The sequence below is a fragment of the Salmo salar genome, chromosome ssa23 (genome assembly GCF_905237065.1).
Source record: "Salmo salar chromosome ssa23, Ssal_v3.1, whole genome shotgun sequence".
NCBI lineage: Eukaryota > Metazoa > Chordata > Actinopteri > Salmoniformes > Salmonidae > Salmo > Salmo salar.
The window spans coordinates 7,911,754-8,055,932 of record NC_059464.1 but is presented as its reverse complement, the minus strand read 5'-3'; the positions used below and the strand labels follow the sequence as shown (position 1 = coordinate 8,055,932).

Genomic DNA, 144,179 nt, shown 5'->3' with positions numbered 1-144,179 from the left:
AGCTGTTTGCATTTCACACTTAAAATGTCATTAAGAGATTAGATTAGACCTGCACTTTAGATTCAATACCAGAGCTGACCTTCCACTGCCTGTGCATCAACATGCATCACTATCAATACATCACACTGTTCTTAGATACCTCATCTTTAGCTTTTGGGAACTACATTGTCCCTTATCCCTGGGCTGAGGGCTGAGCAAGCACCCAGAAGACAGGCTTTCCTGTCTCCGCCCCTGCTCCAGGCTGCCCATGCCTGGTTCTGTCTGACTGGGCTGCACACTGGGTGATTCCTGCCCTGCGCTCCAGCCACTTCCTGAACACATATCAGCACCTGCAGCACAACGTCCTGTGCTCAAGAGCCTTCCACTGGCTAGAGCGCGAACTGACTAGCAGAGCTCATGGGTTTGTCTCTCTCACTGTCATTCTTCAGCTCTTTGTCACTCTCACATGCTCGCTAATTTCTTCTCACTCTTTTTTTCCTTAGTCAAACTTTTCTCTCTCATTTTTTATCTTCTCCTTCCCTTTGTTTTGTGTCCTCGGGAACACATTCTGTTTCTTTTTCTCTTGTTTTATATTTCTACTGCTATATTTACTACTCCCCTCTATTTATTTTGCTTTCTCTCTCTTTTTCTCTCCCCCTCCCTTTTGTCTTTCAGCCAACGACTCTCCAAAGGGTTATTCAACTTCCTAATCTACTGTAATATTCCAGAGACATTCTGTCTGGATAAAGTATCACAACCCCTCCCCTTCCTTGTTAATCATAATATTCCGATGGGAAAGCTATTCTATTCCTGTAGTCCTAATTACAATTTCAGCCTATCAGGCTGAGAAAGCTCGAATATAAGTAGAAGTAAAAAAAGGGCTGATTTGATCTTCATGCTCTTATTCTCTAACTCAAACCATATAGTTTATTGTAGTCTCTTAAATTGGCTACTCATACAACACACATAGTAATACATGTTGTTATGATTAGCACTTCCTTCGTTTTATCTGCTGATTTTCTATAATCACATCAGTGGAGTTTTGGGTGGTGTGTGTGTTCGGGAAAGTACATGCTTATGAGCGTGTATATGCAGACATTAGGTATGGCCATTGTAGACTCAGGTTTGTGCAGTAAGAACAATCTCCGTGCCCTGCCCCTGTTCGGTGCTCTGTTGCCCCGGAGCTATGGGTTAACCCTGTTCCAGAATGGGACCCATGTCACCCAATCCTCCTCCTTCCCCACCCCCACTCCCACTCTCACCCTCTCCCTAACCCCATCCTCCCCCTGCCCCACCCTCACCCCAGGGCAGCAGCTGGGAGGCTCGCTGGGCCTAATGAGTACCATGTTGTCTTTCCAGGACAGGACAAACTAAGGGAGGGAGGGTACAGCTGGAAACATGGCGCCCGGTTCCAAGTACATGGAGCAATAAAGTGGTGCCAATTTCCACTCAACTGTCACAATACAGAGGACGCACAGAAAGTGTCTAGAATGGTTTGTAACGAGAGAAGCCAGTATAAAACCATTGCACTGTCTCAGTCCTTTTAGATATCACTGAACTTTAGAGATGCACTGTCTTATTGATTGATTGATAACTGATACGTTGATGGCAATGGGTTGTGGAATTACATTAATGCCAATTACTTAATTGGAAAAATGTGTAATTATAAGTTCACAAAAACAAGCTGTCTAGTAAATCAAGCTGAAGAAAAACATAAATATGTATTGTGCTTCTACACATTAAAAACAACAGTTTTACTGCAGCAGGAAAAACCTGGGATTGGGCATCGGATAGGTCATAGGATAGCTGTGTGTTGTGTTGAGCATGCTGTAAGATATACTCTATCTGCATGACTCAACACATTTGTTTGGCGATAAGAAGACTGTTGAGGAACAGAGGAAATGGGAAGGATGGAGCAAAACCGAGCAGACATTCTTTCCATGGGCACTTCACTTGATTCATGAGGAGTGTGCAGTGTTTCAACTGAACGTAAACTGTTTTATCACTGCACATTGTTTTAGAGTCTTAGAGTGATACTGACATGATATGATCATGGTGTGTGTGTGTGTGTGTGTGTGTGTGTGTGTGTGTGTGTGTGTGTGTGTGTGTGTGTGTGTGTGTGTGTGTGTGTGTGTGTGTGTGTGTGCAGCTTGCAAAACCCTAGACTATCACATAGCCTTACCCCCAATCTATCTCCCTAATGCTGAGTGCCAAGCAGAGATGCACCTTACCATGTTTACAGTCTTCGGTATGACTCGGACGGGGATTGAACTCGCAAACCTTCCAATCTTCCAATATACTACATACTAGCTAGCTAAGCATTTAGGATAGTGGTTCACTCTACGTTATGCTTACCTTATATCATCTTTCCACAAGACAGTGACACACGCCAACCTCACATCCCTCTGCTGACTGTCACTTCACTCAGTGTCACCCCATCTGACTAACCACAACACTGTCTTCATCTCCTCTGATGATGGAGGCGGCTGGGTGGATGCTGTTTATTATTACACAGAGCTGTGGCCAGATAACTTCTCCAGAGCAGGCGTGGGATTTGCTGAGTGGTTTATTCCACTGGCTGCCCGGAGGAGCGGGAAACATGACAAGGCAGGCGAGATGACAAGTGTCATCACCATGGTACACACACACACACACACACACACACACACACACACACACACACACACACACACACACACACACACACACACACACACACACACACACACACACACACACACACACACACACACACACACACAGAGAGAGAGAGAGAGAGCACTAGAAGTCTCCTTGACTTGTTGTTCAGCCATACTGATGACAGATAGACAGCGCTCTGACTATGAAAGTGTACAAAACACAGGAGCCCCACGGCTTGAGTTTCCGAGCCCGGCCAAAGATTTCACTTCTTTATCTCTGGGTAACTCCCTACACGTTATATACACACTGAGAGAGGTTTAATGTAATCACTGGTTGCCCTGAAGCCCCCAGGGGTCTGGGTTAGGGTCCCAGGAGTCGATTTCCTTCCCAGACTGAGGAGAGGGGGCAAGGGAGGAAGGTGGTCTCAAGGGGCCAGAGAGGTGTACACTGCACCTCTACCCCAGCTCACAGGGGCGTGCGCGAGTGAGTCAGTGCATGTGGAATTCTGCCAGCTCTTCACACAATGGGTGGAAATGGGAATTTAATACAAACGTTCTCACAGTCTCAAGGACCTTACCCCCCCCTCCTCCTCCTCACTTTCACCCCCACTCCCGACACCACTAAAACCACAACTAAATGTCCAAAAAGTACTAAAACATGGAGGGGAGTGTGCAGCTGTAAATTCAACTCTACGGTTTGAAATGTATTCACAGACCAGCTTTGTCCACTAGATTTTGAGGTTTGGTGTTTTCAATTCAGATTACCTTCAAGCAATAAGACTGTTACAGTTACAGTGCAATATGCAAGATAATGGATGCTGCTGGCCAGCATATCCTACACTCTTGGGAAAAAAACTGCGATCTAAGAACATAAAAGGGTTTTTCGGCTGTCCCAGTAGGAGAACACTTTGAAGAACCCTTTTGAGTTCAAAAGAGTTCTACCTGGAACCAAAAAGGTTTCTCCTATGGGGACAGCACAAGAACCCTTTTTCTAAGAGTGTACTGCTCTTTACAATAACAGTAACAGAATACAATCATCATGTGATATGAGCCAATGTAAACTCCATAAACTTGATTGTTTGCTCTCCCACTGATGACCTTGTGCGAGGCAAGCGGAGACTGGGCGCTTTGCCTTTGTCTGGCTGTGCCATCTAAAGCAAACCGAAATAATCAGCAGCCATCGCTCTGACAACAAACACTACTGATAATTACCTCAGGACAACAAAGAGCTCGCTGGACAATGGACCATGTCTGAGGAGTGGAGGGCCTGGTTTCCACCCTTTATATCCCCCTAAAACACGCACGCAGGCAAGCACACATGTACATGCGCACCACACATACATGTAAATGTATGGGTGCACACACACACACGCAAGCACACACACACAAACACCCTGTCTCATGCTTCTTGAAGCCTCACTGCAGCCAGCAGTCAAAGTAACTATGTTGACACAGCATCCAGTCTTTTCCCCTGTGGGCTTCCTCTCAGAGTCCACTCTCCCTGCAACTACCAAGATGTCTGCTTGTCTCCCTGCATGTCTGTCTGCCCACGTGTTCTACTCTCGCTCCAGCTATCTCTGAGAGCACACAATACCAACTTATGCACAAAGATTGCACAAATTTCCTCCAAAAAACATGTATGAAAATGACTTATTTATTTGCATTTAAATTTTCTTCTGAGAACTAGTGGTGCAACATTTTTCATTCTTTCTGGGAACAAGCAGTGTAAACTCAGTACTGATGCAAACAAAATAAGTGTGGAATTCACGTGACTCTGAGAGAGTCTAGTAGTGTGACTGATTAGATGAGTCTCTGTCCTCATTGTCTTCATAGATAAGTCAGTCTTGTGAGCATAATTTTTGTGACCCTGTGTAGAGGAAATAGGAAGGACCTCTTAAGGTCTATTTACATTATCAGGGACATGGAGGTCTCTGTCATAGAACCGAAGAGCCAGCAAACCTGAACCAACACAGTATAGTCCTCTGTTTGGACTGTATCAAAATGAAAACATTCTGACCTGGAGACATAACAATAGTCTCCTGCTCTGGGCACCTCATCATAGTCTTTGCATAGCAAAGTCTTTGTATTATCCTTTGTGTGATCACATACAATGGTACAGTAAAATGTTGTTTCCTCACCTATTTCAAGCAGCTTAATACAATGACATAAGACAAGCATAACAAGTGAATTGTAGGTTATATCAGAAGAGTATTTATCTGAGCCCTCCAAACCCTCAGAAATAATTATGCTCCATTTAAAACCAGTTAAATGTAACTAAATGCAATCGAAAATGTAATCTACATAAATCCCCAAAAGTAACTATTTATCATGAGGGCCATAAACAATAACTAGTAATGCTGCATACTCCAAGAAAGGTTAAGATCTCACCTTTCTGGAAAAAATAGTTGTAATTGCTGAAGTGTAGTCACTTTTGAGGATGCAAGCTCAAGTGCACAGTACAAATATTATAAAATATTTTGTGATGTATTTCCTATTTCAACAAAACTGTATGAATAAGGCTTGACGTTACTTATATTTAAAAAGCATATAAGATAAACTAATTATAAATTGACTAACTACAAGATTTCACCTTCCTTATAACTGTAAAATACATATTTGTATGTTTAGTGTTAGAGAAAATGTGCATATTTTCTAAAGGTCTCTCTTAATCAAAACGTCTGCCTCCATCGCTGTGAACGTCTCACAGAGCTCTAGCTTGGCCTCCTGAAATCATTAGGAACTCGCCTTTGATCTCATATTACTTTTGTCCAACAGAAAGTGTTTTTTTGTTTAAAATCTATGAATTGTTTTAGATTACTGGTTCTAAATCAATCTGAATGTGCTACAGTGACGAAGCTACTCTCTCCTGATGTGGTATGATGTAAGGATTCCAGGCATATGTGTTGTTAGTGGATGTGATGTAGGGTTCAGCCAGGAGTTGATGGACAGTTGGAAGAGCGAATGAAATGGTAGGAGGGATATCCCAGCTTCAAGTGGTGTCAGATTTCACATCCTGCTTCACACAGGCAAAATAGACATAATCCTGTATCCATGAGAATTAGGGCTACCGCTCAATGCAAGCCATTTCGATCTGTGGTGTCCACAGATTGCTCTATAAGCGAAAATGTCGGTTGGAATCGGTACCAGAACATCACAGGTCCCCAAAACGGGATTTTACATCTAAGAGGTTGTTAAAGAAAATCTTGAACTCTCTCATCGAACACAGGACATTTGAAACAATTAGAAGTTGGGTCAACTTCAATTGTCTGGGGCCATCAGGAAACATTAAAGAAAACATTACATTTCAAAGCCTGCCCCTCCAGAAATGAGAAAAGTGTGTGGTACTTTAAGTTTCTCATAATGAGCGTTAAAAAGTGAGAGACTGGACCTGATCCATCTGATTGCAGCTGTAAGCATAGATACAACAAGCAGAATGTACATCATCTTTTGGACCCTAACCGAAAGGTTGCTGGATCGAATCCCAAGCTGACAAGGTAAATATCTGTCATTCTGCAAGGCAGTTAACCCACTGTTCCCCGTGCGGCGATGACGTGGATGTCAATTAAGGCAGCCCCCCCCACCCCCCACCCACCACCCCCCCCCCACCCCCGCACCTCTCTGATTTAGAGGGGTTGGGTTAAATGCGGAAGACACATTTCAGTTGAATGCATTCAGTTGTACAACAGACTAGGTATCCCCCTTTTCCTTTCCCTTCCCTTTCATCAGACTGGTTGGAGCAGTGAAGGATAGGCCAAATGACCACAATCTGCAGGGATTACAACTAACTTACTTCAGGGAAAGAACACAGCTATTACATTACCCAGCTGTTGTTATTTCATAGATCTGGCTTTGAAGTTTCAGAACATATCTGCAGAAAAAAAAATTGTGCATACTATTAGCATGGCAAAATTATGTGTCAGCATTGTGCATGTAGAGTGATAGAATATGTCTGTTTTTGTTGGGCATCTTCAAAACAGTGTGCAAATACATAAAACAATGAAGACATTTGTTGCTAGATCATTTTTCAATTATTGACTTGGCTAACAATGCATTTGGTGGACAAATGGAAATTGATTGTGAAAAGAACTTAAAATTCTACGACGAGTATAAAGTCTAATCTATAAAATTGTGCAACATTCTTCTCCAGATCCTGAAATCAAAACCAATCTTGGCTGGAGAGTAAAAGCGACCTCTTTCCCCTCGTGACGCTCTTCCTTCCTCTCCCACCCAGAGTAACCCCATTTTACGAACAACAGATTCAGAAGACTCAGATCGGAGAGGAGAATGTGAAACGGTCTGGAACAGAAACAGGGACAGAGTTATCGTTAAAAACAGTTACTGGAATTTATGGAAATGGGCAAAGACGCGCGGTTCTTTGGCGCGCTGGGGACCACCGATGGAATGTAGAAGTGTCTACTTTTAATGAAATCATTGGATTAGACACAACTGATTTCGGAATCGTCGCTGTGAGGATTACAATTATGATCTACATCTTATTTTTGTTGTGCCTCATCCATGTGTCAGGTAAAAGTCAAACTATCTTATTTGTATCCTAGAAATAATAGGTAAATCAATTATTATCTTCTAAAATTACAGTACATGGCTCAAGGTGCTTGTCCTTATTATATTAACAATGTCTACAGAGAGTGTAACCTACAGTAACCCCAGAAAGTCTAACTTTTGCAAGGCAAACCTAACTACGATTTCTGAACATCAAAATGAATTTGACACAACAAATGACGGGCTACAATAAAAGTCAAAGTGGAAAGCAGAAGGCAGCAGCCCCTTGAGAGAGCAGGAGCTCATACCAGTTTCCTGCCATTGTTCTGTAGATCAGGTCTAGAATGCCACAGAACAGGAATGTCATTGGATTTAATGTAGCAAAATGACCCACCATATGGTTTTGTTATTTAGCTCACAATGATTTAAGTTGGGGGAACTGATCCTAGGTCAGAATGTAACTGGAATGTGTCAAAAGGTTGTTGTGTTATGCCTGGCCTAAAGCCTTCAAATAAAAATCTGGACCTCAAGCCAGTTCCACTGCTTATTTTCATTATTTCCTTGAAATCAGGGACAGATTTAGACCTGGGACACCATGTGGGTGCAATTAATTATTAGGTAGAACAGAAAACCAGCAGTATTCTGGACCTGGTAGTCGTAGGGTACGATTTAACTAACCTTGCCCTAAGGTCTAGTAATGTTTGTTTAGATTAGAGTAGATAAACTGATCTTACATCAGATTGTAATAAGCAATAGGTCATTACAGTAGCTGCCCTTTGTTGTTTTACCTCATAACAGTTCAGATGACTGTATCAAATGAGTGGTGCCATCTCGTCCCTACAGGTGCGGTGACAGACCTGACCGTCATCTCCAACGCTGAGGCCTCCACCCCTCAGCTCTTCTCCATCTCCTGCCTCACTGGGGAGCGGGATGCAGCAGAGCTAGACCTGGACATCAAGAAGGACAACAGCATCCTCATCCTCTCCTCACGGCCACGTTACAGAGTCAAAAGGCCCAAGACCAAGGAGGTGGTGGCGAACGAGTTCGTAGGTGTGATGGACCAAACAGGCATCTTCTACTGCCATGCGTCCCAGGGAACTGATCCTCTTATAAACCTGGGTAAAGTGACACTCATCAACAACTTTGCCAAAGGTAAGGAAGAGGCTCTAACTGAAAGAGAGAGTGTGTGTGTGTGTGTGTGTGTGTGAGAGAGAGAGAGAGAGAGAGAGAGAGAGAGAGAGAGAGAGAGAGAGAGAGAGAGAGAGAGGACAGAGAGAGAGCGTTAACTTGTATTCTTCTGTATTGTTCCTATCAGCCCTGTTTGTCCCGGCCTACCTCACGGTGACAGCAAACAGAGGAGACACAGTTCACCTGGCCATGCAGGTCCTGAGCTCCCAGAGAAGAGACGTCACCTGGAAATACAACGGTGAGTCACACAGGGATAGAGGGAGGCATGGATGGGTGGATGGATGAAGGGCAGGCATTTATGTGTGAGCAGGGAATAGATTCATCTAAATGAAACGATGGCAATATAGGCATTGTTTAATCATTCCCTTTTGTATTTTATAACAAGTATAAAGTAGCCCCACCGTGTGGATTATAACGTATTCACATTATTAAGAGCTTGTCCTACGTGCTGACTCGCTGTGTCGTAAAACCAGGTAACTATTTCTACACGACCCACTGGGGTGATGTGTCCAACAGTACGGCTGTACTAACCCTGGAGGACGTGGCTAAAGCCAACGAGGGTATTTACAGCGCCGGCTTCGTGGGAGACAGTCCCATCAATGGAGCCTGGATGAGGCTGATTGTCAGAGGTACAGTAGGGCTGTTCTCATAACATATTTATTAATACTGACCATTACAAGAGTATGTATGATGATTCACATATGGATGAGGTGCTTGTATTTGGGTGGGTTGGCCACTGACGCTCCTCTACTGTCTTGCACAGACTGTGGCAGTAAGAAGTGGGGTGCCGACTGTGACAAGGACTGTCCAGAGTGTCTCAATGGAGGGGTGTGTCACCACCGGGACGGGGACTGCATCTGCCCACCGGGGTTCATGGGGATGCGCTGCGAGACAGGTGGGTGTGTGTGTTTGTGTGGGAGGGGGGGGGTGGCAATATGTTAAAGCATAAGATTATAGTTGTTGAAGCTGACACATACTACAAATTAGCAATAGTGTGTGTGCTTGCGTGCGTGCGTATAAGTGCATGTTTGTAAAGGCAAGTATATTATATTGCCAAACTGTCTGAAGTAACTGTACCAGTCCTGTACTGTATCTATGTGTACTGCATTCCCTCCCAGCCTGTAGAGAGGGAATGTTTGGGCTTAATTGCCAGGAGTCATGCAGGCCAGAGATGGACTGTAGAGGGCTGAGGTTCTGCCTGGCTGACCCTTACGGATGCTCCTGTGCCAGTGGCTGGTCTGGGAACCACTGCAACAGATGTGAGTTCATTTGCTATGCAGTGCATTCAGAAATGATTCAGAGCCATTGACTTTTTCCACATTTTGTTACGTTACAGCCTTATTCTAAAATGTATTGTTTTTTCCCCTCATCAATCTACTCACAATAGTCCATAATGACAAAGCAAAACAGGTTTTTAGACATTTTGCAAATGAAGCTCCTTTAGCTGTGATTACAGCCTCCAGTCTTCTTGGGTATGACGCTGCAAGCTTGGCACACCTGTATTTGGGGAGTTTCCCCCATTATTCTCTGCAGATCCTCTCAAGCTCTATCAGGTTAGATGGGTCGCTGCACAGCTATTTTCAGGTCTCTCCAGAGATGTTAGATCGGGTTCAAGTCCGGGCTCTGGCTGGGCCACTCAAAGACATTCAGAGACTTGTCCCAAAACCTCTTCTGCGTTGTCTTCGCTGTGTGCTTAAGGTCGTTGTCCTGTTGGAAGGTGAACCTTTGCCCTGAGCGCTCTGGAGCAGGTTTTCATCAAGGATCTTTCTGTACTTTGCTCCGTTCATCTTTCCCTCTATCCTGACTAGTCTCCCAGTCCCTGCCACTGAAAAACATCCCCACAGCATGATGCTGCCACCACCATGCTTCACCGTAGGGATGGTGCCAGGTTTCCTCCAGACGTGCGCTTGGCATTCAGGCCAAAGAGTTCAATCTTTGTTTCATCGGACCAATTAGTCTTGTTTCTCATGGTCTGAGAGTCCTTTAGGTGCCTTTTGGCAAACTCCAAGCGGGCTGTCATGTGCCTTTTACTAAGGAGTGGCTTTCGTCTGGCCACTCCACCCTAAAGGCCTGATTGGTGAAGTGCTGCAGAGATGGTTGTCCTTCTGGAAGGTTCTCCCATCTCCACAGAGGAACTCTGGAACTCATTCAGAGTGACCATCGGGTTCTTGGTCACCTTCCTAACCAAGGCCCTTCTCGCTAGATTGCTCAGTTTGGCCGGGCGGCCAGCTCTAGGAAGAGTCTTGGTGGTTCCAAAATGGTTCCATTTAAGAATGATGGAGGCCACTGTGTTATTGGGAACCTTCAATGCTGCAGATATTTTTGGTACCCTTCCCCAGATCTGTGCCTCGACACACTCCTGTCTCGGAGCTCTACGGACAATTCCTTCAACCTCATGGCTTGAATTTTGCTCTGACATGCACTGTCATCTGTGGGACCTTATATAGACAGGTGTGTGCCTTTCCAAATCATGTCCAATCAATTGAATTTACCACAGATTAACTCTATCAATCAAGTTGTAGAAACATCTCAAGGATGATCAATAGAAACAGGATGCACCTGAGCTCAATTTCGAGTCTCATAGCAAAGGGTCTGAATACTTACAGTGGGGCAAAAAAGTATTTAGTCAGCCACCAATTGTGCAAGTTCTCCCACTTAAAAAGATGAGAGAGGCCTGTAATTTTCATCATAGGTACACTTCAACTATGACAGACAAAATGAGAAAAAATCCAGAAAATCACATCGTAGGATTTTTAATGAATTTATTTGCAAATTATGGTGGAAAATAAGTATTTGGTCAATAATAAAGTTTATCTCAATACTTTGTTATATACCCTTTGTTGGCAATGACACAGGTCAAACGTTTTCTGTAAGTCTTCACAAGGTTTTCACACACTGTTGCTGGTATTTTGGCCCATTCCTCCATGCAGATCTCCTCTAGAGCAGTGATGTTTTGGGGGTGTCGCTGGGCAACACGGACTTTCAACTCCCTCCAAAGATTTTCTATGGGGTTGAGATCTGGAGACTGGCTAGGCCACTCCAGGACCTTGAAATGCTTCTTACGAAGCCACTCCTTCGTTGCCCGGGCGGTGTGTTTGGGATCATTGTCATGCTGAAAGACCCAGCCACGTTTCATCTTCAATGCCCTTGCTGATGGAAGGAGGTTTTCACTCAAAATCTCACAATACATGGCCCCATTCATTCTTTCCTTTACACGGATCAGTCATCCTGGTTCCTTTGCAGAAAAACAGCCCCAAAGCATGATGTTTCCACCCCCATGCTTCACAGTAGGTATGGTGTTCTTTGGATGCAACTCAGCATTCTTTGTCCTCCAAACACGACGAGTTGAGTTTTTACCAAAAAGTTCTATTTTGGTTTCATCTGACCATATGACATTCTCCCAATCCTCTTCTGGATCATCCAAATGCTCTCTAGCAAACTTCAGACGGGCCTGGACATGTAATGGCTTAAGCAGGGGGACACGTCTGGCACTGCAGGATTTGAGTCCCTGGCGGCGTAGTGTGTTACTGATGGTAGGCTTTGTTACTTTGGTCCCAGCTCTCTGCAGGTCATTCACTAGGTCCCCCCGTGTGCTTCTGGGATTTTTGCTCACCGTTCTTGTGATCATTTTGACCCCACGGGGTGAGATCTTGCGTGGAGCCCCAGATCGAGGGAGATTATCAGTGGTCTTGTATGTCTTCCATTTCCTAATAATTGCTCCCACAGTTGATTTCTTCAAACCAAGCTGCTTACCTATTGCAGATTCAGTCTTCCCAGCCTGGTGCAGGTCTACAATTTTGTTTCTGGTGTCCTTTGACAGCTCTTTGGTCTTGGCCATAGTGGAGTTTGGAGTGTGACTGTTTGAGGTTGTGGACAGGTGTCTTTTATACTGATAACAAGTTCAAACAGGTGCCATTAATACAGGTTATGAGTGGAGGACAGAGGAGCCACTTAAACAAGAAGTTACAGGTCTGTGAGAGCCAGAAATCTTGCTTGTTTGTAGGTGACCAAATACTTATTTTCCACCATAATTTGCAAATAAATTCATTACAAATCCTACAATGTGATTTTCTGGATATTTTTTTCTCATTTTGTCTGTCATAGTTGACGTGTACCTATGATGAAAATTACAGGCCTCTCTCATCTTTTTAAGTGGGAGAACTTGCACAATTGGTGGCTGACTAAATACTTTTTTGCCCCACTGTATGTAAATAAGTATTCTGTTCTTTTTTTTAATACATTGCCAAAAAATAATATATATATATTTTTTTTAATACATTTTAGAAAAGGGCTGGAACGTAACAGAATGTGGAAAAAGTAAAGGGGTCTGAATACTTTCCGAATGAACTGTATGTAGGTTTATGGCATATCTTAGATTGCCCAATTAATATTGATTGTAATTGTACAACCAACCTATCAACATGATTGCATGTGTTGAAATAGATACATAGAGTACATAACATGCATAGACATATCAGGTAACAATTCCATCACGACAGACTTATCAGAATCCCAACAAGGATTTCCCATCCTAATGTCACCTCTCCCCCTCTTCCCCAGTCTGCCACAGGGACATGTACGGGGCAGACTGCAGGCTGCGCTGTAAGTGTAAGAACGGTGGAGTGTGTAACCACTTCAGTGGATGTCAGTGTCCCACTGGCTGGAGAGGACAGCACTGTGAGAAATCAGGTAGGTAGCATTACTTCCTCCTCCTTTTCCTTGCGCTCTTCCTCTTTTTCATCGCCATTGACACTACCAACATCAATATTAATCACATTATCACAAGTAGCAGTAGCATCTTCGCCATCAACATCATAATCATCACCTTATTTATCATCTTCCTCTTCCTCTTCATCATCTGTTTCTTTCCCATCAGACCGTGCCCCCCAGATCTTGAACATGGCCAGTAGTCTAGAGTGGAACCTTCACTCCAGCCCCAAGATCCTGTGTTCCGCCACAGGCAACCCCCTGCCCAGCCACACCAGCATTGAGCTGCGCAAACTGGACAGCACTGTGCTCAAGGTAGAGGCAATGGAAGGATGGGCGGTCATTTTACATTTGATTATTCAATTACTGGGAAACAAACTGTGATGGTGTAGTCAGTGAGATTTGGTGAAATTCAATGTTTTTGTAATAGTGAAAATATGTCAATATTTTTTATGATAATGTCAGTTGGCTCAACATTACTTCAGACTGTAAGCAGCCTTACCAAAATATTTTTGGAACTCTAATTCAGGCGTCTCGTACCACCATGGATTCCAATAAGAGCACAGCCCAGTTTGATATTCCCCGTCTGTCCACTGAGCATGCTGGGTTATGGGAGTGTAGGGTTTCCACCAATGGGGGACAAGACTCAAGGAAGTTCAACCTCATTGTCAAAGGTGAGAAGAGAAAAGTATTTTACTGGTCTATTTCAGTCAATGTGAGGTGCTTAACATTGAGGGCAGGTTTTCCAGACAAAGACGAAGCCTAGTCCTGGACTTGAACTTGCTTTTTAGTCCAGGACTAGGCTTGATTTGTGTCTGGGAAACCAGCCCTAAATATACACTGAGAAATGGTCTAGCGATATGGATTTAATGTTCTGGTTGAGACTCATCAGATCACTCATTATTCAAATTCTCACCCACTTTACTCCCCTCTCTCGCCAGAGCCACCGTTCCCCAGCACCCCTCCCAAGCTGCTGGAGAAGAGGAGTAAGCAGCTGGTGGTGTTGCCTGTGGAGTCCTACAGAGGAGACGGACCCATCGACTCCACCAAGCTCCTCTATAAGCCCATGGAGACAGGAGACTCCTGGTCCTCCATCATAGGTGCATACAGATGGCGTTTGATCTCATGTAAAGTCACAACTACTATCCTGGCAACATAATATATCATCCATTTCACAGGAAAAATGGCCTTGCCTCAAAACAATGCAAGACAATTTGCCAATTTGTCATTATCGATATTAGATCCCTACTCTATATGGCTAATCCTGTCTGATTCTCTATCTCTCTGTGTTCCTGTCTCTTAGTGTACAGTAGAGAGCCTATAACGCTGATGAATCTGAAGCCATCTACACGCTACCACGTCCGTGTCCAGCTGACCCGTCCTGGGGAGGGAGGGGAGGGGACTCTGGGGCCTGAGGCCATCATGGAGACTGACTGTCCAGGTGAGCAGCAACAGTACGCCGGGATTAGTTTTTGCGGTGTCGAAAAGCAATAGTCAGAGCAGAGGTTTGTGGTCCCGTGTGGCTCAGTTGGTAGAGCATGGTGTTTGCAATGCCAGGGTTGTGGGTTTGATTCCCACGGGGGACCAGTACAGGAATTTTTTTTAATGAAATGTATGCATTCACTACCGTAAGTCGCTCTGGATAAGAGCGTCTGCTAAAATGTAAATGTAGTAAATTGGTGATGGTGTCTGTGTGTGTGTGTGTGTGTGTGTGTGTGTGTGTGTGTGTGTGTGTGTGTGTGTGTGTGTGTGTGTGTGTGTGTGTGTGTGTGTGTCCAAGTGGACAGCTGAATGCAGGTTCTAAATCTGAAATAATGGTTCTTTAATTCTGTCTAGTGACCTAATCAGAATGTTCTTTGCCCATCTGTAAACGAGAGGCTGTGTCTCAGTAAATAGGAGAAGGAGAAAGCATCCCAGGCTGGAGGACCTTTCCATGACTGTGTGTTCTGTGTTGCTGCTGTAGAGCCCACTCTTCGACCAGAGATTGACTTCAGCTCGCTGGAGGGCCGCAACGCCACTGTGCGCTGGCTGTTGCATGGCAACGCGGACAGGGCCAGCGGGTTCTTAGTGCAGCTCTTCGGGCCCTCCCCCTCAGGAGAGATGCTGAGAGAGGAGACCACCCTGCTCAATGTGCTCTCCACCAAGTTCTACAACCTGCAGTACCACCAAGACTACACAGTGATCGTCAGGCTGCTCAACTGTGGCAGTCTGGGGCCCGCCTCTAAGCCGTACAACGTCCGCATAAACAGCCAGGGTAACTAACAAGAGCTCCTCCTATTGGCTTAGCAGTGAGTGTTGACAACTGTCATTGGTGGATGGTTGGTGGCTCCCCCTGCCCTCATATTGTGTCCGGGTTAAAGATGGGTGCATAAAAGAAAGTACATTTAGGAATGGATGACTTACTAAGGAAATCCAGAAAGAAATTCAAGCACTTTAATGGTACAGTTTGGCAATAGCCATGTAGCCTAAGCTAACACCTTCTGACCAATACTAACCCCGCTGATGTCTCCTCTCTGTCCCTCTCCTCCCCTCTTTCCCCCAGGTCCCTCATCTCCTCGGAACGTCCAGGCCCTGCCCCTGTCTGTGTCTGCAGTGCAGGTGAAGTGGCAGCCCCCTGAGGACCCTAACGGGGGCATAGTAAAGTACATCATAGAGTACCAGCCGGTGGGTCAGGGCAGCCTGCACCCCTGGGTCGACACAGACGATGGCAACAAGACAGCTAAAGATGTGACAGCGCTCAACGGGAGTACTCTCTACCAGTTCAGAGTGAGGGCCTTCTCTAAAGTACCCGGGGAGTGGAGCAAGTTTGTCCATGCCAGGACCCAGGGAGATGGTGAGAGATAGTTTTAAAAAAAACATGTATGGAGTAAAAGGTGTTAAACCGGTTAAAAAGGCATCAAAGTACATGGATTTAAAGATTTCTACTTGAAAATCTAAGTTTTTTAGACCTTTTCAGAACTCAAAAGTGGTCAAATGTCAAGGTTTGTTTGAATCCCACATGATCTGTTGTTTAGATCAAGCAATACTGTAATCCCCAATGAATAACAAAGAAGGGTACCTCCATCTCATTTAATCACTTTAGATGCCAATCTTTCCCACTCATTTGGGATTGAGGTGTAAAACTGGATCTAAACAACAGATAGTATGGGACATGGACTCATTTTGACATTTGAACACATTTGAGGTCTGAAAATGTCCCAAAAATGTTGAGTGAAATTTTTGAGTGAACATAGATTTTTTTTTTGTGAACTATCACATTAAAATGTGAGGATACTTACATAATAAATAGGATAGAGTCAATGTTCATCTGCATAAGAGTGTGCATCTCCTCATATCACCTCTCCCTCTAGGTCCCCAGGACTTCACTCCTACCACCCAGGGTGTGGGGGGGCGTCCAGGCAGTGAGGGCTACTATTTGTTGGTAGCTGTGGTGGGGTCTGTGACGGTCACCTGTGTCACTATCCTGCTGGCCCTGCTGGCTCTCTTCTGCATCCGCAAAACTCTGCTCAACCGCAGACGCACCTTCACTTACCAGTCTGGATCGGTGAGAGAGAGACAAAGAAAGAGAGAGAGAGAGAGAGAGGACTCACAAACACACAAATATGCCATAAAAACACACCTAAACTATAGTACCAGTCAAAAGTTTGGACACACCTACTCATTCCAGGTTTTTTCTATATTTTTACTATTTTCTACATTGTAGAACAATAGTGAAGACATCAAAACTATTAAATAACACATATGGAATCATGCAGTAACCAAAAAAGTATTAAACAAATCAAAATATATTTTATATTTGAGATTCTTCAAAGTAGCCACCCTTCGCCTTGATGACAGCTTTGCACACTCTTGGCATTCTCTCAACCAGCTTCATGAGGTAGTCATCTGGAATGATTTTCAATTAACAGGTGTGCCTTGTTAAAAGTACATTTGTGGAATTTCTTTCCTTCTTAATGCGTTTGAGCCAGTCAGTTGTGTAGTGACAAGGTAGGGGTGGTATACAGAAGATACCCCTATTTGGTAAAAGACCAATTCAATATTATGGAAAGAACAGCTCAAACAAGCAAAGAGAAACAACAGTCCATCATTACTTTATGACATGAAGGTTAGTTAATCCGGAAAATGTCAAGAACTTTCTTCAAGTGCAGTCGCAAAAACCATCAAGTGCTATGATGAAACTGGCTCTCATGAGGGCCGCCACAGGAAAGGAAGACTTACCTCTGCTGCAGAGGATAAATTAATTTGAGTTACCAGCCTCAGAAATTGCAGCCCAAATAAATGCCTCACAGAGTTCAAGTAACAGACACATCTTAATATGAACTGTTCAGAGGAAACTGCGTAAATCAGGCCTTCATGGTCAAATTGCCGCAAAGAAACCACTACTAAAGGACACCAATAAGAAGAAGAGACTTGTTTCTGCCAAGACATTAGACCGGTGGAAACCGGTCCTTTGGTCTGATGAGTCCAAATTTGAGATTTTTGGATCCAACCGCCGTGTCTTTGTGAGGTGCAGAGTAGGTGAACGGATGATCTCCGCATGTGTAGTTTCCACCTTGAAGCATGGAGGAGGAGGTGTGATGGTGAAGCATGGTGGAGGTGGTGTGATGGTGTGGGGGTGCTTTGCTGGTGACACTGTCTGTGATTTATTTAGAATTCAAGGCACACTTCACCAGCATGGCTACCACAGCATTCTGCAGGGATACGCCATCCCATCTGGTTTGCGCTTAGTGGGACTATCATTTGTTTTTAGACATGACAATTACTCAACACACCTTCAGGCTGTGTGAGGGCTATTTGACCAAGAAGGACAGTGATGGAGTGCTGCATCAGTTGTCTTGACCTCCACAATCACCCGACCTCAACCCAATTGAGATGGTTTGGGATGAATTGGACCGCAGACTGAAGAAAAGCAGCCAAACTGTCCAAACTTTTGATTGGTACTGTATATTTCTTCACTAACAAGTTGGATAACCTGATTAGATAAATAAACATTCCACACTATCTCAAACTACACATATAGACATGTTATGAGAAACACACCTCAAATCTGATCATTTCTATGCTTTGATAAAAGAAATCCAACAAAGCTATCATTGCAACCCGTAGGGAGAGGAGACCATCCTCCAGTTTAACTCTGGGACCCTGACCCTGACAAGGAGGCCGAAGCCTACCTCTGAGCCCCTCACCTACCCCATCCTGGAGTGGGATGACATCAAGTTTGAAGATGTGATCGGAGAGGGCAACTTCGGCCAGGTCATCAAGGCCATGATCAAGAAGGACGGGGCCAAGATGAGCGCTGCTATCAAGATGCTAAAAGGTAGTAGGTACCACACACACATGTACCAACGCACGCACACAGGCAAGCACTCACACACAGTGACGGTCGGTGATGTTTAAGATGGAGGATGATATATTTTTTATGAGCATGGCCTTATTTCTATTACAACATATTGGATGACTGTCATTCATATTCCATTCACCCAGCTCAATGTAACATCGATAGGTTTAGGCTATTACATGATACTCAAATTTTCCCTATACCCATCATGATGTTGCTACAACCTAGTCTATGATTGACAGTTTACAACGTAGGTGCACAGGTTGAGAGAGCATTTTGAGTAATCGAGGTGACAGACAGTGACACATTCAATACCGGCTTGCACACTATTGCTTGCATCTAGCTGATCTAGGGTGTAATCATTAGTCCAACAGTTGCAAACAAGTGTTTCTAATGGACAAATTCAGGTATGTTTATCCCAATTTTGTTCCGTTTGCTTCCGTTTAAGAAACATTTTTCAACAGAATCGGCGGAATGAATACACCCCTGATCACACGTAAACACAGTTCACTTTCATAGCAGCCACGTATGAACATTTTGCTCGTTGTACAATTCCTTCTCGCATCTACGCACTCTCCTCTCAACTTTTCCTTTCACTTGTGGACTTCAGTGCTAACCGCTAAACACAGCCTACATCGTTGTCACCATATTAGCTAATGACATTAGCAACGCCATAGTCAACATAGCTATTAGAACTACTAATGTGTTAGTAAACCTGCTACAATCATGCAGTATAGTATACAGTCAGCATCAGTTTAGCAGTTACACCGGAGGGCCCCGGTAGCAATAAATAAATTAAAACCGCTACAATCATGCAGTACAGTATACAGTCAGCATCAGTTTAGCAGTTACACCGGAGGGCCCCGGTAGCAATAAATAAATAAAACCAAAAGCTTACCATGACTTGGAAGAGTTCCAGTGTTGGATAGCCATAGCTAGCTAGCTAACATAGCATCCCTCTCTGTTTGAGCTGGGTGTTTGAGTAGGCTAAACTAGCTAGCTAAGTGAAAGTTAAAAAAAAATCTCTCTCTCTCTCTCTCGCTTCTCCTTCATTTTTAAAGAAATGAATTTGTTCAAACTGTTCAATTATTGTTTTTCTCTCTCTTTGCGTCAACTACTGACCACATTTTATGCACTGCGGTGCTAGCTGTAGCTTATGCTTTCAGTACTAGATCCATTTTCTGATCCTTTGATTGGATGGACAACATGTTAGTTCATGCTGCAAGAACCCAGATAGGTTAGAGGACATCCTCTGGAAGTTGTCATAATTACTGTGTAAGTCTATGGAAGGGGGGGAGTGGGGGAACCATGAGCCTCCTAGGTTTTGTATTGAAGTCAATGTACACAGAGGAGGACGGAAGCTAGTTGTCCTCCGGCTACCCTATGGCCCTACCCTACAGAGTGCTGTTGAGGCTACTGTAGACCTTCATTGCAAAATAATGTGTTTTAATTAATTATTTGGATTATTATGTGAATATACAGTACCGTTCAAAAGTTTGGGATCACTTAGAAATGTCCTTGTTTTTGAAAGAAAAGCAAATTTTTTGTCCATTAAAATAACATCAAATTGATCAGAAATACAGTGTAGACATTGTTAATGTTGTAAATGACTATTGTAGCTGGAAACGGCAGATTTTGTATGGAATATCTACATAGGCGTTCAGAAGCCCATTATCAGCAGCCATCACTCATGTGCTCCAATGACAAGTTGTGTTAGCTAATCTAAGTTTATCATTTGAAAAGGCTAATTGATCATTAGAAAACCGTTTGCAATTATGTTAGCACAGCTGAAAACGGTTGTTCTGATTAAAGAAGCAATATAACTGGCCTTTAGACTAGTTGAGTATCTGGAGCATCAGCATTTGTGGGTTCGATTACAGGCTCAAAATAGCCAGAAACAAAGACTTCTTCTGAAACTCATCAGTCTATTCTTGTTCTGAGAAATGAAGGCTATTCCATGAGGTAAATTGCCAAGAAACTGAAGATCTCTTACAACGCTGTGTACTACTCCCTTCACAGAACAGCGCAAACTGGCTCTAACCAGAATATAAAGAGGAGTGGGAGGCCCCGGTGCACAACTGAGCAAGGGGACAAGTACATTAGAGTGTCTAGTTTGAGAAACAAACGCCTCACAAGTCCTCAACTGGCAGCTTCATTAAATAGTACCCGCAAAACACCAGTCTCAACGTCAACAGTGAAGAGGCGACTCCGGGATGCTGGCCTTCTAGGCAGAGTTGCAAAGATAAAGCCATATCTCAGACTGGCCAATAAAAATAAAATATTAAGATTGGCAAAAGAACACAGACACTGGACAAAATAACTTCATTTCTCAGAACAAGAATAGACGAGTTTCAGAAGAAAATTCTTTGTTTCTGGCTATTTTGAGCCTGTAATCGAACCCACAAAAGCTGATGCTCCAGATACTCAACTAGTCTAAAGAAGGCCAGTTATATTGCTTCTTTAGACAAAAAATGTGCTTTTCTTTCAAAAACAAGGACATTTCTAAGTGACCTCAAACTTTTTAACGGTAGTGTATGTGAATATACTTAACACTTAAACAACACATCCTAGATCTGAATGAAAGAAATAATCTTATTAAATACTTTTTTCATTACATAGTTGAATGTGCTGACAACAGAATCACACAAAAATAATCAATGGAAATCCAATTTATCAACCCATGGAGGTCTAGATTTGGAGTCACACTCAAAATTAAAGTGGAAATCCTTAAAACAAGTCAAAATGAGGCTCAGTAGTGTGTGTGGCCTCCACGTGCCTCCACGTGCCTGACCTCCCTACAACGCCTGGGCATGCTCCTGATGAGGTGGCGGATGGTCTCCTGAGGGATCTCCTCCCAGACCTGGACTAAATCATCCGCCAACTCCTGGACAGTCTGTGGTGCAACGTGACGTTGGTGGATGGAGCGAGACATGATGTCCCAGATGTGCTCAATTGGATTCAGGTCTGGGGAACAGGCGGGCCAGTGAGGTCTAGCATTGTCTTGCATTAGGAGGAACCCAGGGCCAACCGTACCAGCATATGGTCTCACAAGGGGTCTGAGGATCTCATCTCGGTACCTAATGGCAGTCAGGCTACCTCTGGCGAGCACATGGAGGGCTGTGCGGCCCCCCAAAGAAATGCCACCCCACACCATGACTGACCCACCGCCAAACCGGTCATGCGGGAGGATGTTGCAGACAGCAGAACGTTCTCCACGGCGTCTCCAGACTCTGTCACGTCTGTCACATGTGCTCAGTGTGAACCTGCTTTCATCTGTGAAGAGCACAGGGCGCCAGTGGCAAATTTGCCAATCTTGGTGTTCTCTGGCAAATGCCAAACGTCCTGCACGGTGTTGGGCTGTAAGCACAACCCCCACCTGTGGACGTCGGGCCCTCATACCACCCTCATGGAGTCTGTTTCTGACCGTTTGAGCAGACACATGCACAATTGTGGCCTGCTGTAGGTCATTTTGCAGGGCTCTGGCAGTGCTCCTCCTGCTCCTCCTTGCACAAAGGTGGAGGTAGCGGTCCTGCTGCTGGGTCGTTGCCCTCCTACGGCCTCCTCCACGTCTCCTGATGTACTGACCTGTCTCCTGGTAGCGCCTCCATGCTCTGGACACTACGCTGACAGACACAGCAAACCTTTTTGCCACAGCTCGCATTGATGTGCCATCCTGGATGAGCTGCACTACCTGAGCCACTTGTTTGGGTTGTAGACGCCGTCTCATGCTACCACTAGAGTGAAAGCACCGCCAGCATTCAAAAGTGACCAAAACATCAGCCAGGAAGCATAGGAACTGAGAAGTGGTCTGTGGTCTCCACCTGCAGAACCACTCCTTTATTGGGGGTGTCTTGCTTATTGCCTATAATTTCCACCTGTTGTCTATTCCATTTGCACAACAGCATGTGAAATGTATTGTCAATCAATGTTGCTTCCTAAGTGGACAGTTTGATTTCACAGAAGTGTGATTGACTTGGAGTTACATTGTGTTGTTTAAGTGTTCCCTTTATTTTAATTTTTTTGAGCAGTATATTTAGTATAGTTTTATCTAAAAAGGATATTTTTTTTTATGTTTCACTATTTTTATGAAATTCACTGAGGAGGATGGTTCTCCCCTTCCTCCTCTGGGGAGCCTCCGCTGACACACACTTACACTACCACACAAGCATGTACACACACGCACACACACACACACACACACACACACACACACACACACACACACACACACACACACACACACACACACACACACACACACACACACACACACACACACACATCACTAAATCATACTCACACACATAACAGTCGAAGAAACAAAACACATTCTAACACATTCCTACACACACATGTCTAAAGTCAGTGATATAATGTTACAAAGCTTCTTTCTCTGTACATGTTTGTAACTTGCTGTGTGTGCTGTTTTGTTTTAAGCAGAGTTTGCCTCGGAGAATGACCACCGGGACTTTGCAGGAGAGCTGGAAGTGTTGTGTAAACTGGGCCAACATCCCAACATCATCAACCTCATAGGAGCCTGTGAAAACAGGGGTGAGCACCCCACCTACTGGCCATACTGGGCAATGCTCTTAATTGATACTATACTAAAGTATGGACATTGTAATCTCAAGGGAAGACTTTTAAAGAACTGTATCTCTTTAGGAAATATTTAAATACATATGTCTGTATTCTTATATGATAGCTATAGTATGTTGATAGTGATTTTAATATTTAAATTTGAAACTCGGTTACACTACATTGTGTTAACGTACAGGCTTACTTTATATACATTTCGACCAAACTCTGAGCATGAAATTTCTATTTCCTAACCACTTCTGACAGTTTTGGGAAATAATTGAATTGCCTGATTCTCTTTGTACAAAGATCTACGATTGATAACATATTGTGGGGAGGAAGTTTAGAGTGGAAAGTACATTACCGGAGATTAAAAAAAAAAAAATCATCCTATTAAACCACCGTGTTTCACAATCCTAATGGTTCTCAAGTAGCCTTGACTTAGCATTGGTGATTCTCTCTCTCTATACAATTATGATGATCACAGCACAGAACTCGAATTCTATTTCTATGGATTACAGTATGATACTCTGTTAATGCCTTCCTGCCTTGAGCATGATATTCTTATGGAGCCACAGATGGAACTGTTAGCGGGCAGAGGTGTGTCTGTGATGGCCAATACAGCACGGCTTGGAACACTGCTCGTCCAATCAGCATCCAGGATCCAAACAACCAGTTTTATAATGATGATTACAGCACAGGACAAAAATTATATTTCTATGGATTACAGGATGATACTCCATTAATGCCTTTCTACCGCTCCATGGCAAACTTTTCTGCAAACGGTATCTCGCTAAACAACCTTCTCCATACAGTGTACCAGTAAATCATAAATGTTCTTTACTTTCCCCTAACTGCCTCTCTCTACCTGTGTAGGGTACCTGTACATTGCTATTGAGTACGCCCCATATGGAAACCTGCTTGACTTCTTGCGTAAGAGCCGAGTCCTAGAGACAGACCCTGCCTTCGCCAAGGAGCACGGCACAGCCTCCACCCTCACCTCACAACAACTGCTGCAGTTCGCTGTCGACGTGGCTACTGGCATGCACTACCTTAGCGACAAACAGGTAGAGTATACACACAGGCATAGCTGTGGGAAGTAGTGGTGCTGAGGGTGCTGCAGCACCCCCTGAAAAATCGGAATTTAAAAAATGTATTAGGAAACAAAAGTAGTGCACTTGGCCTTTACTAGTCCTGTATTAGCAAACCAGTAAAAAAAAGTATATTACCAAACTTGGATATAAACAACATAGAATTGGAACCCCCCCCCCCCACCCAAACTACTTCCTGCGGCTATGCACACAGGTACAGTTGAAGTCGGAAGTTTACATACACTTAGGTTGGAGTCATTAAAGCTCGTTTTTCAACCACTCCACAAATTTATTGTTAACAAACTATAGTTTTGGCAAGTCGATTAGGACATCTACTTTGTGCATGACACAAGTAATTTTTCCAACAATTGCTTACAGACAGATTATTTCACTGTATCACAATTCCAGTGGGTCAGAAGTTTACATACACTAAGTTGACTGTGCCTTTACAACTTGTAAAATTCCAGATAATGATGTCATGGCTTTAGAAGCTTCTGATAGGCTAATTGACATCATTTGAGTCAATTGGAGGTATACCTGTGGATGTATTTCAAGATCCTACATTCAAACTCAGTGCCTCTTTGCTGGACATCATGGGAAAATCTAAAGAAATCAGTCAAGACCTCAGAAAAAAAATGGTAGACCTCCACAAGTCTGTTTCATCCTTGGGAGCAATTTTCCAAATGCCTGAAGGTACCTCATTCATCTGTACAAACAATAGTACGCAAGTATAAACACCATGGGACCACGCAGCCGTCATACTGCTCAGGAAGGAGACGCATTCTGTCTGCTAGAGATGAACGTACTTTGGTGCGAAAAGTGCAAATCAATCCCAGAACAACAGCAAAGGACTTTGTGAAGATGCTGGAGGAAACGGGTACAAAAGTATCTATATCCACAGTAAAACAAGTCAGCAAGGAAGAAGCCACTGCTCCAAAACCACCATAAAAAAGCCAGACTACTGCACATGGGGACAAAGACTGTACTTTTTGGAGAAATGTCCTCTGGGCTGATTAAACAAAAATAGAACTGTTTGGCCATAATGATCATTGTTATGTTTGGAGGAAAAAGGGGGAGGCTTGCAAGACAAAGAACACCATCCCAACCGTGAAGCACGGGGGTGGCAGCATCATGTTGTGGGGGTGCTTTGCTGCAGGAGGGACTGGTGCACTTCACAAAATAGATGGCATCATGAGGTAGGAAAATTATGTGGATATATTGAAGCAACATCTCAAGACATCAGTCAGGAAGTTAAAGCTTGGTCGCAAATGGGTCTTCCAAATGAACAATGACCCCAAGCATACTTCCTAAAGTTGTGGCAAAATGGCTTAAGGACAACAAAGTCAAGGTATTGGAGTGGCCATCTGTGGGCAGAACTGAAAAGGCGTGTGCGCGCAAGGAGGACTACAAACCTGACTCAGTTACACCAGCTCTGTCAGGAGGAATGGGGCAAAATTCACCAAACTTATTGTGGGAAGCTTGTGTAAGGCTACCTGAAACCTTTGACCCAAGTTAAACAATTTAAAGGCAATGCTACCAAATACTAATTGAGTGTATGTAAACTTCTGACCCACTGGGAATGTGATGAAAGAAATAAAAGCTGAAATAAATCATTCTTTCTACTATTATTCTGACATATAAAATAAAGTGGTTATCCTATCTGGCCTAAGACAGGGAATTTTTATTTGGATTAAATGTCAGGAATTGTGAAAAACTGAGTTTAAATGTATTTGGCTAAGGTGTATGTAAACTTCTGACTTCAACTGTATGCCTGTGAACTCTAAATTGCGTCCTTGAGTTGGGAGGGTGGTTGCCAATTCTATGCTGTTTATATCCAAGTTTGGTAGTATCCTTCTTTTTTTTACAGCAATGCTATTCAATACACAAATGATGATTGATAAATATGACAGGGAATCTACAGGAACCTACATCAATGTAGATTTCCTCTCAGCATAAATTCATATGATATTCCCAGATGTGAGCTTCATGTTTTCACCCCCCCCCCCCCCCTCTCTCTCTTCTCCTCTCTCCCTCTCTAGTTCATCCACAGAGACCTGGCAGCGAGGAACGTTTTAGTGGGAGACAACCTAGTGGCCAAGATAGCAGACTTCGGTCTGTCCCGAGGGGAGGAGGTCTACGTCAAAAAGACCATGGTGGGAGCTCAGTCACATACAGCACAGTGCATTAAGGAACAATAGCTAGGATTCTAGTTTGTATCATCATTGGTCAGCCAACATCAAATAGAACATTCTGAAGAGAATGTGAAAATGTTGCATGGTGTCTCACACAATAGCACTACATACACTCCCCTCTGTATGCATTTGGACAGAGAAGCTACATTTTTATATGGCACATTATTCACCATTTTGTTCCTATTTCATCAAATATAATCTGAAAGACTGCAAATGTATCCAATGAGTTTCTGGAGTCACAAGCTTGATGAAGTCATTGAGTGCAAAGAATATGGGACCAAATACTAAACCTTTTGAAAACATTTGCTGGAGTATAGAGCCAAATGTAAAAATGTTGCTTTACTGTCCAAATATTGTACATATGGAGGGGAGAGTATGTCAGAAATGGAAATAAGACTGACGTAAAAGTATCAACTGAAGAGGGCAGGAGTGTTTGACATGGCAACAAGTTACCTTACAAGACCAATGTTCCCTTACAACTAGTAATGAGAAGAGAGAAGCACAGGACTTGACCCTTATAATTCTGTACCAGACATACTCCATACTGTCGGTTAAAACCACATTTTACAACTCAATTATACCACGTTTTCTAATGGGATGTCTTGGCTTTTTCTCTTTGTGTTGCAGGGGAGGTTGCCAGTGCGTTGGATGGCGATAGAGTCCCTAAACTACAGTGTGTACACCACCAAGAGTGACGTGTGAGTATCTGACTGGGAAACGTATATTCAACTATACTGAACAAAAATATAAACGCAACATGTAAAGTGTTGGTCCCATGTTTCATGAGCTGAAATAAAAGATCCCAGAAATGTTCCATACGCACAAAAAACGTATTTCTCTCAAATGTTGTGCACAACATTTGATTACATCCCTGTTAGTCAGCATTTCTCCCTTGTCAAGATAATCCATCCACCTGACAAGTGTGGCATATAAAGAAGCTTATTCAACAGCATGATCAATACACAGGTGCATCTTGTGTTGGGAACAATAAAAGGCCAATCTAAAATGTGCAGTTTTGTCACACAACACAATGCCACAGATGTGTCAAGTTTTTAGGGAGCGTGCAATTGGTATGCTGACAGCAGGTATGTCCACCAGAGGTATTGCCAGAGAATGTAATGTTTGTTTCTCTACCATAAGCCACCTACAACGTTTTAGAAAATTTAGGAGTACATCCAACCAACCTCAAAACCACAAACCTTGTGTTTACCACACCAGCCCAGGACCTCCACATCCAGCTTCTTCACCTGCGGGATTATCTGAGATCAGCCACCCGGACAAACTGTCAGAAACCGTCTCAGGGAAGCTCATCTGCGTGCTCCTCATTCTCACCAGGGTCTTGACCTGACTGCAGTTCGGCTTCGTAACCAACTTCAGTGGGCAAAGGCTCACATAAGATAGCCACTGGCACGCTGGAGAAGTACGCTCTTCACGGATGAATCCAGGTTTCAGTTGTACCGTTTTAGATGGCAGACAGCGTGTGTGGCGTCATGTGTGTGAGCGGTTTGCTCATGTCAAGATTGTGAACAGAGTGCCCCATGTTGGCAGTGGGGTTAAGGTATGGGCAGGCATAAGCTACGGACAATGATCACAATTGCATACATTTCACCCATTGAGCATGTTTGGGTTGCTCTAGGTCGACGTGTACAACAGCGTGTTCCAATTCCAGCCAATATCCAGAAACTTTGCACAGCCATTGAAGAGGAGTGGGACAACATTCCACAGGCCATAATCAACTGATCAACTCTATGTGAGGTGGTCACACCAGATACTGACTGGTTTTCTGGTCCATGCCCCTACCTTTTTTTTTAAAGGTATCTGTGACCAACAGATGCATATCTGTATTCCCAGTCATGAGAAATCCATAGATGAATTTATTTCAATTGATTGATTTCCTTATATGAACAGTAACTCAGTAAAATCTTTGAAATTTTTGCATGTTGCGTTTATATTTTTTTTCAGTATAGAACAAATCTTTAATTTATCTTAGACACTTATGCCATGTCTTACACAGCTTCCAGTAAGGGCTAGAAGATAATACAATGCCAGCAGTCACATAATTTTGCTCTCTCTCTCTACCTGGCTGTCCAAAACAACAAATCATGTTCCCTCCTTCCTCCTCCCCCCCAGTTGATGGTGAACTGCTAACATAATGCAGAGGAACTGATAACAGAACCCAGGAAGCCTAGAGGCATGGCCAGCCCACTCATTAGACAGGATTAGGATTAGGCTTTTTAGGTGAGCGCTGATGCCACCCTGTGATAAGCAGTGCCCACTTTGTCAAAGGCAGGGGCGCAAAATCTTTTGCTTGTCCATTCCCTGCGCTCCTCCTCCAGGGTGCTGTTAGAGAGACACATTGCTGCTGCGCTCCACCAAACGTTCTGTCAAAGAACAAATCCTCTTATAGAAATCGTGTAGCAGATCTAGGATGTGATAGAAAGAGTATGTTGCCTTTTCTGTAGCCTACAGGCTGGAGATAAAATGTATGACAGTGTAATGAGACGGACACTTTTGACATCATGCAGGTTTCTCCGATCAAATAGCCTAACCTAAAATGGCGCCCAATCAAATAAAAAATGTGCTGTCATGTTAACAAACAACATATCCTAAAAACAGGACTGGTCAAAGTAAAATGAACAACATGGAATGGACAGATACAACTGTTGTCAATGAGTTTCACCCCATTGTCATGATTAGTGGTTTCAAGTTTGTATCTGTACATTTTGGACAAGCTGATAATAGCAAAAAATAAAATAGGCCTACTTCTGCATTTCCTTCTATGTAAACACATTGCAAATAGGCTCACGATAACTCCTGATGAAGTTGGGTAGCTGATATTCAGAGCTTAAATAACCCCATTGATTAGTCACAGGAATAAGGACTAATAAAGCCAATGCAACAGCTTGTTTTACAAATGGTGGGCCTACCACATGGATGGGCGTTCATAAAATTCCATAGTGGGCGACATGGTAGGCTACACCCCAGTAAGCACGAGTCGATGTCTTTTTTTGGTGTTTTACAAAGGTTTGGCCTACCACATAGATGGGCATTCATAAAATGTTATTTCAGGCAACACTGTAAGCACGGACCAACACTGACGCTTTTTGGATGTCTTTTTTTTTGGTGCAGTCCTGACCGGCCTTGATTTCGACATCCACGGTCGTTGGTTTTTGGTCTAGTCCGTACCAAATCTGACACAAATCATAGACGTTTATCTTTGGTTCAGATTCTGTCTGGTCTGGACCAGCCTTGATTTGGCCCAAACATAGATGTCTATAAATTACGTATTTTCAACTTTCATTCAGAATCAAAAAGGAACCTGATTTCAATTTCCGGAAAATACACATTTTCAACATCTGGAAAATACGTATTTTCTACTTTCATTCAGAACTTAAAATGAACCTAACTTCATTGTCTGGAAAAGACGTCTTTTAGACGTATTTGACTTAATTTTGCTGACTGGGACTATTTTAGTTTAGCAGGGGCACATTTTTTGGTCTTGCCTAGGGCGGCACAATGGCAAGGACCGGCCCTGCCAAGAAGAACATAGAGCCAGTGGACAGCCACACTACCACACAGAGCCTGTCAAACACTGACTATTTATACCCGGCTACAGGAAGTGGAACGAACGAGGCTGGTTAGGTTAGCAAAGAGGAGAGACGTTTCTGTAGTAAACAAGTTAACAAGCTAGCTACAGCACTAAGTGTGTGTGTTTGTGTGTGTTTAGCCTTGTGTTGATGAGAGCAAAGGCACTAATTTTGTGACACACCACAGAATATAAACAAAGATAACCAGACCGAGAGAGAGAGAGAGAGAGAGAGAGAGAGAGCGCGAGAGAGAAAGCGATAGAGAGAGAGCAGGAGAGATTGTTTACTTCAAGCTGAGTCAATGGGTTCCTCATTGTATTTGTACAGAATGACTGACAGTTAACTGATTAACTCGCAGTGAGTTGGCTACATTATCTTGTTAGTTGACAATCACATAGTCAGATGGTGGCTCTGTACAGATAGTGAAGAGTACTTGTTGTTTCTCTCTTTGCTTTTACAGTTGTGAGGCTGCTATAAAGTCATCTGATTTTACTGTAATAAGACACTAGGATGCATTTACATGTCGTGCTATTACAAGATTATTCGGTATCAGTCAGTTGCATTCACAAGCTAATGTAAAAATATGTAATTAACATACATAAATAATTGAATTACAAGGCCACTAACTGTTCAATATCACTTAGATCTTCCTCATTCTCTTCCTATATTTTCCCTCTTTCTCTTTCCTCTCCCTCTTTCTTTTTCTCAGGTGGTCTTTCGGTGTACTTCTATGGGAGATAGTGAGTTTAGGTAAGTTGATGTGTAGTGATGCTGTGTGAATGTTATACACATTATTAAATGAGGAATAGTAATAGCCCATAGTCCTAGCAATGTGGGTTGTCACAGTGAAAAAATATATATCCAGTTCCCCCACAGCTTTCACACCATACGCCAGAGAGAGAGGGGGAAGGTTCCCCAGCTGAGAGTTAACAGAGTAGGCATGCACAGAGAGTCAGCAGAACATCCCCCCTCATCTGGCTTGCCCGCCTGATAATGATGATGATGATGACAATCATGACAATGACAGAGAATGACTAAGACAAAGATGAGTCAATCAACTCCTTTCTCTGTGTCACTGTAGCAACGTAAAAGTGACCCGTTCCCCCTGTCCTCTCTTTGTGTATCAGGTGGTACTCCCTACTGTGGGATGACCTGTGCTGAGCTCTATGAGAAACTCCCTCAGAGCTACAGGATGGAGCAGCCGAGGAACTGTGACGACGAAGTGTAAGTGATGACCTGTGGTTGGAACTGTGTGTGTGTGTGTGTGTGTGTGTGTGTGTGTGTGTGTGTGTGTGTGTGTGTGTGTGTGTGTGTGTGTGTGTGTGTGTGTGTGTGTGTGTGTGTGTGTGTGTGTGTGTGTGTGTGTGTGTGTGTGTGTGTGTGTGTATGTATGTGTATACTGTATGCGTGCACCGTTATAGCTGGTTCATTAGTTTTTTTTTTTTCAGGTATGAGTTAATGAGGCAGTGCTGGAGAGACCGGCCGCATGAGAGACCTCCTTTCTCTCAGATCTCTGTACAGCTCAACAGGATGCAGGAGGCCAGGAAGGTAAGGAGACATTCACCTACAGTTTCACTTAGGACTCATCTTTTCAATAAGATAGCAATTCCCTGATCTATCCCATAGGGCAGAGAGGTAACCTGGTTCCAGACCTGTTTGCATTGTCTTTCAGGAGTTGGCTGAGAGGGTCCTAATTAGATAGAATTCCTCTTCAAATTGCATTCCTCACCCTAGTTCTCTAAATGATTCTACAGTCATGGCCAAAAGTTTTGAGAATGACACAAATATACATTTTCACAAAGTCTGCTGCCTCAGTTTGTATGATGGCAATTTGCATATACTCCAAAATGTTATGAAGAGTGATCAGATTAATTGCAATTAATTGCAAAATCCCTCTTTGCCATGCAAATGAACTGAATCCCCATAAAAACATTTCCACTGCATTTCAGCCCTGCCACAAAAGGACCATCTGACATCATGTCAGTGATTCTCTCGCTAACACAGGTGTGAGTGTTGACGAGGACCAGGCTGGAGATCACTCTGTTATGCTGATTGAGTTCGGATAACAGACTGCAAGCTTCAAAAGGAGGGTGATGCTTGGAATCATTGTTCTTCCTCTGTCAACCATGGTTACCTGCAAGGAAACACGTGCCGTCATTATTGCTTTGCACAAAAAGGGCTTCATGGGCAAGGATATTGCTGCCAGTAAGATTGCACCTAAATCAACCATTTATCGGATCATTAAGAACTTCAAGGAGAGCGGTTAAATTGTTGTGAAGAAGGCTTCAGGGCGCCCAAGAAAGTCCAGCAAGCGCCAGGACCGTCTCCTAAAGTTGATTCAGCTGCGGGATCGGGGCACCACCAATACAGAGCTTGCTCAGGAATGGCAGCAGGCAGGTGTGAGTGCATCTGCATGCACAGTGAGGCGAAGAGGAGGATGGCCTGGTGTCAAGAAGGGCAGCAAAGAAACCACTTCTCTCCAGGAAAAACATCAGGGACAGACTGATATTCTGCAAAAGGTACAGGGATTGGACTGCTGAGGACTGGGGTAAAGTCATTTTCTCTGATGAATCCCCTTTCCGATTGTTTGGGGCATCCGGAAAAAAGCTTGTCCGGAGAAGACAAGGTGAGCGCTACCATCAGTCCTGTGTCATGCCAACAGTAAAGCATCCTGAGACCATTCATGCGTGGGGTTGGTTCTCAGCCAAGTGAGTGGGCTCACTCACAATTTTGCCTAAGAACACAGCCATGAATAAAGAATGGTACCAACACATCCTCCGAGAGCAACTTCTCCCAACCATCCAGGAACAGTTTGGTGACGAGCAATACCTTTTCCAGCATGATGGAGCACCTTGCCATAAGGCAAAAGTGATAACTAATTGCCTCGGGGACACTAACTTCGATATTTTGGGTCCATGGCCAGGAAACTCCCCAGACCTTAATCCCATTGAGAACTTGTGGTCAATCCTCAAGAGGCGGGTGGACAAACAAAAACCCACAAATTCTGACAAACTCCAAGCATTGATTATGCAAGAATGGGCTGCCATCAGTCAGGATGTGGCCCAGAAGTTAATTGACAGCATGCCAGGGCGGATTGCAGAGGTCTTGAAAAAGAAGGGTCAACACTGCAAATATTGACTCTTTGCATCAACTTCATGTAATTGTCAATAAAAGCCTTTGACACTTATGAAATGCTTGTAATTATACTTCAGTATTCCATAGTAACATCTGACAAAAATATCTAAAGACACTGAAGCAGCAGACTTTGTGAAAATTAATATTTGTGTCATTCTCCAAAATGTGGCCACGACTGCACACAATTAGAAAAAAAGGTGCTATCTAAAACCTTAAAGGGTTATTTGTCTGTCCCCATAGGAGAACCCTTTGAAGAACTAGTTTTGGTTCAAGGTAAAAACCCTTTTGGTTCGATGTAGAACCCTTTTCGGTTCCATGTACTGTAGAGCCCTTTCCACAGAGGGTTCTACCTAGAACCAAAAAGGGTTCTCCTATGGGGACAATTGAAGAACCCTTTTGGAACACTTTCTTCTACGAGTGTACTATCTAACTACCATCATTTCTCTTAACCTCCCTCCCTAGGCCTACGTGAACATGGCGCTCTTCGAGAACTTCACCTACGCCGGGATTGATGCCACGGCCGAGGAGGCCTGACTACCAGCCCCCACAGCCCCCAGCAGGTCACGTAGCCCACGGGAGAGGCCCCGAGGCTCAGCCCTGCGTTACTGCCGCCCCCCTGCTGCTGCCCAATGTGGGGACCGATGGAGTAACAGACGATCCACCTGGACCACAAGGGTATAGAGGGAGGACTGTGAAAGGACACTGTGGAGGTCTTATGGGGGCTGGGAAGGGAGATGAGGAACTGGACACTGCAGTCCTTTCTGAAGGAAAGTATAGAAGAATAAAGGGCTGCATGATGTGCTTAACAACCCTGCCAGGTGGGTTGGCGGGTGGGGCTGAGGGTTGCCTTTGGGCGTGTTTGGGAGATGTGACACTAGACTTGGGACACGTTGCGGTCCTTGTTTGAAGGACAGGATGGACAAGGAAGATGCTCCATGACATGATACTACACTGCCGGAGTCACATGCTATTATACTGCCAGAGTCTGATGGGTGCTCAACGAACTTTCAGCCCTTCATCCAAACGGAGAGAGGACTTTTTTTGTGGACATATGCTCACACGTGTAGTTAGCTGTCCATTCTGAGATGGATTGAGATGGATCCGACTGGGGGGGAAAAAAACAATGTAGCACTTGTCTATTCACTTATTTCTTGTTTTGTTGTAGGGGAGAGTGGGGTAAGTTGAGCAATTTTTTACATTCATCATCACTCCATTAAGGGAAATATAGTATCTTTCCATCAACGATATCTACATATATTTCAGGATGTTGTGTATCCCTGGAAATAATAAATATGCATGTAAACATTAGTTTTGAAAACATAGCGTGACCAAATAAAGTGGTCTCTTGGTGCCACTTACCTGTGTACTGAATTAACTATTACCACTACATTTTTTAAATCATCGTAAGCATATTTTAACACAGGCTTAACACCTAACAAACACTTTATTCTCGTTTTTGACACTTTTAATATAGACCCTGTCGTTACCTCATGTCCCAGTGATAATGCCATGCATTATGCCTGGAAAGAAAACACTTGAATTTGCTCAACTTGCCATTGGCTCAACTTAACCCAAGGCAAACATTTTGACTATATTAGCCCACACAGCTACAAGGATGCACTTTCATGCTAGGTTTAGGCCCTCATATTGAAGCTCCCGTAGGGCGGTGCACAATTGGCCCAGTGTCGTCGGGGTTAGGGTTTGGCCGGGGTAGGCCGTCATTGTAAATAAGAATTTGTTCTTACATTTACATTTTTACATTTTAGTCACTTATCAGACGCTCTTATCCAGAGCGACTTACAGTAGTGAATGCATACATTTCATGTCATGCATTTTTTTGTACAGGCCCCCCGTGGGAATCGAACCCACAACCCTGGCATTGCACACACCATGCTGGCATTGCAAACACCATGCTCTACCAACTGAGCCACAGGGAACTGGCTTATCTAGAATCTAGAAACCCCAACTGATGCATAGAACAATCTTAAAATTATCTACTTTGGTTTAGATAAAATTATCATGAAATCTCTAACACAATAAATGTATTTGACTTGGTGAAAATGTGCTTATCATTTTTTTCCATGTGGTTTCTTCCTTCACAGACTCCATGAAATGATGACCTCTTCCTAAATATTTGGTCAAATTATTAATTTTGTGTATTGTTTCCTAGAAACAAGGGTGGCTCAGCTTACCCCTTTGGCTCAACTTACCCCACTCTCCCCTATGCCGTTTGCTTTACATAAGAATGTACCTACTGTACTGTATTTGTTCCTTAATGTGTCCTTATAGAATATATCATCCTCTTGTAAAAGTGTAGTATAAATCTTATATACAGACAATTTGTTTACCTTTGTGACATACTGTATGCTACCTGTATCCCTTTGGATGGTGTATCTACTGTAACTACTCTGTGAGAAAAGGTTTTGTTTTCAGTTTTCTTAAATAAAACCTCTCAGTGGTGACTGACTGGACTGAAGCACATAAATAACTTGAGCTTTGAATCTAAAGTAGTACATTTTACTCTTTCATTTTTTTTCTGTTGGATCTAACCTAGCATCGCCGGGAACCCGGTTTTGTGACAACGACATGATTTTGGAGGTATGGCAATGCGAGACTAGATCTAACCCGTCAACAATGCCCCTATTGCCACTGTTTCTCAGAGTCCTGGAGTAAGGTAGAATAAAGTGTTGTTTTTACTCATGGTGGAGAGTGGGGGCACACTATTGGCTTACTATTGTCCCTCTGAATGTCAGCGTGTTTGGTGTCAGGGCTAAACCGCAGCCCAGGCTCTGACCGGGGAGGCCTGAGGTTGACAGGGCCCTGGCCTCTTCCCTGGTGCACAGAGCTGATCTTTTAGGACAAACACCGACACACACCGACACCAACACACACACACACACACACAGGGCCTGGCCTCTTCCCTGCTGCAGGGAGCTGATCTGTCATTGGATTTCCTCCTGCTGACAGGCAAAGCACTGAGGACTGACACGCAGGGCCCCGCTGAGTTGAGCTTCCTGACAGCAGAACACATACACACATACCGTAGACAGTCACACACACACACAGGCTCACAGGCACACACAGACGAATATATACACACACATACATGCACACACACATGTTTGTCTTACCAAACAATTGATTCCCATTCAAACCTCACCTTAACCCTGAACCTAACTCCTAACCCTTAACCCTAACGGTGAATGTGCTTGAAGATGGCGACTCCCATGTACTTACCACAAATTCCTAGTTTGCTAAGTTCGCCATATTCTACATTGCTCTCTATTAGCACAATATACATTATCCAAATTATAGCTCAAAGATGGAGTCAGTAAACAAAAAATATGAAAAAGTAGATAGTGCTGATTTACTGGCAGATTGAACCAGAGCATTGTAGTTTAACAACTCTGTGGGTAGTGCTAAAACGATGACATCATATCTGAATTCCTCCATCTTTATGTACCTTTGCCATTCTAACCCTAACTGTAACCCTAAAATAGCCTTTTTCCTTGTTTTACTGTCCTTAGGACTTCTGTCCCCACAAGGATAGTCAAACCAAAAACACTATAACATAAACTGGACCTAAGAGACACAGTGCACACAGGAGAAACGCACAGCTGTATCCTGCTATCTACACAGATGCCCCCCTTAAGATTTCAGCCCTTCTACTAGGAAATAGGAACTGAATAAGGATGCAACTTCTATAGAAGCACCTCTGTTTATCATCCCTGTCTGTGGTCCTCTTTGAGGCAATGCTCCAACTGGTCCTATGGACCTAGCTGTCTCCGGTCAACTGACCAATAGATTAGTTGGAAGAGATAGTTGCTGAATTGTGGTCATAATGTGTTGACACAGTGCCTTCAGAACGTATTCACACCCCTTTACTTTTTCCACATTTTGTTGTCTTACAGCCTAAATTTGAAATGGATTACATAGAGATTTTGTGTCACTGGCCTACACACAATACCCCATAATGTCAAAGTGGAATTATGTTTTTAGAAATGTTTACAAATTAATAAAAAATGAAAAACTGAAATGTCTTGAGTCAGTAAGTATTCAACCCCTTTGTTATGGCAAGCCTAGATAAGTCCAGGAGTAAAAATGTGCTTAACAAATCACATAATATGTTGCATGGACTCACTTTGTGTGCAATAATAGTGTTTAACATGATTTTGGAATGACTTCCTCATCTTTGTACCCCACACATACAAGTATCTGTAAGGTTCCCCAGTTAAGCAGTGAATTTCAAACACAAGCTGTGTTCGAATACCCATACTAACATACTGTATACTACATACAGAATGAGAATATACTACATACTATATACTATTAGTTAATTTTAGTATAGTGTTAACGAACGGTATCCTTTCAGTTGAGCGTACTAGCGCTATGTCTGTCTACCAGAAGTTGATGCTGTTGCTATGCAACCTCTTGCTAGCATGACAAATTACTAGCTAGACATTTTACAACTTTGGGTATGTTTCGTAAATCCAGTCTGAAGTGCCAGAGTGCGCTCTGGGCGTTTGTAAATTCAGAGCGTTGTCAGTTTGTCCATTCGTAAATTCAGAGTGTTTCGCTCTCGGAGCATTCAGAGCGCACACTGGACGCTTTGGCCGAGGAGTAGGACCTCACAACGGCAGTCAAGCACCCAAGCTAACTGGCTAACGTTGGCTAGCAAGATAACACCTCAGACTGACCATTTTACTCACCCTAGCATAGCTGGTTAGGCTGTTTTCATGTTATCAAGAGCGTTGGTGACTGTTGTTGATGATTAGTTATTTGAGAAGGAGACCAAGTCAAGACGTTGGACCGGGTGGATTCAGTTTATAGTAAGGCAGTTTATTATGAGACAAAGATATTTGGCTGAGCGTGCACGGACTCCTTCGTTTAGCTCATAGGGAACTAGCAGAAGAGAGCCCCGAAACATAGTGTACATCCAATTTATACAATGAAATAACAGTGTGTTGACGTTGAGTCTAGTAGGTCCGCTCTCCTGACTGGTCGATGAGTGGAGGGACGGTCCACTCTCCAGGTGGTGTCGACTTCCCATTGGCCCTTGGCAGTGTCCTTTGTCCTCGGAGTCCAACACACCTAAGTGTGTGTGTGTGTGTGTGTGTGTGTGTGTGTGTGTATTTCTGGTAATTCGTGTCTGGGTGCTTGCGATATTCATGGAATGTTGTTCTTTACACCAGTGGTCAGTCCGTGTGGCTAGGGTGCTTTCATGTCTTGACATTTTTGTGTGAGTGCTTAGTCCGCCATCAGTCTCTGGGTGTGGTCGTGATTGGTATCAGTTGGTTGCTCAATATGTCTCTGGAGTTTTGTTGTGTGCTGTTGTGAAACATGTTGTGCAAATGCCCTCCTTATATATCATTAGGTAAAACGTTAGATTATCTTTATTACACTGTAAATGAGCTGTTGGCAACCATTTAATTATGCTTTTTTGCCGATGTTTACTGACACAGGCCATATTCAACAGGTGTTGAGAGTGCATAAATTCATCAGTTATTCTGCGCTCTGGCGCACTCAGACGAAAGTGCTCTGAAACCGGAGTAGATAGCCAGAGTGAATTTACAAACGCACCCGAATGTTAGCATATAGTTAATATACTGGCAAGTTCGATGTATTAGTAGCCAACAAATTGTCAGCCAGCATGACATGTAGCGTAACTTATTTGAAAAGTCATTACTTTATTACATTGCTCAACATTTTCTTAACATTTGTCATAATTAGTTAGCAATGAAATTGTATCCACTCTCGTCGAACTTCGGCTGTATATTTTCCACCATTTTCTTCAAATCTGAAAATGTTATGAAGCCACGCCCATTTTCGGAAGAATTGCATTATGGGCCTAACTGTCCACTATACTTTCTATTTAGGCGAATGTAGTACGACATCCGGGAACTTTTGGCATACTAACTATATACATACTAGGACCAACAAGCATACTACATACTCAATTTACTTCACAAATCGTAGGGCTAGTGCGGTTAGTATGAGTATTCGAACACAGGTACAGATTCAACCACAAAGACCAGGGAGGTTTTCCAAATCTTCGCAAAGAAGGGCAGCTATTGGTAGATAAACAAAAAAAGACATTGAAAATCCCTTTGAGAATTGTGAAATTGTTAATTACACATTGGATGGTGTATCAGTACACCCAGTCACTAAAAAGATACAGACCTCCTTCCTAACTCAGTTCCTGCTCAGGGATTTCACCATGAAGCCAATGGTGATATTAAAATAGTCACAGAGTTTAATGGCTGTGATAGGAGAAAACTGAGGATGGCTCAACGACACTGTAGATACTCCACAATACTAACCTAAATGACTGAGTTAAAAGAAGGAAGCCTGTACAGAATAAAAATAGTAAAAAAAAAAAAACATGCATCCTGTTTGCAACAAGGCACTAAAGTAATAATGAAAAAAATGTGGCAAACCAATTCACTTTTTGGCCTGAATACAACGTTTTATGTTTGGGGCAAATCCAATACAACACATTACTAAGTAACACTTTCCATGTTTTCAAGCGTATTGGTGGCTGCATCATGTTATCGGTATGCTTGTAATCATTAAGGACTGGGGAGTTTTTCAGGATAAAAAAGAAACGGAATGGAGCTAGGCACAGGCAAAATCCAAGAGGTAAATCTTTCTACCAGACAGCGGAGTTGCTTAACAAGTAGTCAGTGAATGTTCCTGAGTGGCCAAGTTAACATTTGATTTAAATCTACTTAAAAATCTTTCGCAAGACCTGAAATTGGTTGTCTAGCAATGATCAACAACTAATTTGACAGAGCTTGAAACATTTTGAAAATAGTAATGTGTGGAAAGCTCTTAGAGACATACAGGGAAAGATTTACAGCTGTAATCAGTGCCAAAGGTGCTTCTACAAAGTATTGACTCAGGGGTGTGAATACTTATGTGAATTAGATATTTCTGTATTTAATTTTCAATCTATTTGCACACACTTATAAAAACATATTTTCACTTCGTCATTATGGTGTATTGTGTGAGAAGAAAATAATTTTACCCATTTTGAATTCATGCTGTAACACAACAAAATGTGAATAAGTCAAGGGGTATGAATACTTTCTGAAGGCACTGTATGTGTCATATAACTGACTTTTTCTGCAGACTCTGAATAAAGGATGACATGTTCAAAGATTTCCATTTGATCTTAGATTTTTGGTGAGAGAGTTTAGAGTAGCCATAATGGCTTATAGTGTAAGAGAGGTATGTATTGAGTGTGTGAAAATATCAACTAAGTTTACAATGTGTGTCAGAGGCCAACCTCTCTTTTACCCCCATCTGTGTGCCTGACTGGCTCAATCCACACAACACACACTTCCTGTAGCATGAGGACCTGTCAGATAGGGCCTCCCCTCATTACTACCCCCCAGACCACAATGCTATGTTGACACACAACACACTGACACTCTCAGACATAGAGGTTAATGGATAGTGATGGGGTAGGTTAGACATACCTGTGGATGTATATGTCATGGATCTCAATCTCACCCGGAGGATACTCTGTGTCTGGCTCTGGACCATAGCATGCTGGGTGGATGTTCTGGGGCAGGGGACCAGGGCTGGGGCTGTCCCTCATCTGTCAAAGAAAGGTATGACATTGGAGCACCTGTTTTATCTTAAACAACAAATCAATAACAACAGTAAACTGTCCACCAGTATGTACAATATCTGAAATAGTGTCACTGTCAGAGCTACACAAATCAAGGCAATAATGTTGATCCTCTCACAGCTGAACTTCTCCCTTGTTCTCTGCTGAGGATTTATGCCAATTTCTATGTTAAGCACTGATATGACATGTTCACAAACAAGTGCATCCGTAGACTAAAGGAAAATACCACTCAAAAACAATATTTTGGTATTTGTTTCATTAGTCCACTGTTGATAAAGTACCAAAACGTTTTGCATGTCAGCAATCAAGTTTTCAAGATATAGAACTTTCAAAATACAGAACGTGCCACAGTATACCACAGAAAACTCATCATCCTGTGACACTTTCTGTATTTTGAAAGTTGTATATCTTGAAAACTTGATTGCTGACATGCAAAACGTTTTCAACAGTGGACTAATGAAACAAATGCCAAATGATCGTTTTTTTGAGTAGTATTTTCCTTTAACGACCTGGGATTCTATGTTAAAGTGTTATACTAAGTGTTATACATTATATGCATAATTTCCTTGACACAGTATATTTCATGAATCCCATCCTATCGGTATGTACTACACTCCATAACAGATGTCCTACTGTTGGCGGATGATGCAGATCCAAAGTGTTTTACCAGGACACAGTACGACTTCACCTGTTTCTGGGAGGTGCCAGACAACAAGTCTTATGACTTCTTCTATAGTAACGATGAGTATGTTCAGTATATTCTGGTCATTTACAAGACAACAATATTTTCAGCAAGAAATTAAATACACTAACGTGTATTACAGTTGAAGTGGACCTGACATACACTCCATTCTGCCAGTCACTGATGCCAGTCATATTCTCTCTGTCTGTTCAGTCGGGAGGAGAAGAGATGTAATCTGATCCTCCAGAGGACAGAGGAGGAGGGGCAAGTCCTCCATGTCTGCTCCTTCCCTCCCTCTGATGTCTTCCTGTTCACCTTCACACACATCAGAGTGATGGAGAGCAGCTCCAACTACACACTATACACACGCACTGTCAGCGTCGAGGACCAGGGTGAGAGAGAGAGAGAGAGAGAGAGAGAGAGAGAGAGAGAGAGAGAGATAGAATGCACATTTTTGTCATTTGAAATCTAAAGTTCTTACTTTCCAGTAATGGGATATCCTCTCTGCTTCATTCTTTCTTCTCTCTTCTTTCTCCTCCGCCTCTCCTCAGTTCTCCTGGACCCCCCTGTGAATGTATCCCTTCACCCGACAGGGCAGATTGGGCAGTTCCAGGTGGCGTGGCACACACCCAGAGAGTGGGAGAACAACATGCAGTATGGGATACGTTACTCCTCCCAGAGCCTGAGGGAGAGAACGGAACTGGTAGGCCTACTGAAACTCGAAAACATCACCAATTGAACCCGTGAAACACGAAATCAACACCAATTCAACCAGTCAGATTAGCTGCAAGGGGAAAAAGACAGATGAACGGTTGGTAAAAAAAAAAAAATCTATCATGACTGGGACATTCACTATTAGTTTGTCTACTCAACTTGATGGTTGGCTACAGGGCATCCATTTGTGTCAGAAAGTCATCATCACCCAAACCCCATGCTGGTGTAGAACTCCTATGATTTCTGTACCCTCCCTGTCCCCAGATAAAGCCAGTGAGGTCCCAAATCCACAGCCTGGTCTCTCTGGCGCCAGGGGAGGTGGTCAGCATCCAGCTGAGGGTCAAACCCAACGGCTACAGCGAGAAAGAGACCAGCGGTCATTGGAGCGACTGGTCGGTCCCCAAAACTGCCATGGTTCCCCAGAGTGCAGGTCTGTGGTAGTATTTCTGTAAATGTGGTATAGAGAAACTGAATATGGTCACTTTCCATTACTGAGTTAGGTGATGGAGTTTTACTATAATTTTTCCCCAGCTGATATCTCATTGTTGTGCCACACTTCTGACCTGCAAAACATCAGCTGCCAATGGAATGGGCAGGCCTACAGAGATGATAACTACACCTTATACTACAAGCTGGGACCCAGGTATTAACAAATTCATTTCTCCAATGATCTTCATGCAAAACCCTCCTCAAAGTAATCTAAATGTAGTTTTACAGCCAAAACATGATCATTGGCTATTTAACCTCTCTTGTTGTGTATTCTCTGCAGTGAAAGTGAGGGCTGGAGAGAGTGTATGCAGAATGAGAACATCTTCTACCATTGCCGTTTCCATGGAGCAGAGTCCAGTGAGATACGGGTCAAACTCAGCGCTGGTCCTGCTACTCCCAGGCGGACCTTCTACACTGAGCCTTTCAGACTCAACAACAGCAGTGAGTCACACTGATAAAATACCAACTGGCAGCTGAGAAATCCTCCCTTCATTAAAAAAAGGAGGCTACCGTCTACCGGTATACTACATTTCCATTGAGTAAAAAATGGAAAGTGGTCGAGTCTAGCATGCATCTTACTGTATTGCTGACAATGAAGTAAGATACTGAGAGTCATCTGTAACAGACAGTACACTCTGTATTGCTGGACATACACTAATCATCTCTGCAAAACTCCTGTTGTCTCTCTCTCCTCTCCCTATGTTGCGGTCAGTTCAAACAGCCCCTCCTGGGAGGCTGAGGGGACAATGGGAGAAGGGCAGGCTGTGTCTGAAATGGGACACGCCCCTATTGGCCCTGTCTGTCCACCTGATGTACCAGCACCGCTACCAGCCTCGAGAGGAGTCTGTCTGGAAGGTACAGTATTATCTAAATGATCTTCTGTTTACTTCATTCTGTTGTGTGGTATAACCCTGCCTCTGTCCTTATCGCATGTAAACAGAGAACTACATGTTTTGTCATGAGTTTGTATTTTGCAATTGTGTGTTGTCCTCTCTCTCCAGCTGGTGATCCTGCAGGGCCCAGAGACCAGTACCTGTCTGGACATTCAGACTGGACTTCAGTACTACATCCAGGTCAGAGCCAGACCCAACGGGTCAGTCTACGCTGGCTACTGGAGCGACTGGTCACCCCGACTCACTGTGGACACGCCCTCAGACATAGGTACAGTAAAACAATCACTTATTATGTTTAACTTCTGGAGATATCCTCCTTCTCAAACTCTTCTAGAATTCTTCAATGTAACTCAACAGGTGCCCTCATCTCCTGCATCCCTCTCATGATGATCGTTGTATCAGTCGTCTTTATCTCCATGCTCTCCAGGTACCTCAGGTAAAATGCATTTTTAATTTTGTTTCATAATAAAATCTGTTTTACCATGAATGTATTCTTACCACCCTATTCATGGACATGTGTACTGAAAATTTTTATCTTCTTCCACCAGTAAGCTCAAACAGTATCTGTGGCCACCAGTCCCAAACCTTGACAAAGCTCTCCACGGCTTCCTGACAGATATCAACGGACAGACTTGGGTAAAAAAACGTAATTCATTACAGTACACCGTGGATTAACGGACCTAGGTCAATTGAAAGGGTCAAGTTTTAACAATGGAAATGTGTTCAATATGCAACACGTTTAGTTTATCGTTGTGCGCACGCATTGGAAACCATTGGATCTGAGTATGTCTGTACGCTCCCGTGTAACCTCCATAGGACCCTCCCTTCAACATCAAGCAGTGTTCAGAGGAGACCCCAGCCTGTGTCGTGGAGATCATGTCTGAGAGCGAGGCTCCAGGCAGAGGGATGCTTCCCAGGGAGTGCCCCTTACTACTCTCCCCAGAACAAGGCACTTCAGGCAGGGAGGAGGAGTGCCTGCCTACCCTGGTCCTGGAGGTCAGTCCGGACTACGTGACCCTGACCACGGATGACGTCATCCCCCGTCTCCGAGGGAATGAGTACGTGTACGATGGGGAGGTGGGGGCGGAGTCTCTGAGCCTGGGGGTGGGGGGAGAGGAGGTGCTCCAGATGAGGTGTCACTGCTCCTTTACTAGGTCCTCCAGCTTCCCATCATCGTCCAGTACCACGGACATCCTCAACCACTCCTACCTACTGCTGGCCGAGCAGCCCATAGAGAGACTGGACTATCCAGGGCAGCAGGGCGCCCCTCAGGGCAGCAGGGTCTATGTCAACCTGGAGGGCACAAGCTCAGCAAACACAAATGCCTGATTGGCACTCTGGCACAGCACAACACAACAAGGGCACACAAATTCATGAAAAAGACATGGGAAAAATAGATGAAACCAAGTACAAAAGGGGGAGGCTTTAAATATCAAATGTGATATTCTCAAAACAAGGATGTATTTAGGATATTCAACTTTGCACAATGCTGGATGAAATAACTTAACGTGTCTAGGAAAATGTAAGACACAGCTCAAGTGTGCTTGTGGATATAAAAGGGACTTCGGAATGGACAGTTACAAAACATCAACACAATATCCATTACATCACTAATAAAACAGGTCATTGAATATGTTATTCATTTGTAGCATGTACAGTACATTGTAAAAAGGTGCGACTATTATAATAGATTTAGTTTGGGATTTGTGGGATAACATGCCAGGTGTACCCAAATCTGGATGAACCAAGAGGGACTTTGATATTTTCCTTGGACATACTATAATCATATCTATTTTGCTTGTCTTATGCCTGGCTATACAGTATATTGTCTATCATTATCTTTTCACCCTACAAACTATGCTTTCTTCATTCTAGCCATGTCTGGAAAGCCATACCTGTGCAAGTAATGTGTTCAAGTAATGTACTCATGAGAACATGAAGAATGGAAAAGTAAACCTACAAGTATTGTTAAATATCTTGATGACATTTGTATATTCAAACAAAAATACAGAAAATCATAAAAGCAACAAGAGCAACATTAACATGTTTGAATAGGGATAAATTAGGAAAGTTAAATGGCTAACTCTGATGAGGAACTCTAGTTCCCCCATCAACACAATGAGTTAAAGCCAGATCTAAATATCCTTCCAAAAGTTTGTAACAAGGGTAATTTTCAGCAAACACACACAAAACCAATTAAGTCATGATCCCGTGTGCTTGGATTAGAACAGAATTCCATAATAAAATACGATGCCGTTTCCCTTTCAAATGCTTCCAAAAACGAATGGTGCTGACAACAATGACAACATTGAAAAGCATTCGTAAAATAAATATTAAAAACAGAGGATCCTTGTCCTAAAAAAAAGAAACTCTGCCTCTCAGAAGACAGCATAAAACCAAACTGTGAGCCTCTAAAAGAGCCACCATATCACCTTGTATATGGTCAGATTCATGGACACAGCCGTGGGTGTCTGTGGGATTCATGATCCCAGTCCTGAGTGGTACAGTAGTATTGGCTGTGGTCAAGGGCAGGCATGGGACTATGTGGTGCAACGGTTGACATGGAGAGTTTCAGTGTGAGAGAGGGATCTTGGTTCTCACAAAACAGTACATCGATCAATTGACCGGACAGAGATAGTCATGATAGAGCCCGTTTCCTTTTCCTATCTGGCTCAGGAACTGAGATACTTACAGTTGAATGCTTGACTGCAACTGAAAGCTGGTGATACTGCAGCTGTCATGAACTGAGAAAAAAAATCGTTATGTTAGGACCAACCTTGTCAGAAAACACAGGGTGGACCCCTGCCTGGACCCCTGGTGGTCTCTCTGTCGGCCTTGAGTGCGTAGAGCATGTCGTCCTGGCTGATGTCGAGTCTGACCCGCTGTAATACGTCTAGATGGCTGGCCTCCAGCAGCAGCAGACAACGCCCTCAGGTGCTGACACACGGCTAGACCCTCGGACACACTGATGGGCTGCAGGCCCTCCACACGACACAACGCCTGGTGCTGCATTAACACCTAGGGGGAGGGTGGGGGACAGTGGACTGTAAATAAGGGAATTTCGGGAAAAATTCACAATGCAGGTAAAAGAGGGAACAGATGTGTGTTGAGCAAGAGCTGTAGTAAGTCGATGTTGACCTCAGTAGGGTCTATACCTGTTGGAAGGTGGCCGCCTCCAGTCCTAGCCGACTGAACTCAGTGATGACCGCCCTCAGGAAGAGCTGCTCCTACACCAATGCACACCTAACAAACAAAGATTTCACATAGATCGCCAGCTCTCTGGGCCAATGGGACAACCAATTGACAGCTCTGTGGGCCAATGGGGTTTATCTTACCTGATGGCTTTGATGTAAGAGGAAGAGAACTTCTCATCCAGGGCCTCCTTGACATGATGCCCACCAATCCTGTGGAGGACGGGAGAGGGACAGCAGTCAGAGACAGACACACCACTCAATTATAGGTACTGCCAAATAGAACACTTCAGAGTATCACTGGCAGACCTTTCCAATCCATGGTTCCAATCGATGACATTAACTGATCAATTAAGAGGCAAGAAGAACAAAAACCCAGAAGAACTGGAACGCAAGGACCTGAGTTGTGCACCCCTTGGGATGGATAATAAAACAACAAAAAGGCCTACCTTTCTGGAGATGAGCTGCAGAGCATCCTCCTCAAAGGCCTTGAACTTGTTCAGTCTGGACGTGATGATCTGCTGCAGCTGTACGGCTGGAAAGACATCCTGGACACACAAACACAGAGAGAGAGAGACACACACACACACACACACAAACACACACACACACACAGTTTTAAACACCGTAAGATGCAGTTAAACACACTCAAACACTTTCATCCACACTGCACACACCATTAGAGTTGCAAGAATGCAAAATTATATTTCATAAGCAATACAGAAACAGAATATATAAAGTTGAATACCTGTCAGAAGCTCATTAGTAAGCTCCTTAATAAGTACAAATGCAATGAAAGTAGAGGTGATTGAGAGCCTGGACACACCAGTAGAACAGCACCCTCATGTGGTGGTGGACCTCTTTGGCCAATCAAACAGGTTGTACATGACGTTCTACTTTCTGGTCCACAGCAAGTCCAGCTAAGGAGTGGAACACAGGGTCAGTCATAGAAATGGAATGACTTGAGCAAGCATCCCCATTCAAGTCAATGATGTGTAATTCTATTGCAATGGGTCCAAGAAATATGTAGAGGAAAAATAATGAGACAAGTATGGAATGGGCACAATCCTCTGTCTTGATATCTATCACTGGCATCTCCCACTTGGGGTCAACGATGGTTACAACCAAAATAAAAAGACATTCTCCTATCCTTACAGAGTCGAGACAGTCTCAGCCAATTGCAAGGTGGTCTCCTTCTTGGGGGCGGGGTTACTGAAACTCTTTTCCAATAGGGCTATTTGGCTATTTCAGCCACACCCGTTGCTGACAGGTGTATAAATTCCAGCACACAGCCATGCAATCTCCATAGAGAAACATTGGAAGTAGAATGGCATTACTAAAGAACAGTGACTTTTAACGTGGCACCGTCATAGGATGGCACCTTCCCATCAAGTCAGTTCGTCAAATTTCTGCCCTGCTAGAACTGCCACGGTCAACTGTAGGTGCTGTTATTGTGAAGTGGAAATGTCTAGGAGCAATGACGGCTCAGCCGCGAAGTGGTAGGCCACACAATCTCTCAGAACGGGACCACCGAGTGCTGAAGCGTGTAAAAATCGTCTGTCCTCAGTTGCAACACTCACTACCGAGTTCCAAACTGCCTCTGGAAGCAACGTCAGCACAAAAATAGTTCGTCAAGAGTTTCATGAAATGGGTTTCCATGGCCGAGGGATGAATCTCGGTTTGGCGGAAGCCAGAAGAACGCTACCTGCCTGAATGCATAGTGCCAACTGTGAAGTTTGGTGGAGGAGGAATAATAGTCTGGGGTTGTTTTTCGAGGTTCGGGCTAGGTCCCTTAGTTCCAGTGAAGGGAAATCTTAACGCTACAGCATTCAATGACATTCTAGACGATTCTGTGCTTCCACCTTTGTGGCAACAGTTTGGGGATGCCCTTTCCTGTTTTAGCATGATTATGCCCCATGCACAAATCGAGGTCCATACAGAAATGGTTCGTCGAGATCGGTGTGGAAGAACTTGACTGGCCTGCACAGAGCCCTGACCTCAACCCCATCGAACAACTTTGGGATGAATTGGAACGCCGACTGCGTACCAGGCCTAATCACCCAACCTCACTAATGCTCTTGTGGCTGAATGGAAGCAAGTCCCCGCAGCAATATTCCAACATATAGTGGAATGTCTTCCCAGAAGAGCGGAATCTGTTATAGCAGCAAAGGGGGGACCAACTCCATATTAATGCCCATGATTTTGGAATGAGATATTTGACGAGCAGGTGTCCACATATTTTTGATCATGTAGTGTAGTTCCTCACGGAATTACGTTTCAGTGGACACGCCGCTCTGCTGGGGAACGGATGCTCTGCTGGGGTACGGATGCTCTGCTGGGGTACGGATCTGCCATTGGCGCCCATTCAAATTTGCCCTAAGGTTGCCTTGTTAAATCTTGTTCATTCTCTTAAATTAAACACCATGACTGGTTTCTCATTAGCTGGGAATGTTGCTTGAAATGTTTGATACAACAGACTTTGGTGATGTTGTGATTTTGTAATAGACTGTCATAGACCCAATTAAAAAAGTAAACATTGGCCATTGATTATATAACTTTTTTTACATGGTGGGGTTGCAAAACATTGTTGAAATCAAAACGGGGCCGCAGACATGCAGATAGTTCATTAGCACAGGTACACCTCTATTGGTTTTCCGTGCTGTAACATGGAAATATGTGGGAACCCTCAAGGCGTCCGCAGACATAGGTTCGTTTTGCTCCTAGCAGAACTTGGCTAGGCGAAGTGAACGTCTGTGCTTGCATACTCCCTTAAAATACCTTTGTTTGAAAAACTAGAGAAAAGCGGCAATATTATGGTTTGTCCCTCTTGAGACACCGTAGCAACAAGTACACTTCCTCAAAATTGTCAGAATTAATCAAAGATAACTCAAGACTTCTGTTATTATTTTTTACGTTTTTGCAGAGGTCTTCGTCGAACTATTTTACACCTAACTAACTCAATTTAAAAAATGTACATGAAAACCAGTCTTCTGTCGTTGAATGACAACAAACACTTAATTGAATAATCCATACTGCTGACCAATCACCAATGAAGGGCATAGACTTCGGCTACTGAACTGTGACAAGCCTCAAGAGAAAATGTGTGCTGAACAACAACAACAAAAATATGTATCTTATTAAACTTTCAAATTGTACAAACATATACGGAAGTTGAATTATACATTCAAAATACATATTTATCAAATAACATAGGTTTAAGGCGAACAGGTTTAAGAAAAGGAAATAGAAGAAAAAAAAAAAAAAAAAAAATATATATATATATATATATATATATAGCTAGCATGCTAACCTTATTTAGCCAGCTAATTGCTACACCTTATTCAAAAGATTAGCCAGCTGGCTACAGTTGGTTCTGGAGCTGGATTTGTCATAAGCATTTAGGGAAATGTTCACCAGATGGATAAGGGAAACCAGTATCTTTGATTTTGCCATCTATTGTTATATCCAAAGTCCTGGCATATTTCATAAATTGCGGCTCCGAATCCGCCATAGAAATAGAAAACGTAATATGGATAGCCTAACTATTGAATGATTTGGACTAGTGTCGCGTTGTTCTATATTGTAATGGACACGGTGCAACCTTTGGTTGGCTGCTGGCAGGCTATTCAGCTGTGCTATAGCAGTGATAAGTCAGCCTGTGCTCAAGTCATGGTTCTCACAGCTAGGGGAAGTCAAATCATAGGCTACAATGACTTTGCTCATGATGCACTCCGCAAATGATATGTAAAACCACCCAGTTTATAATATAGGATAAACACTTGTGATTTCTAGCTGCACCAATCAAAAGCAGTGAAGCGTGGTCAAAACCATTAATCTTGGGGTGGTGGGGTGAGCGGGGTTCCAAAATGCAATCATGTTACATGCAAGTTTACCATTTATAAAATGGTCATATACACTCAGTGTACAAAACGTTAAGAACACCTTCCTAATATTGAGTTGCACACCTGGACAGTCTATGACATGGAAAGAAAAGGTGTTCTTAAAAAAATGTTTTCTACACTTAGTGTGTATAAACTCAGCAAAAAAAGAAACGTCCTCTCACTGTCAACTGCGTTTATTTTCAGCAAACTTAAATATTTGTATGACCATAACAAGATTCAACAACTGAAACATAAACTGAACAAGTTCCACAGACAAAACCGTGACTCGTCAGTGAAGAGCACTTTTTGCCAGTCTGTCTGGTCCAGTGACGGTGGGTTTGTGTCCATAGGCGACGTTGTTGCCGGTGATGTCTGGTGAGGACCTGCCTTACAACAGGCCTACAAGCCCCAGTCCAGCCTCTCTCCGCCTATTGCGGACAGCCTGAGCACTGATGGAGGGATTGTGCGTTTCCGGTGTAACTTGGGCCGTTGTTGTTGCCATCCTGTACCTGTCCTGCAGGTGTGATGTTCAGATGTACTGATCCTGTGCAGGTGTTGTTACACGTGGTCTACCACTGCAAGGACGATCAGCTGTCCGTCCTGTCTCCCTGTAGCGCTGTCTTAGGCATTTCACAGTACGGACATTGCAATTTATTGCCCTGGCCACATCTGCAGTCCTCATGCCTCCTTGCAGCATGCCTAAGTCACATTCACGCAGATGAGCTGGGTCCCTGGGCATCTTTCTTTTGGTGTTTTTCAGAGTCAGTAGAAAGGCCTCTTCAGGGACCTAAGTTTTCATAACTGTGACCTTAATTGCCTACCGCCTGTAAGCTGTTAGTGTCTTAACGACCGTTCCACAGGTGCATGTTCATTAATTGTTTATACTTCATTGAACAAGCATGGGAAACAGTGTTTAAACCCATTACAATGAAGATATGTGAAGATATTGGGATTTTTACGAATTATCTTTGAAAGACAGTGTCCTGAAAAAGGGCCGTTTCTTTTTTTTGTTGCTGAGTTTATATAATTTGTCGCTGATATGAAAGATAGCGTTAGGGCTTTTAACAAACTTCCCCGGCCAGAAAATACTATCGTCAGTATGTGCTAACTAGCTAGCTGCCATCCTCACAAAGAGACAGGAACTCATATCTGAGTAAACGGCTAAATTGATCAAATTCCAGGCAGTTTAAAATAAATAAAAGACAGGGCAAATAATAGAGCTAAATGAAGATGCACATATAATGTAGCCACAGGGCTCCCGAATGGCGCAGCGGTCTAAGGCACTGCATCTCAGTGCAAGAGGCATCACTACAGTCCCTGGTTTGATACCAGGCCGTATCACATCCGGCCGTGATTGGGAGTCCCATAGGGCGGCACACAATTGACCCAGCGTCGTCCGGGGTAGGTCGTCATTGTAAATAAGAATTTGTTCTTAACTGACTTGCCTAGTTAAATAAACTTTTTTTTAAATAGTTATCCTTAACACGCAGATAGTTATCCTTAAGCGAGGAAATTACGTGTTTGGCATGTGACTGAAAAGTTTCAGCCAATGAACGCCTTCACAATCTGCCCCGGAAGTGTAAATTGTTGCACCGGAAGACATACTGTAAAAATGCGAATTCGTTTCGCACAAAAAAAAAGAATCATTCAGTTTTGAGCTGTGAAGATGGCAAATAGGACGGTTAAAGATGCCAACAGTATACATGGAACAAATCCACAATACTTGGTGGAGAAAATTATTCGTACTCGAATCTATGAATCAAAATACTGGAAAGAAGAATGCTTTGGACTGACGGGTGAGTTGTGGCCATAGAGAATGATAGAGGCCCTGTGTGGCCAAAATGACTTTTTAGCAAGGGCCGCGTCGTTGAGGGCTTCCACCATTTTAAAGTAGTCAAAGTAGTCAACTGGGTGGGGATTCCCATGGGTTGTAGCCTCAATGGCACTGTCCATAGACGCAATAATAGCAGATATAAGATGAGTCCTCTATCTATCTCTATGGTCTGAACTAGCTAACGCTAGTTAGCTTGAAATACAAATACCACAAATGTAAACAGTACTAGGAAGTGCGCTAGCTAGCATCTAGTCAATTTTACCCTGTTACATTTAGTTAGTTACTCTCAATTGAGGTTTATGCACATCAAAAGTACTAGCTAGCGAGTTATGCCTGGTCCATATTGATTCTTTCTCCTCACTGGTTTCTCTCTGATCAACAGCTGAGCTTGTCGTTGACAAAGCCATGGCGCTGAAGTTTGTCGGTGGAGTTTATGGCGGAAATATCAAACCTACACCGTTCCTGTGTCTCACTCTGAAGATGCTGCAGATCCAGCCAGAGAAAGACATCATTGTAGAATTCATAAAAAACGAGGATTTCAAGTAAGATTTGGCTTTCAGGCAGGTTGTAGTATAAGAAGCCTTTCTGTATTTAGTTTTTAAAACTTTTCATTTATCACCATCTTCTAACTCCGAGCTTGACAAATGTGATAAACAAAAATAGGAACCTAAATACCTTACACACCCATTGTGGCAACCTCACTGTGATGATTTCCACACCATAGATATGTCCGCTTGCTTGGCGCCATGTACATGAGGTTGACTGGGACATCGGTGGATTGCTACAAATACCTGGAACCACTGTACAACGACTACAGAAAAATCAAGAGTCAGAACCGAAATGGGGGTGAGTCCTTACGTTTACATGTATCATGGAATGATTATACAATGCGAAATTGCCTACTTTTGATTTAAATGGCACTTTCTCCTCTCACCCTCTGTTTCAGAGTTTGAGTTACAACACGTCGATGAGTTTATTGATGAACTGCTACACTCTGAGAGAATGTGTGACATAATCCTTCCCAGGCTTCAGGTAAGTCTTCTACCCGTGTACGTGCTCGCGTGCGTTGTTTCACTGACCTAGATCATTGATTGTGTGTGTTGACTACAGAAAAGGCAGGTTCTTGAGGAGGCGGAGCTGTTAGACACACGCATCAGTGCCCTGGAAGAAGACCTGGATGAGGTGGAGACCAGCGAAGAGGAAGATGAGGAAGAGGAGAAGGTAGTACTACCAATAACCTGCATAAGCTAACTGTAAAGTTGCGTAAACTTACACTAGTGTAGTGGGTGGAGGAATTCTGTTTCACTGTCCATGTCTGTCCCTGTCTGTTCAAATGTCTACAGACAGAGAGAGTTCAGACCCCAGAGCCCCACAGACGGAGTTACCGAGACAACGATCGGCCTCGCCGCTCGCCCTCTCCACGCTACAGACGCAGCAGTCGTTCACCCAGACGGTAACTAACCAGCCATGTATCTCAGTTTATAGTAGGGATGTAATGAATGTTTAAGATACGAGTGCATCGATCAGCGAGACCCCAAACCGATCCAATTGTAGCATGCGTCAGTTTTTTTTTTCATTACTCATTACTTTCTTTCTACCTTCTGAAAATAACTAATCTTTTGTGACAACTGATGTCATTTTTAGATATATTGGGTAACGTTAATAACTTCATAACGAGGACCACAATCACTTTGTGAACTGCATTGCATGACCAAAAATGGAGAGAAGAGAAGCTCCGTAAAAACTTCCAAATGTTTAATACCTTTTTAGTTTTTTTTAGACTGGGGAGAAATCCGAAGTTGTGCTATACACTGAGTGTACAAAACATTTGGAACACCTTCCTAATATTGAGTTGCATCCCCTTTTGACCTCAGAACAGTTTCAATCAGTTGAGGCATGGACTCTACAACTTGTCAAACATTCCACAGGGATGCTGGCCCATATTGACTCCAATGTGTTTCAAAGTTGTGTGAAGTTGGCTGGATGTTCATTGGGTGGTGGACCATTCTTGAAACACACAGGAAACTGGTGACTGTGAAAAACCCAGCGCCGTTGTAGTTCTTGACACTCAAACCGGTACCATACCCTGTTCAAAGGCACTTAAATATTGTCTTGCCAATTCACCCATACACAATCCGTCTCAATTGTCTCCTGGCTTTAAAAAAAAACATTCTTTAACCTGTCTCCTCCCCTTCATCTACACTGATTGAAGTGGCTTCATTGGCTATGTCATAGCTAATTTCTTAAGATAAACATTGATACATTACTAGCTCAAACACTTATAATTTGCAAAAATGACAAGTTAAGTAGTAGGTGGTGATTTAAGATCAAAAGTGGGGGGGACAAACATTCATGACCCCCCCCCCCCCTCTTCTCTTATGGTTCAGTTTAGGTGACGACATACACTGATAGATGTCTTGAAAGATTCCTAGTTCATAGTCATTTCCTATAACATCCTCAAGACACTAAAGATTGTGCATCCTTTTTATTCCGTCTAGGAGGAGTAGATCACCTAAGAGACGAAGGTATGTAGCTATGTTCTCTGCTTGGATTCTTCTCTGCTGTATTTCTTATTTTCCTTTGTTTGAATTCCAAACTGATGCTATTGAATATAATAACACAGAACCTACTTGAAGTGTTTAATTTATACATGAACTGAGACTTACTTCACTAGGGTCCTGGTTACTTGCAAACAGTGCCCTGTATTAATGATGCCTGTATTGTTTGTCTCTCCTTTGCACACAGCCCATCTCCCAGACGAGAACGTCACCGCAGCAAAAGCCCACGTCGCCACCGCTCCCGAGAGAGGCGTCACCGCTCAAAGTCCCCAGGTATCATAGCAATGGCTACCATACCGTCCTGCAAAGCACAAGATTAGAAAGTCAAACCAGTGTTTATATTTGTGATGTGACATATATATATTTTCAGCTGTAATCATTAGACTTCAAAATGTTTGTAACAACAACATCCCCCTGCCCAGTCTGACCTTGAGCTGTCTCCATTTTGTCCCAGGGCATCACAGAAGCCACAGGCACCGCAGTCACTCCAAATCCCCAGAGAGGTGAGTGATGGAAGAAGAGAAAGACCCTCACCACTATACTAGGATCTACAAAAAAATGTTTTAAACTGCTCTGTGTTCATGGTGTTGTTGAACTGTCTGAATACCATCAAATGAGAGGGAGACATTTTAGTGAGTGTATATCACCAACTTTTGTTTTGCTTCATCTCTATTCAAGGAGTTCAAAAAAGAGCCACAAGAAGAGTCGAAGAGGAAACGTGTGATCCACGTTGTATTTTGTTCTCTTGGATAGTTCCCTTTTCTGACCTGGACATTAATGTGGACACATTTGTACATCTGTGTATGGAATCCCTTGTATTTTGTTTTAGAAAGTCATTGCATTTTAAGATATTTTCAGACCATGTTGCAGAAAGAATCAATCTCAATTTTTTTTCTAAAATCTGCAGCTCATATGAAACTGTCCACAACCCTATGCATCAGTGAATAAAGTTGCTTGGTGGTTTGAGCATAGAATGTCATGTCTGCACAGTCTCCTTGTATGAATTTTCTGGTCAAGCAGGTTAGGGACCATGGTAATAATGGTTGTTAATCCCAATTATATTAGTTTTTACCAAAACCATTATTGAGAGCTGTTGTAAAAACAATTGGTAATGTGATGCGTCTCACTACAGAAGTGGGGAAATGGTTGCATTTTATTATGGGTGTCTGTCATCAATGCATACAACGATGTCCTCGTTTGCATGTGTGACTGGTTTGTGGTATGAGTTGCACCCTGAAAGTGTTAGCCACATTTATACAAATAAATAACTTATTTTATGTGCTTTTGACAAAACCATTTGTCACAACTTGCTTAACAGTAACCCGGCAGAGACCAAAGACAAGCAAAACAAGACATACAGTATGTCACCTTCAATTTGGTTAACCTTTTGATTGGTTAATTTTACTCCTTGCTCTTGTTTTTATGTTAAGTGTTTTGGATATTATAAAATAAAGATCTCCTGGAGTCCACGTCGAACCAAGATTTTATTTCTGAGCTCAGAGAGAATAACAGTTAAAGTGCAGTGTACAGTCAAGTCCAAAGCTTTGAGTGATATCACATTTATTGTTCTTGGGCGGGACTCTGTTCCGTTTTTATCTATACAAGGACACAGGATTACACTCCCAAGAACAGGAGTTGATAATTGGACGTTTCACAAGATTAGTCACATGCTCCGTTATGTGGACACACAAAATTTTCCCATTAGTTTGCAAGAAATTCCTGGATTTCTGCACATCTTAAATTCTTCCTCTATCTCTGATCTTCCTCAAAATGTTTATACTTTTCCTACCATATTTGTTAGAATTTGGTATTTCTGCTGCCTTCTTGTGATAATCAATTGATCCATTGTAATCCTTAATGGAGGAATACAGGTATGTAGCGTATTGGTTGTAGAGAAACTGTAACTTGGATGGCTCCTGTACGCTGGCGAGTAATTCCTCATAGATCTGATTGGCTAATTCCCTCTTGTCAATTCTTGATTTTGCGTAGATGCTTGCAAGTTCCAGTTTGACCTTAATTGACGTCTCTGGGTATAGTAAGACCACTTCCATATAGACACTGATGGCTTTGTTGATCAAGCTCTGGCTCAAACTGTCACCCTTAGACCATCTACCTCCTGAATTGATTTTCTGTTTGTAGGACTTTGCAAGCCGCTTTTTCAGGTAACGCACATTTGGATGTCTTTCCAGAGCCTTGTGTGCAAGGTCAATAGCATCATCATGTGAAAAATATTGCCTGTAAAAGCAAAGTAAGGGTCTAATACCATTATAGCAGCTGACAGGTTTCTTTAAAATTTGCTTCGCTAGCCATTGTGCTTCCTCTCTTCTCACCTGGCCACTCCTGCCAAGTCTTAACAGGTAAACACTTGCTACATACAAGTTGTCTGGATCATGTTCCTTGGCAAGTCTCAACTTCTCTAGAAACTCAGACGCCTGCCTTTTAGAAAAGATAACTGAGTCTAGGGCCAAGACGTGGCTCGATTGCCACTCCTTTCTCCCAGGCTCCATCCTAATAGCCATTTCGAAGTACTCTATCGCTTTCTGTCTTTTGTCCTGGCCAAACTTCATGAGGGTCCAGGCTTTTTCAGCACATACCTCGTGCAGTTCTCCCTGGGACGGTGAGGGGTAATCCCGTATCAGTGCCTCGACCTTTGTCACATACCCCTGGCTCTCTGCCTGGTTATCCAGGTGATAGTGAACCCAGGCAAGGTTTCCATAGTGGACCAGCAGCCAAGGACCCGTGTCTAAAGGACTGTTTTGGTGAAAGGCCTCCTCTGCCTTATTACTGAGGCACTGCAGGGCCATGTCAGTGGAGCCCAGGGTGTGGTGTACATAAGCCCACAAGTTGTACTTCTGACCCAGCCATGGATAGCTCTCGTCACTGCCAATGTCCTCCAGGTGATCTCTGATACTGAGCAGCTTGTACCTGCTGACCTCCAGCCCCCAGGTGAAGTGACACTCCAGCTTCTCCAGTTTAGTCCTCAGGGCTGACTGAGTAGGGCTGGTTAAAACAAGGGTTTGAACAGGGCAATTCCATGGTAACGTAATTACATTGAGACTCGGATTTTTCACTTTAAAATGTATACCAAACAAAAACCATTGATTTCAAAGTTTAACAAATCATACAACTATGAACAAGGACTACTTTGAAAAAGTTAAACTTGTGCAGATAATGTTTGGCAACAGAATAAATCTGAGGGAGATTTTACTGTAACTTTACAGAAATGTGCATCTGCATAGTTTTTCCAGTAAATGTTTATTTTATTGTTCAAAGTAGACATTGTGCATAGAGTTGTATGGTTTGTTAAACTATGAAATCAATGGGTTTTTGTTTGGCATACATTTCAAAGTGAAAAATTGTAGTTGCAGCGTAATCCCGTTTCATGGAATTGCCCAACATTAAACTTTGTTAACATTTTGCAAGACTCTCTTATCCAGAGTGACTTACAGTAGTGACTGCATACATTTTTGTACTTTTTCATACTGCTCCCCTATGCGAATCAAACCCACAACGCTGGCGAACCTCTACCAGCTGAGCCACACTATTAAGCATCAATATTTAATGTGACAAGTCCATCACCCATCTACATTTAGTTATTTTACATTGTAAACGATTGGATCTGCTGTTTTGTTGTAGATTTTTATTTACAGAGTACTTACTTCATAGTTGGGCAGTCGAGTAATTATTGTGGATGTCCCTGAGTTTCCTGGACAAGTGAGTGTCAGTGAACACAGTTATTCTGCCCTGGAATTGCGTTCCCATGCAAAACTCGACAGATCGCTAATAACGGAGTCTTCAATAAAACTCCCAAGGCGTGACTTTTCTTTAGATAATATATTGAAAACGTTTGTTGTTGAACTGCAAAATACAGAAAAGAATATACTTTAGTATTCAAATCACATGGACATACTGTAGCTGTACATTAAACATTTCAAGTCGAGGTTGCATAAATGCAAAGCGCGTGACTAGGTACCATGTCTGGCATGACGCCAAACCAGATAGACAATTACCATACGAGTAGCAACTAGCCAACTCCTTTCATTACTTTATTAATGTGCAAACATCTCTGTACAATAACAAAGCATATTACACTAACGTTAGAAACAGTAACAATTGTATGTTTTACAATTCGCATACATGACGCACGAGCAAACTAATACAGCTGACGGCAAACATGAAAGGCAAGTCAATTTGCGTGAGTAAATGTAACCAACTAACATTGATAAGTCAGCTATTCTATCAATAACAATATTATCATCACTAGCAGCGTTATTGAATTGAACTTACAAACAAATATTTTCCGAGGCTGAAACGTGACGTTGTTTTTAGCTGCTGTCTGCGTGCATGACTACTCTACTCTACTTCCTGTTTCCGTGCATTCTTCCTTAAGTACCAGACATGAAAGTCAATTTTAACCACTATAATAAAATAATATGTTACCTTTCTCGGTACATTGCAGTCAATGAGTGTCACATGCAATGTTCCCTCCAAACTGCGCACGTGCGCGGGCGCGCTACTCACCCAGGATTGCAGTCAAATTTCAAATCAAATCAAATTTATTTTTATATAGCCCTTCGTACATCAGCTGATATTCTCAAAGTGCTGTACAGAAACCCAGCCTAAAACCCCAAACAGCAAGCAAAGCATGTGAAAGAAGCACGGTGGCTAGGAAAAACTCCCTAGGAAAAACTCCCTAGAAAGGCCAAAAACCTAGGAAGAAACCTAGAGAGGAACCAGGCTATGAGGGGTGGCCAGTCCTCTTCTGGCTGTGCAGGGTGGATATTATAACAGAACATGGTCAAAATGTTAAAATGTTAAAATGTTCATAAATGACCAGCATGGTCAAATAATAATAATCATAGTAGTTGTCGAGGGTGCAACAAGCACGTCCGGTGAACAGGTCAGGGTTCCATAGCCGCAGGCAGAACAGTTGAAACTGGAGCAGCAGCACGGCCAGGTGGACTGGGGACAGCAAGGAGTCATCATACCAGGTAGTCCTGAGGCATGGTCCTAGGGCTCAGGTCCTCCGAGAGAAAGACAGAAAGAGAGAAAGAGAGAATTAGAGAGAGCATATTTAAATACACACAGGACACCGGATAAGACAAGAGAAATACTCCAGATTTAACAGACTGACCCTAGCCCCCCGACACATAAACTACTGCAGCATAAATACTGGAGGCTGAGACAGGAGGGATCAGGAGACACTGTGGCCCCATCCGATGATACCCCGGACAGGGCCAAACAGGCAGGATATAACCCCACCCACTTTGCCAAAGCACAGCCCCCACACCACTAGAGGGATGTCTCCAACCACCAACTTACCGTCCTAAGACAAGGCCGAGTATAGCCCACAACGATCTCCGCCATGGCACAACCCAAGGGGGGGCGCCAACCCAGACAGGAAGACCACGTCAGTGACTCAACCCACTCAAGTGACGCACCCCTCCCATGGACGGCATGGAAGAACACCAGTAGGCCAGTGACTCAGCCCCTGTAAAAGGGTTAGAGGCAGAGAATCCCAGTGGAAAGAGGGGAACCGGCAAGGCAGAGACAGCAAGGGCGGTTCGTTGCTCCAGCCTTTCCGTTCACCTTCACACTCCTGGGCCAGACTATACTTAATCATAGGACCTACTGAAGAGATAAGTCTTCAGTAAAGACTTAAAGGTTGAGACTGAGTCTGCGTCTCTCACATTGGTAGGCAGACCATTCCATAAAAATGGAGCTCTATAGGAGAAAGCCCTACCTCCAGCCGTTTGCTTAGAAATTCTAGGGACAATTAGGAGGCCTGCGTCTTGTGACCGTAGCGTACGTGTAGGTATGTACGGCAGGACCAAATCGGAAAGATAGGTAGGAGCAAGCCCATGTAATGCTTTGTAGGTTAGCAGTAAAACCTTGAAATCAGCCCTTGCCTTAACAGGAAGCCAGTGTAGGGAGGCTAGCACTGGAGTAATATGATCACATTTTTTGGTTCTAGTCAGGATTCTAGCAGCCGTATTTAGCACTAACTGAAGTTTATTTAGTGCTTTATCCGGGTAGCCGGAAAGTAGAGCATTGTAGTAGTCCAGCCTAGAAGTAACAAAAGCATGGATAAATTTTTCTGCGTCATTTTTGGACAGAAAATTTCAGATTTTTGCAATGTTACGTAGATGGAAAAAAGCTGTCCTTGAAACAGTCTTGATATGTTCTTCAAAAGAGAGATCAGGGTCCAGAGTAACGCCGAGGTCCTTCACAGTTTTATTTGAGACGACTGTACAACCATCCAGATTAATTGTCAGATTCAACAGAAGATCTCTTTGTTTCTTGGGACCTAGAACAAGCATCTCTGTTTTGTCCGAGTTTAAAAGTAGAAAGTTTACAGCCATCCACTTCTTTATGTCTGAAACACAGGCTTCTAGCGAGGGCAATTTTGGGGCTTCACCATGTTTCATTGAAATGTACAGCTGTGTGTCGTCCGCATAGCAGTGAAATGTAACATTATGTTTTCGAATGACATCCCCAAGAGGTAAAATATATAGTGAAAACAATAGTGGTCCTAAAACGGAACCTTGAGGAACACCGAAATTTACAATTGATTTGTCAGAGGACAAACCATTCACAGAGACAAACTGATATCTTTCCGACAGATAAGATCTAAACCAGGCCAGAACTTGTCCATGTAGACCAATTTGGGTTTCCAATCTCTCCAAAAGAATGTGGTGATCGATGGTATCAAAAGCGGCACTAAGATCTTGGAGCACGAGGACAGATGCAGAGCCTCGGTCTGACGTCATTAAAAGGTCATTTACCACCTTCACAAGTGCAGTCTCAGTGCTATGATGGGGTCTAAAACCAGACTGAAGCGTTTCGTATACATTGTTTGTCTTCAGGAAGGCAGTGAGTTGCTGTGCAACAGCTTTTTCAAAAAATTTTGAGAGGAATGGAAGATTCGATATAGGCCGATAGTTTTTTATAATTTCTGGATCAAGATTCGGCTTTTTCAAGAGAGGCTTTATTACTGCCACTTTTAGTGAGCTTGGTACACATCCGGTGGATAGAGAGCCGTTTATTATGTTCAACATAGGAAGGCCAAGCACAGGAAGCAGCTCTTTCAGTAGTTTAGTTGGAATAGGGTCCAGTATGCAGCTTGAGGGTTTGGAGGCCATGATTATTTTCATCATTGCGTCAAGAGATATAGTACTAAAACACTTTAGTATCTCCCTTGATCCTAGGTCCTGGCAGAGTTGTGCAGACTCAGGACAATGGAGCTTTGGAGGAATACCCAGATTTAAAGAGGAGTCTGTAATTTGCTTTCTAATGATCATGATCTTTTCCTCAAAGAAGTTCATAAATTTATTACTGCTGAAGTGAAAGCCATCCTCCATTTGCGAAGGCTGCTTTTTAGTTAGCTTTGCGACAGTATCAAAAAGAAATTTCGGATTGTTCTTATTTTCCTCAATTAAGTTGGAAAAATAGGATGATCGAGCAGCAGTAAGGGCTCTTCGATACTGCACGGTACTGTCTTTCCAAGCTAGTCGGAAGACTTCCAGTTTGGTGTGGCGCCATTTCCGTTCCAATTTTCTGGAAGCTTGCTTCAGAGCTCGTGTATTTTCTGTATACCAGGGAGCTAGTTTCTTATGACAGATGTTTTTAGTTTTTAGGGGTGCAACTGCATCTAGGGTATTGCGCAAGGTTAAATTGAGTTCCTCGGTTAGGTGGTTAACTGATTTTTGTCCTCTGACGTCCTTGGGTAGGCAGAGGCAGTCTGGAAGGGCATCAAGGAATCTTTGGGTTGTCTGAGAATTTATAGCACGACTTTTAATGCTCCTTGGTTGGGGTCTGAGCAGATTATTTGTTGCAATTGCAAACGTAATAAAATGGTGGTCCGATAGTCCAGGATTATGAGGAAAAACATTTAGATCCACAACATTTATTCCATGGGACAAAACTAGGTCCAGAGTATGACTGTGGCAGTGAGTAGGTCCAGAGACATGTTGGACAAAACCCACTGAGTCGATGATGGCTCCGAAAGCCTTTTGGAGTGGGTCTGTGGACTTTTCCATGTGAATGTTAAAGTCACCAAAAATTAGAATATTATCTGCTATGACTACAAGATCCGATAGGAATTCAGGGAACTCAGTGAGGAACACTGCATATGGCCCAGGAGGCCTATAAACAGTAGCTATAAAAAGTGAGTGAGTAGGCTGCATAGATTTCATGACTAGAAGCTCAAAAGACGAAAACGTCATTGTTGTTTTTTTTTGTAAATTGAAATTTGCTATCGTAAATGTTAGCAACACCTCCGCCTTTGCCGGATGCACGGGGGTATGGTCACTAATGTAACCAGGGGTGAGGCCTCATTTAACACAGTAAATTCATCAGGCTTAAGCCATGTTTCAGTCAGGCCAATCACATCAAGATTATTATCAGTGATTAGTTCATTGACTATAACTGCCTTGGAAGTGAGGGATCTAACATTAAGTAACCCAATTTTGAGATGTGAGGTATCACAATCTCTTTCAATAATGGCAGGAATGGAGGAGGTCTTTATACTAGTGAGATTGCTAAAGCGAACACCGCCATTTTTAATTTTGCCCAACCTAGATCGAGGCACAGACACGGTCTCAATGGGGAAAGCTGAGCTGACTACGCTGACTGTGCTAGTGGCAGACTCCACTAAGCTGGCAGGCTGGCTAACAGCCTGCTGCCTGGCCTGCACCCTATTTCATTGTGGAGCTAGAGGAGTTAGAGCCCTGTCTATGTTCGTAGATAAGATGAGAGCACCCCTCCAGCTAGGATGGAGTCCGTCACTCCTCAACAGGCCAGGCTTGGTCCTGTTTGTGGGTGAGTCCCAGAAAGAGGGCCAATTATCTACAAATTCTATCTTTTGGGAGGGGCAGAAAACAGTTTTCAACCAGCGATTGAGTTGTGAGACTCTGCTGTAGAGCTCATCACTCCCCCTAACTGGGAGGGGGCCAGAGACAATTAATCGATGCCGACACATCTTTCTAGCTGATTTACACGCTGAAGCTATGTTGCGCTTGGTGACCTCTGACTGTTTCATCCTAACATCGTTGGTGCCGACGTGGATAACAATATCTCTATACTCTCTACACTCGCCAGTTTTAGCTTTAGCCAGCACCGTCTTTAGATTAGCCTTAACGTCGGTAGCCCTGCCCCCTGGTAAACAGTGTATGATCGCTGGATGATTAGTTTTAAGTCTAATACTGCGGGTAATGGAGTCGCCAATGACTAGGGTTTTCAATTTGTCAGAGCTAATGGTGGGAGCCGTCGGCGTCTCAGACCCCACAACGGGAGGAGTAGAGACCAGAGAAGTCTCGGCCTCCGACTCCGACTCGCTTAATGGGGAGAACCGGTTGAGCATTCCTACAGCGTTTCCCTCCAGAAGCCATGAGAAAGATGTCCGGCTGCGGGGACCGTGCGAGGGGGTTTATACTAACGTTACTATCTGTACTTACTGGTGGCACAGACGCTGTTTCATCCTTTCCTACACAGTCAGAAGAAATATCAGCCAGCACTGAGAAGCATGAGATTGAACTCCACTCAACTTTCTAGTTTTCCCCTTTAGTTATTAACACGATAAACTTTTCCCTTGAAAAGCAAATCAGGTAAAGAGTTTTTCCCCCTGTGTTAAAGGGGTGGTGTTGTATTTTGAGACAGGCTTGAATAAATTAAGTAGCCAATAAGCAGTGGGTAACATAATTTGTCTGAATCTCTGTAATAATGGTATGGGAATAATAATGCATTTTATTTTGTAAAGTGGTTTCTTGCATCAAACAACACTTGGTTGATGCAAGAAGGACAAGTGGAAAAGACCTGCATGTTTTTTTCCAAAAGTCTCATGGAATGTAGGCCTACATGGAACACCACATATTGCCTGCTACTGTAGCCTGAATGATAGAACAGCTATTTCCATGTTAAAATGTTATGGGATGCATTTATCCATTGTTTTTGATGGTAGGCCACTCTTATAGGCCTACATTATGATCAAATAGCCACAGTAGTCTACTTGGACACTGATATAAGGGTAACCTAAAGCGGGTACAGTGTTCACAGTAAACACTCACCAAAAGTTGCACATCATTTTCACAACGTTCAAATTTACGCACTCAGCATACCTGAAATTTGCTCAGTGCCGGAAATAATTAGAGGGAACATTGGTCACAGGGATGACGATTTTCTCAATACATTGCAGTCAATGGGAAAAGATGAGTGTCACAGGGTTGACATTTTATTTTGTTTCTCTCATGTCTGTCTCCCACTCTCTACCGCTTTTTACTCTCATTCTCTCTCTCCCTCCCTCCCTCCCTCCTTCCCTTTTCTTTCACCTCCTCCCCCTCTTCCCCTTTCTCTCTTACTCCTTCCTTCCCCTCCATTCTCTCTAATCCTCCTTCTTTCCCTCTCTCCACCTACTCTCATCTCCCTCTTCCTCCTCTCTCTATCGTCCCTCCTTCACCCTCTTCCCTTCCCTCACTCTCCCCCCCCATACTCTCTCCCTACTTCTTTCCCTGCCTACCCCACTTCTCATCTCTCGCTCCCTACCCTTCCGCTCTCCCACCTCTGTCTGTCTGTTGACTCCCTCTTCTTTCCCTCCCTCCCTCCCCCTCCTCTCATCGCTCTTTCTCTCTGCTCTCTCCCTCATCCCTCCTTCACCCTCCCCTCTTTCCAACTCTCTCACTCTTTCCCTCCCCCTCCATTCTCTTTCCCTCCTTTCCTTGCCTCCCCCATCTCTCTCCCTCTCTCTCTCTCTCTCTCTCTCTCCCTCCTCCCCATCTTCTCTCTACCTCCTCTCTCCCACAGACAGGCTCTTAGTTTCTAGAGCTGCAAGACCATTGTGTCCAGTGGAGGCCAAAAAAGCTTTTGGGTTGAGTCAGGGGTGTTAATACTTATGGTAAATGAGATATTTCTGTATTTCATTTTCAATACATTTGCAACATTTTCTAAAAACATGTTTTCATTTAGTCATTATGGGGTATTGTGTGTAGATGGGTGAGATAAAAATGTGTTTAATCCATTTTGAATTCAGGCTGTAACACAACACAATGTGGAATAAGTCAAGGGGTATGAATACTTTCTGAAGGCACTGTAGAAGATAATAGGAAATCCCAGGACATGGTGTCTATAATACTGTATGTAATAAGCTCACATAGTTGCTGTCACAAACTCCAAACTCCACACAGTTGTCACTGAATAGTTGGATATTCATTTCCCACTAAGCAAACCATTTCTGTACTTACAGAGTTAATATAAATACATTTTTATCCGGGTTTTGCATTGGAAGACTTTTTATTTATTGACATTTGTCAATACAACTCATAAATGCAACTGTTTATGTCAATGTTTTGTGTTCTACGTGTAGCCCTTGTTATCCTGAAAAGAAAATGGTAAAACGCTTCATTGTGAGGCTAAAAATAAGGGCTGCACATGCAGATGAATGAAAGTCAGTTAATTGAAAAGCCCATTTTTGCTGGAGTCTTAGGACTGTGCATCTGAAAATGTACTTAAAGTGCATCTAAAAATGTATTTAAAATGCATTTAATATATTTTTTACAAATATATGATTTGGCCATTTCTTTATATTTTCAAATGTATTCTTGAAATGCATCTAAAAATATATTTTACATATATATTTTTCAATGTAACATTAAATAAACACCGTGTTACTTCTTAATCTGTCAATATTTATTTTAAACCATTCTGGAACTGAATCTGGGTTGTTTATTGCCTTTGGTGGGGTGTTAATCTGATTTCATATCTGTAAAGAAAAAGGAAATGCTTGAGCATTTATTGAACACATATTCAACTTAAGTTCAATCTTACCTTAAAAAAATGACACTGCTATCATTAAGATATCAGACAGGCACCATCAGTTTGCACCATCACTGTTGCTGTGGAAAGGGGAATTAGTAATTAGGGGGGTTCATTGCATTGTTTTGAAAAAGGATTGCAGGACGACAACATTCTTAGCATTAATTCATAAATCCAAGCCCTATTAATCTCTGCTTACATTTATGTTGCAAACTTCTGGGCTGCACAGCACATTCTTTCCATTAACTTCAGCCTATGGAAAAACAAAATGGGACAGACACATTTTAAGACATTTATTGAAGTACTTAGAAACATGACAGTTAATTCTTGCAAAGTCATACATAGAACTATAAATATCTTCAACTCTGTGAAGAAAAGAGACATAAATAAATAAATATACATTGCTTGACTGTTAATTGAACCTTATTTAGCAAAAGTTCAATCTTACCTGAATTAATTATGCTGCTATCTTTAGGACCCCAAGCACCATCAGTTTGCTCCATCTGTGTTGCTGTGGACAGGTTAATTAGTAATTAGGGAGGTGTATTCATTGATCAGCATTTTATAATTAAAAGTGGCTGCATGGTTCTGCAGATTTGCAGCTTGTTCAGCATTTTTCTGTCACATTTTGTCAAATTCTTAAAAATGTAAAAAAAAATGTAAAAATTGAAAACGTACTTATTTTAGAAGATAATAGCTTTAGCTAGCGAAATGTAGGCATTTGTGTTCATTTTAAAATCGAAAACTTACTTGACAGTGCTTTTCCCGAACAACCCTCTTCAGTTATTCCTTCAAATAAAAATCCCGTTTGGAGCAATGATATCACCGTGTCACTTTTGAATGATCAATGTAGCCTTTTCTGAAATATAAACTGCTGTATTTTTTTTAAAGAGTAAACTATGCAGTATGTAGTACTCACTGGCCCATATGACATACAGTAATTGCCCTCTTTTAACATTCACCTTTGAACTCTGAAATCAAGTATGTGGCTGGACAAAATATCAAATGTAATCATTCTTACGTGTACTGTTTGGGCGTCAATTAGCGTGTTGTCAGATACTGTCCAGGTGGATATTTTGCAACATGTTGATGAAAGGTTGATTGTTTCATGATCCGGTCCGTTGTTTTTATTTTTTTTATTCAACCTTTATTTAACTAGGCAAGTCAGTTAAGAACAAATTCTTATTTACAATGACGGCCTACCAAAAGGCCTCCTGCGGGGACGGGGGCTGGGATTAAAACAATATTAGACAAAACACACATCATGACAAGAGACACCATGACATGGCATGTTCCAGGATGCAATACTTTATCTTTATGACTTCTATGAAAGCGAAACTTGAAAATAGAACTCATCTCGTGACCAGACCAAAACTGACTCAACATGAAAAAGGAATTGGACGTCAATAGATCTTCTCTTGGTCTACTCCTTTCATCTTCAATGACGTGAAAGAACTCATCCACTTTATATGGTAGTACGACATCTGTTTTAGATCCTCAGCTTCCTGAAGTAAATGATGCTCTCTATCAATAGTAGAGGTCAATTATTCTTCAATTCAACTACAATCCATTGAACATAGAACATGAGTGCAAAGCAACTTCTATTTTATAAGACGTTAGTGTAACTAATCTATTTCTTATTCTTTGGCGCTCCCTGCTGACCATAACATTGTTGAACATAGCTTGCATTTTTTTTCTGTGTAGTACCACATTCTGACCAGTTCGAGGAGCTGTTTGTGGAATGATGAGTACAGGCAGGAAATATGTATGCTACACTTCATATATACAGTCAGATGCTACGAAAGCAGTTAGCTTGCCTGGCTAGCCAGACTCCTTTCTCCGGCCAAACGCTACGCCACGTGAATGACTAGCCTCACAAAGCCACCTGATCCTGCGAGCTTACATAAAATGATGTGCAGCGCAGCGTTTAATGCAGGGGAGAACAACTACCCCATCTCATTGAAGCCACAAAGTTCAAGGCCGACCGCCTTCATGGTAGCAATAATTACTTCTATTACACCAGATGTAAGTCCTTGAACCGATTATTTTCAAAAATCGCACACAGAATAAGTTATAAGGATCATTTAGTAGCTAATAGCAGCCTGCAGTACCCCGGTCAGCCTTTAATTTGAAAAACTAAAAACTAAACTAAATCAAATTTTATTGGTCACATGTGCCGAATAAAACGGGTGTAGACCTTACAGTGAAATGCTTATAAGCCCTTAACCAACAATCCAGTTTTAAGAAAGAGAAGTGTTAAGAAAGTATTTACTTTAAACTGAAGTAAAAAAATAAGCTTGGCCCCAGTGATGTACTGGGCGGTGATGCAACGAGTCAAGATGCTCTCGATGGAGCAGCTGCAGAACATTTTGAGGATGTAAGGACCCATGGCAAATCTTTTCAGTCTCCTGAGGGGGAATAGGTGTTGTCGTGCCCTCTTCACAACTGTCTTGGTGTGTTTGGACCATGATAGTTTGTTGGTGATGTGGACACAAAGGAACTTGAAGCTCTTGACCTGCTCCACTACAGACAGCCCCGTCGATGAGAATGGGGGCGTGCTCGGCCCTCCTTTTCCTGTAGTCCACGATCATCTCCTTTATCTTGATCATGTTGAGGGAGAGGTTGTTATCCTGGCACCTCCTCCCTATAGACTGTCTCATCGTTGTCAGTGATCAGGCCTTCCACTGTTGTGTCATCGGTAAACTTAATGATGGTGTTGGAGTTGTGCTTGGCCACGCAGTCATGGGTGAACAGGGAGTACAGGAGGGGACTGAGCACACACCCCTGATTTGTTGTTACCTACCCTTACCACCTGGGGGCGGCCCGTCAGGAAGTCCAGGATCCAGTTGCAGAGGGAGGTGTTTAGTCCCAGGGTCCTTAGCTTAGTGATGAGCTTTGAGGGCACTATCGTGTTGAACACTGAACTGTAGTCAATGAATAGCATTGTCAAGTAGGTGTTCCTTTTGTACAGGTGGGAAAGGGCAGTGTGTAGTGCAATAGAAATTGCATCATCTGTGGATCTGTTGGGGTGGTATGCAAATTTGAGTGGGTTTCGGGTTTCTGGAATAATGGTGTTGTGAGCCATGACCAGCCTTTCAAAGTACTTCATGGCTACAGACGTGAGTGCTATGGGTCAGTAGTAATTTAGGCAGCTTACCTTAGTGTTCTTGGGCACATGGACTATGGTAGTTTGCTTCAAACATGTTAGTATTACAGACTTGGTCAGGGAGAGGTTGAAAATGTCAGTGAAGACACTTGCCAGTTCGTCCGTGCATGCTCGGAGTACACAACCTGGTAATCTGTCTCTGAATGTTGACTTGTTTATGATTGTCTTGCTCACATTGGCTATGGAGAGCGTGATCACACAGTCATCCGGAACAGCTGGTGTTCTCATGCATGCTTCAGTGTTGCTTGCCTCGAAGCGCACATAGAAGTCATTTAGCTCATCTGGTAGGCTAGTGTCACTGGGCAGCTTGCGGCTGTGCTTCCCTTTGTAGTCCGTAAAAGTTTGCAAGCCCTGCCACATCCGATGAGCGTCGGAGCCGGTGTAGTAGGATTCAATCTTAGTCCTGTAAGATTGACGCTTTGCCTGTTTGATGGTTCGTCGGAGGGCATAGTGTGATTTCTTATAAGTGTCCGGGTTTTAGTCCCGCTCCTTGAAAGCTGCAGCTCTACCCTTTAGCTCAGTACGGCTGTTGCCTGTAATCCATGGCTTCTGGTTGAGGTATGTACGTACGGTCACTGTGGGGACAATGTCATCAATGCACTTATTGATGAAGCCGGTGACTAATGTGGTAACCTTTCAATGCCATATTCCAGTCTGTGCGAGCAAAACAGTCCTGTAGCTTATATCTGCGTCATCTGACCACTTCCGTATTGAGCGAGTCACTGGTGCTTCCTGCTTTAATTTTTGCTTGTAAGCAGGAATCAGGAGGATAGAATTATGTTCAGATTTGCCAAATGGAGGGCGAGGGAGTGCTTTGTACGCGTCTCTGTGTGTGGAGTAAAGGTGGTCTAGAGTTTTTCCCCCCCCCCTCTTGTTGCACAATTGTATTTTTTTAATGTTTTTATTTAACCTTTGTTGACCTAGGCAAGTCAGTTAAGAACAAATACTGATATCTGCGTCTTCTCTTCACAGGGATTTGGGCCTGGTCGGGTATCTGGAGTAAATCCTTCGCATCCGACTCGTTAAATAATTTATTTTGGTCCAGTTTGAGATGAGTAATCGCTGTTTTGATATCCAGAAGCTCTTTACAGTCATAAGAGACGGTGGCAGAACTATTATGTACAAAATAAGACTCTTAAAGAATTTAATTGAAATTTTAATTTAAAAAAATTGATCACAGGAACAATGAGAAAATATGGAAAAAATAAGTAAATAATTAAATGTTATATAAAGCAGCCCATGTAATCATCTGCCAGAGAGTAGCCCCAATCGGCCCGAGACCCAAGTAATACATTTGGGCCAGATAACTCACACCGGAATCGGCCCGAGCTCAATCCCTGAATCCTAGCCATAAGTAATACTGCATAAGGCGGCCCAGACTCGGGCCACATGATGTCGCCGAGTCTGACTCAGCCGGAATCGGCCAAGATCGACTGTGCTAGCTGGGGTACGTTCAACCATTTGGCAGCTATTTCGCTCCATAAAATGAACTTACACGCCAGAACGGTAGGTGGAAACAGTGCTACATAAGAAGAATAGGTAGGCTGTGAATGGCCTCATGTAACAGGGTTATATTGGTGATTCCCCTTGCCACTTTATTGTTAAGCCAATGTTGTTTTTTTGTCTTGCCTTCACCTACTCAACATGGCATCTCTTATTGGCTGGTTTGTGTGGCTTACTTACGAGGGAGGATGTTTCAGTTAGAATCGTCCCAGTGAATAAGCACCAAACCAGCGGTAAATTGTTGGTTGCAAAGCACTGTACGTCAAAATGGATTTTTATACTCCCAAGTGATGATTTGAATGTACAATTTATATCAATTCGTTTGTAAATGTTATTAGAACATTACACAAGATGCAGCGTTTTTTTCTTCATATTCTTTGCATATTTTGCATATCTAGCTAATGCTAGCTAGCAACTTACTGTGTCTGGTAGTGGAGATTCGTACATTTTGTACAGTGTGTGAGTGCAGAGTTGGAGGGTGAGCCGTGCAATTTTGTGCTGTTTCTATCAGGTACATTGTTAAAAATAGTAGATTGTATATTGTAATTGCAGTATTATTTTGGTAACTATGTTGCCCAATGAACAAGCACCAAACCAGCGTGCGTGAGTGCAGAGTTAAAACCCCAAAAAGTATTTTATTTACATTTTTTATTAACAACAAATCAATACTGGAAGTACATGTGGGAACCCAAGTATATATAAATAATATACAAAGGACAATTGGGATAGGGTACAATATCACATTACACAAGGACCCTAAGGGACATACATACACTTATTATTCTAACAACTTTTTTGTTAGTAGAGTATTTTATTGTCTTAAAATACAGTTCAATTTCTTTTTGTAAGGTAAGAAAATGTGGTGTTTTGTTTTTAAATTTACATTTGTGAATATGAAATTTGGCCAAAAGAATAATGAAATGAATTACATAAAAATGTTTCAGCTTATTTCTATCGTAGTGCGTGAGTGCAGAGTTAGATGGGAAGCCGTGCATTGCATGACGTGCTGTTTCTATCAGAATAAATCTCCATGACTGGTGCTACAAGTTGGTTCGTGTCGATGATTGATTGTACACAACGCAAGAGTACTGTTACACTCACACTCCAATACAGTAGGAGGCGGTGTAAACACCCCACGGTTGCGATACGCCAATACAAATTTGAGGAAGAAGAAGAAGAACGAATCGTTCATGAACTCACGTCACTAAAGCTCGCAGGATCAGGGGGCTTTGCGAGACTAGCGACCGACAGAGCAGCGGAAGAATTTAGTGTGAGAGTCGTCAGTCTAGCAGTTGGCAGCCGATAGACAGCTTCCATTTACACAAAAGCAACTCCCGCGGTTGTCCTGCAAGCTACGGCCGGCGTAAGTGTTGAGTTATTACTTGCTAGCTAGATAGATACTACAATTTAACATGAGTTGTTACGCAACTAGATACATATCAGACAACCAGTCGGCAACGAGTGCTCATGTTACCGTTAGCTAGTCAGCTAATGTTAGCTGCATTGGTGTGTTAAAACCTCATTACCGTTGTCCTGGCAGCAGGATATTATTCTGGCAGGATGATCGCGGATATTTATTCAAAATAAGAGTCCCCATACAAAGATATGCTAAACTTTGGCAATATCGTTTTTTTCCCACTCTAGTGCAATATAACTGTTTTCACAGCGTTGCAACAAAAGCGGCAATCAGAAGTTGAAACGATAACAAAGCGTAGTCCCCACAGCTTTTTTACTGAAACAGGGAAGGGATGGGTCTGGAGAAGTGTTCAACTCTCAACTTAATTGACGGAGTTATGGATGCAAGGACTGACCATCCATGAAATCAACATTATAGTTTTAAGCATGTTTTAAGGCTAAATTAATGGAACATTTGACCAACTTTTATTTTTTATATTGTATTATTTATACCTGCATTTCTGTAGAAAGTGTACACCAGTACTAGTATGTTGAAAGCTATTATGTAAGGCTATATGTTGCCTAGTTAAATAAAGGTTATATATGTAAAGAAATACACTTTTAATAAAATACAAATATATATGTGATTGGAACTACTCCATAGTCTACAAAACATTAATTGGTCTATTGTGTTGGGCAAAGGGTTTAATAGAGCGTGCTGGTGACTCCTTGTTCCCCCTCATTCCATTCACTGATATGCAATACGCTGCATATGAATTAAATATTGGCTTATAGAGAAAAAATGTCTCTGCCGATGTAAAAGTAGGGTTGGGATTACTCCCTAGGGTCTGTAGATATGGTGTTATTTCTTGGGGGACTGAGGTTTACATACCCAGCAGCACTTTCAAATCCACCCATTCCAGTGGTCCAATGAATTAACTGTAGGCCTATAAATTACATATTGGCCTACATAAAAATAACTGCTTTGTTAAAGTGGGGTTGGGAGTACTCTAGGGTCTGTAGAAACTATATATGGTGTTATTTCATGGGGCACTGAATAATACGTAGTGTTGCTGACCTTATATGCCACCCATTACATTGGCCACAATGCAAGTCACTGTATATGTATTACATATTGGGTTAAAGATATATTTATTTACAAATAAATCTTACACTTAGGATCCCAGCATAAGTATAAGCAGGTGGGCCAACAGGTGAGGCTTGAGGCTAGGGTACTAATGGGGTCCACTAGAATTGGTAGTCCTGGAGATCTGGCCAGCATTACTTCCACTCCCAGAAGTCAAAGTTGCACCCATGCACCGCAGTTCCTCGAACGAAGTGTCAAAATTGGCATAATCATCACTCAGGTGTACTTTATCGTGGCACCAGAGGCACGGTGAGCCCTTCTGTAAGTCACACCCAGCTCCCGTGCTTGGCATTGATACTCCAATGCTAGCTGCTCCTGGTACTTTAGATATTTTGGGAAGTCAAGGATTTGGCATCGGCACAGTGCCATCCACTAAGGCACCAAGGTGGGAACCACCAGCACAAACTGAAAGAAAAGGATGCACATTATATTTAGAGATGAATGCCAAGTTTTTGTGACACTAATTATTTTATGCAAATGAAACAACTTCTCACCTCATTATTCGAGATCTGTCTCGGTAAGACCGTCTTGTAATGCTTGCTGGGGTTGATGGTTGATTTCCCCCCCCTCAATCCCCCAGTGCACGTTTTGGTTTTTGCCCTAGCACTATACGGCTGATTCGAATGATCAAAGCTCGATGATGAGTTGGTTATTTGAATCATAAATTCCTTCTTGCATTCTTCAACATTGATTAAAATGTAATATATTTTCAATGAGTTGGCCACCTTGCAATGTTTTGAAATACAGGCTTTTATTTTAAAGGTTTCCTCATTACCATAGGAAAGTGACATCTTTGTTAGTTTTGCTAGCAGAAACATTAAGACCTCCTAGCTAGCCAAATACAGTATCTATGGGTGTGATGAACCTGTGGTGGTGTTTAAAAAAAAAACACAAAAAAAAAGCACCTTTTTTATATATCCTTCATTAGTTCATTTGAATTATCTTGGTGTGTTAGCTAGTAATTAGTTATACTACTAGCCATGTTATGTTTGTTGTCAACAATTGTTTTGCACAATCAAATATTTGTTGTTTATGCTACCGTTCGCTAACTGTGCACATAAACTAGCTAGCTACTGCATCCTTCAACTTCTGCTCTCTCTGCTTTCAAGATGAAGAGGTGATTGCAACTAATTAGTCACTGCAACTGGTCATCAGCTTGGACTGGATGCTGTGTAGGCATATGCGTTATTGTTGTAACGTGCTCAGCAGCAGGAGGTGGAGAGGGTTTGCAGTCCCGTGCCACAGTCAGGGATGGACACCTGGACACCGAATCCTCGAGCAAAACCGTTCATCCCTCGCCAGCAACGGAGCCTCTATCTCACCTGGAAGTACAAATTAACTAACAAGCGAGCTCTCCGCCGAGGCTGCCAGGTGAACCCAGATACATGTTGTTTTGCCAGTTCAGCTACCATTCACTGTCACTTTTGGTAAGCCTACATTTGAGGTGTTTTTGAGAAATCAACTTGACTTTTTCCTCTGTGCAGGCTGGAGCGGTTCTATTTCTGCTGGTCACAGTCATTGTAAATATCAAACTAATCTTAGACACAAGAAGAGTAGCCAATGAGGAAGAGGCAGTGCAGGAGTATGGTAAGTCTTGTCAATTCTTCCATTTCTTTCACACTTTTCCATTTTCCATGTAAAAAGCTGTTTCTCACTTACTATAGCCTAACAAAGTTGTTGATCTATGGAATTCATACTGCTGAGCAATGTTATGTCAACTTATGAAGCAACGTTCCACAATTCAAAATGTCTGAACTTTCCCGTGCTCGTTTAAAGACGACGCCCTGCCCAACATGGAGACCCCGCGCAAGACAGCGAGCGGTAGGAAGGTCCTGGACATTGAGGTGTACTCCAGCCGCTCCAAAGTCTATGTGGCAGTGGACGGCACCACTGTGAGTACTTGTAGGCATTTCACTATAAGCCTACCCTTTTCACACTACTGAGCCAAACCCAGCTGAACTGCACTGGCCTAGGTACATATCGTCCGTAGTCTCTGGAAAAGACCATGTTTAAAAAGAAATTGAATTGAAAAAGATCTGAGCCAGCGCAGTCTGGCTCTAGTGTGAATCTGGTTTATTGTTGATGTGTGTCCTATAAACTGGGTTTCATAGTGTGATTATGATGTAACTATTGATATTGGAAGGTGCTTGTGTTGTCTGTGTGTCCCTCTCCAGGTGTTGGAGGATGAAATGCGGGAGCAGGGCCGAGGCATTCACGTGATAGTCCTCAACCAGGCTACAGTAAGTAAGCATTTCTGACTCTTCACCTAGAGACACACTGAAACTGGTGGTTTTTTTTTTCTCTGCACTTGTGAGCAGTGTTTCAATTTAGCCTTTGTTTTTCAAGCATTCATGAACCGCAACATGTCGATAACATAGTGAGATGAAACTACTAGTCTTGGTAGTAGGCAATTCCATGGTAAGAGTGATACAGAGACTCAGGTTTTTTCACTTTAAAATGTCAAACAAAAACCAATCATTGCAAAGTTAAACAAACCACACAACTGTACGCACAAGGTCTACTTTGAACAATTCCCACGTTTTGCTGAAACACTTTTACTTGAGCAACAGTTAAGATACGAAGTTTGTTAAGACAATGGTTTTGGATGTTTGTACCGTCATTCAGTTACCAAACTTTTCATTTGCCTTGTTCTCCAAGTAAATGTGTTTTTGTAAAATGTTCAGTGGAAATTGTTAAAAGTATGGTTTAACTTTGCAGTCATTGGTTTATAGTTTAACATTTTTAAAGTGAAAAATCTCGTCTCAGTTTGTTACTGTGGAATCGCCCTATTGCTAAACCAACCTCTCCTCTCTAGACAAGGTCTATTTGTAGGTCTGCAGCATAAATGTCACTTTGTTGTGTGTGTGCAGGGCCATGTGATGGCCAAGAGGATATTTGACACCTACTCTCCCCATGAGGACGAGGCCATGATCCTCTTCCTCAACATGGTGACGCGTGGCAGGGTCCTCATCTTCACCATCAAGGTGAGTCACTCACTAACTCCCTTCCGGCTTTGCATATATTATAGTATAAGCTAGTTCTTGATGCACTAGTAGTGACTTGCATCAAAGCTATTGTATTTGCATGCAATAACCTTGATGCGCTAAATGGGCTAATGTAGAGTAAGGCTAATTAATTAGCCTGACGATGCAGTGTTTTGTGTCTGTCTGTTTGTGTTGTATTGTTTACCTTTAGGATGAGGGGACGTTCCACCTGAAAGAGTCTGCTAAAAACCTGCTGAAGGGGCTTGGGAGCCAGGCGGGCCTCAACCTCAGCTGGAGAGACATGTGGACCTTGGTGGTGAAGAAAGGAGGTATAGGAACAGATGTTCACTCACTCTTGAAACACACACACACACACACACACACACACACACACACACACACACACACACACAGAGATCAATTTTCACACAAATGGCAGTTAAAGCTAGGGGTGTAAACGTTTAAATGAAATTGGGATCTTTACGTTAAGAAAAATCCCTAACCAAAGACTTTTTTTTGCTCCACAAAATGTAAATCAAAGTGCAGTTATCACAAAACGTGTTATAGCCTAACTTGATGACCGGCTATAAAGGCCTGGGGAAAGTTGTAATTTAAGTAAAACCAGAGAGGAAGAAGCGAACGTAAGGCTACTTTGGTGAATTTGCAAGGCATACCTTGACATTGCAAGGTATAGATTAATTATTTCTGCCTGCCCCCTCCTCTCTCTCCCATGCGCTGGCTCGCCTGCTCTTTCTCTTCAATAATAATGTGAGTGTGTTCAGTCTTTGGTCTGTTGCATGTAGAATATTCTAAGCTATTCATTGATGATAAGCCCTGCTTTACTGAAGTTGCGTGAAATTGCAACATATTGCATTGCGAGATACAGCTTTTTTTAATGTATTGAAGATGGGCCTAGTGCACGGTCCTGACTGTCTGCCTGGTGGCCGACCTGCCTGTACTGTGCCCCTCCCCTCTCTCTCTCCGTTCCTCGCTAGTTCGCTATAAAATATGCAAGCGTTTGATTAGTTGCCGTACTAATTCCTAGCGGAATCGAATCTTGATATTCAGAAATGGGAGTCGACACCGGGAGTATCGGCTCCACCACTACATCATTGTCTTTAAGTTGGAAAAATGCCAGAGACAGGCAAGCGACCTTAGTGAATTCCTGTATGGCAATACCTCGAGAAGTAAATGCAAACTTTGCGAGGTGGAATTGAGGTACAGTAATGGTATTTAAAAAAATATCTAACTTAATTTAACCTTTATTTAACTAGGCAAGTCAGTTAAGAACACATTTTTATTTACAGTGACGGCCTAGGAACGGTGGGTTAACAGCCTTGTTCAGGGGCGGAACGACAGATGTTTACCTTGGTCAGCTTGGGGTTTCGATCCAGCAACGTTTCGGTTACTGGCCCAACGTTCTAACCTCTTGGCTACCTGTACTACCATTACAACAGTAATGGTAGTACAGGTGCAATGCTTATCCATCTGATAGGGATGCACTGTGAGACCCAAACCGCTGCTGGCAGCAGCGCAGCTGCATTGTGAAATGTTATGAATTTTTCTTATCGTTTTATCATAGTTTTTGTCCATTTGTGTGTCATGCGATGTGGGCGTGTTGATGATGAGCTGCTTGGGATGTTTGTTTTCAGGTCAGTTGTATGGTGAGAAACACTCCAAGTCCCCAGCCCTGTCCACCTGGGGAGATCCTGTTCTACTGAAGACTGAGGTGCAGCTCACTGCTTCGGAAGGTACCTACCTAGCCTCCCATCCCCTCTACTCCCTCCTCACCTTGCTCAACAATGACCAATCATCCTTTATATGCAGCTATTAAGAGAAATGATCTCAAATATACAGTCGATGGTGAAAGTCTACCCAACCCTTGTGCAGTCTTCACATTTTGCTGCCTTAAAAATCTATCTTTAAAGGGGTTACATTAGAATTTTGTTCTACTGATCTTCATAACCTACTCCACACTTTCAAAGTGAAAGAAAAATAAGATAACATTTTCCATATGAAAATCAAGATGTGTTGATTGCATATGTCTTCTCACCCCATAGTGGAAGCTTCTTTTAAAAACGGAATAATTTTGAATAAGATTCTACCAATCTTGCACAACTCTTAAGGCAATGTATATCAATTGTTCTTGTCAAAAATGGCTCAAGCTCAGTAAATATGGTTGGGAACCTTTGATGGACAGCAATATTCAAACCTTGTCTCTAATCTTCAAGCAGATTTAAGTCAGGACTGAGACTGGACCATTCAGGAACATCTCACCAGCTCTTGGAAAGCCATTCTGGTCTGTCTTTGGCATTAAAATGTGTGTAATTGTCCCTCTGAAAAATACAACTATTCTTGAGTTAGGCTTTCAAATCAAATTGTATTTGTCACGCTTTCTAAACAGGTGTAGACTAACAGTGAAATACTTAGTTGTGGGCCCTTCCCAACAATGCTGAGAGAAATACAAAAATAATAACCCGTCAAATATACAATGAGTAACGATAACTTGGCAGTACACATGGGGTACCAGTACCGAGTCGATGTACAGGGATACGAGGTAATTGAGTTAGAGTAGTATTCATACCCCATGGCTTTTTCCTCATTTTGTTGTTACAAAGTGGGATTAAAATTGATTTAATTGTAATTTTTTGGTCAACGATCGACACAAAATACAGCAAAGCAGACTGAACCAGGTTTTCCTCTTGGATTTTGCCTGTGCTTAGCTCCATTAGGTTTATTTTATCCTGAAAAACTCCCTAGTCCTTAACGATTACAAGCATACCCATAGTATGATGCAGCCATCACCATGCTTGAAAATATGGAGAGTGCTACTCAGTAATGTTTTGGATTTCCCCCAAACATAACACTTTGTATTCAGGACAAAAAGTGAATTGCTTTGCCACATGTTTTGCGGTATTACTTTAGTGCCGCGTTGCAAACAGAATGCATGTTTTGGAATATTTTTATTCTGTACAGGCTTCCTCCTTTTCTCTCTGTCAATTAGGTTAGTATTGTGGAGTAACTACAATGTTGTTGATCCATCCTCAGTTTTTTCCTATCACAGCAATTAAACTATGCAACGGCTTCAACCCTCTAGTCTAAGCTGGGGGGGGAATTGTTTTAAGATGCTCATACCAAGGATCATGTATCTATTTGATTTAAAATTGTAGGCCCCCCCCCCCCCAAAATACACTACCGTTCAAAAGTTTGGGATCACTTAGAAATGTCCTTGTTTTTGAATGAAAAGCACTTTAAAAAAACAAACATTAAATTGATCAGAAATACAGTGGAGACATTGTTAATGTTGTAAATGACTATTGTAACTGGAAATGGAAGATTTAAAAACGTTTTATTTTTTAATGGAATATCTACATAGACCATCATCAGCAACCATCACTCCTGTGTTCCAATAGCACGTTGTGTTAGCTAATCCAAGTTTATCATTTTAAAAGGCTAATTGATCATTAGAAAACCCTTTTGCAATTATGTTAGCACAGCTGAAAACTGAAACTTAAAGAAGCAATAAAACTGTCCTTCTTTAGACTTGTTGAGTATCTGGAGCATTAGCATTTGTGGGTTCGATTACAGACTCAAAATGGCCAGAAACAAATACTTTCTTCTGAAATTTATCAGTCTATTCTTGTTCTGAGAAATGAAGGCTATTCCATGCGATAAATTGAAGATCTCGTACAACGCTGTGTACTACTCCCTTCACAGAACAGCGCAAACTGGCTCTAACCAGAATAGAAAGAGGAGTGGGAGGCCCCGGTACACAACTGAGCAAGAGGACAAGTACATTGTTGTCTAGTTTGAGAAACAGACGCCTCACAAGTTTTCAACTGGCAGCTTCATTAAATAGTACCCACAAAACACCAGTCTCAACGTCAACAGTGAAGAGGCGACTCCGGGATGCTGGCCTTCTAGGCAGAGTTCCGGTGTCTGTGTTCTTTTGCCCATCTTAATCTTTTCTTTTTATTGGCCAGTCTGAGATATGGCTTTCTTTGATTTAATTTAGAATGACAATAGTGTAATGATGGTTTTATTTATCAGCAGCAAATAATTTGACCACGCGCCTTGCTGGTTGATATCATTCTGTTTTACGTTATAAAAATAAGCTGTTATGGGACTGTTTTATTTACTATAACTATTGCTAATCACATTCATTGTAAGGGACACAAAAACATGCTACGTGTTGCAGTAGGCCTTTTAAAATATTGCAAAACATATCCTTGACTCTATCCAAGTTGATGAGCAGGAAACAAACGATGCCAGTCAGCCTGCCCAGCCGGCCCATCGAAACTACACCTAAACCACAGGAGGTTGGTGGCACCTTATTTGGGGAGGACGTGGTAATGGCTGGAGCGGAATAGGGGGAATAAACACATGGTTTCCATGTATTGATGCCATTCCATCTTTTTGCTCCATTCCAGCCATTATTATGAGCCATCCTCCCATCAGCAGCCTCCATTGACCTAAACTATACCGAAGAAAATTTCACACATAATAATGGTTGGCCTATAGACAAGATTAAATGGACAATATCAGTTGTCAAATCGTACATGAAGAGAGAGGTGCATCTTGTAATTGACAGATGCAGGGAAAGGAGCATCACTTTATCAAATCACATGCAGGTAAAACATTTTCATTTCTATATAGTATCAGAAAGAAACTGCAGAATTTGCTCTGACACTTACCTTTGTCAAATAATGCAAAATTCAAGAGGTGCAGCTCCATTTTCAAATGTAACTTTTTCCAAGAGTATCCGTGCTGTCAATGCGTTCAGCACATGACCACTCACGCGCAGCAGTGCTTTGACTACTTAGCAAAAACTAGTAACTTAATAAAATATGCTTTTTTGTCTTCAATGGATGAGTGGGCGATAGAAACCAGAACTGACAATGGTGCATGTGACTTCAATGAGCTGAATGATGAGGGTGATTTCAATTTGATTGATCTGAATGTTGAGAGGGAAGAGGATGATTGAATTTAGAACAATAGTGTAATGATGATGATGAAGAATTGTGGGCGGTGTAATTTATTTGATTATGAAAGCCTGGAAATGGTGTATATAATCTCTCCTCAGAGTCAAATCGGACACAGCACAACATACAACGCGTGTCGTTCACAATGGCAAGCCGAACCAAACTAATTGATACACTGACAGCATTGCAAATGCTGCAGAATTTATGAGTTGGAGGATTGGAAATTGAGCTTAAAATTGACGTTGCTGACTGTGGACCCGACGCATAAAGAGAAGACGATGCTTAAAAGCGCAGGTATAAGGGCACAATAGTGTCCGATACACTCAACAAATGACTTATATCTTGTGATTAATATATTTCCACAAATATTTCTTTATGCATTTCATCCTTTACAATTGCTCATGCACTGGTGCTTTTGTTTAGGAATACGGCAAAAAAAATTCACCTGCTCACTTGGTTATTATCTTTTTTGTTTCTACTTTGTTTCTACTTTTGCAAGCATTGGATGTCGATGTTTGCACACCTTGTGGTTTGATATGCATCTGATGCATATGCTGAAGTAGACGCCCGGCAACGTTCTTCAGCAGGTACTTATAGGCTGAAAGGTTAGGCTGTTCTATTTTTTGTTTGTATTTTTTTTTGCACTAAACTACACTGCTCAAAAAAATAAAGGGAACACTTAAACAACACAATGTAACACCAAGTCAATCACACTTCTGTGAAATCAAACTGTCCACTTAGGAAGCAACACTGATTGACAATAAATTTCACATGCTGTTGTGCAAATGGAATAGACAACAGGTGGAAATTATAGGCGATTAGCAAGACACCCCCAATAAAGGAGTGGTTCTGCAGGTGGTGACCACAGACCACTTCTCAGTTCCTATGCTTCCTGGCTGATGTTTTGGTCACTTTTGAATGCTGGCGGTGCTTTCACTCTAGTGGTAGCGTGAGACGGAGTCTACAACCCACACAAGTGGCTCAGGTAGTGCAGCTCATCCAGGATGGCACATCAATGCGAGCTGTGGCAAGAAGGTTTGCTGTGTCTGTCAGCGTAGTGTCCAGAGCATGGAGGCGCTACCAGGAGACAGGCCAGTACATCAGGAGATGTGGAGGAGGCCGTAGGAGGGCAACAACCCAGCAGCGGGACCGCTACCTCCGCCTTTGTGCAAGGAGGAGCAGGAGGAGCACTGCCAGAGCCCTGCAAAATGACCTCCAGCAGGCCACAAATGTGTATGTGTCTGCTCCATCGGTCAGAAACAGACTCCATGAGGGTGGTATGAGGGCCCGACGCCCACAGGTGGGGGTTGTGCTTACAGCCCAACACCGTGCAGGACGTTTGGCATTTGCCAGAGAACACCAAGATTGGCAAATTCGCCACTGGCGCCCTGTGCTCTTCACAGATGAAAGCAGGTTCACACTGAGCACGTGACAGACGTGACAGTCTGGAGACGCCGTGGAGAACGTTCTGCTGCCTGCAACATCCTCCAGCATGACCGGTTTGGCGGTGGGTCAGTCATGGTGTGGGGTGGCATTTCTTTGGGGGGGCCGCACAGCCCTCCATGTGCTCGCCAGAGGTAGCCTGACTGCCATTAGGTACCGAGATGAGATCCTCAGACCCCTTGTGAGACCATATGCTGGTGCGGTTGGCCCTGGGTTCCTCCTAATGCAAGACAATGCTAGACCTCATGTGGCTGGAGTCTGTCAGCAGTTCCTGCAAGAGGAAGGCATTGATGCTATGGACTGGCCCGCCCGTTCCCCAGACCTGAATCCAATTGAGCACATCTGGGACATCATGTCTCCCTCCATCCACCAACGCCACGTTGCACCACAGACTGTCCAGGAGTTGGTGGATGCTTTAGTCCAGGTCTGGGAGGAGATCCCTCAGGAGACCATCCGCCACCTCATCAGGAGCATGCCCAGGCGTTGTAGGGAGGTCATACAGGCACGTGGAGGCCACACACACTACTGAGCCTCATTTTGACTTGTTTTAAGGACATTACATCAAAGTTGGATCAGCCTGTAGTGTGGTTTTCCACTTTAATTTTGAGTGTGACTCCAAATCCAGACCTCCATGGGTTGATTAAATTGGATTTCCATTACATTCAACTATGTAAAGAAAAAAGTATTTAATAAGATTATTTCATTCATTCAGATCTAGGATGTGTTATTTTAGTGTTCCCTTTATTTTTTTTGAGCAGTGTACTGCATATGTGCTTCCACAAATTTTTTTTTTTTTTTAACTGGCTGCCTTCAGGTGAAGCTCGTGGGTATCCTAGAGCAAAACAGGTGGGGTTTCCTATAACTTTTTACCTGGGCTTTGCTTCGTTCATATTTAATTTGCTTCTGACAAACTTCCCAGTCCCTGCTGTTGACAAGCATACCTATAACATGATGCTGCCACCACAATACTTGAAAATACAGTAGTTTTCACTCTGTTATATTGGATTTGACCCAAACCTGAGGTTTTTAATTTAGGTCCAAACGTTTATTTATTTTCAGTATTACTTAATGGCCTTGCTGCAAACAGAATGGATGATTTGGAGTGGATTTTTTTTTAACACAGGCTTCCTTCTGATGGGTTCTAACTCCTAAACTTGAAATATTGTTAATTATCAGGTATCCTATGGAAATGAGGAGTGCCATAGTCTGGTTTCTAAACCGGAAGTTAATCTGGAGGAGGAATGTATATGGTTGGGGCAATTAAGTTTGCCTTTCTTTTACTCAATACATTCCAATCACATAGTTGCAGGCACTGATAAGGGTGGAGAGATGTGGTTTAGTGAGGAATGGATGCCGAGGTCAGGTCGCATTAAGGGAGAAGGAACAGTTTATTGTCCGCATCGCTTAACATTACATCTTTATTGCTAGGCAAGAAGTTAAGAGAGAAGTAGGATATTGCACCCAAATTGGGGTGTATATATACCTATGCTGGTAGCAACACGTCTTTGTCTGTTTAGGTGTCTGACCCTTTGGGTGAATAAGCTTGGTTTGAGCTTTTATAGTTGTCGATCAGTTTTAACTCGGTTCATTTAGAACAGGGGTGGGCAAACTTTTTGGCTCGAGAGCCACATTGGGATTTAGAAATTCACTGGAGGGCCGCATTTTTGGGGGGATTAATTGTTTGTTATAATCAATTTGCGGGGGACTCCTGAGTGACGCAGCGGTCTAAGGCACTGCATCACTACAGACCCGGGTTCGATCCCAGACTGTGTCACAGCTGGCCGTGACTGGGAGACGCGTGAGGCGGCACACAATTGGCCCAGCATCGTCCAGGTTAAGAGAGCGTTTGGCAGGCCGAGATTTCCTTGTCCAATCGTGCTTTAGCGACTCCTGTGGCGGGCCGGGCGCATGCATGCTGACACGGTCGCCAGGTGTACGGTGTTTCCTCCGAACATTGGTGCGGCTGGCTTCCGGGTTAAGCGGGCATTGTGTCAAGAAGCAGTACGGCTTGGCTGGGTCGTGTTTCTTAGGACGCATGGCTCTCGAACTTCGCCTCTCCTGAGTCCGTACGGAAGTTGCAGCGATGGAACAAGACTGTAACTACCAATTTGGATACTGCAAAAAAAGGGGTAAAAAACAAATGTACAACTTTTTTTTTTTATCCGGGCCGTACTTTGACCCCCTTGATTTAGAACCTAACACTTCTTTTCACTTTATCATACATGCCAGTAATGTGGCGTGAATGCAGTGTTGTTGATCCTCTGTATCTTTTAAGTATTGTGGTGGCAGCATCATATTATGGGTATTCTTGTCACCAGCAAGGACTGGGAAGTTTGTCAGGATCAAAATACATATGAGGAGCAGAGCCCAGTTACAAAAGTTAGAGGAAAACCTGCTGTAGTCTTCTGAAAAATTCCACTATCCCAGGGTTAGGTTTTCAGCTGGACAATTACACAAATGTTAATACCAAAGTCACACCAGAATGGCTTTCCATGAGGTGGTGAGTATTCCAGAAAGGTGCATTCTCAGTCCTGATTTAATCTGCTTGAAAATCAGGTTTTTAAATATTGCTGTCCGTCAATGATTCCCAACCAAGTTTACTGAGCTTGAGCAATTTTGAGAAAAATAATTGATTTATGTTGTGCAAGGTTGGTAGTCTTATTCAAAATGATTTACAGGTGTGAAGGCAAATGCAATCAATACATCTTCATTTTTTATGAAGATTAGTTTTCAATATTTTGTCTTACTTTGGAAGTGTGGACTAGGTTGTGTAATCGGTACATTTTTTTAAATCTAATTTGAGGCAGCAAAATGTGAAGACTGAAAGGGGTGTGTATACTTTCACTATGCATTGTAAGGTGGTTTATGCTCCTGCACCATATCAACCACCATCTCAACTCCTTCTACTTGTCATGTGTACTTTATACTGAATGCCACACTCGAAGTTCCCTTGTGGGGGGAAAAAAAAAAAAAATGAAATGTCAGTTAATTATAATTGGGTACCATTCTCCTCTCTCCCCCTGCAGATGCAGAGTGCCATTGGGCTGACACAGAGCTGAACAGGAGGAGAAAACTCTTCTGCAGTAAGGTGGAGGGCTACGGCAGCATCTGTAGCTGCAAGGACCCGGCCCCCATTGAGTTCAACCCAGACCCAGTAAGGCTCACGTCCCAAATGGCACCCTATTTAGTGCACTACTTTTTTATAAGGGCCCATCTGGATGATTGAACTCAAGCTGTCCCCCTCCCCCTCCTTTTTCTAGCTCCCCAACAACAATGTGTTCAATGTTCCTGTGGCGGTCATCGCTGGGAACAGACCTAACTATCTGTACAGGTATGACTGAGATTCTGACGGGAAGGGATCTGAAAGTAGGGTTCAGACCAGAAACATTGTTTTGATCTTACAAATCAGTGCTGGTTTTCTGAGGCCAAATAGCAAACCCGAAATCTAAGACTGCCTGATGTCTTATCATTATTACGACCAGCTCTTTCTTCTCCATGTTAGGATGCTGAGGTCTCTGCTCTCGGCCCAGGGGGTCAACCCACAGATGGTCACAGTCTTCATCGATGGATACTATGAGGTACTGAGTTCCTTCTCTTTATCTTCACCCTCCTCCTTAACCATCTTCTCAACTGTATGGCATTTCATTTATTGCGCTTAAAGTCGTATGTGTGCATGCGTGCATGCGTGTGTGCGTACAGGAGCCCATGGATGTGGTGGAGCTGTTTGGACTGAAGGGGGTTCAACACACTCCCATCAGCATCAAGAATGCCAGAGTATCACAGGTGAGATGTCTGTCAGCCAACTCACTTGTCACACTCAGCAGCCTCCATCACAGACCAGCTGAAACGGTGTCAGTAATACAGTCATTAGTCAACTGGAAGTCACTTGTTTTGTCAAACACCAACAAATGAGACAATCAAAGGCAATGTTGTGTTGTAATGCACACAGTGTTTTGGCATCCATCACCCACTCACTACCACCTCTATACATCTGTCTGCTCTCTCCTTTCAGCACTACAAAGCCAGTCTCACTGCAACCTTCAACCTACACCCAGTGAGTATTTTCACCTTTCTGTCCACCAAATCCAGATCAGTAATTATGGTGTGGTTGATTTCTGCCAGTGTGGTTGATTTGTGTTTGATTTGCAGGATGCCAACTTTGCCATAGTCCTGGAGGAAGACCTAGATATCTCCATAGATTTCTTCAGGTAAGATCTCTAGTTTTAGATTGATGGATTTGGATCTCACGTGACTGGGAATACAGATATGCATCTGTTGGTCACAGATGCCTTTTTTTTTTTTTTTAAAGTAGGGACGTGGATCAGAAAACCATAGAGTTTGCATAGAGTTGATCAGGCTGTTGATTGTGGAATGTTGTCCCACTCCTCTTCAACTGCTGTGCGAAGTTGCTGGATATTGGCGGGAACTGGATCACAGTGTTGTTCATGTCGATCCAGAGCATCCCAAACGTGCTCAATGGGTGACATGTCTGGTGAGTATAAAGGCAATGGAAGAAATGGGACATTTTCAGCTTGCAGGAATTGTGTACAGATCCTTGCGACATGGGGCTGTGCTTTATCATGCTGAAACATGAGGTGATGGCGGTGGATGAATGGCACGACAATGGGCCTCAGGATCCTTTCATGGTATCTTTGTGTATTCAAATTGCCATCTATAAAATGTAATTGTGTTCTTTGTTCATAGTTTATGCCTGCCCATACCATAAACCCATAGCAACATGGGTCACTCTGTTCAAAACGTTGACATCAACAAACCGCTCGCCCACACGATGCCATCTGCCCTGTACAGTTGAAACCGGAATTCATCCGTGAAGAACATACTTCTCCAGCGTGCCAGTGGCCATCGGAGGTGAGCATTTACCCACTGAAGTCAGTTATGACGCCAAACTGCAGTCAGGTCAAGACCCTGGGTAGGACGACGAGCACGCAGATGAGCTTTCCTGAGACGGTTTCTGAGTTTGTGCAGAAGTTCTTCGGTTGTGAAAACCCACAGTTTCATAAGCTGTCCGGGTGGCTGGTCTCAGACAATCCCGCAGCTGAAGAAGCCAGGTGTGGAGTTCCTGGGCTGGTGTGGTTACACGTGGTCTGCGGTTGTGGGGCCAGTTGGACGTACTGCCAAATTCTCTAAAATGACATTGGATGCAGCTTATGCTATAGAAATTAGCATTCATGATGCAGTCAGCATGCCAATGCAGGCTCCCTCAACTTGACATTTGTGGCATTGTTGTGTGACAGGTGCACCTGTGTAATCATGCTGTTAAATCAGCTTTTCGATATGCCACACCTGTCATGTGGATGGATTATCTTGGCAAAGGAGAAATGCTCACTAACAGGGATGGATGTTAACACATTTTTGCACAGCATTTGAGAGAGCAGCTTTCTGTGCGTATGGAACATTTCCTGGATCTTTTATTGCAGCTCATGAAACATGGGACCAACACTTTACATGTGTATATACAGTGCATTCTTAAAGTATTCAGACCCCTTCCCTTCTCTACATTTTGTTACGTTACAGCCTTATTCTAAAATTGATGAGGGATTTTTTTTTAATCAATCTACACACAATAATGATAATGACAAAGTGAACAGGTTTTATTTTTGCAAATTTATAAAAAAAACAGATACTTAAGTATTCAGACTTTGCTATTGAGCTCCAGTGGATCCTGTTTCCATTGATTATCCTTGATGTTTCTACAATTTGATTAGAGTCAACCTGTGGTAAATTCAATTGATTGGACATGATTTGGAAAGGCACATACCTGTCTATATAGGGTCCTACAGTTGATAGTGCATGTCAGAGCAAACACCAAGCCATGAGGTCGAAGGAATTGTCCGTAGAGCTCCGAGACAGGATTGTGTCGAAGCACAGATCTGGGGAAGGGTACCAAAACATTTCTGCAGCATTGAAGGTCTCCAAGAACACAGTGGCCTCCATCATTCTTAAATAGAAGAAGTTTGGAACCACCAAGACTCTTCCTAGAACCCTAACCCAGCCAAACTGAGCAATCAGGGGAGAAGGGCCTTGGTCAGGGAGGTGAGCAAGAACCCAATGGTCACTCGTGATTGAGATCAAGAGTTCCTCTGTGAAGATGGTTGTCCTTCTGGAAGGTTCTCCCATCTCTGCAGCACTCCACCTATCAGGCCTTTATGGTAGAGTGGCCAGACGGAAGCCACTCCTCAGTAAAAGGCACATGACCGCCCGCTTGGAGTTTGCCAAAAGGCTCCTAAAGGACTCTGACCACGAGAAACAAAATTCTCTGGTCAGATGAAACCAACATTAAACTCTTTTGCCTATATGCCAAGTGTCACGTCTACAGGAAACCTGTCACCATCCCTACAGTGAAGCATGGTGGTGGCAGCATCATACTGTGGGGATGTTTTTCAGCGGCAGGAACTGGGAGACCAGACAGGACCAAGGGAAAGATGAACGGGGCAAAGTACAGAGCGATCCTTGACTAAAACCTGCTCCAGAGGGCTCAGTACCTCAGACTGGGGTGAAGGTTCACCTTCCAACAGGACAACAACCCTAAGCACACAGCCAAGACAATGCAGGAGTGGCTTCAGGACAAGACTCAATGTCATTGAGTGGCCAAGCCAGAGCACGGACTTGAACCTGATCGAACATCTCTGGAGAGACCTGAAAATAGCTGTGCAGCGATGCTTCCCATCCAACTTGACAGAGCTTGAGAGGATCTGCAGAGAAGAATGGGAGAAACTCCCCAAATACAGGTGTGCCAAGCTTTTAGCGTCATACCCAAAAAGCCTCAAGGCTGTAATCGCTGCCAAAGGTGTTTCAACAAAGTACTGAGTAAAGGGTGTGAATACCTATGTAAATGTGATATTTCAGTTCAAAATTGTATAAATATGCTAATATTTCAACAAACCTTTTTTTTCTTTGTCGTAATGGGGTATTGTGTAGATTGAGGGGGGAAAACGACTTATTAAAAAATGTATTAAGGCTGTAACGCAACAAAATGTGGAAAAACTGGAGTCAACACTTTCCGAATGCATTCTACATGCATACAGTGCATTTGGAAAGTATTCAGACCCCTAGACATTTTCCCAGTTCTTTTTACATTACAGCCTTAAAATAGATTTTTTAAAAAATACAAATTCCTCATCAAGCTACCCCCATAATGACAAAGCAAAAACTGATTTAGAAATGTTTGCAAATGTATAAAAAATACAGATAAGTTATATTCCATTTACATAAGTATTCAGACCCGCTTCCGACATCTTTTAGAGTCCATGCCCACGATGAATTGAGGCTGTTCTGTGGTGTGAGGTGCAACTCAACATTAGGAAGGTGTTCTTAATGTGTAGTACACTTCTTAATGTGTAGTACACTCAATCTCAGCGCAAAGATCATTGGAAGGTTGTCAGTCAGTTTAATGTAGCCGAGTATGTGCTTTAGAATGAATATTGCTATTATTGACCAAAAGGGGGCAGTAGATCCACATGTTTCCTGCTTTACTAAATCTCTCTCTCTCCTTTGTTTGCCCCAAGCCTTAAATGTATTAACTGTTGAACATGTGCTACTTCTCCAGCTCTGTCCTCCGTTAACTAATGAGAAATGGCTTACAAACATTTGGAGTATGGGGCCAACTGAATTCAATGCTTTTTTAACCTCGCAAACATGCTCTTCAAAAGAGCTGGTAGAGATGGTTCAACTGTCACATACAGGAATGTAATGCATTTGTGGTAGGGAATCATAGACTTGATCACCTTTATTGATCCCCAGCGTGAAGACATCCAAGTGTTGTGGTGAACTCATGCTGTTGTAGTAGTGACCATTGTCTTCAGTCAGATGGTGTCATTCCTATGCGACTCTTGTCCCTCAACCAATGTGACAGATCAGTGCAGGCGGAATCGACGCGACATCTGAAATAAGACAATGGTTGGTGACATGTTATGGTTGTTTTTCCTGTCCAGTTTCCTGAGCCAGACCGTCCATCTGCTCAACGAGGACGACAGCTTATACTGCATCTCAGCCTGGAACGACCAGGTCAGTGTCCTCCTCCTCTCGATACTTTCCACCCTTTAAACATTTTCCTTTCGTTGCTGTAGCTCAGTTGGTAGAGCATGGCGCTTGCAGCGCCAGGATAGTGGGTTCAATTCCCTTGGACCACTGTACGTAAAATGTATGCATGCATGCCATTTGCAGGCCCAAAGTGAGATTTGGTTAGGGGGCCCCCCACCTCATGGCAAAGCATTTGTGGCCCCTCTTGATGACGGAGAGAGAAATGTACATTTTTTAAAAGTAAATTTCGTGCAATTCTACACATTTTGCCATACAGAGAAAATGTGTTTTAAATGCCCACGAGTAGAATTTCACTTTTTGTCAGCTGAAAGACGATGCCAATAGCTTACCAATGATGTTGCACAACAATTTAAGTCTAGTCATTGTTTTAGTATGATATACTGTATTTGGAGTTGAAATGGGAAATCCCGAAGTGGTAACTTATGATATTTTCAGTGCCAATGCCGTGTGTTTCCCCTATATGACGTGCTAATACTTTTCAGTCTCTTTTCAGAGCTGGGTTTTATTTGAATGTTACCACCCACCAGCATGGCATTGTTTATTAATCAGAAACACCTGCAAAGTTCTTTCTCTTCGAGTTGCGACTGAGCTGAGCAATATAATAGATAAGGTTTGGCTGAGCCAAACCGTTTTCCCATAGCCTACACTTGGCTGCCTGAGATGGGGCGCAAATTAAACTTATGTTTTTGCATCTCCACTTTTTTACCAGGAAATTATCATAATCCATTGGATAATTTGTCAAATTTCACTTATTTTTGAGCTAGTCTGTATAAAAATATAAACTCAGGAAAAAAAAGAAACGTCCCTTTTTCAGGACACTGTCTTTTAAAGATAATTCATAAAAATCCAAATAACTTCACAGATCTTCATTGTAAAGGGTTTAAACATTGTTTCCCATGCTTGTTCAATGAACCATAAGCAAGTAATGAACATGCACCTGTGGAACGGTCGTTAAGACACTAACAGCTTACAAAACAGTAGGGAATTAAGGTCACAGTTATGAAAACTTAGGACACTAAAGAGGCCTTTCTACAGACTGAAAAACACCAAAAGAAAGCTGCCCAGTGTCCCTACTCATCTGCGTGAATGTGCTTTAGGCATGCTGCAAGGAGGCATGAGGACTGCAGATGTGGCCAGGGCAATAAATTGCAACGTCCGTACTGTGAGATGCCTAAGACAGCGCTATAGGGAGACAGGCTGGGTAGCTGGTCATCCTCGCAGTGGCAAACCACGTGTAACAACACCTGCACAGAACGGTACATCTGAACATCACACCTGCGGGACAGGTACAGGATGGCAACAACAACTGCCCGAGTTACACCAGGGAACGAACAATCCCTCCATCAGTGCTCAGACTGCCCGCAATAGTCTGAGAGAGGCTGGAGTGAGGGCTTGTAGGCCTGTTGTAAGGCAGGTCCTCACCAGACATCACCGGCAACAACATCGCCTATGGGCACAAACCCACTGTCGCTGGACCAAACAGGACTGGCAAAAATGTCTCTTCACTGGTGAGTCACGGTTTTGTCTCACCAGGGGTGATGGTCGGATTCGAGTTTATCGTCGAAGGAATGAGCGTTACGCCGAGGCCTGTACTCTGGGGCAGTGTGTCACAGCATCATTGGACTGAGCTTGTTGTCATTGCAGGCAATCTCAACGCTGTGCGTTACAGGGAAGACATCCTCCTCTCTCATGTGGTACCCTTCCTGCAGGCTCATCCTGACATGACCCTCCAGCATGACAATGCCACCAGCCATACTGCTCGTTCTGTGCGTGATTTTCTGCAAGACAGGAATGTCAGTGTTCTACCATGGCCAGCGAATATCCCGGATCTCAGTCCCATTGAGCACGTCTGGGACCTGTTGGATCGGAGGGTGAGGGCTAGGGCCATTCCACCCCCCCACCCCCCCGAAATGTCCGGGAACTTGCAGGTGCCTTGGTGGAAGAGTGGGGTAACATCTCACAGCAAGAACAGTAAAATCTGGTGCAGTCCATGAGGAGGAGATGCACTGCAGTACTTAATGCAGCTGGCGGCTACACTAGATACTGTTACTTTTCATTTTTACCCCCCCTCCCCCTTGTTCAGGGACACATTATTCCATTTCTGTCATGTCTGTGGAACTTGTTCAGTTTATGTCTCAGTTGTTGAATCTTGTTATGTTCATACAAATATTTACACGTTAAGTTTGCTGAAAATAAGCGCAGTTGACAGTGAGAGGACGTTTCTTTTTTTGCTGAGTTTATATACACTAAGTGTAGAATCTTTAAAACATTTTTATTTAAGAACACCTTTTCCATGTCATAGACTGTCCAGGTGCGCAACTCAATATTAGGAAGGTGTTCTTAATGTTTTGTACACTGAGTGTATATGACCATTTTATAAATTGTAAACTTGCATGTAACATGATTGCATTTTGGAACCCCGCTCCCCCCACCACCCCAAGATTAATGGTTTTGACCACGCTTCACTGCTTTTGATTGGTGCAGCTAGAAATCACAAGTGTTTATCCTATATTATAAACTGGGTGGTTTTACATATCATTTGCGGAGTGCATCATGAGCAAAGTCATTGTAGCCTATGATTTGACTTCCCCTAGCTGTCAGAACCATGACATGAGCACAGGCTGACTTATCACTGCTATAGCACAGCTGAATAGCCTGCCAGCAGCCAACCAAAGGTTGCACCGTGTCCATTACAATGTAGAACAACGCGACACTAGTCCAAATCGTTCAATAGTTAGGCTACCCATATACCATTATTATTATTTATTTTTTCCGGAGCCGCAATTCATGAAATATGCCAGGACTTTGGATATAACAATAGATGGCAAAGTCAAAGATACTGGTTTCCCTTATCCATTGAACATTTCCCTAAATGCTTATGACAAATCCAGCTCCAGAACCAACTGTAGCCAGCTGGCTAATCTTTTGAATAAGGTGTAGCAACAACAGATAACATTAGCTGGATAAATTAGGTTAGCATGCTAGCTAAATACACTGACAGCTGTCAGGGCCCTACTTGTGATATCTCCGCAACATGTGGAAATCAACAACGTTCCCACCCCCAATTCGTGAATATGTATTAGCAGGTTGCGTCATTCTTCGGAGGTGGAACCTAAACGAGAATTTCCTCTATAGGACAGTAATCATGTAGAAATAGGGGTGGAATTGCCCTCTGGTGGGGGCCTTTTTAAAGTTACAATTCTACACATTTTGCCATGACTTGTGCCACGTTAATATGATATCTGAGTGAGAATGACTAACAAAATCAATGGGGGGCCCATGGAGGACAGGGCCCCTGGGCACGTGCCCGGTCAGTATTTGGCCATGATTACTACAAGTTTAGATGGCTGGTTAGACTACCTACCAATCAAAACATTGACATTGCTAATCGAATGACTGACATAAAAAAAATTGCTGTTGCACAACCAAATTTCAAAATGGCACCTGGTATATTTGACTATTCTTACTCTCAATAGTAAGTTGAGACACTGGCTGAGTTCTGCCTTAAGGTTCTGGGGGCCCTTAAGGCGTCAGCATGCTTCAGTTCGGCTGGCTCCTAGCCAAACTCGCCTAGCCGAACCAACGAGTGTGCTGACATACTCCCTTAATAGACCTTCGCTTGAAAAATGAGAAAAAAAGTGTCAGTAGTACTGTTTGTCCATTTTGAGACACCGTTGCCAGTATACACTTCCTCAAATTAGTCAGAATCAATCTAAAATAACTCAAATATGTCATACATTTTTGTTTTTGCAGAGGATCTTAGTTGTGTATTTTTACATCTTACTAAGCTGTTTGGTGCAGTATTTCTCAATAAAAAATTTGCATGAAAATGAGTCTCTCAATGAATGACAACAAAGACTTTATTGAAGAATCCCTACTCTTGGGCAATCACTGACGAAGGGGCGTAGACTTCGTCTCCGAACTTCGGCTTGCCTCTAGAAAAAAATGTTGTGTGCCCAAACAGCCTTAAAACCCACACCGAAGTCCAAAATGAACAAAAACGTCACGAAATGTCATAATATATGCACAAACTCTTCCGAACTGTTTTGGCTGAGAAGCATGCAGACACCTTAAGCCACCACTTATTTCGCTTATGCCTTGAGCTGGCCCTGCACCCATGACACTAAGTTGCTTTGGATAAAAGGGTCTGGGAATTTACATATATTACTGTAATGTGTGGAAATTGTGTTTTATGTAGTTTTTAATATCTGTTATAATGCTGCTGTGCAGGGTTATGAGCACACAGCAGAGGACCCAGCTCTCCTCTACAGAGTGGAGAGTATGCCAGGCCTGGGCTGGGTGCTGAAGAAGAGTCTCTACAAGGACGAACTGGAGCCCAAGTGGCCCACGCCTGAGAAGGTACTGGCATACGTGTGTGTGCGTGCAGTGTTTCTGAAACTGATAGTTAATATTTTCTGTCTGATAATGACAATGCGCGCGTGTGTGTGTGTGTGTGTGTGTAGCTGTGGGACTGGGACATGTGGATGCGTATGCCAGAACAGAGGAAAGGCAGAGAGTGTATCATCCCTGACGTGTCCCGCTCCTACCACTTTGGCATCATCGGACTCAACATGAACGGCTACTTCCACGTAAGGCCCTCTTCTTCACTACTAGAATACTATGGTTTAGCCTTTCATGCCATCTGCTCAGGCTGGCTTACATTTTAAAGTGAACTTGATGATGAATCAGGATACTGACATATTTTCTCAGTGGGTTTTCATAAGCCGATTATGGGTTTGACCTGTCTTGCATTTGAGTGTTTCTTCCTAATTTATCTCCTCTAGGAAGTGTATTTCAAGAAGCACAGGCTCAACACGGTCCCTAATGTCCAGCTGAAGAATGTAGACGGCTTGAAGAAAGATGCCTACGAGCTGGAGATTCAGAACTTACTTAAGTGAGTGAGCATGTATCAGATATAGTCCACAAATTAAGCTATGTGTTGGTTTTACACACATGTGTATATATATTTATCTCCACCGAGATTCACTTCTAAATGGGTAGTTGTTGCCTCAATAACTAAGTCTATGGGAACAGCTAGCATGTCAATATGCTAACGCTAGTAGCAAAGTACACAGCCCCCCCCCACCACCCTTGCCACCACTGCTGTAAAAAATCCTCGGGAAATCTTTTTGGTGACTAAAGTGTGTGTTATTCTGTGTTGTGCTCAGAGAGGCTGATGTGCTGGACCACAGTAAGAACCCATGTGAGGACTTGTTCATCCCTGATACAGAGGGGAAGACCTATGTCATGTACATCAAGATGGAGCTGGAGACTGACACATCCACCTGGACTGAGCTCGCCAAGGTAAAGGTGGAGGAAGGGGAATTAAGGGGGAGGGGAGGGAATGAAAGGGAGGGAGGGGAGATACAGAGACAAGCTCTTCACATTTCAATATACAGTGCCTTCAGAAAGTATTCAGATGAGATGTTTCTACATCTAGATTGGAGTTCACCTCAGGTCAATTCAATTGATTGGACATGATTTGGAACGGCACACACCTGTCTCTATAAGGTCCTACAGTTGGCAATCCAAGACTCTTCCTAGAGCTGGCCAAACTGAGCAATCAGGGGAGAAGGGGCCGATGGACACTCTGACAGAGCGGCAGAGTTCCTCTGTGGAGATGGGTGAACCTTCCAGAAGGAAAACCATCTCTGCAGCACTTCACCAATCAGGATTTATGGTAGTGGCCAGACTGAAGCCACTCCTCAGTAAAAGGTACATGACCGCCCACTTAGAGTTTGCCAAAAGGCTCCTAAACCAAGTTTTTCTGGTCTGATGAAACCAAGATTGAGCTCTTTGGCCTGAATGCCAAGCCTCACGTCTGGAGGAAACCTAGCACCATTTCTACGGTGAAGCATGGTGGTGGCAGCATCATTCTGTGGGGATGTTTTTCAGCGGCAGGGACTGGGAAACTAGTCAGGATCGAGGGAAAGATGAACGGTGCAAAGTAGAGAGATCCTTGATGAAAACCTGCTCCAGATTGCAACAGGACAACGACCCTAAGTACACAGCCAAAACAATGCAGGAGTGGCTTTGGGAGCCCGGACTGCAACCTGATCGAACATCTTTGGAGAGACCTGAAAATAGCTGACAGCTTGAGAGGATCTGCAGAGAAGAATGAGAGAAACTCCCCAAATACAGGTGTGCCAAGCTTGTAGCGTCATACCTAGGAAGACTTGAGGCTCTAATCCCTGCCAAAGGTGCTTCAACAAAGTACTGAGTAAAGGGTCTGAAAATGTGATATTTCAGTTTTTAATGTCTACAAACCTGTTTTGCTTTGTCATTATGGGGTATTGTGTGTATATTGATGAAGAAAATAACAATTTAATAAATTTTAGAACGAGGCTGTAACGTAACAAAATGTGGAAAAAGTCAAGGAGGTTTTAACATTAAAATGAATTGTCACATTATTATTTATTATTATTTTTTATTGTTTGCCTTGTCTTTGAAGAGTGTTTTGTGGACTAACGTATGTGCTGTCCTCAGTGTCTCCATGTGTGGGATCTGGATGTGAGGGGGTACCACAACGGCCTGTGGAGGCTCTTCAGGAAGAGGAACCATGTCCTGGTTGTGGCCGTTCCTATCTCACCATACTCGTAAGTTATTATAGTGCATCACTGTGGTTATGGTTAAGGCCCCTCAACGCTTTTACATTTTTTTTTTTTTTTAACTAGGCAAGTCAGTTAAGAACAGATTGCAGTACTTCACAACAGAGTGACAATGTATACTCAACTAAACTTTAAAAAAAAGAGTCCCATCTAACTTATTTCCATCGCTAATATCTATATTTGTTCCTCTCTCTTCACTTTGTTCAGTGTGAAGAAGCCAGTGAACATTACACCCATCCACCTAGAGCCTCCGCCCAAAGAAGAGGGAGCCCCCATGGAGCAGCGTTAGCCCAACACCTCCACACACCCTCTCACAATGCTATCGACTGGTAATAAGGTCATTCTTGCAGGGGCTTGTGGCGTCGGAGAGCCATTTTCTTTACACTATATCACACAGAGGGGGGTATGTGGTGTAGAAGTGATCCACACTGCCTACTGAGGTAGCTTGAGAATCTTGATTCCTGAGGTCAGATTTGGCACCAGATTCGTTTCTTTACACTGCAAAAATAGTCTCTTTTGAAACTGGTTTCAAAATAGCATGGTGTAGAAGGTGGAGTAGCCCACCACACACACTCTCTCTAGCCTGGCCTTAACGCCAACACCCTTACCCTACTACCAACACCACCCTCCTGGCCTCACCACAGACAGCAGGGCTTCTTGGAAGTAGTGTTTTTATGGTGGTCAGACACTGACTGGACTGCACCACTGATCATCATTGGTCTTTCACTGTGTGGAGGTTCACTAGAAGAAGGTTTTTGACGAAGTGGGAGATTGACCGTATTAGGCTGTGGCACAGGATTCCATCCAAATGGTTACGTATATATAGCTATGCCCCTTACTGACACTCCACCTGTGAATTCTCGGAGAAGAGGAGAGGGGACAAAGGCTGGACCAGAAAGGAGTACAAAAGGGATCTGTTAACATTTACTGCATCTTTGATGCGTCTCCTTTACGACGGTTGGATGATGTTTGAAAGAAACAAACTGGATGAAAAGGGGGAGAAGGAGAGGGAGGATAATTGACGCTCAAATCTCACCCCCAGCTTTGTGGGGACACATCCGCATAAATAAGTGGCTTCTGATGAAACTTGCCCAACCAGAAAATAATGTATTTTCTTTTTATTTCTAAGTGCTTTGTCAATCCTGTATACATTAACTTATGTTTATTTATTTCACTTGCCAGTATATCAACCAACAAGTGTTTGAAATGTTTTATTTTTAATCTGATTTTTATTAATATCAATTCATTAAAAAAAAAATTTTTAGGCCTAACGTTTACAGATCTGATATAATAATGTACAGTTGAAGTCGGAAGTTTACATACACCTTAGCCAAATACATTATTTAAACTCAGTTTTTCACAATTGTTGACATTTAATCAGAGTAAAAATTCCCTGTCTTATGTCAGTTAGGATCACCACTTTATTTTAAGAATGTGAAATGTCAATAATAGTAGAGAATTATTTATTTCAGCTTTTTTTTATTTCATCACTTTCCCAGTGGGTCAGAAGTTTACATACACTCAATTAGTATTTGATAACATTGCCTTTTTAAATTGTTTAACTTGGGTCAAATGTTTCCGGTTGCCTTCTACAAGCTTCCCACAATAAGTTGGGTGAATTTTGGCCCATTCCTCCTGACAGAGCTAGTGTAACTGAGTCAGGTTTGTTGGCCTCCTTGCTTGCACATGCTTTTTCAGTTCTGCCCACAAATCTTCTATGGGATAGAGGTCAGGGCTTTATGTTGGCCACTCCAATACCTTGACTTTGTTGTCCTTAAGCCATTTCGCCACAACTTTGGAAGTATGCTTGGGGTCATTGTCCATTTGGAAGACCCATTTGCGACCAAGCTTTAATTTCCTGACTGATGTCTTGAGATGTTGCTTCAATATATCCACATAATTTTCATACCTCATGATGCCATCAATTTTGTTAAGTGCACCAGTCCCTCCTGCAGCAAAGCACCCCCACAACAGGATGCCACCCCCGTGCTTCATGGTTGGGATGGTGTTCTTCGGCTTGCAAGCATCCCCCTTTTTCCTCCAAACATAATGATGGTCATTATGGCCAAGCAGTTCTATTTTTGTTTCATCAGACCAGAGGACATTTCTCCAAAAAGTACAATATTTGTCCCCATGTGCAGTTGCAAACTGTAGTCTGGCTTTTTTTTGGATCAGTGGCTTCTTCCTTGCTGAGCAGCCTTTCAAGTTATGTCGATATAGGAGTTGTTTTACTGTGGATATAGATACTTTTGTACTTGTTTTCTCCAGCATCTTCACAAGGTCCTTTGCTGTTGTTCTGGGATTGATTTGCACTTTTCGCACCAATGTACGTTCATCTCTAGGAGACAGAACGCGTCTCCTTCCTGAGCGGTATGATGGCTTTGTGGTCCCATGGTGTTTATACTTGCGTACTATTGTTTGTACAGATGAACGTGGTACCTTCTTTGGAAATTGCTCTCAAGGAAGAACCGGACTTGTGGAGGTCCACCATTTTTTTTTCTGAGGTTTTTTCTGATTTTTTTTTGATTTACCCATGTCAAGCAAAGAGGCACTGAGTTTGAGGTCTTGAAATACATCCACAGGTACACCTCCAATTGACTCAAATTATGTCAATTAGCATATCCGAAGCTTCTAAAGCCATGACATCATTTTCTGGAATTTTCCAAGCTGTTTTAAAGGCACAGTGAACTTCTGATACAATCTGAACGGCGGAAATAATCTCTCTGTAAACAATTGTTGGGAAAATTACTTGTCATGCACAAAGTAGATGTCCTAACCGACTGGCCAAAACTATAGTTTGTTAATAATACATTTGTGGAGTGGTTGAAAAACAAGTTTTAATGACTCCAACCTAAGTGTATGTAAACTTCTGACTTCAACTGTACATCTAGATATCTATCTGAATAAAAAGGCTCCGCTTATAATTTTTTTTCTTCATTAACCTGTGTTTAAAGTGCTAGTTTTTGCATATTAGGTACATAAGAGATATGGCACCCTATTTCCTATATAGTGCGCTACTTTTGGCCAGAGCCCTGTGGGTCCCGGACAAAAGTCGCACACTCTTTAGGGAATAGGGTGCCATTTGCCATGCAAATAACAGTGGTTAACATCAACCCATGAACACTAAAGTCTGTTGTCAGTCTGTTTCTGCACAGTGTGGTTAAGAGACATTTTGAGGTACTACTGGTGTAGTATTTCAGGAAGCCTATCTTTTTTAAAATTTTTGATATGTTATCAATATATATCTACTGTAGGGTTGAATGGTGATAATTGTTTGTACAAGTAGGTATATTGTATATCAGTTTTTGCAGAGGTTTTTCTTTGTGTGTGACTGCAATGTGTTTCATCAGTACTATGCCGATATTCTGCAGCTAAAACAATGTTTTTCAGTTCAGTCATAATAACCACTTGTTATTTTGCAGTATCACAGGACTGTGTGTGTGTGTGTGTGTGTGCAATGGACATTTCAGCGGGAAGAACCTGGTCATGATCATCTCGTTGTCTAGCTCTACAGGCCTCTAATTTCAAAGACAGATCTATTATAATGGCAGTTTGTCTGTTTTGATAATGGTCCATAGACATTTGTTTTGCAGTTTGACTTACATGTGAAGTATTAGTCTTTCTCATTGAAATGAATAAATATGTTTTTTAATTCTGGTGTCAGTTTTTCTTGCAGTGTTTGTATTATTGATTGGGGTAGTGAAAGAATGCTTAGGTGTGTGATTAACATAAGCATGTGAATTTATAATAGCGGTGAATCTACAGCAGGCGTAACATTGATTTATTACTTTGGAATATTTGTAATTTTCTCGTTCTTGGTGAGGTTTTCATTCAGTGTGGAAAGTAATACAACAAAAAACGCACACACTTTGTAATCAAAACTTTCTCCATCTATAAATCAGTATATGTTGTTGAATACTGATTTAATACCTGGGTGTGTATTATCTCTCATTCATATGTAGGAACATACTGTTAAAAAAATGTAACACCAAGGCAACCTATCAGACATGGCACTACAATTACTACCTATTGTATGTTCAACAAAACATCTCAGCAGACATTTTTAGCCAGGTAGCAACGCATGTACATGGACCCCACCGCGGCTGCCACCTAGGAGAGAGAAACGTGTTAGGAAGATTAGATTACAGCTATAATGACATGGCTTTAATTACATGTAACAGCCTCTGTTTCCAACACTAGCTGTCATTATGGCCACAAGGTTTTCCTGACATGACATGACCAGACCTACGTATGACTGAACCATAACAGGACAAACTCCTTAGTCCTTCCCTAGTCTAAATATCCTATAGGATGAGTGATTTTCCAATAGGATTCTTCTCTCTAGTTTTTTTCTAAGTCTGCAATCTGGATCCCTGCACAGTCTCATTGAAGATAATGATCACTTTTCTAGTCTCTCTGGATTAAAACCTAATTATGACAAGTGTACCATATTACGTATTGGATCGTTAAAAGACAGTGTTTACACTACCTTGTAGTTTACCAATAAAATGGGTGGATGGTGAAGTAGACCTACTTGGTATTCACATCTCAAAAAATATACTGCTCAAAAAATAAAGGGAACACTAAAATAACACATCCTAGATCTGAATGAATGAATGAAATAATCTTATTAAATACTTTTTTCTTTACATAGTTGAATGTGCTGAAAACAAAATCACACAAAAATAATCAATGGAAATCCAATTTATCAACCCATGGAGGTCTGGATTTGGAGTCACACTCAAAATTAAAGTGGAAAACCACAATACAGGCTGATCCAACTTTGATGTAATGTCCTTAAAACAAGTCAAAATGAGGCTCAGTAGTGTGTGGCCTCCACGTGCCTGTATGACCTCTACAACGCCTGGGCATGCTCCTGATGAGGTGGCGGGTGGTCTCCTGAGGGATCTCCTCCCAGACCTGGACTATAGCATCCGCCAACTGCTGGACAGTCTGTGGTGCAACGTGGCGTTGGTGGATGGAGCGAGACATGATGTCCCAGATGTGCTCAATTGGATTCAGGTCTGGGGAACGGGCAGGCCAGTCCATAGCATCAATGCCTTCCTCTTGCAGGAACTGCTGACACACTCCAGCCACATGAGGTCTAGCATTGTCTTGCATTAGGAGGAACCCAGGGCCAACCGCACCAGCATATGGTCTCACAAGGGGTCTGAGGATCTCATCTCGGTACCTAATGGCAGTCAGGCTACCTCTGGTGAGCACATGGAGGGCTGTGCGCCCCCCCAAAGAAATGCCACCCCACACCATGACTGACCCACCGCCAAACCGGTCATGCTGGAGGATGTTGCAGGCAGCAGAACGTTCTCCACGGCGTCTCCAGACTCTGTCACGTCTATCACGTGCTCAGTGTGAACCTGCTTTCATCTGTGAAGAGCACAGGACGCCAGTGGCGAATTTGCCAATCTTGGTGTTCTCTGGCAAATGCCAAACGTCCTGCACGGTGTTGGGCTGTAAGCACAACCCCCACCTGTGGACGTCGGGCCCTCATACCACCCTCATGGAGTCCGTTTCTGACCGTTTGAGCAGACACATGCACATTTGTGGCCTGCTGGAGGTCATTTTGCAGGGCTCTGGCAGTGCTCCTCCTGCTCCGCCTTGCACAAAGGCGGAGGTAGCGGTCCTGCTGCTGGGTTGTTGCCCTCCTACGGCCTCCTCCACGTCTCCTGATGTACTGGCCTGTCTCCTGGTAATGCCTCCATGCTCTGGACACTACGCTGACAGACACAGCAAACCTTCTTGCCACAGCTCGCATTGATTGCCATCCTGGATGAGCTGCACTACCTGAGCCACTTGTGTGGGTTGTAGACTCCGTCTCATGCTACCACTAGAGTGAAAGCACCGCCAGCATTCAAAAGTGACCAATACATCAGCCATGAAGCATAGGAACTGAGAAGTGGTCTGTGGTCCCCACCTGCAGAACCACTCCTTTATTGGGGGTGTCTTGCTAATTACCTATAATTTCCACCTGTTGTCTATTCCATTTGCACAACAGCATGTGAAATCTATTGTCAATCAGTGTTGCTTCCTAAGTGGACAGTTTGATTTCACAGAAGTGTGATTGACTTGGAGTTACATTGTGTTGTTTAAGTGTTCCCTTTATTTTTTTGAGCAGTGTATAAATTAACTTACCACAATCAATTTAAATAGATAAGATTCTGCAACCATGGAGAGGTAAATACTTGTTTATTTTTGGAAAAATCACATTGATTAACTGTTTGGTCCTATCACAGTTTACTTACTTACTAATGGCACTGCCTACTCCAGACAACTCATTTTTTAAATATGAGCAAATAATATTTCATTTTATTTGGAATGCTAAGCCAGACAAAATTAAACGTACCTATTTATATAAAGAATATGAGTTTGGGGGGATAAAATGATGAAATATTAAAGCTTTAAACCTCTCACTAAAAGCTTCACTCATACATAAATTATACTTAAATCCAAAATGGTTCTCCACTAGATTATTAAGAAAAGCTCATCCTTTTTTCAAAAATGGCCTTTTTGCCTTTATACAGATTACAATTTCTCATTGCCGACTAATTGAAAATTAAATTTGGTTTAAAGTATCGCCCTTTCTTAAACAAGCCAAACAAAGCTGCTTACAATTTTTTATTCTCCAGAAAAGATGGAACAAATATTACAACAAATGTTATGGTTAAACTCAAATATACTGACTAATAAAAAAACATTCTTTATGGATAAAAAAAAGGTATTATATTTATTCATTATATTATGAATAGAAATGGAGGAGTTATGTCACATACACAGCTATCGAAAATATAGGGGAATATCTGCTCAATCCAAATTTACAACCAACTGATTGCAGCGTTACCACAAAAATGGAGGAGGCAAGTGGAAAAGGGAAAAGGTAGGGAACTTGTTTGCCTGCCATATATTAAAGATACAAATTGGCTGAAAGGAACTGGCATAAATAGAAAAACATACCAGTTTCATTTGAGGACAAAAATGTTGACAGTTGCGCTATACAGGTTGCAAAATAAATGCAAAGAGATTTTCGATGTACCAATTCCATGGCACGTGGTTTATGAACTGGTACAAAAAAACTATTGTATTGTCCCTAAGTAGCTTGTTTCTGGCCACAGGTTCAGAAATGATTTTAAAAAATCACAACATATGCTTAAAATTAACCTTACAAACAGCAGTGTTGGGCGAGTTGGAAAGCCATAGTCAGTCAATAAATAATATAATAATACTCATAGGAATGGTTTTCAGCTTTATCTTACAATTTGTGGATACTATACAATTGGAAAGGTAAAATAATTATGTAAAACATCACAACACAATTGAAAAATATAATGGCACATGGAAACCAAACGAGGGTGTTCTATGGTGATAGGTGGGATGGGCTGAGAGTGGCTGAGGGTTGGGATTAAAGAGTTTATGTTTGGTAATGTATTATTGTTATCTGACTGCTTTATATAAAAGTACCATGTAGGTAAAATATGTATGCAAAATGTGTATGTAAAATGTATATGTAAAATGTTTGTTTAAGTAGCAGAAAAGCTGTAAAAAAAACTGATATTTGTCCTCCGAAGGGGGGGTAAAAAATTTTGTAGCCTTCCACAAGCTTCCCACAATAAGTTGGGTGAAAATTGGGTGAATCCTGACTGATGTCTTGAGATGTTGCTTCAATATATCCACATAATTTTCCTCCCTCATGATGCCATCTATTTTGGTTAGAATGTGTTGACTAGTGTATGGCAAACTCAGCAGGTATGTGTAAAAATGTCAGTCATGAGGACTCCCGAAGGACTTGGATGGTTCAGGCTCACCATTCTCTAACAATGATGGTACCTGTCTGTCTTGCTTTTTGATATACTGTTAGATTTAGGTAAACATACCTCTGTCATGGTGTTGTTCCAGATCTCGGTGACATACTGCCATACGGATTCTTCAAGGCAGGGGTGGCCCATGCTTTCAGGATTCCCTCGGCCTGGAGACAAGACACGCACACAGATACCTGTAGTGCACGTACACACACTGCAGCACATAGAGCCACTAAACTCCTACCGTCAAGGACCGCAACACACACACACACACACACACACACACACACACACACACACACACACACACACACACACACACACACACACACACACACACACACACACACACACACACACACACACACACACACACACACACACACACACACACACACACACACACACACACACACACACACACACACACACACAATCCACACCACCGAACGAACCCACAATATATAGGCTGCTTTTATAGGCTTGGAGGGTAGATCTCAGGCAGTCACCTATGCATCAATAATGAAATACATTTCCATCTGAACCAAAGAAAGCACATGGGAAATAAACAGCCATAGCCTGAACCTCAGAAACTTAAATGGGCCATTTTTTCTATTTTCTCTTTTGTGCTTGTAAGTGGGAACATTTACATATATATTGATGCTTCTGGTCGTCCAGTCAAGGCATTTTTTCCCCCACTGTTTTTTTTATACCATATCTATTTCATGCAGAGAGAGCACATCTATAAAATACAAAGGGATATGTTCATGCCAGAGCGCTTATTGTAGAGAGAGTGGATTCCTGCTTGTCATCAGCAAGGACTAGGGATTTTTTTTTTAACTCAGGGTTGTGAATACTTATGTAAATTATATTTTTATATTTTTCATTTCTATAAACATGTTTTCACTTTGTTATTATGGTGTATTGTGTGTCGATGGGTGAGATTTTTTTTTTTTTAATCCATTTTGAATTCAGGTTGTAACAACAAAATGTGGAATAAGTAAAGGAAATTGAATACATTCTGAAGGCAGAGGGTTTTCTTTAATGGAAAGTGGATAGAGTGTGGTGTTCCTCAAGGCAGCTGTCTTGGCCCTCTACAGCTCTCTATTTTTACTACCATAGCAAGTTAAATCCCTGCAACCCTTAACAAAGAGCTGCAATCAGTTTTAGAATGGGTGGCTAGTAATAAGCTAGTCCTAAATATATTTAAAAACTTAGCATTGTATTTGGGACAAATTATTAGTTAAACCCTAAACCTCCTCTAAATCTAGTAATCTAGTAATTATTAATGTGGTTGAGGAGACTAAACTACTTGGTGTAACACTAGTGTATGTGCTGCAAAGAGTGACATAGGCTAATTGCAGTTGGCCCAGAACAGGGCAGAACGTCTGCCCTTAAATGTACATGGAGGGCTAATATCAACACCATGCATATCAAATCTCTCCTGGTTCAAAATAGAGGAAAGATTGACTGCATCACTACTGGTCTTTGTGAGAGGTATTGACGTGTTAAAAGTACGAACTGTCTGTTCAATCATTTAATGCACAGCTCAGAAACTCATACATACCCCACAAGACGTGCCACCAGAGGTCTCTTCACAGTCCTCAAGTCCAGAACAGAGGCTCGGAAACATACAGTACTATACAGTATATAGCCATGAGTACATGGAACTCTCTTCCACCTCAGGTAACTCAAGCTAGCAGTAAAAAGAGATTTTAAAAAACAGATAAAAGCAACACCTCACCACACAACGCAAACTGTGAAGAGACACACACTCTAAAATACACACACACTCCACACACCATTCTTAGTAATATAATGTAGTATTGTAATGCAATAATGGAGCAATGCAAATTGGTATAATGCACAATGTTTTGTATGATATAATGTTTTATCTCTTTTTGGACCCCTAGGAAGAGTAGCTGCTGCCTTGGTCAGTAAAGAATTGTGGTCAGTAGAGGAAACTTTAAGCTCGTCTCTCAATTTAAAAAAACTTGTCAATACTTTGCCCCTTGATAACTAGCGCACTTCTGTATGTTGTAAACGTGTCACATGTTTGCTGCCCATATCATTGCATAGTGCAGAAAATACACGAGAGCTTGCTTTAACAAAGTTAACCATTTTCACTGTAGTGTCCAAAACGTCTTTCAAGCTGTCAGGCGTTCCTTTGGCAGCAAGAACCTCTTGGTGGATGCTGCAGTGTACCCAATTGTCGTCGGGAGCAACTGCTTGCACGAGCGTTACCATTCCACTATGTCTGCCTGTCATGGCTTTTGCGCCATCAGTACAGATACCAACATGAGCAGCAGAGTAACAGTTAATGTGATTGGATGTTAATTATTTGACTAGGTTACCTGTATTTGACATTGTGTTGTTATTTTGCTGAACACTAGATGGTTTAATTTTATTTTTGGCAGTGAAACGAGGCTACTCAGGCAAGAATGTATAGCCCCGTTGGAAAATAGTGCACATGTGGAAGGTGTGTTCCACGATGCATTAGTGCATTAGTGGAGTGGAAATGACCTTCCACAGAGTTGCATTATTTTCAAGAGAATGCATAGAGCCCTGAGTTGATTATTTATACCATGGCTATAAATGAACACATTTGCCGCTATAAATGTATTAATTTGCCAGTAGAAATGTGACAGCATCCACTGAAGTAGCTAGCAATTTCACTTGCTAGCTACAGTAGTTGCCTTGGTAACCAAACAAACACTTGCTAGTTTAGTTTACCAAATCATCATCCCAGCTTGTTATTATGAAAAATCGAATTCAACAATGCCAATAATGTTTTCAATTTGACTTTTGCTTTCAAAAGCAGCTCAAAAATAGAACATGTAGGAATGAACTTCATAGCAATTTGAATTATTCTGTGCATTATAGGGAAATAATGCACACTCTAGGATGCCCTTCAAACCAATCAGAAATGAGTATTCAACAGTGCTATGGTATAAACAGTTATACGTAATTGTGCCACTCCTATGTAGAAGTTTGTCAGGGTGTTAAGGGCCATGCCAAATTTCTTGAGGGAGAGGCTATTTTCCTGGCACCACTCCACCAGGGCTCTCACCTCCACCCTGTAGGCTGTCTCATCGTTGTTGGTAATCAAACCTACCACTGTCGTGTCATCAGCAAACTTTAATGATTGAGTTGGAGTCGTGCGTAGCCATGCAGTCATGGGTGAACAGGGAGTACAGGAGGGGGCTGAGCACACACCTCTATGGGGCACCCGTGTTGAGGGTCAGAGTGGCGTAAGTGTTGTTGCCTACCTTCACCACCTGGGGTAGGCGCGTCAGGAAGTCTAGAACCCAGTTGCACAGGGAGGAATTCAGACCCAGTTCCTTGAGCTTAGTGACAAGCTTGGATGGCACTATGGTGTTGAAAGCAGAGCTGTAGTTGATGAACAGCATTCTCATATAGGTTTTCCTCTTGTCCAGGCGGGATAGGGCGGTGTGCAGTGCAACGGCGATTGCGTCGTCCATGGATCTGTCTAGGGTGTCTGGTAAGGTGGAGGTGATTATTGTCCGTGACTAGCCTCTTAAAGCACTTCGTGATGACATAGGTGAGTGCTACATGGTGACAATAATTTAGTTCAGAAACCTTAGCTTGCTTAGGTACAGGAACAATGGTGGACATCTTGAAGCAAGTGGGGACAACACACTGGGATAGGGAGAGGTTGAATATGTCCATGAACACTACAGCCAGCTGGTCTGTGCATGCACTGAGGACGTGGCTTGGGATGCCGTCTGGGCTGGCAGCCTTGCAAGGGTTAACACGCGTGAAAGCTTTATATCTTTTACAACCAAATCTCTATTGTTGACATAAATTACATGTTATAGAAGCATCCGAATCACTTCCTCATCCTCGTTGTGCAGTATGGGGGCCCTCGAAAAACATGAACAAAGGCTCCAAAAACACACAAATATGTCATTTTAGAAACAGCAAAGCTCTCAGTATAGTGATACAGGTCTTTAGATGTTGTACACATGAAATTGTGTCATTGCCAAATTTATCCGCACCGGTAATTTAACGCGTGCATGCGTGTACTTCCTCGTTCCCAATTCCTGGGGGAGCGTGCTACCGGCACAGATATAGCTAGCCAGCATTATGTTGTCAGTCACTCACAAGATGAGGAAGCACTCAGGCCACAACAAGGATACACTGACACAGTAGACCGAAATAGTTTATAGTTGTTAGGTAATTCGCTGAATATTAATGAAAATCCCAACATGCAGCAATGCAATGAAAAAACATAGTCCGATAACTTTTCACAGACTTCCTTTGGATGACCCAGATCTACTTAGGCTTTAGCTAGTTGTTCTGCATAGACATCGAATCTATGAGCATTTTTGCAGAGAGCATTTTTCTCATGATGACTTCTGTAAACCACCATGAAGAAGACAAGTAATTGAACACTTTGAAGAAAACAGCATTACCAACCATAGTAGGATGTCGCCAGACCAGTCTATGACCTGCTGATAATGGAATTTATATGTTTAAGGTAATGACTAAAGAACTCCACCCTGAAACTTATTTATTAGATTATGTAACATGTATAATGAAATGTGTGTGTGTGACTAAGAAAATACAGAGGACAATTAAACTATTCATGATCTGACCTGGTTGGAACTCTAAGAAACTTACGACAGGAAAGGGAGTCCTGTCAAGATCCCTCTAATCTCGGGAGGATAGAACTGCCAGCCTGGTAGTGATAAACGAGGAATGAGGACTGTGGGGAAAGATACATCCCACCTACTGTTTGTGTGTCTGTGTGTGCGTGGAAGTAGGTGGGGGTGAGAGTTATAAAATGACATGTCTTTGCATTTTGGACTTTAGAACGTTCTCATGAATAAAGAACCAACCTTTTGCAGAATCTAAGTCTTTGCCTAAGTCTTATTAACCCTAGCTTTACAACGTAGGGGGAATTGGTCAAAGCTATATTGATTGTTATCATCATTGAGATTGAAAATTCTCGTGACACCTGCAGAAAGTGAAATTGAGGTAAGAGATTGGCTATAACGTTAGCTAGCTAGCTAGTTAATAAAATAACATCATAGATGAAAGGGGAAACACGGAGTCTGTTTTTTAGCTAGCTTACATTAGCTAAAAGTTTGCTTACGTCATGTAGAATGTACATCTCGCAAATCGCATCCTGAAATGGTTATGTTCAGGTCTTGTGAAAGCGAAACATATTTTGTGTAATTGTCACAAAAGCTCCATAGAACTGAATTTCAAATGTGAAAACGCCCCTAAATTGAACAACATGAGCCAGAGGTAGGCTGACAGTGGAATACGGATAGCCACTGTATTGTATAGTGACTCGATGGTTCTATTATTGGGTAGGCTACTGTGTGGAGTGCATGATAATGTGGGACCCTGGCTAGGATGGATCCAGTTGTTTTTCATGTAGCTTTCTGTCTATGTTGTACAGGCTGATGTTGGCGGCAGCACAGAAATGAGTGGATATTGCTGCTCTCCAGTCCACAGCAGGCAAACCCACGCAAAACGTGTTCAGCCTCAGGGATCTACCTTTACACTTTACCACCGGGGCAATGGTAATTCAGTCCTTTCTTACTGGTTATCAGAAATAATCATATGAACACAGCTCATCAAAACTGTTATCACTGTTTTCTCTTCTATATAAGACTAATTTGGCATTGTTGTCTTGTTGCTTATATTTTTCTGTCACAGGACACCTCAAGTTAATTAACCACTGCTCCAAGTCAGCCAGAACCAACCCATGAAGTTGCATCAGAAGTAGGGTTGCAAAGGGTAGGAAACTTTCCGCGAAATTTCAGGAAGTTTCCCGAAAACTTCCCATGAGAATGTAAGCCCTGGAATTTTGGGAATTTTGCTTAAATTCATCAAAAAAGTTAGCTTATACAATGAACCTTTTTTGTGGGATACACATAAGGCAATTGTAGGTCTTATGGCATATTTTGGTTAAACTATACCAAATTCAATGGAATTGCAACCCTCTGCATGCACAATAAATTCTTCCATCACATGTACAGCTGATTCTCAATATCTTGCACACTAATGAGATGCTATTGAGCCCACACTATTACACTGTCTGAGCCAAGGACTGCATGCTTTCTGGTAAGTTTTGATTACAATAGTGGGTGGGGTGAATATATTTCAAATGACATACATGATTTTTTGTTAACTAGTCAATAGTAGCCTACAGCAAAGTGTGTTTAAATAATTTCTAACTTGTTAACAATTTCTGCTTGTTAGTTTTTGCTACCATGTGGGTTTTAGCTTGCTTGATCCTGCTAACTGAGGAGTGTTAATTCACCTGTTTCCATACATGTTTCATTTGAAGGAGTTGTTTGATCCGACTGCTTACCTATTTATCTGTACATGGAATTGTATTCAGGTTTTTTTTACTATTTTTATCTTTTAATCTTTACAGGAAAATGCCACGGGCACTATCTGATGTGTGGAGACATTTCACTGCAGCTAATGTAGAAGGAAAAGCTGTGTACGTTTGCAAATACTGTGCCAAATCATATGTGAAGAATGCAACAAAGATGCTGAATCATTTGGCCAGGTGCATAAAGTTCCCTCAGCGCTCACAACAAGCAACCTCTGACAAAAGTCCCTCTACTTCTATTCGAGGTGAAAATGATGAATCAGACACCTTATCGATAGCAACAGCTCATGGTCCTCCTGGAATCAGAAGTGTTTTTGACTCAATGAAGGAACGCAGTCAGAGAAATGCTGATGAATGTCTTGCCCGAGCTGTCTATGCAACTGGTTCACCTCTAATGCTCACAGGCAATGTGTATCGGAAGAGATTTCTGAATGTTCTTCACCGAGCATACACTCCTCCAACCAGACATGCTTTATCTACTAATTTGCTGGATGCAGAGTTCAACAGAGTTCAAGTGAAGGTGAAGCAAATCATAGAGAAAGCAGACTGTATTGCAATCATCTCTGATGGGTGGTCGAATGCTCGTGGGCAAGGAATAATTAACTACATCATCTCCACCCCTAAACCAGTATTCTACAAAAGCACAGACACAAGGGACAACAGACACACCGGTCTCTACATTGCAGATGAGCTGAAGGCAGTCATCAATGACCTTGGACCACAGAAGGTATTTGCACTGGTGACAGACAATGCTGCGAACATGAAGGCTGCTTGGTCTAAAGTAGAGGAGTCCTACCCTCACATCACACCCATTGGCTGTGCTGCTAATGCATTGAATCTGCTCCTCGAGGACATCATGGCACTGAAAACAATGGATACACTCTACAAGAGAGCCAAGGAAATGGTTAGGCATGTGAAGGGTCATCAAGTTATAGCAGCAATCTACCTCACCAAGCAAAGTGAGAAGAATAAGAGCACCACATTGAAGCTGCACAGCAACACCCATTGGGGTGGTGTTGTCATCATGTTTGACAGGCTCCTGGAGGGGAAGGAGTCTCTCCAAGAAATGGCCATAACAAAGTCTGCTGATATGGACAGCCCCATCAAGAGGATCCTCCTGGATGATGTATTTTGGGAGAGAGTGGTAAGCAGCCTGAAACTCCTGAAACCTATAGCAGTAGCCATTGCACGGATTGAGGGAGACAATGCCATCCTATCTGATGTTCAGAATCTGCTTGCCGATGTAAGAGAAGAAATCCGTACTGCCCTGTCCACTTCACTGTTGCTCCAAGCAGAGGAAACTGCAGTTCTGAAATGCATCAAAAAGCGTGAAGACTTCTGCCTGAAGCCCATACACGCCACAGCGTACATTTGGACCCCAAGTATGCTGGCAATAGCATCCTGTCTGGTGCAGAGATCCACAAGGCCTATGGTGTCATCACTACCGTGTCTCGACACCTTGTCCTGGATGAGGGCAAGGTTCTTGGCAGTCTGGCGAAGTACACTTCCAAGCAAGGGCTTTGGGATGGAGATGCAATATGGCAGTCGTGCCAACATATCTCATCAGCCACCTGGTGGAAGGGACTTTGTGGATCTGAGGCTCTTTCCCCTGTTGCCTTCGCCATCCTCCAAATCCCACCAACATCAGTTGCCCTCAGAGCGCAACTGGTCCTTGTTTGGGAACACACACACCAAAGCACGCAACAGGCGTGGGTTGAAAAATTGGTGGCTATCTGGGCAAATTTGAGGCTTTTTGAGCCTGACAATGAGCCATCCTCAACAAGGTTGGAAAGTGACAGTGAAGATGAGGCCTCAGAGTCTGATGTTCAAGAGGTCCAGGGAGAAAACATGGAAGCCTGAGAGGAAGACAACCAAAGCTTTAGTTTCAAGACTATCATTTTACAGATGTATGTTTAAAATGTTTTTGGGAGATGTGATGGATCATTGGGGTTCATTCAATATTCCCTTTCTTTTGTTGTTCAGTGAAATCATCCCATGTGAAGAGTCAACTCATTTAATTGAAGTTAAATTCGTAACTAAAAATAGTTTTTTAAATGTATTTCTAAATGAAGGATTTAATCATTTGCAATTACGTCTACTTATGATAAGGTATAAGGTTGATGTTTCTGTCTCCATACGATATGGTAAATAAATCCAATGCAAAAACATCTACATTTAAATGGCATTAATATAATTTGCATATATTTATGTTAATTCCCACGGAAAGTTTCCACCTCTGAATATTCCCCAAAAAGTACAACATTGTCCTCTTACAAGCATTTATTTTTCTACGTGTATTAGATTGCGTCGAATTTGTATATCTTACACGCTAACATGTGGGTAGATTAACATGGTCTACTTATCTGGCATTCTACATCATGACTGCCGAGGCATAACTGCATACACAGCATAGTTACCTGCAATAATAATAGGTGCAAATTGTACTGAATGATTACATAGGCAGTTCAGTAAAAACCTCACCATTCATAACATATCACAGAAGAAGTTGCTGGCCCTGTCCAAGAAGAAAGAGAACCATGAAGTTCTTCCCTGGCTAAGGTCCATCGGGAACCATTTCTGGTGGTTGTGCTCAGCATGCAATAAAGACCCAGAGGTGAGAAATTAAAACTTGTAAATCAAAACATGTCGTTACATGGGGCATAAGCAACTGTTTATTTACCTGGGTAATCAATGTGTTTTGCCTAATTCAGACTGCAAAGCCATTTATCAAGTTAGACACTATACAGCCAGTCACTGTTGATCAGGGACCATGTCTTTGAAGGGTCTCAGATTAGGATTGTTGCTAGGATCAGGCCATCCCCGTCCATACACTGACATGGTGTGATCTACAAGACAAGGCTAACTTTTATTTTCAGGACTTAAAACGTCTGTGGTCAACGCTGCTCAACCATATCTGTGGAGTCCACCGCTGCACAGAAGATGGAGAGGAGCAGACTTGCAAGCACCCAAGTCAAACTGCAGATCAACAGAGGAGAAAAAAGGGGCTTCAACAAGATTAACCTGAAAACAAGGCTCTCTCTTCTGTGGTGTTTGACAGAAACCTTCAGAAAGTCCTCAGTCAAATGGTCCTCTTCAAACATACTGGTGTGTTCGCTCTGCACACAGTGGAAATGAAGGAACGAAGGAAAGTTTAGCCAAAGACAGAGAAACACAAACTTTGCTTCAAGCTCACCCTCTTCCTAACGAGCATGTGATTAAAACACACACACACACACACATTGAGGAAGTGATGAGGAAGTCACTGTTTGGTGAAGTTTATCAAAAACAAGTGAAATCACAAAGGTGTCTGGACCCTTCTATAACATGCCATGTACATACATTTTTTTAGATTTGGTTGTAAAAAATAAAGTACTCCTTTAACCTCTATGGGCTAGGTGGGACGCCTACTCAACAGCCAGTGTAATCCCGTGGCGCGATATTCAAATACCTCAAAAATGCAAAAACTTCAATTTTTCAAACATATGACTATTTTACACCATTTTAAAGACAAGACTCTCGTTAATCTAACCACACTGTCCGATTTCAAAAAGGCTTTACAACGAAAGCAAAACATTAGATTATGTCAGCAGAGTACCCAGCCAGAAATAATCAGACACCCATTTTTCAAGCTAGCATTTAATGTCACATAAACCCAAACCACAGCTAAATGCAGCACTAACCTTTGATGATCTTCATCAGATGACAACCCTAGGACATTATGTTATACAATACATGCATGTTTTGTTCAATCAAGTTCATATTTATATCAAAAACCAGCTTTTTACATTAGCATGTGACTAGCATGTGACTAGCATTCCCACCGAACACTGCCGGTAAATTTACTAAATTACTCACGATAAACGTTCACAAAAAACATAACAATTATTTTAAGAATTATAGATACAGAACTCCTCTATGCACTCGATGTGTCCGATTTTAAAATAGCTTTTCGGTGAAAGCACATTTTGCAATATTCTCAGTAGATAGCCCGGCATCACAGGGCTAGCTATTTAGACACCCAGCAAGTTTAGCACTCACCAAAGTCAGATTTACTATAAGAAAAATGTTATTACCTTTGCTGTTCTTCGTCAGAATGCACTCCCAGGACTTCTACTTCAATAACAAATGTTGGTTTGGTCCCAAATAATCCATTGTTATATCCAAATAGCGGCGTTTTGTTTGTGCGTTCAAGACACTATCCGAAAGGGTAAATAAGGGTGACGAGCATGGCGCAATTCGTGACAAAAAATGTCTAAATATTCCATTACCGTACTTCGAAGCATGTCAACCGCTGTTTAAAATCAATTTTTATGCCATTTTTCTCATAAAAAAGCGATAATATTCCGACCGGGAATCTGCGTTTAGTGAAACAGACGAAAGAAAATAAAGTATGGGGTCGACTCGGGCACGCGCCTAAGCCCATAGTACTCTGATCGGCCACTTGCCAAACGCGATAATGTGTTTCAGCCAGAGCCTGCCTCGATATCATTCAGCTTTTTCCCGGGCTCTGAGAGCCTATGGGAACCGTAGGAAGTGTCACATTATAGCAAAGATCCTCAGTCTTCAATAAAAAGAGCCAAGATGAACAACAACTTGTCAGACAGGCCACTTCCTGCATGGAATCTTCTCAGGTTTTGGCCTGCCATATGAGTTCTGTTATACTCACAGACACCATTCAAACCGTTTTAGAAACTTTAGGGTGTTTTCTATCCAAAGCCAATAATTATATGCATATTCTAGTTACTGGGCAGGAGTAGTAACCAGATTAAATCGGGTACGTTTTTTATCCGGCCGTGTCAATACTGTCCCCTAGCCCTAACAGGTTAAGTTTGTCTGGGAGTGAGATGATGGTGTTCGCAACGTGGCTGGTTTTCCCTTTATAATCCGTGATTGTCCCTTCCACATTCGTCTCGCATCTGAGCCATTGAATTGCGACTCCACTTCATCCCTGCAATGTATTTTAGCCTCTTTGACTTATGGAGGTCATAGCTGGTCTGTTTGTACTCGTCCGTATTCCCAGTCACCTTAGTGGAACCTGTTGAGGCTAGACGTCCCTCACTCTGCCCCTACTCAGATGGTATTGCGCCGTCGCAACCTTCGCTCTCTCTCTCCTGCTACTCTCTCCTCTTCCATCATATCATCTCTTCTGCTCAATCCTACTCCAACCAATCTCCTGATTCTGCCTCCTCAACCCTCCTCTCCTCCCTTTCTGCATCCTTTGACTCTATGTCCCCTATTCTCCCGGCCGGCTCGGTCTTCCCCTCCTGCTCCGTGGCTTGACGACTCATTGCGAGCTCACAGAACAGGGCTCTGGGCAGCCGAGCGGAAATGGAGGAAAACTAGCCTCCCTGCGGACCTGGCATCTTTTCACTCCCTCCTCTCCACATTTTCTTCCTCTGTTTCTGCTGCTAAAGCCACTTTCTACCACTCTAAATTCCAAGCATCTGCCTCTAACCCTAGGAAGCTCTTTGCCACCTTCTCCTCCCTCCTGAATCCCCTCCCCCCCTCTCTGCGGATGACTTTGTCAACCATTTTGAAAAGAAGGTTGACGACATCCGATCCTCGTTTGTTAAGTCAAACGACACCGCTGGTCCTGCTCACATTGCCCTACCCTATGCTTTGACCTCTTTCTCCCCTCTCTCTCCAGATTAAATCTTGCAACTTGTGACGGCCGGCCGCCCAACAACCTGCCCGCTTGACCCTATCCCCTCCTCTCTTCTCCAGACCATTTCCGGAGACATTCTCCCTTACCTCACCTCGCTCATCAACTCATCCTTGGCCGCTGGCTACGTCCCTTCCGTCTTCAAGAGAGCGAGAGTTGCACCCCTTCTCAAAAAACCTACACTCGATCCCTCCAATGTCAACAACTACAGACCAGTATCCCTTCTTTCTTTTCTCTCCAAAACTCTTGAGCGTGCCGTCCTTGGCCAGCTCTCTTGCTATCTCTCTCAGAATGACCTTCTTGATCCAAATCAGTCAGGTTTCAAGACTGGTCATTCAACTGAGACTGCTCTTCTCTGTGTCACGGAGGCTCTCCGCACTGCTAAAGCTAACTCTCTCTCCTCTGCTCTCATCCTTCTAGACCTATCTGCTGCCTTTGATTCTGTGAACCATCAGATCCTCCTCTCCACCCTCTCCGAGTTGGGCATCTCCGGCGCGGCTCACTCTTGGATTGCGTCCTACCTGACAGGTCGCTCCTACCAGGTGGCGTGGCGAGAATCCGTCTCCGCACCACGTGCTCTCACCACTGGTGTCCCCCAGGGCTCAGTTCTAGGCCCTCTCCTATTCTCGCTATACACCAAGTCACTTGGCTCTGTCATATCCTCACATGGTCTCTCCTATCATTGCTACGCAGACGACACACAATTAATCTTCTCCTTTCCCCCTTCTGATAACCAGGTGGCAAATCGCATCTCTGCATGTCTGGCAGACATATCAGTGTGGATGACGGATCACCACCTCAAGCTGAACCTCGGCAAGACGGAGCTGCTCTTCCTCCCCGGGAAGGACTGCCCGTTCCACGATCTCGCCATCACAGTTGACAACTCCATTGTGTCCTCCTCCCAGAGTGCTAAGAGCCTTGGCGTGACCCTGGACAACAGCCTGTCGTTCTCCGCTAACATCAAGCGGTGACCCGATCCTGTAGGTACATGCTCTACAACATTCGCAGAGTACGACCCTGCCTCACACAGGAAGCGGCGCAGGTCCTAATCCAGGCACTTGCCATCTCCCGTCTGGATTACTGCAACTCGCTGTTGGCGGGGCTCCCTGCCTGTGCCATTAAACCCCTACAACTCATCCAGAACTCCGCAGCCCGTCTGGTGTTCAACCTTCCCAAGTTCCCTCACGTCACCCCGCTCCTCCGCACACTCCACTGGCTTCCAGTTGAAGCTCGCATCTGCTACAAGACCATGGTGCTTGCCTACGGAGCTGTGAGGGGAACGGCACCTCCGTACCTTCAGGCTCTGATCAGTCCCTACACCCAAAGAAGGGCACTGCGTTCATCCACCTCTGGCCTGCTCGCCTCCCTACCTCTGCGGAAGCACAGTTCCCGCTCAGCCCAGTCAAAACTGTTCGCTGCTCTGGCACCCCAATGGTGGAACAAGCTCCCTCACGACGCCAGGACAGCGGAGTCAATCACCACCTTCCGGAGACACCTGAAACCCCACCTCTTTAAGGAATACCTGGGATAGGATTAAGTAATCCTTCTAACCCTCCCCCCTACCCTCCCCCCACAAAAAGATATAGATGTACTATTGTAAAGTGGTTGTTCCACTGGATATCATAAGGTGAATGCACCAATTTGTAAGTCGCTCTGGATAAGAGCATCTGCTAAATGACGTAAATGTAAATGTAAATGTAGCGGAACGCCTAGCCAATATCCAATGGAACAGCGTGGTGCGAAATACAAAACCCCAAAAAATTCAATAATTTCAATTTTTCAAACATACGACTATTTTACACCATTTTAAAGATAAGACTCTCGTTAATCTAACCACATTGTCCGATTTCAAAAAGGCTTTACAGCGAAAGCAAAACATTAGATTATGTTAGGAGAGTACATAGACGAAAATAATCACACAGCCATTTTCCAAGCAAGCATGTATGTCACAAAAACCCAAAACACAGCTAAATGAAGCACTAACCTTTGATGATCTTCATCAGATGACACTCCTAGGACATTATGTTATACAATACATGTATGTTTTGTTCAATCAAGTTCATATTTATATCCAAAAACAGCTTTTTACATTGGCGTGTGATGTTCAGAACATGCATTCCCACCAAAAACTTCCGGTGAATTTACTAAATTACTCATCATAAATGTTGACAAAATACATAACAATTATTTTAATAATTATAGATACAGAACTCCTTTATGCAATCGCTATGTCAGATTTTAAAATAGGTTTTCGACGAAAGCACATTTTTCAATATTCTGAGTACATAGCTCAGCCATCACGGCTAGCTATTTTGACACCCGCCAAGTTCGAGGCACACTAAACTCAGAATTACTATTAGAAAAATTGTATTACCTTTGCTGATCTTCATCAGAATGCACTCCCAGGACTGCTACTTCAACAACAAATGTTGTTTTTGTTCCAAATAATCCATAGTTATGTCCAAATACCTCCGTTTTGTTCGTGCCTTCAGGTCACTATCCAAAGGGTAACGCGCGAGCGCATTTCGAGACAAAAAAATTCAAAATGTTCCATTACCGTACTTAGAAGCATGTCAAACACTGCTTAAAATCAATTTTTATGGTATTCTTCTCGTAAAATAGCGATAATATTCCAACTGGACAATAGTGTATTCATTCAAAGAGAAAAAGAAAAAACAGCGTGCTCGCGTGAATGCACATATCCAATCTCTTTGTCACCAGGCAGACCACTGAGAAACTGAGCTACTATACTCTGCCCAGAGACAGAAGACACCTCAATCCACTTTCTGAAGGCTTTAAGAGCCAATGGAAGCCTTAGAAAGTGCAATGTAACCCCACAGATACTGTAGTTTCGATAGAGAATCAAAAGAAGAACTACAAATTCTAAGACAGGCCACTTCCTGCTTGGAATTTTCTCAGGTTTTTGCCTGCCATATGAGTTCTGTTATACTCACAGACACCATTCAAACAGTTTTAGAAACTTCAGTGTTTTCTATCCAAATCTACTAATAATATGCATATTCTCGTTTCTGGGCAAGATTAGTAACCAGTTTAAATTGGGTACGTTTTTTATCCGGCCGTGAAAATACTGCCCCCTACACCTTAACAGGTTTAATGGGGTGGTTTGCACTTTCAGTATTGCTGCCATCTATCCACAGTTTGGATACGGGTTTTGGTATAACATACAGGTTGCCTTTCTCTCACCTCCCTCTCTTGCCCTCACTCTAACTCCCTCCCTCCCTTCCACTCACTCTGTCCCTGTTTTTCCCATTTCGATTAATAAGCCCTTGGCGTACAGTCACAAAAGACAGTCACAAAATTTGAAGGGGAGGAAGGGTGTGTGCGTGTGTGCATGTGCATGCGTATGTGTGTTCAAGGAGCGAGTAGCCCGAGGGGACGTGGAGACAAGGTACAATTAAAAGTGCCCCAAGAAGCAGGAAGAGGAGCTCAGATCAGAGGGGATATTACCAGCTAGATAATTCATCACTGTCACACTGCCTGCCTGTGCCTCGCTACACTGCATTCCCTCGCACACACATACTGTACACATGCAAGCGCACACACGCAAACACACACACGTGTACACACACACGCAGGGGCGCAACTTTGGTTTTAGAAGTGGGGGGGACATAACTTGGCAGAGGGTCTGGGGGTCATCCCATTTTTGGGGGCATCTAAAGCTCATTTCTTGGATTTCTACACAATCTAATGTAACACACGGCCCTTCTTGCTGTCTTTATTTAGAACAACAAAAAGTAAGCAAAAATACCCACAGTCATCAAGCTGTATTCCCCCCCTTGGCATTTTGACTATTTTGTTGCCTTACAACCTGGAATTAAAATGTATTTTGGGGGGGGGTTGTATCATTTGATTTACACAACATGCCTACCACTTTGAAGATGCTAAATATTTTTTTTGTGAAGCAAACAAGAATTAAGACAAACTGAAAACTTGAGCGTGCATAAGTATTCACCTCCCCAAAGTCAATAATTTGTAGAGCCACCTTTTGCAGCAATTACAGCTGCAAGTCTCTTGGGGTATGTCTCTATAAGCTTGGCACATCTAGTTACTTTTTGCCCATTCTTCAAGGCAAAACTGCTCCGGCTCCTTCAAGTTTGGCTGGTGTACAGCAATCTTTAAGTCATACCACAGATTCTCAATTGAATTGACTTCTGAACTTTGACTTAGTCCATTCCGAGACATTTAATTGTTTCCCCTTAAACCACTTGAGTGTTGCTTTAGCAGTATGCTTAGGGTCATTGTCCTGCTGGAAGGTGAACCTCCGTCCCAGTCTCAAATCTCTGGAAGACTGAAACAGGTTTCCCTCAAGAATTTCCCTGTATTTAGCGCCATCCATCATTCCTTCAACTCTAACCAGTTTCCCAGTCCCTGCCGATGAAAAACATCGATTGTGTTCTCAGGATAATGAGAGGTGTTGAGTTTGCGCCAGACATAGCGTTTTCCTTGATGGCAAAAAGCTCAATTGTAGTCTCATCTGACCAGAATACCTTCTTCCATATGTTTGGGGAGTCTCCACATGCCTTTTGGCGAACACCAAACGTGTTTGCTTATTTCTTTCTTTAAGTAATGGCTTTTTTTCTGGCCACTCTTCTGTAAAGCCCAGCTCTGTGGAGTGTACGGCTTAAAGTGGTCCTATGGACAGATATTCCAATCTCCGCTGTGGACCTTTGCAGCTCCTTCAGGGTTATCTTTGGTCTCTTTCTTGCCTTTCTTATTAATGCCCTCCTTGCCTGGTCCATGAGTTTTGGTGGGCGGCCCTCTCTTGGCAGGTTTGTTGTGGTGCCATATTCTTTCCATTTTTTTATAATGGATTTAATGGTGCTCTGTGGGATGTTAAAAGGTCCAGATGTTTTTTTATAACCCAACCCTGATCTGTACCTCTCTACAACTTTGTCCCTGACCTGTTTGGAGAGCTCCTTGGTCTCCATTGTGCCGCTTGCTTGGTGGTGCCCCTTGCTTAGTGGTATTGCGGACTCTGGGGCCTTTCAGAACAGGTGTATATATACTGAGATCATGTGACACTTAGATTACACACAGGTTGACTTTATTTAACTAATTATGTGACTTATGAAGGTAATTGGTTGCACCAGATCTTATTTAGGGGCTTCATAGCAAAGGGGGTGAATACATATGCATGTACCAATTTTCCATTTGTTATTTTATATACTTTTTCTAAACAAGTAATTTTTTTCATTTCACTTCACCAATTTGGACTATTTTGTGTATGTCCATTACATGAAATCCAAATAAAAATCTATTTAAATTACAGGTTGTAATGCAACAAAATAAGAAAAACGCCAAGGGGATGAATACTTTTTCAAGGCACTGTAGGTAAGAGATCGTTTTTAAATATGTCTAAGTGATTGATAAGACTGAACTAGATCTATGATAATTCAATAATCAATATTGTGTTGCACCTTTAACCAATAGTCTAACAAATGAACAACTCTTACAAATAAAGTACAAAGACAACTTTTGATTGTCTTTATTAAGACATAATCTATATCAAATTTCAGGCAGACCGCCCAGCCAGCCCGAGCCGACTGTATGCCTGACCCCCACCAGTCTAGTCAATAACTCAACTTTCACCCCAACACAACTTCCTTGCCATCTTTTTTTTTTATGTCTCAAGGGAAAGTTTTGGAAAACAAAAGTTTAATAAAAATACACATACACCTACACATTAACACACAGAAACAGTACATCCTCCATATAAATCATATCATAGGCCTAATAGTACTGTAGAGTGCTTTTTACTTGTACACAAGCTAGGTCACCTCGTCCTGCCCCTAGGGGTCCACGGCCCTGCGGCGCCCCCCCAAACCAAAACACCCCACTCAGTTTTATGATCTTAGTGAAACATTCATTATTGGTTTCAGGTGTATTAGGCCAAGGCCAGAGAGACAACCAACAGTACAGCAGACCCCCATTGCCACGTCTGAGCTGCCCAGCAGCAAGGGATTGCCTTAATAGGTATCTCCCATGACGTGGGCATGTTTTCAATACAGACTCCTTTTGTCGTACAGTATTCCATATAAGGTATCCAGTTGCAGAGTATACCCTTAATCTTATAATAAATCAAAACTAGTGATACATAATTTGACATTTATTCCATATATTGTGGTGGAATAAATCCATCTATTACTTAGCTGCTATAAATGCTGGGTTACACAGTTTCTTCTGATAAGTCTTCAGTATCAACATTTCCAAGCAAAGAAAAACAGGGAGAATCTGTAGACATGCTGAGATAAAAGAACATACTCTTTGCCAGAATTCAGCCAGCCTTCACAAGACAATAACATATTCAAATATGTCCACTTTTGTGTTTTACATCTCCAGCAGAAGAATGACATTTCTGAGTGCATGATATTCAGTTTCACTGGCATATACGTTCTATGGATGGTCTTAAACTGCAGTAATTTATGTCTGAGATTATATGAACATGGCTGGGCATTCTAACATGTCTGTATCCATTCATCATGTAAGGTTCTGGGTGTAGCTCGTGCAGAGGAGTCAGGCGCAGGACAGCAGAGATGAGTAACACAATGAACTTTACTCAAAATTTCCAAATACATGAAGTAATACCAAGCCTACAAACATCGGACCGAACTTACAAAAAACAATCACTCACAAAAAACCATGGGGAAATCAGAGGGTTAAATAATGAACATGTAATTGGGGAATTGAAACCAGGTGTGTAAAACAAAGACAAAACCAATGGAAAATGAAAAGTGGATCGGCGATGGCTAGAAGGCCGGTGACGTCGACCGCCGAACGCCGCCCGAACAAGAAGAGGGACCAACTTCGGCGGAAGTCGTGACACATCATCAATAGCGTCTACCAGGTCTTCCTCACATTTTTGTATTACACGTTTTGTGTCATCTGGAAAAGCCTCTGTCAACCCTTGATACAGTTAGGAATTCAACTTTAGAGGTTTGTCAGACTGCCTTAAAATAGTTTCAATCTTTGAAGCTTCTTGCTTGTCCAGTGTTTACTGCACAGAGATAGTAAAGTGTTGGTCTTCCCTGTCTGCCTGACCCTGATGAGACCCCTGTCACCATCTGATCCTGCTCAGATGAGGCATGACAAAGAATTACCTTGGTGTACATTTATATATTATCCAAGAATAGAAACGGTTCAATAATTTAAATGACCATTATTCCCAGATCACACACTGTAGCCTAACTATCAAGTAAGATGGAACTTTGTATCCATTCACTGATCGTTATAATATACTGCAAAATTCACCTGATATCTGTAGACTGGACTTCCCTGGCTGTCTGACCCTGAAGGGACTCCTGTCACCATCTGATCCTGCTAAGACATGATGAGCAAAGTGTTATGTACTGACTGCTACATGACAGTGAAGCATGTCAAGCTGTTTATACCTTGTCAGTGTGAAAAGTAGGAAATTAGCTAGGTAAATGGACATCAATACCGTTACATTGCTATACTGATGAATAAAAACTCTCATTGGTTAGCAGATGTTAATGCGAGTGTAGTGAAATGCTGGTGCTTCTAGTTCCGACCGTAAAGTAATATTTAACAAGTAATCTAACAATTTCTCAACAACTACCTTATAGACACAAGTGTAAAGGAAAGAATAAGAATATGTACATATCAATACAGTTGAAGTCGGAAGTTTACATACCCTTAGGTTGGAGTCATTAAAACTTGTTTTTCAACCACTCCACAAATTTCTTGTTAACAAACTATAGTTTTGGCAACTCGGTTAGGACATCTACTTTGTGCATGACACAAGTCATTTTTCAAACAGATGTTTACAGACAGATTATTTCACTTATAATTCACTGTATCACAATTCCAGTGGGTCAGAAGTTTTCATACACTAAGTTGACTGTGCCTTTAAACAGCTTGGAAAATTCCAGAAAATGATGTCATGGCTTTAGAAGCTTCTGATAAACTAATTGACATCATTTGAGTCAATTGGAGGTGTACCTGTAGATGTATTTCAAGGCCTACCTTCAAACTCAGTGCCTCTTTGCTTGACATCATGGGAAAATCAAAAGAAATCAGCCAAGACCTCAGATTTTTTTATAGACATCCACAAGTCTGGCTCATCCTTGGGACCAATTTCCAAACGCCTGTTCATCTGTACAAACAATAGTACGCAAGTATAAACACCATGGGACCACGCAGCCGTCATACCGCTCAGGAAGGAGATGCGTTCTGTCTCCTAGAGATGAACGTACTTTGGTGCGAAAAGTGCAAATCAATCCCAAAACAACAGCAAAGGACCTTGTGAAGATGCTGGAGGAAACAGGTACAAAAGTATCTATATCCACAGTAAAACGAGTCCTATATCGACATAACCTGAAAGGCTGCTCAGCAAGGAAGAAGCCACTGCTCCAAAACCTCCATAAAAAAGCCAGACTACGGTTTGCAACTGCACATGGGGACAAAGATCATACTTTTTGGAGAAATGTCCTATGGTCTGATGAAACAAAAACACATCTGTTTGGCCATAATGACCATCGTTATGTTTGGAGGAACACGGGCGAGGCTTGCAAGCCAAAGAACACCATCCCAACTATGAAGCATGGGAGTGGCAGCATCATGTTGTGGGGGTGTTTTGCTGCAGGAGGGACAGGTGCACTTCACAAAATAGATGGCATCATGAGGTAGGAAAATTATGTGGATTTATTGAAGCAACATCTCAAGACATCAGTCAGGAAATTAAAGCTTGGTTGCAAATGGATCTTCCAAATGGACAATGACCCCAAGCATACTTCCAAAGTTGTGGCAAAATGGCTTAAGGACAACAAAGTCAATGTATTGGAGTTGCCATCACAAAGCCCTGACCTCAATCCTATAGAAAGTTTGTGGGCAGAACTGAAAAAGCATGTGCGAGCAAGGAGGCCTACAAACCTGCCTCAGTTACACCAGCTCTGTCAGGACGAATGGGCCAAAATTCACCCAACTTATTGTGGGAAGCTTGTGGAAGGCTACCCGAAACGTTTGACCCAAGTTAAACAATTTAAAGGCAATGCTACCAAATACTAATTGAGTGTATGTAAACTTCTGACCCACTGGGAATGTGATGAAAGAAATAAAAGCTGAAATAAATCATTCTATTATTCTGACATTTCACATTCTTAAAATAAAGTGGTGATCCTAACTGACCTAAGACAGTGAATTTTTACTAGGATTAAATGTCAGGAATTGTAAAAAACTGAGTTTAAATATATTTAAATATATAAATATAACCCTAACCCTAAGGTGTATGTAAACTTCCGACTTCAACTGTACACACACACACACACACACACACGTATGCGCACACAAGCACACACGCCCACTCTGTGGACAGGACATTGCCCTAACCAACACAGGTTAGGAGGGGATAAATTACTGTGTACCTATCAACTTAACACTGCAGGAGACATGCACTGTGCACAGAGAGGAGAGTTGTGGAGGAGAGTTTTGGAATGATAGTATGTGCCAATGCTTGTTATTGATCTAAAGATACAGATAGATATACAGTGGGATCCGAAATTATGACTGTATAAATAATTCAAATACTGAGCTATATTGTATGCCCCAAAAATTGGGAAATTATATAATTTTATACTAATACAATTGCTCAGAGATAAACATTTAGTTTAAAAAGTAATATCAGAAAGCAGAAAATAACCCCATACTTACTGTAAAATATGGTGGTGGATCTTTGATGTTTTGGGGCTATTTTGCTTCCACTAGTCCTGGGACCCTTGTTAAGGTCAACGGCAAAATGAACTTCACCCAGTACCAGGATTGTTTGGTAAAAACCTGGTATCACCTCTATCTGTCACAGCTATGTGTTATTAAGGCCATGTAATAACTTGCAGTGCTGTTTTACATTTTCATATCATATACAGTATGCTCAAGTGTCACCTCTGAATGCCTTGTAGAAGAACCATAAACCAGCCATATAAGGTTCGCTACAATTGGTTATTAAATCTGGGTTATTCAGATTCTCTCAGGTCATGGCTTTTTGATTAGATTAGTGCGTAGGCCAGATGGGAAATACATATTTATGTGTTTGATAAAGTAGTAGGAAATACAGTGCCTTCAGAAAGTATTCACACCCCTTGACTTATTCCACATTTTGTGTTGGTCTGAATTCAAAATGTATTACATATATATTTGTTCTCACCCATCTGCACACAATACCCCATAATAACAAAGTGAAAACATGTTTTTTGAAATGTTTGCAATTGTATTGAAAATGAAATACAGAAATATCTAATTTACATAAGTATTCACACCCCTGAGTCAACACTTCGTAGAAGCACCTTTGGCAGCGATTTATAGCTGTGAGTCTTTCTGGGTAAGTCTCTAAGAGCTTTCCATACCTGGATTGTGCAACATTTGCTCATTATTCTTTTCAAAATTCTTCAAGCTCTGTCAAACTTCTTGTTGATCATTGGTAGACAACCATTTTCAGCTTTTGCCATTATTTGTAATAGATTTCAGTCAAAACTGTAACTCGGCCACTCAATAAGTGCATCGAGGAAGTCGTCTCCACAGTGACTGTACGTACATACCCATTTACATTACATTTAAGTCATTTAGCAGACGCTCTTATCCAGAGCGACTTACAAATTGGTGCATTCACCTTATGATATCCAGTGGAACAACCACTTTACAATAGTGCATCTAAATCTTTTTAGGGGGGGGGGGGGGTTAGTAGGATTACTTTATCCTTATACCCAAACCAGAAGCCATGGATTACAGGCAATATTCGCACGGAGCTAAAGGGTAGAGCTGCTGCTTTCAAGGAGGGGGACTCGGAAGCTTATAAGAAATCCCGCTATGCCCTCCGACGAACCATCAACTTATATGCTCGCTTTGAGGCAAGTAACCCTGAAACATGCAAGAGAGCATCAGCTGTTCCGGACGACTGTGTGATATAGCTCTCCGCAGCCGATGTGAGTAAAACCTTTAAACAGGTCAACATTCACAGACAGATTACCAGGACGTGTACTCAGAGTATGTGCTGACCAACTGGCAAGTTCAACCTCTCTCTGTCTGAGTCTGTAATACCAACATGTTTCAACATGTTTCACAGTCCCTGTGCCCAAGAACACTAAGGTAACCTGACAAAATGACTACCGAACCGTAGCACTTACATCTGTAGCCATGAAATGCTTTGAAAGACTGGTCATGGTTCACATCAACACCATCATCCCAGAAACCCTAGACCTACTCAAATTTGCATACCATACCAACAGATCCACAGATGATGCAACCTCTATTGCACTCCACACTGCCCTTTCCCACCTGGACAAAAGGAACACCTATGTGAGAATGCTATTCATTGACTACGGCTCAGCGTTCAACACCATAGTTCCCTCAAAGCTCATCACTAAGCTAAGGACCCTGGGACTAAACACCTGCCTCTGCAACTGTATCCTTGACTTCCTGACGGGCCGCCCCCAGGTGGTAAGGGTAGGTAACAACACATCTGCCACTCTGATCCTCAACACAGGGGCCCCTCAGGGGTGCGTGCTCAGTCACCTCCTGTACTCCCTGTTCACTCATGACTGAATGGCCAGGAACGACTCCAATACATCACTGGGGCCAAGCTTCCTGCAATCCAGGACCTCTATACCAGGCGGTGTCAGAGCAAGGCCCTAAAAATTGTCAAAGACTCCAGCCACCCTAGTCATAGACTCTTCTCTCTGCTACTGCACAGCATGCGGTAACGGAGCACCAAGTCTAGGTCCAAGAGGCTTCTAAACAGCTTCTACCCGACTATTTGCATTGCCCCCCCCCCCTATGCTGCTGCTACTCTCTGTTATTATCTGTGCATAGTCACTTTAATAACTCTACCTACATGTAAATATTACCTCAATTACCTCAACACCGGTGCCCCTGCACATTAACTCTGTACCGGTACCCCCTGTATAAAAGCCCCGCTATTGTTATTTACTGCTGCTCTTTAATTATTTGTTATTCTTATCTCTTACTTTTTTCCCGGTATTTTCTTTAATCTGCATTGTTGCTTAAGGGCTTGTAAGTAACCATTTCACTGTAAGTTCTTCACCTGTTGTATTCGGCGCATGTGACAAATAAAATTTGATTTGATTCGAGTGAGTCCATGCAAAGTATTGTATAGAGCCATAGCTGGATGGAACTCTTTACCAATCCATATTTCTCAGGCAAAAAGTTAATCCACCTTCAAGAAAAAAATAAAAGAACATCTAATGCGATAGACCATATGACTGGACAGGAAATAGAAAGCATCAACTGAATGTTAAATGTGTTTCCTGTCAGGTATTTTAATTGTTTGTATTGTCTACTTGTTGAATGTTTGAAGTCTTGATAGCTAATTGATTGTAATGTCTTATTAATTGGTGTTGGACCCCAGGAAGATTAGCTAGTATTACGGCGTTAGCTAATGGGGATCCTAATAAAAATGACAAATTATGTGACTTGTTAAGCACATTTTATGCCTGAACTTAGGCTTAAATACTTATTGACTCAAGACGTTTTATCTTTTCCTTTTTAATTCATTTGTAAAAATGTCAAAAAACATAATTCCACTTTGACATTACGGGGTATTGTGTGTAGGCCAGCGACAAAAACATCTCAATTTAATCCATTTTAAATGCAGGCTGTAACACAACCACATTTTGGAAAAGTCAATGGGTGTCAATGCTTTCCGAAGGCACTGTAGATCAACACCTTATATTTATTGCCCATTTCATTGTCTACAGTGGTATATTCATGAGCGTTATTATGGTCATATATTGTATGGATATATGTATTACTACCCATATATATTCCATTCATTATTGCAATGATATTGTATCTTATCAAAAGCTGGGATGGGCAGACTGTCATATACATTATTGAAATGGCAGTGGTCTTTGTCTAGGCAATGGATAAATGGGATTAATGCAAAAAAAACAGCACATTAGATTGACTATAAACACATCAAATGTCCCCTTAAGTAACAATGAGAATCCATAATTCACACCTATTCTAACCAACTCAGTGGCCTTGTGGTTAATGTGTCTTCCCTGAGATTGACTGTAAAATGGGACCCGATGGGTCTCTGCTCTCTATTCAGCATTAAGGAGAAAGATCGGGGGTAAACCCCTGCGATAGACTAGTATGCTATCCAGTGGGTGTACTTGGACACCAAGCTGCCACACGGTACAGAAACTGGAGATTGGCTCCTGGCTGCTCCTATGAGCCATCCCGGCCCACACAAGCCAAGGCTCGTGCAAGGCCACTTACTAGGATCTCTTCTGCCCCAAGACAAAAGGCTGTGCGCCCACACAGAGTTTGGGGTTGACTGGCACATGGGGATTGGAGTGGAGCGGAACACGTACGGTACCAGCTATATACACCCCAGGTAACCGATCCCCTTGCGTGGAATACAAACAAAAACAAATGAGATTCCATTGCCCAGGCTGTCTCAAACCACTCATCACCTCCTCTACAAATGGATCTGCATTTGATTAGCTCTCCTTGCTCTCGGGGACTGGGATGCATTCTTTGATTGGAAATATTTCTATTTTTTTATTTTCTTTATTCGAAGGCAATCTTCTCTAACCTCCTTTTACATACCTCATTTGAAATTGTTGTAATTATTATACATTGCACTAAACGGAAAGGGAGAAAGAGAGGGAGGGGGACCTATATATGTAAATAGGCTGTTTTGCATATAAAATGCTTTAACTTCAATTTTCGGAGTAATAAATTGCTCAAAGTGAGAGGCGTCGCACATAGCCCCAGGCAATCGGGGAGTCATTAAAGGGCCGAATGTACTGAAGTGGACATAAAGCCCAGTAATTCAATGATGGCCAGGCTATGAAGGAAAATGTACATGGAGATAAAGTTGAGAAGGGAAATGAAAGGTGGAGTGAGAGAGGGTTAGAGGGGGGAGGGAGAGAATGAGAGAGAGAAAGAGAGAGAGACCGATATAGGGAGAGATGTACAGTACATAAAATGAAAGAGAAATGCAGAGAGGAAGCATAGAGCGGGAGGCATGTTAGCGTGAGGCAGAAAGAAAGGGAAACTTACAAATGAAGAGTAGGTAAGTGCCAAAACTCTGGCTGCCTCAAATAATCAGGATGACTTAGAAGAACTGAGGGGAACAAGTCAAAGAAAAAAAAAGAATTGGGTTTAGACTAGACTCCAACCACAACACAACCACAACACAAACACAAGACAACCACTATACAACTCCTACACTGCTCAGAGACCAGTAATCAGCCTTTGTCCTGTCACGTTATTGTAAAGGCCCTTCGATAAAGGACAGCTAGCCATTGATTAGACAAAGGAGAATGGGAGAACAGAGAAGTGATTAAATGTGAACACAAACACAGCAGATAATCAAATCAAAACAAATGTTATTAGCCACATGTGCCGAATACAAAAGGTGTAGACCTTACAGTGAAATGCTTACTTACGAGCCCCGAACCAACAATGCAGTAAAAAAAAAGAAAGAAAACGAATAAGAATAAGAAATAAAAGTAACAAGTAATTAAAGAGCAGCAGTAAAATAACAATAGCGAGACTATACACAGGGGGGTACTGGTACAGAGTCAATGTGCGGGGGCACTGGTTAGTTGAGGTAATTGAGGTAATATGTACATGTAGGTAGAGTTATTAAAGTGACTATGCATAGATGATAACAACAGAGAGTAGCAACGGTGTAAAATATGGGGGGGGGGGAGGGGTCTGGGTAGCCATTTGATTAGATGTTCAGGAGTCTTATGGCTTGGGAGTAGAAGCTGTTTAGAAGCCTCTTGGATCTAGACTTGGCGCTCCGATACCTCTTGCTGTGCAGTAGCAGAGAGAAGAGTCTATGACTAGGGTGGCTGGAGTCTTTGACAATTTTTAGGGCCTTCTTCTGACACCGCCTGGTATAGAGGTCCTGGATGGCAGGAAGCTTGGTCCCAGTGATGTACTGGGCCGTACGCACTACCCTCTGTAGTGCCTTGTTTTTGGAGGTCGAGCAGTTGCCATACCAGGCAGTGATGCAACCAGTCAGGATGCTCTCGATGTTGCAGCTGTAGAACCTTCTGAGGACCCAAATCTTTTCAGTCTCCTGAGGGGGAATAGGTTTTGTTGTGCCCTCTTCACGACTGTCTTGGTGTGCTTGGACCATGTTAGTTTGTTGGTGATGTGGACACCAAGGAACTTGAAGCTCTCAACCTGCTCCACTACAGCCCCGTCGATAAGAATGGGGGCATGCTTGTTCCTCTTTTTCCTGTAGTCCACAATCATCTCCTTTGTCTTGATCAAGTTGAGGGGGAAGTTGTTGTCCTTGCACCACACGGCCAGGTCGCTGACCGCCTCCCTATAGGCTCTCGTCATTGTCGGTGATCAGGCCTACCACTGTTGTGTCATCTGCAAACTTAATGATGGTGTTGGAGTCGTGCCTGCCCGTGCAGTCATGAGTGAACAGGGAGTACAGGAGGGAACTGAGCACGCACCCCTGAGGGGCCCCTGGGTTGAGGATCAGCGTGGTGGATGTGTTGTTACTTATCCTTACCACCTGGCGGCTGCCCGTCAGGAAGTCCAGGATCAAGTTGCTGAGGGAAGTGTTTAGTTCCAGGGTCCTTAGCTTATAGACCTTTTGCACAACGTAGCAACACCCACTTCCGCTCAACTTCCTACCCAATACATAGCTTCCTGTCCCGATCGCGTCCTGTCAGCCTGATTGTAGCCATACTAGCCTCGAAGTCGCTCATTTTATCATTACCTCAGTATATTATAATCATATTTCTATAGCATTTAACATTTTTTTTATCATTCTTGAAAATTCAGTATCTGTTCATTATGTGATTTTTTTGGTCTCTTTAGCTAGCAAACGTTAGCTACCAGTACCTAGCTAACGTTAGTGCTAACGACGTTAACGTTATTAGTTGGTGCGGCATATTTATTGAAAGTTAGGAAATTAAGAAGATTTCATTGAAACCTTCTAGTGGGCTTCAACGTCTGAAGGGAGCAGTACCTTTGCAATTCCAGTGGAATAACTACCATGTCCAAGAGATCATCATGTCACTGATGGGAAGCATCAACTGCATCTGGGCTGTGGCTTGCCTTCTCACAAAACTACCAGTGTGGGCCTCTTGTGAAGGCATGGGCCAAGGAGCAATGAGTTACTACTGCAATGCATCTTTCCTTTTTTGCTGTGACCATCCATTGTCGAACACCCTGTATTGTCTAACATTTATTGATAACAAACACCTTTGCTTATACTCCAAACCAAATTTTAAAGAGTTTTTATTTACAGTGACAGAAAAATGTAACTGTAACTAACTATTTTAAATTATTAATTGCACAGAGATTTGTTGGTTTGTTTCTCTTTCATTAATTGAAAGTTAATAGATGGTTCGTCGTTGGGCATAGCAGGATTTCTTATAACCTTCCGGGTTAGAGTCCCGCTCCTTGAAAGCGGCAACTCTAGCCTTTAGCTCAGTGCGGATGTTGCCTTTAATCCATGGCTTCTGGTTGGGGTATGTACATACAGTCACTGGGGACGACGTCATCGATGCACTTATTGATGAAGCCAATGACTGATGTGGTGTAGTCCTCAATGCCATCGGAGGAATCCCGGAAAATATTCCATTCTTTGCTAGCAAAACACTCCAGTAGCTTAGCTTCTGCTTTATCTGACCACTTTTTTATTGATTGAGTCACTGGTGCTTTCTGCTTTAATTTTTGCTTGTAAGCAGGAATCAGGATAAAGCTATGGTTAGATTTGCCAAATGGAGTGCGAGGGAGAGCTTTCTATGCGTCTCTGTGTGTGGAGTAAAAGTGGTCCAGAGTTTTTTCACTCTGGTTGCACATTTAACATGCTGATAGAAATTTGGTAAGATGGATTTAAGTTTCCCTCCATTAAAGTCCCCAGCCACTAGGAGCGCCACCTTTGGGTGAGCGTTTTCCTGTTTGCTTATGGCGGAATACAGCTCATTGAGTGCGGTCTTAGTGCCAGCATCAGTCTGTGGTGGTATGTAGACGCTACGAAAAATACAGATGAAAACTCTCTAGGTAGATAGTGTGGTCTATAACTTATCATGAGATACTCTACCTCAGGCGAGCAAAACCTTGAGACTTCCTTAGATTTCATGCACCAGCTGTTATTTACAAAAATGCATAGTCTGCCGCCCCTTGTCTTACCAGACGCCGCTGTTCTATCCTGCCGATACAGCGTATAACCAGCCAGCTGTATGTTGATAATGTTGTTGTTCAGCCACGACTCCATGAAGCATAAGATATTACAGTTTTGAATGTCCCGTTGGTAGTTTAATCTTCTGCGTAGGTCATTGATTTTATTTAAAATACAATCGAATCAAATCAAACTTTATTTGCCACATGCGCCGAATACAACAAGTGTAGACTTTCCCGTGAAATGCTTATTTACAAGCCCTTAACCAACAGGCAGTTCAAGAAGAAGAAAATAGTTTGCACGTTTGCTAGCAGAATGGAAGATAGTGGGGGTTTATTCGATCGCCTACGAATTCTCAGAAGGCAGCCTGCCCTCCGGCCCCTTTTTCTCTGCCTTCTCTTCACGCATATGACAGGGATCTGGGCCTGTTCCTGGGAAAGCAGTATGTAATTCACGTTGGGCTCGTCGAACTCATTAAAGGAAAAAAAGGATTCTGCCAGTTCGTGATGAGTACTCGCAGGTCTGATGTCCAGAAGTTATTTTCGGTCATAAGAGACGGTACCAGCATTATTATGTGCAAAATAAGTAAAAAAAATAAGTTACAAACATTGCAAAGAAACAAACAAAAAAACAATTGGTTAGGAACACGTAAAATGTCAGCCTTCTTCTCCGGAGCCACCTTAACAGATAAGCATATTCTCCTGTGCTCTGAGCTGTGAACAGTAATGTATCCTATATGGATTACAACCGCCAGACTCCATGTAGCGCTATCCATCTGAGTGATGATGCTTATGGGGGAAATGTCCTAGCTATGCTACTCATTAATGCAATGGACTCTGGGGGTAGTTAGCCACATCGCTAATGAACATTAACACATCTTCCTATTCGGGACTACACTGGAGAAAGATAGTCCATCATGGATATGGTAGCTTGTTTTGTGATAGTTGGATGAGCAACTCAAGGCTTCCTAAACAAGTCATCTACTCCCAGCTCAGGGATGAATATGAAATGCCATATGGATCCAAACAACTGGGAAATCCATGCCCTTGACAGATTCTCATGGAGCACCAAAATCACTAATGGAACTCAACTCTTCAAGGCCAAAAGAAGAGAACTACAAGCAAGGAAAAAAGTATGCCGCAAAGGACATACACCAATGCCAGTAACAACAAGCCCTGGCCACAAGATGAACCATCCCTGCCCCCACTGCGACCAGATCTGCTGCTCACAGATTGACCTATTCAGACATTCTCCGGACCCATGGCCAGCCAGACCCACACCAGAATCCGGAACCGTGACACCTGAAGGGAAATCACACTCGACTATGAGGGATCCCAAAGGAAGCAGGTAAAATGTGTAGCTAGATGAATTGGGAGTGTGGCGAAGTGGGTTTGTAAGGTCTATAAAACGGTCATGAATATGTTATAGTGCAGATATAGTGAATAATGTACCTTATGGTTTTGATAATGTTGAGTTGGATGACAACTGTGAGTATAGCAGTTAGAGTAATTTAATTGGCTATGTTCAGCAGTGTGTGCATTGTGTCTGTACTGTACCTACCAGTAGCAGCAGGCACTTGCTCTCCTTGCTCTCCAGCAGCCCAGTAGAACCAATATTCCGCACCAGTCCTTCCCTAGCCACACCCATAGTCACTTCCTGGTGTGAGTAAAAGAGAAAGTTGTTGTGTCAGGAAGATATCTTGACTGCATGTTGGTGTCAGAAAAGTTTGGTAACTAGGAAACTATTCATAGTTCAAAAGCCTAGTTTCTCCATGCATACAAGTAAAAACATTCTCAAATACTCATATAAGGGATATTGTATTGATTGTCAAGGGAAGTTTCCTCTGTGGACTATTGCTTTTAAGGACCAAAGTTCTAAGGCCTACAAATTAGCTGGTACTAATCAAACCTTATTTCATTTCTTGCGGCTGAATTATCAGGATTTTTTTTTTCTTGATGGATTTTGGGACTGAACTAAATTGAACATATATGTTTACTTGAGCACAAAGACAGTAGCTACAGTATGTTTCCATTTACTTTTCCAGTGACATTTAGATATTTTGCATAGAAAATAGATGTGACTGTCACGCCCTAACCATAGAGAGCCTGTTTATTCTCTATTTTGGTGAGGTCGGGGTGTGACTAGGGTGGGTAATCTAGGTTGTTTATTTCTTTGTTGGCCTGGTATGGTTCCCAATCAGAGGCAGCTGTTTTTCGTTGTCTCTGATTGGGGATCATACTTAGGTAGCCATTTCCCCACTGTGTTTTATGGGATCTTGTTTATGTGTACCGTAATTTCCGGACTATTAAGCGCACTTGAATATAAGCCGCACCCACTGAATTTAAAAAAAAGTATTATTTTGAACATAAATAAGCCGCACATGTCTATAAGCTGCAGGTGCCTACCGGTACATTGAAACAAATTAACTTTACACAGGCTTTAACGAAACACGGCTTGTAACAAAAATAAATATGCTTTAACGAAACACGGCTTGTAACAAAAATAAATAGGCTTTAACGAAACACGACTTGTAACAAAAATAAATAGGCTTTAACGAAACACGGCTTGTAACAAAAAATAAAAAATTTGCAGTAAACAGTAGCCTACCAAGAAAGTCATTGCTCCAGACCAAGCTCCCGTGCAGCAGCTCTATTTCCTTTTCCAACAGCCAGATCAATCGCCTACAACTTGAACGCTGCATCGTATGCATTTCTCCATGTCTTTGCCATGATGAGGGTGACAAAATGACTACCGTAATCAGAATGATGGGAAGTTTGAGCGCGCTCGATTTAATCTAAACAGTAAACAAAAAAGTTGTTTGACCTTAACCTGTTCGGCAATTTCATTGGTCTAATGAAAGCTTCATGCCGCCAAAAAACTGAGCACGTCACAGAATGTTTTTATTTTTATTTGAAAGCGGGAAAAATCCATATATTAGCCGCGTCATAGTTTAAGCCGCGAGGTTCAAAGCGTGGGAAAAAAGTAGCGACTTATAGTCCGGAAATTACGGTAGTTGCCTGTGAGCACTTCATTTGCGTCATGTTTCGGTCGTTCTTTATTGTTTTTGTACGTTTCATTCAATAAACACGTGGAACCCATATCACGCTGTGCTTTGGTCCGAATGTTATTACGATGACAGTGACAGTTACCTGCTACTGTGTGTTTCTTTTTAACTGTTTTGTGTCAATAAAAACAACTAGACGCAATGCAGTCAGACATACAACATTAAGTGATTAAAGTGTTTGCATTATCCATTTAGGCAAATTGCGCAATGATAAATTGGCGACAGCCTGTATGCACTCCCACCTATCTGTTTCATGTCTCAGGTAGTAGACTAATATTTGCCATATTCTAATAATTCTTATGTGCCAATGTTTCGCCAAGGTCCATTCCATGGTGAACATTGCAATGCTGTAGATCTGAAATAAATGAATGGTGAAACTTGAATTTGTATTTATTAAGGATCCCCAGGCAGAAGCGACTCTTCCTGGGGTCCAGCAACATTAAGGCAGTTATATACAATAAAGTTATATACAATATTACATTACATTTCATAACACTTTTCACAACACATTAAGTGTGTGCCCTCAGGCCACTACTCTACAACCACATATCTACAACAAAAAAATCTATGTGTACGTGTGTGTAGAGTGCGTGAAAGCATATGCATGCATGTGTCTGGGCCTGTGTGTGTGTGTGTGTGTGTGTGTGTGTGTGTGTGTGTGTGTGTGTGTGTGTGTGTGTGTGTGTGTGTGTGTGTCTCTTCACAGTCTCCGGTATTCCATAAGGTGTATTTTTTATCTGTCAAATCTGATTCTATTGCTTGCATCAGTTACCTGACGTGGAATAGAGTTGTAGCCATTTCTCTAAGTAGCACTGTGCGCCTCCCATAGTCTGTTCTGGACTTGAGGAGTGTGAAGAGACCTCTGGTGGCATGTCTTGTGGGGTATGCATGGGTGTCTGAGCTGTGTGCTAGTAGTTTAAACAGACAGTTTGGTACATCCAACATGTCAATACTACAAAAACAAGTAGTGATGAAGTCAACCTCTACTTTGAGCCATGAGCGATTGACATACATATTATTAATGTTAGCTCTCCATGTACATTTAAGGGCCAGTCATGCTGCCCTGTTCTGAGCCTATTATAATTTTCGTTAGTCCCTCTTTGTGGCATCTGACCACACGACTGGACAGTAGTCCAGGTGTGACAAAACTAGGGCCTTTAATACCTGCCTTGTTGATAGTGTTGGAAGGCAGAGCAGTGCTTTATTATGGACAGACTTCTCCCCATCTTAGCTACTGTTGCATCAACATGTTTTTCCCATAACTGTTTACAAACCAGGGTTACTCCAAGCAGTTTAGTCACCTCAACTTGCTAAATTTCCACATTATTCATTACAAGATTTAGTTGAGGTTTGGGATTTAGTGAATGTTTTGTCCAAAATACAATGCTTTAAGTTTTTGAAATATTTAGGATTCATTTATTTCTTGCAACCCATTCTGAAACTGACTGCAGCTCTTTGTTAAGTGTTGCAGTGATTTCACTCGCTGTAGTAGCTGACGTCTATTGTGTTGAGTCATCCACATTAGGCCATTAGTAAAGATTGAAAAAATTAAGTGGCCTAGACTGCTGCCCCGGGGATGCCTGATTCTACCTGGATTTTATTGGAGAGGCTTCCATTAAAGAACACCATCTGTGTTCTGTTAGATAGGTAACTCTTTAGCCACAATATAGCAGGGTGTGTAAAGCCATAATGCATTAATTTTTCCAGCAGCAGACTATGATCGATAATGTCAAAAGCCGCACTGAAGTCTAACAAAACAGCTCCCACAATGTTTTAATGATCAATTTCTCTCAGCTAATCATCAGTCATTTCTGTAAGTGCCGTGCATGTTGAATGCCCTTCCCACGAAGCATGCTGAAAGTCTATTGTCAATTTGTTTACAGTAAAATAGCATTGTTTCTGGTTAAACACCATTTAAAAAAATATATGTTTACACCTTTTTCTCCCCAATTTCATGGTTTCCTATTGGTAGTTACAATCTTGTCCGATAGCTGCAACTCCCGGTACGGACTTGGGAGAGGGCGTCCCCGAAACACAACACAACCAAGCCGCACTGCTTCTTGACACAATGCCCGCTTAACCCGGAAGCCAGCCACACCAATGTGTCGGAGGAAATACCGTACACCTGGCGACCATGTCAGCGTACATGTGCCCAGCCCGCCACAGGAGTCGCTAGTGCGCGATGGGACAAGGACATCCCGGCCGGCCAAACCCTCCCCAACCCGGACGATGCTGGGCCAATTGCGGGTCTCCCGGGAGGCCCCCAAACACAATTTTTTCCAAAACTTTACTAAGGGCTGGTAATAGGCTGATTGGTCGGCTATTTGAGCCAGTAAAGAGGGCTTTACTGTTCTTTTGTAGCGGAATGACTTTTGCTTCCCTCCACACTTTCTTGCAGGCTTAGACTGAAGATATGGAAAATATGAGTGGAAATATCATCCAATATTATCCTCAGTAATTCTCCATCCAAGTTGTCAGATCCCGGTGGCTTGTCATTGTTGATAGACAACAATAATATTTTCACCGCTTCCACACTCACTTTACGGAATTAAAAATTACAATGCTTGTCTTTCTTAATTTAGTCAGTTATTTTTGGATGTGTAGGGTCGGCGTTTGTTGCTGGCATGTCATGACTAAATTAGCTAATCTTGCCAATGAAAAAAATCATTAAAGTAGTTAGCAATATCAGTGGCTTGTGTGATGAATGAGCCATCTGATTCATTGAATGATGGAGCTGAGTTTGCCTTTTTGCCCAAAATGTAATTTAAGGTGCTCCAAAGCTTTTTACTATCATTCATTATATAATTTATCTTTGTTTCATAGTATAGTTTCTTCTTCTTTTTATTCAGTTTAGTCACATGATTTCTCAATTTGCAGTACGTTTGCCAATCGGTTGTGCAGCCAGACTTATATTCCATTCCTTTTGCCTCATCCTTCTCAACCATAATTTGTTTTAATTCCTCATCAATCCACAGGGATTTAAGTTTTTACAGTCATTTTCTTTATGGTTGCAGTCATTTTCTTATTAGTAGCTGGAATAAGCAATTTCCTAAATGTGTCAAGTGCAGCGTCTGGTTGGTCGTCATTACACACCACAGACCAACAAATATTCTTAACATCATCAACATAGGAATCACTACAAAACTTTGAGTATGACATCTTATACACTATATTAGGCCCAGCCTTTGGAACTTTGGTTTTTCTAGATATTGTGATCACACATCCGATGGATTTGGATACTGCGTTAAAGCAGATTTCTGCAGCATTAGTAAAGATGAAATCAATACATGTGGATGACTTCATTCCTGTGCTGTTTGTAAATACCCTAGTAGGTTGTCTGATAACCTGAACCAGGTTGCAGGGACTGGTTAAATTTTGAATCTTTTTCTTGAGTGGGCAGCTTGATGAAAGCCAGTCAATATTTAGGTCACTCAGAAAATATACCTCTCTCATCCTGCCAACCAGAAAAGCAAGACAATTCAGGCATTCTTGAAAGTCATGAAAATCCTTGTTTTGCAAAGAAACATTTTTTGTTGTTGAACATTTTGATTAAACATTAAATGAGGAGTGGAGATGTATAGTTACGTGATGACATCACGTGCCCCGCGTACCTTCATAATTATTTGAAAAACACTGTTTCCATCATAATTTGTCACTTTAAAGAAAGTTAGACAAAAGACAGATCAATCCCAGTTGAACATATAAAAATGTTGCCGATCTTTAGAACATTTCTCCTATAGCTGCCATTTCCAGTGCAATATTGTTGATTCTTTGCAACATGGCTTTTTTTGAATAAACTCGGGTCAATGGAAACCTGCCTAGTAGTGTTGCTGAACTAAAACAGACACGTGATTTTTATTTGCTGGGTCAACAACTCTTGAAGTAGTAAGTGTGTTGTGAATTAGTCTTACATCACTTCCCTATAACACCATTACCTATGACATCACATCATCCTCTCTGCTGTTTAAGAGGGGTTTGGGGAGAGAGGAAGATGCATTTATTTTGTCAGCCTGAGGCTTCCATTATATATATAGTCACAAATGAAAGTCTACACCCCCCATTTTGCTGCCTTAAAATGTTATCTAAAACGGGATTCAAATATATATATTCCCCACCAATCTACACAACCTACTCCTAATTTTCAAAGTGAAAGAAAAATCAGCAAACAATTTCCTAATTAATAAAACATGTGGATGTATTGATTGCCTATGTCTTCACACCCTAAAGTTAATATTTGATGGAAGCACTTTTTGGCACCCATTACAGCTGTGGATCATTTTGAATAAGATTGTACCAACCTTGCATAACTCTTAGAGCAACATATATCCATTGTTGTCAAAATTGCTCAAGCTCCGTCAATTTGGTTTGAAATCATTTATCGACAGAAATATTCAAATCTTGTCTGACTTTTCTATGCAGATTTAAGTCAGGACTGAAACTTGACCCTTCAAGAACACTCAACACCTCTTGGAAAGCCATTCTGGTGTCTTTGGAATTAAAATGTGTCTAATTGTCCCGCGGAAAAATACAACTCTGTTGCATGGTTAGGTTTTCAGAAGACTGAGGCGGATTTTCCTTTAACTTTAGCTACTGTACCAGCCAAAGAGGACTTGGCCTCTTTTGACCTTTTCTAAAGGAAACTCTGCCCTTTTCCATCTCTACGGTGAAGCATGGTGGTGGCAGCATCATGCTGTGGGGATGTTTTTCTTGTTCTTGGGGACCTTCAATGCTGCAGAAATGTTTTGGTACCCTTCCCCAGATCTGTGCCTCTACACAATCCTTTAACCTCATGGCTTTGTTTTTGCTCTGACAGGCACTGTCAACTGTGGGACCTTATATAGACAGGTGTGTGCCTTTCCAAATCATGTCCAATCAATTGAATTGACCACAATTGAACTCCAATAAAGTTGTAGAAACATCACAAGGATGATCAATGGAAACGGGATGCACCTGAGCTCAATTTCGAGTCTCATAGCAAAGGGTCTGAATACTTATGTAAATAAGATATTTCCATTTTTTTATTTTTTATAAATTACCAAAAATGTCTAAACCTGTTTTTGCTTTGTCATTATGGGTTATTGTGTGTAGATGAGTAAAAAAAAGTATTTAATACATTTTAGAATACTGCTGTAACGTAACAAAATGTTGAAAATGTCAAGGGGTCTGAATACTTTCCGAATGCACTATAATTTAGGTTGGCATTCTCTTATTTTAGTGGGCTAATGCGGTAGATGGAATGCCACGTACTGAGGACACCCTGTCAAACAGGACATCACCACCTGGCATGGATCACAGGAAAATCAGGTTATGAGGTAAACTGGGTAAATGAAATAGTATAATACTGAATGGAGAGGTGAAATTAAACATACTAGGGTTGGATGGATTAAATAGGAGATGTCTGAACAGAGCCATATAATGTGGAGTTGGAGTGAATGGAATAATTAATGGTTGAAAGGAGAGAAAGTAGATATAGGGCAAGGGCGAAAGAGAAGGCTGTCCTACCCACTAGAAAGGGAATTTTCTCCTCTTTGAGATTGCAGAATGAGAGACATCAGCTGAGAAAACGTCTCATTGTCCTCTGAGAAGAACTGAAAGGATGCCCCTGAAGCCAACACCTCGTGCTTATTATGGAGAGCACATGGAGTGGAGAGCGCCGAAGTACGAAGAAGTACGCAAGATCTCGCCCATGCGCACGCACAGTCCGGTGCGTGTGATCTCAGCCCCAAGCAAAGGCCGTGCTAGAGTGGGAATCCAGCCTGGAAGGAGGATGCCAGCCCAATACGTCTGGCCACCGGTACGCCTCCGAAGTCCAGGCTACAGGACACCTCTCTACGCACGGCAACCATCAGGCCCCTGCATAGCCCAGTCCGCCCTGTACCAGCACCCCGAACGTACAGGGCTACTACTGCCATCCAGCCAGGACAGGTTGTGCAGGAGGTGAGCTCGAGACTTCCAGTACTCACCCAAGGCCCGGTGTATCCTACTCCTGCTCCTCGTAGAAGCCCTCAGGTGCGTAGAGGACCAGCACCGCGTACCAGGCTTCCCGAGCGGCAGCCTAGTCCAGCTCGACCTATCCCTGCTCCCCGCACAAGCCTACAGGTGCGTATCTCTAGTCTGACTCCCCCGAAGCCAGCACCACGCACCAGGCTCCCAGTGCGGCAGCACAGCGACAGCGTCTCGCCCAGAGTGCCCAGCGACAGCGCCTAAC

General features: G+C 42.6%; 5 protein-coding genes and 1 long non-coding RNA gene across 12 annotated transcripts; 4 read left to right on the top strand and 2 right to left on the bottom strand.

Moving 5' to 3' along the window:
* The first annotated feature begins 6,849 nt into the window (after positions 1-6,849).
* LOC106584018 (tyrosine-protein kinase receptor Tie-1) lies at positions 6,850-35,424 on the top strand. Of its 4 annotated transcripts, none has more exons than XM_014168774.2 (23): positions 6,850-7,142; positions 7,962-8,270; positions 8,434-8,544; positions 8,780-8,935; positions 9,070-9,201; positions 9,425-9,565; positions 12,867-12,995; positions 13,183-13,328; positions 13,543-13,687; positions 13,955-14,140; positions 14,317-14,454; positions 14,977-15,267; positions 15,556-15,846; positions 16,364-16,557; positions 18,120-18,330; positions 22,792-22,902; positions 23,803-23,993; positions 26,057-26,170; positions 26,837-26,907; positions 30,506-30,546; positions 30,924-31,020; positions 31,245-31,344; positions 33,394-35,424. In XM_014168774.2, the coding sequence occupies exons 1-23, from the start codon at positions 7,100-7,102 to the stop codon at positions 33,463-33,465; spliced, it is 3,420 nt and encodes a 1,139-aa protein (XP_014024249.1). In that variant the 5' UTR covers positions 6,850-7,099; the 3' UTR covers positions 33,466-35,424. The 4 variants fall into 4 exon arrangements, with proteins under 4 accessions (XP_014024249.1, XP_014024248.1, XP_014024251.1 ...); XM_014168773.2 differs by having other exon boundaries at positions 22,789-22,902; XM_014168776.2 differs by having other exon boundaries at positions 6,851-7,142; positions 13,955-14,113.
* A 4,837-nt stretch (positions 35,425-40,261) lies between these two features.
* Positions 40,262-45,318, top strand: LOC106584017 (thrombopoietin receptor). Its single transcript, XM_014168772.2, has 12 exons — positions 40,262-40,547; positions 41,192-41,312; positions 41,463-41,641; positions 41,801-41,952; positions 42,228-42,393; positions 42,495-42,606; positions 42,733-42,893; positions 43,165-43,307; positions 43,454-43,613; positions 43,703-43,781; positions 43,894-43,981; positions 44,162-45,318. The coding sequence occupies exons 1-12, from the start codon at positions 40,430-40,432 to the stop codon at positions 44,672-44,674; spliced, it is 1,992 nt and encodes a 663-aa protein (XP_014024247.1). The 5' UTR covers positions 40,262-40,429; the 3' UTR covers positions 44,675-45,318.
* A 6,704-nt stretch (positions 45,319-52,022) lies between these two features.
* On the top strand, positions 52,023-56,278 carry pr38a (Pre-mRNA-splicing factor 38A). Its single transcript, NM_001141758.1, has 10 exons — positions 52,023-52,213; positions 52,634-52,793; positions 52,976-53,097; positions 53,198-53,283; positions 53,362-53,472; positions 53,595-53,704; positions 54,750-54,776; positions 54,997-55,082; positions 55,264-55,312; positions 55,488-56,278. Exons 1-10 carry the CDS (start codon positions 52,084-52,086, stop codon positions 55,531-55,533), a joined length of 927 nt encoding a protein of 308 aa, NP_001135230.1. The 5' UTR covers positions 52,023-52,083; the 3' UTR covers positions 55,534-56,278.
* A 2-nt stretch (positions 56,279-56,280) lies between these two features.
* Positions 56,281-59,524, bottom strand: LOC106584016 (interferon-induced protein with tetratricopeptide repeats 2). 2 transcript variants are annotated; one of them, XM_045706089.1, is made up of 3 exons: positions 59,250-59,524; positions 58,469-58,667; positions 56,281-57,809 (listed from the first exon to the last, which is right to left on the bottom strand). In XM_045706089.1, the coding sequence occupies exons 2-3, from the start codon at positions 58,471-58,473 to the stop codon at positions 56,546-56,548; spliced, it is 1,269 nt and encodes a 422-aa protein (XP_045562045.1). In that variant the 5' UTR covers positions 58,474-58,667; positions 59,250-59,524; the 3' UTR covers positions 56,281-56,545. The 2 variants fall into 2 exon arrangements, with proteins under 2 accessions (XP_045562045.1, XP_014024245.1); XM_014168770.2 differs by having other exon boundaries at positions 59,097-59,432.
* A 5,968-nt stretch (positions 59,525-65,492) lies between these two features.
* On the bottom strand, positions 65,493-67,651 carry LOC106583997 (uncharacterized). Its single transcript, XR_001323667.2, has 4 exons — positions 67,365-67,651; positions 67,063-67,125; positions 66,814-66,867; positions 65,493-66,694 (listed from the first exon to the last, which is right to left on the bottom strand). It is a non-coding gene; the product is annotated as an uncharacterized lncRNA (long non-coding RNA).
* Positions 67,652-72,447: 4,796 nt separating this feature from the next.
* Positions 72,448-99,405, top strand: pomgnt1 (protein O-linked mannose N-acetylglucosaminyltransferase 1 (beta 1,2-)). Of its 3 annotated transcripts, none has more exons than XM_014168768.2 (21): positions 72,448-72,646; positions 75,032-75,196; positions 75,310-75,412; positions 75,602-75,717; positions 76,000-76,065; positions 76,696-76,809; positions 77,021-77,138; positions 78,462-78,560; positions 86,261-86,388; positions 86,495-86,565; positions 86,737-86,812; positions 86,934-87,017; positions 87,247-87,288; positions 87,384-87,442; positions 91,187-91,259; positions 95,526-95,654; positions 95,759-95,884; positions 96,080-96,189; positions 96,464-96,599; positions 97,782-97,891; positions 98,111-99,405. In XM_014168768.2, exons 2-21 carry the CDS (start codon positions 75,077-75,079, stop codon positions 98,190-98,192), a joined length of 1,962 nt encoding a protein of 653 aa, XP_014024243.1. In that variant the 5' UTR covers positions 72,448-72,646; positions 75,032-75,076; the 3' UTR covers positions 98,193-99,405. The 3 variants fall into 3 exon arrangements, with proteins under 3 accessions (XP_014024243.1, XP_014024242.1, XP_014024244.1); XM_014168767.2 differs by having other exon boundaries at positions 72,461-72,646; positions 74,935-75,196; positions 98,111-99,404; XM_014168769.2 differs by having other exon boundaries at positions 72,521-72,646; positions 75,035-75,196.
* The last annotated feature ends 44,774 nt before the right edge of the window (positions 99,406-144,179 follow it).

Excerpts from the sequence above, each read along its gene's own strand:
- pr38a (NM_001141758.1), top strand. The coding sequence starts at position 52,084 with ATGGCAAATAGGACGGTTAAAGATGCCAACAGTATACATGGAACAAAT. Across the intron at positions 53,284-53,361 it reads TAATCCTTCCCAGGCTTCAG|AAAAGGCAGGTTCTTGAGGA; the intron begins GTAAGTCTTCTA and ends TGTTGACTACAG. Across the intron at positions 53,473-53,594 it reads AAGATGAGGAAGAGGAGAAG|ACAGAGAGAGTTCAGACCCC; the intron begins GTAGTACTACCA and ends AAATGTCTACAG.
- LOC106584018 (XM_014168773.2), top strand. The coding sequence starts at position 7,100 with ATGATCTACATCTTATTTTTGTTGTGCCTCATCCATGTGTCAG. Across the intron at positions 16,558-18,119 it reads TCACTTACCAGTCTGGATCG|GGAGAGGAGACCATCCTCCA; the intron begins GTGAGAGAGAGA and ends TGCAACCCGTAG. Across the intron at positions 30,547-30,923 it reads ATGGGAGATAGTGAGTTTAG|GTGGTACTCCCTACTGTGGG; the intron begins GTAAGTTGATGT and ends TTTGTGTATCAG.
- pomgnt1 (XM_014168768.2), top strand. The coding sequence starts at position 75,077 with ATGGACACCTGGACACCGAATCCTCGAGCAAAACCGTTCATCCCTCGC. Across the intron at positions 77,139-78,461 it reads CTTGGTGGTGAAGAAAGGAG|GTCAGTTGTATGGTGAGAAA; the intron begins GTATAGGAACAG and ends GTTTGTTTTCAG. Across the intron at positions 95,885-96,079 it reads ACATGAACGGCTACTTCCAC|GAAGTGTATTTCAAGAAGCA; the intron begins GTAAGGCCCTCT and ends TATCTCCTCTAG.
- LOC106584017 (XM_014168772.2), top strand. The coding sequence starts at position 40,430 with ATGGATCTCAATCTCACCCGGAGGATACTCTGTGTCTGGCTCTGGACC. Across the intron at positions 40,548-41,191 it reads CCCTCATCTGTCAAAGAAAG|ATGTCCTACTGTTGGCGGAT; the intron begins GTATGACATTGG and ends ACTCCATAACAG. Across the intron at positions 43,782-43,893 it reads ATGCTCTCCAGGTACCTCAG|TAAGCTCAAACAGTATCTGT; the intron begins GTAAAATGCATT and ends TTCTTCCACCAG.